The sequence below is a fragment of the Budorcas taxicolor genome, chromosome 5 (genome assembly GCF_023091745.1).
Source record: "Budorcas taxicolor isolate Tak-1 chromosome 5, Takin1.1, whole genome shotgun sequence".
Classification (NCBI taxonomy): Eukaryota; Metazoa; Chordata; class Mammalia; order Artiodactyla; family Bovidae; genus Budorcas; species Budorcas taxicolor.
In genome coordinates this window covers 2,680,946-2,782,345 of record NC_068914.1, presented here as the reverse complement: position 1 = coordinate 2,782,345, position 101,400 = coordinate 2,680,946, and the positions used below count along the sequence as shown (strand labels likewise).

General features: G+C 48.1%; 1 protein-coding gene across 1 annotated transcript; it reads right to left on the bottom strand.

Annotated features, from left to right (window-relative positions):
* Nucleotides 1–14,069: 14,069 nt before the first annotated feature.
* Nucleotides 14,070–94,587, bottom strand: VSTM4 (V-set and transmembrane domain containing 4). The gene is made up of 8 exons (XM_052640374.1): nucleotides 94,532–94,587; nucleotides 85,982–86,380; nucleotides 68,918–68,986; nucleotides 60,162–60,269; nucleotides 54,544–54,577; nucleotides 40,740–40,846; nucleotides 39,306–39,367; nucleotides 14,070–15,644 (listed from the first exon to the last, which is right to left on the bottom strand). Exons 1-8 carry the CDS (start codon nucleotides 94,584–94,586, stop codon nucleotides 15,519–15,521), a joined length of 960 nt encoding a protein of 319 aa, XP_052496334.1. The 5' UTR covers nucleotide 94,587; the 3' UTR covers nucleotides 14,070–15,518.
* Between the last annotated feature and the right edge of the window lie 6,813 nt (nucleotides 94,588–101,400).

Here is a 101,400-nt window from a genome sequence, read left to right as displayed (position 1 = left end):
GGGAGGCCTTCTAGAGTAGATACAGACAGGGTGACTCTGGAGGTATTTGCCCGCTGCTGCTTAGCCTGCAGCGTTAGAATTAGTAGCTTGTGAGGGGCCTCTGGGGTCAGGGACCCCCACATGCTACCCACATTCACCAGGTCAGCCTGAGACAGCAGTCATGCTCAGCTCTCACCCAGCTGAGCTCCTCCCATGACAAGTTCTTAATCACTGAGAGACCAGCACCCAGCCCACCTCTACCAGCAAGGCAGCAGCCCCTGCTCCTGCCCTGGGAAAATCTCAGCTCTGTTACCAGCAGATAAAGACTGCTCTCCCACCCATCCCTCACAGTAAGGCCCCACCTCCTCTGAGAGGTGGGAAAGAGGAGCCAATGCCACAGACATTCCTCTAGATGCGCAGAGGAAAGGAGGGCTCTCTGGTGGGGCTGTGAAAACACCAGACCAGGGGCTGCACCTGGGGCCGCCCTCAGGAAGATGGTTCTGCTTCCTGGGGCCCCAGGAGCGCTCAGGACACACCCGTCTGGCCATCTGGACAGGTATAGGGTCACATGGACATAAATACTTACAAGAAAAAAGTATTAACTGGCGTCTTGTAGTTGTATGTGCTAAGTCTGGGCAACCTGCTCCCTGGATCCCTTAGAGGCCACAAAGGACAGTAGCCTGCCCAAGGGCCCGATGCACCCCACAGGTCCTCAGTATGTGACGGGTGAATCGCTTCTTCTGAGCAGACTGACATTCTGAGCCCCCCACGTGGGGCTCTCCGTGCCACCAGTCAAGCTTCCAGGGCCTCGGCATCTCCCTGGCTCTCACTCCTGGTGATAGAGCCTCTCGCCCCTTGCTGGCTCTCTGCTTCCATTCCTGTGTTCCCTGAGCTCTAAGGGGAGCCCAGGGCCTTGGAAGCCGCTAGTGACAGCAACTGCCTCCCCCAGTCTCAGCCAGCAGCCAGGAGCCCAGTCCTGAGAACCCGGTTCCAGGGCCTGCAGAGAACTTGGAGATTGGATTTGACCACATTAACATGCAGCCAAGCAGGGCACATTTGGGGAGGAACAAACCCTTCATATGAAAATCCTGATGAAATTTGTTCAGCATGAAATCAAATCTCTTAAACCAAAATCAGTTTTGCTTCGGTAAGTTCCTGGGTGTATAACACGTGCGCAGGTGGGTGGGTCGTGTTTGTGAGTGAGTGTGGGTGTGCGCACACGCATTGGCCACCTTATGGGCTGCTTCCTGCAGCACCTTTATGGCTTCTTAGTAAATAGAAGGATTCTCCCAGTTGCCTCCTTCCTCCAAATCTCAAAATCTCAGGGAATATTGTTTCCCTGGCTGTGGTCTCTGCCCCCACAAGAGACATACCCCTTGTCCAAGACCATTTCCCACCATTTATCAGGAGAGCATCATTAGAGATACAGCTCTCTGCAATGACTGGGAAGTGGGCCGCGCCCCAGGAATGTCTGGTGCTGAGGGAGGCTGAGAACCAGTGAGAGGCTTAGGCAGCAGGGCCAGTGGAGGGGGTGCCCTCCAGGGGTAGAGGTGAAACTCACACAGAAGCTGGAGCACGCAGAGTCCTTAGGGCTCAGACCTTGAGGGCAGGCAGCACTGTGCAGGCAACTCCCTAAAATAACAAAAGGGATGACACCCCAAGTGGAACACAGCCCTTGAAAGCAGGGCTCTCCACTCTTGAACCACAAGCTGGAGAAGCCGGGGGACCTTGTCGTCCACGGTGCAGAGGGAGCAGAGCCTTCGCTGGCATGAGAGGCCTCAGCTCTTCGGAAGCCTGTAGTGACCAGGGGATTGGCCCCTCATGTACCCGGCCCGTTTAGTCTTCAGCAGACCCAATAATGACACTCCCATCAGCCTAGGGGAAGGGGCGCCCAGCCCCTCAGTCCCCACACTGGTTATCTTCGAGGCCTTGAGGCTGCAACAAAGTTACAAACTGGTGGTCTGGGGGGCCAGGTAGAGCCTGTAGGTAGCTCCGGTTTGGGCCATGAAGTGCTGATCGTTATTTTGAATTAAGTGCCTTGAAGAGGCTGGTTTAGCATTTCCAGTCTGCAGCAGGCCCTTCCTCTGCCCGCCGCTTTGCTTCTGCAGGCTGTTTCCGGCGTTCACGGCATTAGACTGGCCCAGTAGACTGACCACTGGGCCAGCCCCTCGGGGTGGAGGCATGGCTTGGGAAATGTACAGACATTCCATCTTGCTATGTGCAAGGCAAAAGGGCACACACGCTGTCCCACTGAGCCCAGCGCCTTAGAGTCCCTAAGCGTTCCACTGAGGGTAGCGCCCTCTGCCGGGCACCCTCCAATTCAGTCACGCGTGCATTCCTGCTCAGCCGCCTGTCATGTTCGACTCATTGCAACCCCATGGACTGTAGCCCACCAGGCTCCTCTGTCCATGGGATGGATTCTCCAGGCACGAATACTGGAGGGGGTTGCCATCTCTTCTCCAGGGGATCCTCCCAAACCAGGAATCAAACCCGCTTCTCTCATGTCTCCTGCATTGGCAGGGGGGTTCTTTACCACTAGCATCACCTGGGAGGTCCAATTCAACACATTTATTCATAATTATTTCTCAAGTTCCTGCTCTCCTCGGGGCCAGGATACAGTGATGAACGAGACGGATGGGGTCCTTACCCTCAGGGAGCTTACAGTCCACTCAGGGAGGAAGACGAAGGGAAAACGAGAAGATCGTGGCTCGTGAGGAAGGCTGTGAAGGAGCGCTGTCCTGCGAGACAGGACGCCAGGGGCACGGGGCAGGGGCGTGAGGGGCGTCCGGCAGAGACCTGGGAGCTGAAGCGTAAAGGACCCAGACCCTGCCTGCGTGTAATGCTCACATCTCACCGTCTGTGAAGCTGAGGCTTGGGGAGCTCAGTTTGAGTGCCCTGTCCCAGCTGAGGTGGCCTCTGTGGGGATGAGTCTATCTCTACACCCTTCCCCCAGCTGCTGCAGGAGAGCCGTGTCAGAGAACCTCCGACCTCACTGAGCCCTTCGGCTGTCTTCAGCCTCCATTCCTTGGCTCCAGAGCAAGGCCTGCCCTGCCCCTCCCTGTCCTTCCAGGGTGAACTGTGGCTGACTCTCCACTGAGTTCCTGCCTCCACAGTCAGGTCATCTGGGAAAAGGGAAGTGCTTTTCTACTTGCTGTCTGCCTCCCCCGGGCAGTCCCCTCACCAAGACAGAGGTCCCTGATTGCCTCCTCTGATAGCTAGTGCAAAGCCAGGGCCTGCTGCAGGGGAGCAGGGACCCCAAAGCACCAGCCGGCCTGGTAGTGGGATGCCCCCTTGGTTCCTTTTACTCCACACTGCCTCTTTCCCAGCCCAACACCCTGGGTTGAAATTCCCCATTTTGTAGCCAATCCTCTAAGCATCTGTGAGTTCCTCAAGGTTGGAGATAATGCTATTTCTTTATGTCTATGCTGCCCAGAGTGGGGCTTCCCTGGTGGCTCAGATGATAAAGAATCTGCCTGCAGTGCAGGAAACCTGGGTTTGGTCCCTGGGTCGGGAAGATCCCCTGGAGAAGGGAATGGCTACCCACTCCAATATTCTTGCCTGGAGAATTCCATGTACAGAGGACTCTGGTGGTCTACAGTCCACAGGGTCGCAAAGAATCAGACATGACTGAGTGACTAACATTTCACTTTTTCACTTGTTTCATACTTCCCAGGGCACCAGGAGCGCTGGTCCTGCCTGGGTGCTGCATAAAGGTGGGAATGAATGAGTGAATGGATGAATGAATGAATGATGGATGGAAAGGAGCCCTTTAAAATTCTACAAACATTTTCTCTCAGTGTCTTGCCAAGGACGTAATAAACTGAGCATCGAGCATCACCGTGAATAGGGAAACGGGAACGAAGCTCGGGCCGGAGAGCCACCTCCTGTGTTGTGCTGAGGCTGCCTTGGCCTGGGTGCCAGCAGACAGTTGGCAGAGAACAGAAAGAGAGAGGGTTGGAGATGGGAACACAGAGGCTAAGAGGGAATGAGAGCAGGAAAGAGAACAAGTGGGCGATGTGGTGGGAGCAGGGGCTGCCCACTGGCCACCAGCATGGGGCCCCTCTGGGGACAGGGGCTGGGCAGACGCAGGAGGCCTGGTCTTCAGCTACACACAGCTGGACCTTCCCCAGACTGGGAGCCTCACCACAGCCGCCATCATCTGGGAACACTGAACTGTGGTCAAGACGTGGCTTTGAAGGAAGACAGATTGTGGCCCGCATCGCCGCTCTGCCCAAGCCCAGCTGAGGGGCTCTAGGAGCCTTGCACAACTTCCTGAGCCTCAGTTTCCAGATCCATAAGATGTCACCAGTTACACCCAGTCCTGGCAGAGGGTTAAATGTACAGCAGTACGTAACACAACATTGTGAATCAACCAGACTTCAATTAAAAATAGTTGCAGTAAAACCCATCATGTACAATGGATGCACTTTCCGAGCCAAGCTCCTGGCATAACTGGAAAGTGGAGAGGCGGGCCTCAGAGCCTGCTTGTCAAGCAGCCTCGAGCCAGGAGCCGCCCTCCCTGGACCTTCCTACCTGGCACTGGCCTGCTCCCTGGCCTTCCACCCGGCCACTCGTTCACCGCCCACTAGTCATGGACCAATCACCGTGTGTCAAAGGGCTGAGAGGGAGCAGTGACTTCTAAAGACCTCAGCCTGCAGGGAGCTTGCATTCTACTTTGAGACACAAAGCAATAGTTACGTAAGAAAAATACCAACTCAGTAAGGCACCTCTCTAAGAAGAAAGAAAACGAACAAATGAGGAAGGGGCAAGGAAGTACAGGAGGAGAAACGTGGGACGTGCTGGGCAAGACGGACTTCCCAATAAGATGGCATCTGAGAGCTGAAGCAGCAGGAGAGTGAGCCCTGGGAGTCTGTGGGGGAATATCCCAGCATGGGGATGAACAGCTGCAGAAGTGTTCTGCTCAGAGACACAGCAGGGAGGTGACTGTGATTCGGAGCCGTGATGGAGAGTACCAGGGACAGTCAGAGCCGAGATGAAGGGAGGATCTTAGGAGCTTGTCACTCAGGGTGGCCGGGGGCTTCTGGGATCTCCAGAGTGGAGAAGGCAACAGCCTTCTGAAAAATGGCAAGAGAAGGTACCAGTCTGGCCAGGCCTGGGCCAGATGACACTGGCTCACACCACCCGCATCCAGGGAAGGCACCTCCTGCCTTTGCCCTAGGAGGCAGAGGGCCTACCCCCAGCTCCCAGTGACCCGCTTCTGGCCATTCTTTCCAGTCCCAGTGGCCTGGGGATCTCACTTCATGGAAGCTATCACCTGAGTCCAGGCGCATGGCTACGCCTACTAACCAACTGGGGAGCCCACAGCAAACCTCCTGTCCGCACTTGGCTGAGATCAGGCCCCTTGGCAGAAACCTAGCCCTGCCTCCTCCCAGAACAGCGCATCCTTGACCAGGGAGAAATTCCAGTTGCAAGACTCCAGGCTGAGCCCAGGGCCGTGCGCGGGGATCACTGTAAAAAATAATAAGAGATGGTGAGCTTGGCCATTTCCTGTACAACACATAATTAGGTTAGATAAGAAACTAGCTGTGTCTAAGTGCTATAAATGTCTATATTAAGCTATTTTGAAAGTGCCGAGCACTTTGACATTTGAGAGTTCAGAGTAATTGAGGTATTGAAATAAAATTGCTTCTGTTATTTAAAAGGTCATTATCGTCTTCAGCTAGATATATGAGAACTATTTTCCACTCTAGTGAGCCGTTCTCCCTGGCACAATTAGTATCGCTTCAGCAGAGGCCGCTGGGGGACTCCCACCCGCAGCCCCCGCCAGAAGCCCGAGGTAGCTGCTAAGATGCACGGAGCGCAAGGAAAGCAGAGGAAAGCCTCCGTCACCCAGCATCAACACCAGCTCCTGGAGAGCTGTCCCTGTCGACTCAGCACCTACTGTGTACCAGTCTCTCCACGATGCTTTCTGTGTGATTTTTTCTCATCCTGACAAAAGGGCCTAAAGAATGCCATTAGTGTCAGAACATCACAGGGGAAGACTTGCGGCTGTCTGGAGTGCAGGGGCAGGACGGTGGGCTGGGTGGGAGGTTAGCAGTGTCCCTTGTTTACTGGGCATAGAGGGCGCCCTGGGAGGCTGCCAGCCCTTCCCTGTCGTGGCTTCTTTAAGCCCCGTAACCATCCCGGGGGGAAACAGCTCCATTTCATAGATGAGAAAACTGAAACGTTGAGAGGTTCAGTAGTGAAACAGCAAGAAAGTGGCTGGAAAATGCTTCAGGACGCGAGATTTCTTTTTTTTTTTTAACGTAGACCATTTACTTTACTTCATTTACCATTTGCTTCATTGAGGGACTTCCCTGGTGCTCCAGTGGCTAAGAATCTTCCCTCGCAATGCAGGGAGCCTGGGTTCAATCCCTGGTCAAGGAGCTAGATTCCATATGCTACAACTAAAGATCCCATATGCTGCAACTAAGATCCTGTGCAGCCAAATAAATTTTTAAAATATTAAAAAAGTCTTTATTGAATTTGTTACAGTATCGTTTCTGTTTTATGTTTTGGTTTTCGGAGCTCAGTGCACGTGGAATCTCAGCTCCCTGACCAGGGACTGAACCTACACACCCTGCATTGGAAGAAAAAGTCTTAACCACTGGGCTGCTAGGGAAGTCCCAAGACTCAAGAGTTTTAAGAATGTCACCCAGTGTCACCCACAGTGGCTCAGACAATTCCGGCTCTTTCTTTAACGTCCTGCTGCTCTCCCAGGCTATTGGTGTTCATGCATTTAGCGTTCCTCCCAAGGAATAGAAACAAGTGTGGCCCCAGCTGGACTAGTTGGATAAATGGATTTAGACCAAAGGTTTCTAGGATAGAGATTCTGCGGGAGGCCTGTGGTGAGCACGCTGCTGGCCTGAGGCCTTCACGAGGCCCCCGAGTCTGTCTGCCCTCATCGGTCACATGGTTACCTACGTAGAACCATATCAGACTATACTCTGAAAACATGACTACTAGAACATTCCACTATTTTTAAAAAATTGCAATTTTTCTCCAGTTCTCATTCAAGACACTTCACCCCATTCCCCAATTGTTAAGGTAAATAAATAGAATGTTCTTAACTACAAAATAGATATCTAATTTAGTACTAAACTATATCTGTATTGTTGATTTAATATATCACAATTTTTCCATGTTCCTCAAACAGAACCTTGACTTCCAAAGGCATCTTCATCTCAGTAGCAGGGACCTACTTCTCCAGGGAGGTGATAAATACCAATAAGTCAACACTGTATAAGGCCCTGTCCTGGGCAATGGTGAACAGCCTCTTAAAAAAATGCATCCTTTGAAAACATGATCTGTGCTTTTATATCCAAATTTATAGCATCATTATTCACAGTAGTCCAAAGGTAGAGATAATCCAAGTGTCCATGGATGGATGAGCAGGTAAACAAACTGACCTATACATACAACAAACTATTATGCAGCCTTAGAAAGGAAAAATATTCTGATATATACTATGATATGAATGAAAATTTAGGACTTCATGATGAACGGAGTAAGCCAGTACACAATATCCTGGACTGTCTCAGTCGCCAGCATCACAACTTTGGTGCTCTGAGACCATTATTAAGTAAAACAAGGGCGGCTTGAACACAAGTACCACAGAACAGATACTGCAACTGTCCATCTGATAACCAGACGGCTACTGCATGACTCACAGGCATGCTCTGGACAAAAGGATGCTTCCCACGCCGAGTGGGACGCAACAGGACGGTATGGGATTTCATCACACTATTCCCACTCGGGACAGCATTCCGTTTAAAACTTACAAAACGTTTGCTTCTGGAATTTTCCACCTAATATTTTTGGACCACTCTGACCACAGGTAACTGAAACTGCAGAAAGCAAGCTCCTGGTACATGGGGTGATGGCTCTGAGCCATTAGACGCTTGTCTTACTTGGGTTCAGTACCAGTTCTGTTTCTCTCTGTTGCAAGATTTTTGTGAGCTGCAGAATTCCACTGATTTACTCAGAGGTGAACTGAGCCAGGCTGGATATGACACACGGCAGGCGGGCAGGGACATGGCGTCACTGGGGCAGGAGAGGCAATTTAACAGAGGCAAGAAACAGGAGGGTGAATGGGCACTGGGTATGGGGGGCAGCAGGATACACCCCTGCTTCTGTTAAGTAGCAGAAAAGGTCTAGAGTGGCCGGAAATTAGACCAACCCCTGGGCCTTCCTCAAAGAAAATACTAAAAGACGTAAGTGTTGAGTTTGGGGGAGAAATACAACACACCAGAAACACCCTTTGGAAAGTGGAAGCAACTTACAAACATAAGCTACTCTCACCGCCTTGCTCCAGAGTTGGGATTTCACCTGAGGAAGTAAACTATTGTTGAAGCCTCTATATACCTTAGCCTGACATGGAGCCCAGGTGTCTTCCTAGGAAGTCCAGGACGCTTCCCCCAGGCCAAGACCTAGGCTGTGGTCCTCCGATGGAGGGGGTTTCAGATGCTGCTGCGGGTTCTGAGACGGGTTGATCCTGGTCCCAGAACTTCTCTGGGAAAATATCCCAGCTCTTTCTTGTCCTACAGAAGAGGTACCCCTGCAGGACCCCGAGGCGGTAGATATCCCAGTATCCCCGTCAAGCCTGCCTCCTCCCCAGGCTGGGCCAGACCACAGCCAGAGTGGCTGGGCCTTGGGGCTTTGTCACCACTCCTCCCCCGGCCCCAGACAAGTGTGTTATTTCAGGCTGTTCCTTGATGGAAAGTAGCAGAGGGGGCTGCCAATGGGATAAATATAGCAGTGCCTTTTTGCCAAGTTGTGAAGCTCTGGATGATGTGGTTTGAGGCATAGGATTTGGATGCCTCCAGGGAGGAACAAAATCTATAGGAAAAAAAAAATCCCTTCCACATGAGTTGTGTTTGATGTTTGCTTGTTTTTTTGTTTTTGTTTTCAAAACACCTTCCCGGTCCTTCACTGTTTGTTTGCTTTCTGAGTAATGAGAAGCAGGTGGGTACCAGGCTCTGTGACAGGCTGCAGGGACAGTGTGGTGAGAAAACAGACAGAGATCTGCCCTGAGTGGCGTTATTTAATTGCCTTGCTCAGAAGGGAATGCAGTCCGAGGAAGCACAAGCGGGAGATGGAGACTGATTGCAGGGCTCAGGGAAGGTTCTGGAAAGCTTTCTCTGCACCAGGTCTAGTGTTCACATGGGTCAGATAAATATTAGCAGATGTTTTTATTTCCAACTAAGCTGAGAACGAGCTGATGGGGGAGCCAGTCCTGGGGGCCGGGCCTCCCAGCCTGAGCACTCCCAGTCCTGGGCCCCTGGAGCAGCCCCTCCCTGGGGGGCAGTCCCTTCCCGTACCCTCCACACCAGCCCACCCCTCCCCTGCTGTCACCCAGGCCCACGCTGAGGGCTGGCGGCAAGGCCAGCCCTGCCCTTTCCCCCAGAAAACTTATTGCAACAGGGAAGCCACACAGACGACTCTAAATCCTGTTACCGCTGGCTATTGTCCGCATGAGGACGCTGAAGGTCAGAGAGCTCAGAGGGTTTCCAGACACACACAGCAATTCCAAAGCAGGCTCGGGCTTCGGATCCCATCTCCTGACTCTAAATCCTATAGTGACACTGCTGAGTGAGAAAAGCCAGGACGCCAGCAAAGGAAGGCACACTGTGTGAGGAGAGGGCGCGCCAGACACAGAGCTCGTCTGGAGGGTCTGAGCCTGACTCTGGCGCCCAGGCCAGAGAGACGGCTTGGATGGACTTGCTCCGTTCACGCAGCCTCCTTGTGGCACACCAGGCACATGATCTCTTGTAAATGGAATGAAGGGCCAGGGAGAGAGAGAGAAACAGAGAAGGATAAAAGGAGAGCAAGGGAGCCGTTCGGGCCAAGTTCGGATGGGAATGGCATGTGTGAGCATGTGGAGGAGAGGGAGCGGAGGCAGAGGGAAGGAGAGGGGCGGGGAGGACCCGGGAAGGGGCGTGAGCGAGGGCGGTAGTTCCGCACGTTCTCAGAGATGGCCACCAGGTGGCGCTGGTAGCAGGGCTACCAGGGTTGACCTCAGACGGGGGAGAAGCTTGGGTGTGGCCCGGGAAGGGGAAAGGAGACTGTCACCACCTCCCCCCACCCCACGCCTGTTAACTCGGAAAGTCCAAAACCCTGGATGACTCCCTCAAGACGTCCCTTCTTGCCAGTCATATGCTGTCAGTGCTGAAGCCACCCATGAAACAGAAAGAGCTGGTAAACTAGCAAAGGTCTCTTTATCCATATATCCATAAACCACATGGACAAGTAATGTGCATAAATCCCCAAACTGTCAAAATCAAGAGAAAAGTCAGGCTCCAAGCCCCCGTCATCAGAGAGGAAAGTGGGGGAGAATTCCAGAACTACAGACTTGAAGGTGCAGAACTTGCAGGGTATCTGCCATCCCTTGGGGGCTGCCCCGATGGCTCACATGGTAAAGAATCTGCCTGCAATGCAGGAAACGTGGGTTTGATTTCTGGGTTGGAAATATCCCCTGGAGGGAATGACAAGCCACTCAAACACTCAGTATTCTTGCCTAGGAAATTCCATGGACAAAGGAGCCTGGCAAGCTACAGTCCATGGGGTTGCAAAGAGTCAGAGATGACTTAGCATGTATGCATGCTATCCCTTGGGCATTCGCTTTATCATCCCAGTTTCTGATGATAAATTATCTCAACTGCTGGACAGCATGGTGGGGTGGAGCATCCATGATTGTGGTCAGGATGGGACAGTGGCTTCTGAGAGGTTTGAGGGATGCTCGAGGGGGCAGCTGGTGGGTAGACGTGGAGTCAGGAGAGGGGTCCAGCTGGAGATGTGGATGGGGAGTCCTCAGGCTGCAGCTCGAGCGTGAAGACCCAGGTGTGCGTGTACAGAGAGAAGATGGCAACTTGGAGAAAGGCACCCCTGAAGTGGAGCGGAGAGGTGATTATGGGGTGGCGTAGGCTGTGCAACTGGATATGTCAGGGAAAGGACCTGTGTCCCGCGGAGTGGAGAACAGTAGAACCCACGCTTAGCCACGCCCCCAGAGGCCTGCTCTCGTACCCCTCAGGCACCTCGCCTGCTTTCTGGACCAGACCTGCAGGCAGAGGAGCGCCCATGGCGCCTGGCTGCACTGCCTCCCCTGGGGAGTTAGCTCACTGTCAGGGCTTCAGCTGTGCCTCGTACTCTGAGGCCACGCCCATCATCTCCCCAGGGGGTCCAGATCTGCATTTTCCAACAGTCCCAGGAACCAGAAGCGTGGGCATCCCCTGGGAGCTTGTTGAGAACACAGATACCCAGGCCCCTCCCAGGCTTCCTGAACACAAGCCACTGTTTCCCATGATCCAGGCGATGCGTGCACATGTTAAAGTTTAGGGAACACCAGTCTATCCAATCCATCTGGACGCTCCCCAGAGCTTAGCACACCCAGGCTGAAGGCAGATCCTTCCTCCAAAACATGAAATTCTTCTTTGTTTCCCAGCCTGGTGAATAGCTTCTGTCTGATGTGTGGGGCGGGCTGCAGGGGTTATGGTGGGTGAGGGGGAGCGTCAACATCCCCACCACATGGCTGCCTTATCTTAACAGGCTCCCTCCTGACCGAGGACACTGGGTCAGGGGGTGCTGGGTCAGGGATACTGGAAAGACAGCATACTCTGTGTGGAAGCCAGCCTCAACTTCACAGCCAGCCAGCACAAAAAGGCTCCCTCCACATCCATGTGACACAGTGCTCACACGTGCTCACACTAGCAGAGCGGCTTCCGCCAGAGTGGCTCAGTACCGCCAGAGTCCCTCCTCTAAACCCAAGAGGCCCTCCCTTAGGAGAACGTCGGGCCTGAAGCCAGCCAGTCCCTCTCCATGTGATGGGCCTGTGAGGGGCCACTGAGTGAGAAGCAGATTGTGGCACAGGCTCATGGTTACAATTCTGGATGCTGGATATGATGGAAGTGGGCTCCTTGGGTGGTGCCCTCAGCGTAATTCTTTTGCTTCCTAGTTTGGGAAGCAGCCTTGTTGAATACTGTTTTAGTTAGAATTCTCTTGACCGCAACCTGACCAGCTTGAGCAAAACCAGGAGTTAGATAGTAGGAGAAGGGACTAGTTTATTGAATCAAAAGAAGATCTAAAGGGAAAAGAAGAGCCTGGAGGATCTTAGTGGCCGCAGGCTGGGCTTCTCTCTGCGTTCCCAAGACCTACTGCTTTCTCAGCATCTTTGTGTTCACCGAGGCTTCACCCCTTGGCAGATGTTGCTGTAGGTGGCTCTGACAGGTGGCCTCCCAGCTTAGCTGCCTTCTAAGATGCTCTCTTTCTCCTAAGAATTCTGATCAGCCCAGACCAGACCTCATGCATGCTTTGGCCCGTTTTTTGTGGCCTGGGGCGTGAGTCCCATTCTTGGCCCAGCCTAGGTTGTAGTCATGCATGTTAGGAACAGGGGTGAACTAAGCCATGGGCAGTCCCCCAAAGCACCAGCTGCTTTAGTGTTTCTGTCCTGAGTGAGTCTTTGGGCTCATCCACATGTGGGCTGATGACTATGTACTAAAAAATATATAGTGCCCAGTGCCATTTTCACACCAATGAATATGAGAGGGGGGTTAGGCTTAGGTTTTTCTTCTCTGCCCTGTGAGTTAACGGAAACATGATGATTTAATGAAAATGTGACCTAAAAGAAATCCCATCACAACTGCTTCAGCTCAGGGTCCAGGGCTGTGACTTGGCAAGGCAGTCTCATTTGGGGATACCCCTTCCCCATCCTTGCTTCCTGTGATGATTCCGCCACGCATGACCAAAACCAAATCCCCACCAAATCTGAGAGTCGGTGCACCCTGCCTGCAGGAGCCGCTGCATTCCACTCTGAGCAACGGGTTCTTTGTCCTTCATTTAAATGTACAAGCCGTTGTCCATGTTGAAAACTGCTTATCTACAGTTGTTCCCACAGATGCCTTTCAGCAAAAACACAGTGAAGAACTTTTCCTAATTTCCATTTGAATGACATATATTCCTTATCTTTAGAAATGACAATATAAGTGTAGTGGTGTATTTGATAGAAAACAAATAAGGAGACTTATTTTTAAGTTTATTCTGAAAATAACATCAAGATTTATCATCCCAAAGAAGCACTAGGTACAAATCACCCATTGCTCCCAGCTCTGGGCAGAGTTTGGACAGCTTGCTTCTAGATAATAGTGGGGCAAGCTGTGCTCCGATGTTGCCAAGCGCTCCCGTGATTCCCTTAGGAAGCATGTTCAGTAGGAGCTGTTGCTCTTGAAGCCTCTTCTTAGACCCTATGGCAGTGGGTCCCCTGCTCGCACACCTCAGCGCGGATTCATGCAAATATGACCAGAGTTTTGGAGCAAGAGTCTGAACTGAATCTATAACAATAACTTGTTGGATTTTAACCTACAGACTCTTCAGAACTCGCTCTCTTCTTAGCGGAATGTATTCATTTCCATATGTGATGACACAGAGCTCCACTGAACTTAACACGTGGGTCTGCAGGTGATTGAAGTTCGATTCAGTTCTGCAGAGGCCCAGAGGCCTCCTATCCATCGCCCTCTCTCCATCACCTCTTCAGACGCCCCACTCCCCACTCCCACCTGCTACCCCCAGGGCCCCACCCATCTACATTTTAACAGCTCCTTGTGCAAATCAGGAAATCACTTTCCTTCCTCACAGCACCATGTAACTATGTTCTGCTGAAGAGTGCCATGATAAAACATGACAGGATGCCTAGGATACTGTGATAGGAAAGATGTACTGACCGTATATTATCTTGTTCTAAACGATGTCCTCCTGTCTGGAAAGTTCTAGTGAGTTCTTCTTCAAAAACTGCATAGCTTCCTCACTACCTTGGAAACTTGGCAAGAAGGAGAGTACGAGATGCAGGCACAGGCAGCGGAGAATAGCTTCCTTTTTGTAAAGTCAGGATACTTTCGCTTCTGGAAAATCGTCACCTGCTCCTGACTTGGATCCTTTCCAGGAAACCACGAGAGGCACTCATAAGCCATCCTGGAGCTTTGGGAAAGTTACCATAGAGCTGAGGTCATGGACAAATATTTACTTTTTAAAGTTAACACAATGAGAGCTTTAAATAGTAAAGGCACTTCATTTTAAAAATATGGACTGGTTTTAGCATGCATGTTAATATAGTGTACTTGTGTAGCAATTTCTAGCATCCAGAATCTTCCAAGTCATTATCCCATTATAAGAATTCTATGAGAGGTTAACTCACCTTTGTATAAATAGAGAGTCTGAGATTAGTAGGGGATAAGAACCTCAACCAAGTTCACATGGCTGTACAGAGGGGCACAACTCACATTCAGATTGTGTTTAAAATATATAATTTAACATATATACATGGTCCATTACAAAGCCAAACAATTTCTGTAGTGTGCAGTGAAAACCCACCCATAGTACACTCACACAGTAAATGTCCTTAACAACACAGCCGATAGCCTGGCCTGTTCCAGAACAGTGAAGTCATGGACGTCTTACAGGTGCACAGAGCAACTTCCTCATAGATCTGTTTGCCAGGCTTCGCTGCGTCTCTCCCACTCAAGTCCATTCGAATTAACATGCAAAGTTGAGTCAGCAAGGCACGTTGTAGTGGGCCAGCACGGCGGGAGGGTGTGAGGGGCTGTCCAGGACACGTTTTTCCAGCCTGGCTTATACTTCCTACTCTCCTACCATTAGGGAAGCAGTCACAAGACTTTGCTCTTACACGAATGGATGTTCAATTAGAGTTAGTAACCTTGGCACACTTCCAGGAGGCCCCCTTCTTCCATTCTGTCAACCAAAAGCACACCACCCTGCTCCTTTCGGGAAAGGGTAAGTGAGAACTTCTTGGAGAATAGTCTCTATACAGGAATAAGCCCCCCTGCCCAAGGGGTGGAAGCACTTCAGAATGAACAATGTTCTACTTGTCCTGTGGCTGGGGACAATAACGGGTGGGGAAATGGGCACTGGGGTATCCGGACGGCTCATTGTCAGCTTAGGCCTCAGACTGCCCCACAAGCTGTCTCTCTGCCCTTGAGTCAGCAGGGCCAGGGCATCTATTTAAAACAAGAGATGCTATATTGAATGACTGCTCACAGTAAGCACTTCATGCTGCTCTGGGTGTCCTGGCAATGTTATCTGAGCCTTTGAAAACCAACTAGTGCACCTCTACCATCTCACACTTGGGCCCATAATGGTATTTCCTCTAGTTATATACTATGAGCTTGATATCACAAATACAGGAAAGGCAGAAGATTAAAATTCAGATTAAAAAAAAAAACAACAGATAAAGAAGAAAAAGAAAACATAAAGGGGTTTGGCTCAGCAGAAAATCCTCTTGAATGGTCTCAGAATCAGAGTCCTCACCCTTCAGGGCTCAGACCCAGAAAATCTTGCCCTGGGAGATTTATCCAAAGGGCTGCGGCCCCTGCTCTTCACAGAAAGGAGCCTCACGCCTCTCTGAAGGCACCTGAGATGCCGCTGGAGAGGGGCGCCCACCGTGCAGAAGGCACGAGCGAGAATACAGAAGTAAGGGCTGCGCACCCACGGCTTCATGGATAACTGGAGCGGCAGAGACTGAATAGGGCGCAGGGCTACAGCTGGTTCTCCTCGAAGAGGATCTGCGCATAGACTGTGCTGGAGGGGATGCCCTTGGCTGCCCGGTGGGGCTTGATCAGCTCCAGCTCAGCGTAGGTCAAGTTCTCCTCGGCAATCTTTGGCTATAAGACAAAACACAACACGATTGGAGGCTACCACAGGGAGCTCAGCATCACACATCCATTCGTCAGGCATGTATTTCCATAGCACTTTGGGGATTCAAAGGGAAATAAACGGACAAAAAGTTTTAAGGCATATGTAAAACTTAAATATGGAGAAGGCAATGGCACCCCACTCCAGTGCTCTTGCCTGGAGAGTCCCAGGGACGGAGGAGCCTGGTGGGCTGCAGTCCATGGGGGTCACTAAGAGTCGGACACGACTGAGCGACTTCCCTTTCACTTTTCACTTTCATGCCCTGGAGAAGGAAATGGCACCCCACTCCAGTGTTCTTGCCTGGAGAATCCCAGGGACGGGGGAGCCTGGTGGGCTGCCGTCTATGGGGTCGCAGAGTCGGACACGACTGAAGCGACGCAGCAGCAGCAGAACTTAAATAACCTAAAGCCACACCTTGTCATCTTATTTAGAACACAGTGTCCTGCATGAAACACCATATGATTTAAGTTGTCATAGAACAGTTACAAAAAATGATTCAACGTGAGGCCACAAAGTCAACTTTAATTCCAGAGTAAAAGGAATGTGACGGACAGTCTCTGCTGGAAAGAATAAAACAGAGGCAGACAGGAAGTCCTAGAGATTAACGACAAAACTGGAATGCTGTCACCTAGAAATTTTAAGTGACTTAATCTATTAAAACTAAAATTTCAGCACATGATGAAAATAATGGCAAAGAACATAAATATTACATGCCAGAGCCTGAGAATGTAGTGCTTGGAGAAAAGTCGCAACGTTAACTGTTTATATCAAACAATAGGGATGAAATGGATCAAACACCCAAATTAAGAAGTTAGGAAAAAAAAACAGAATAAACAAAAGCAGGAGGAAGAACCAAAAAAAATTAACACTAGACATATAAGTCAGAAGATGGAAAAATCAGAGAATAAATAAAAATATCCAAAAGTCTAAGCTTAAAAAACACCAGTGAAACAAACAAAAACTTAATCAAGACAGGAAGGGAAAGGGCAGAAATGGATGGAATGGGAAGTGCAAAAACCTTGAATACAAGATAAAGTGAGGGCTATTCTAGAAAAATATAAATTATAAACTCTGGCACGTGAATGTACGAATTCCATCAATGAAAAGAAAGAAAGGAACAGAGGAAGAAAGGAAGAAGAGAGAAATGCTGTCAAGAGCACGCAGCACAGGAGGAGAACGTCCAGAGAAACCCCTGTGAGGAGCAGACACTCCCAATATAATTAGACTGATTCAGAGCATTACAAGACAGGAAAAACGCCACGTGCTTTAGAACGATCTCATCTATTGGTGTGTAAGTTAGCATAAATCAGATTTACTCAGCACCAAACAAGCACACTCAAAGATAATCATGCTCAAATGGATCTTATTGTAGGAGTAGAATAAATGGAATAAATAAATGAATGGAATGAATGGTTCAGTATTAGAAAAATCTATTAATATAATTCATAACAGTAATACAGAGAAAAACCATATGGTTATCTCTAGATACTGGAAAGGCATTTAAAATTTAAAAATTTTTGTTAAAAATAATTTTTGATAATATAATACAGTCATAGATTTCTTTCTTAACATAATTAAGGAAAATTATTAAAATAAAGAATAATTTGTGATCTAATTCCAGTGTCATTAAAAATATAAAGCTACTATAATTAAAACTCTGTGATACCAACAAATGAATAGACATCAATGGGATTGATGAAAACATGCATAAATTAACCCAAATATTATTTTTCAGTAAATGGTGTTGGGATACTTGGGTAGCCAACTGAAAAAAGTCATATTGTTCACATCATTCTTTACATTAGATTAATTCCAGATAAATCAAAAATTTTACATTTTAACATGGAAAATAAACTCAAAAGTGCTAGAAGATTGTGTGGGGAAATTTTTAAAAAATAATCTCAGCAATTATTTTAAAAATTATTAAATTATTTAAAAATCATATTTTTAAAATGTCACCAATTTAAAACATGTGTTTTAAAGTCTTACACAAAACCCAGGAGCAACAGAAAAATGACATGTAGATATCCATGTGATGTATTGCAGAATATTCTCTAAATAAAGTCAAAAGACAATTGAAAAAAATGAGCAAAACATTCACAACTCAGATCAAAGGGTCTTACAAGTGAGTAACAATAATGGCCAACAGTCCATTAGAAAATTAAGCAAAGAATAAGAGACAGGATCAGAGACTTCACAGGAAGGGAAATACAAAGGTTCTCACATGTATTAAATGAGACTCCACCTCTCTCAAAATAAGACAAGAATGATTCAGAATCACTTAGACATCAGTGCTTGTCTTTCAAGCTGACAAGCTAAAAGTTTTCGAAAAGAAACAGCAAGAAACAAGTCCTCTTGTATGTTGGTGGTGGAAACGTTATTGGTACAAGCGGAAAACGGGAAACACTTCAGTGGACATCAGCAGCAGTCCGATGCATTCTTAATGAAGTATTCGGCACAGTCTTTAAAAAGGATGATGAAGCCATGTGACTACTGTGTGTTTTACCATCGTGTAAATCTGTGTGTATGGGAGTAAATACACGTGTATATATTTTATGTGCTCAGAAAACCCTTGAAACTCACCTGGAAATCAAGAACTTGGTCTTCAAGGTTCCCTCTGGGGAAGTAAACCATGTGGTTGGGAGAGACTCACCCTTTATGGTATATATTTGTTGAATCTTGTAGATGGTACATTACTTAAACAGCAGATTAATTAATTTTAATTCAAAATTAGAAAAGTAAGGGTTAGCCACTGATGTATAGCTGTAAGAGACAGCTCACTGTCACTCAAGCACCTCTGCTTTCTTTTTGGTTTTCGTTGGGTTGTCATAGTTCTATTTCCATTTTTTCGTGCTATGCCTCGATTAACTCACCAAAATTCAGGACAAATAAACCGTACACATCCACATTAAGTCTCTTAAAATGTGCGCCAAAAGCGAAACTCTTTTCTTTCGAGATGAAGCATCATACTAAGGCACAGGAAGGAGGATGTGAAGAACTGCCGACAGCCAGTACCTACTAGCGAGGGACACCACCAAGCGACCTTCACAGTTATCTGGCTCTTTTTAAATTTCACTGTTAAGGGCAGTTACATGGATCAGAGCCTCCTGCTTGTCCTTCTATGCCAAAAATCTTTACAGTTCTTCTTAGTCATTCACATCTCACCAGCCAACAAAAAGGCCATTTACCTCCTGTCTTTCGGTTTAGTTACATTTCACGTTATAATGATTCCATTTAGAAATGTCATGTGTCCTCAAATAAGCACACAAAACCCAACTCATGTAAATTTTAGAACCAAGATTTATGAAATCATATTGTCCAGGTGTTTTATTACATTACTCTGAAACTGCATTGTTTTCTGGCATAGAGTATCTGTTTATTCTTAAGTTATTCCATTATGTTTGGATATGAAAAATAACACTAGCTTTCTCAATACAGGTCACCAGGCTGGCTTGGCTGATGCATTGTTTTCATACATTTTTATGATGTTCCTATAGTAAACATAATTTAATAAAGCCAAAGCACACTAAATAAATAATTGCATCCAGAAAAGCAATAAAAACAAATAAAATTAGTACTTTCATAAGTGGAAAGGTACTTCAATTACTGCTACAAGCAACAACCCACCGTAAAATGTGTTGAATCATTTCCCTTATGCATATTTCTGGGATATAATAATTTGATTGAAGATGTGAGGCAGCACACAAGAGGCTCTGAATTGGGACGTGTATACAGTTTCCAACAGGAGATGCATAATACCAGTCCTTGGCACCTTTAAAGAACCTATTGTTTTGCTGGCATGCATCCTTGGCTATCCCCATCAACCATGTGCTTAATTACATTTCCCAGCTTGTTTAGCTAGAAATAAATTTCTTACCACCACTAAAAAGGTTCTTCTCACCAGTTTTCACTCAGCTACCTTTCTCTGCACTGATGCTTTAGGGGAAGGCTGAGGTGCATTAAGAAGTAGCTTAGAGAATAATACTGGCATATCAGTGAGAGGAGGTAAGACTCAGCTTCCCTGTTGGCTCAGCAGTAAGGAATCTGCCTGCCAGTGCAGGAGATGCAGGTTCGATCCCTGGGTCAGGAAGATCCCCTGGAGAAGGAAATGGCAACCTGCTCCAGTATTCTTGCCTGGAGAATCCCAGGGACAGAGAAGCCTGGTGGGCTACAGTCCATGGGGTCACAGAGAGTCAGACTTGACTTAGTGACTAGAACAACAAACACAACAACAGGGAAGACTGCAGAGCTGGGAGCGGAAGGTCAAGGTTAAGGGGGCAACTGCAGTGGTGCAGAGCCAGGGTGAGGGGCCTGCTATTGGGCCCCACCTGCATTTCAGGTGATCTCTTGCCAACACGAAAGTGTTCAGATGTAAGAGAAAGAAGTACTCCTAATGTGTATGGCAATTCAAGAACTGGAGTGCAGTGAGTGGGTCTCTGAAAGTGAATCAAGACACACTTCAGTTAGTTCCCTGACAGCTTCTGGCCCTCAAATGGCCCTCTTCAAGCCCCTGTCCTAGTCCTGGGGGTGCAGAAGGTACATGGGACATCAGCACTCAAGAAAACAAACTTAAACAAACACCCCGACAGCAGCTCTCGCCTGCACTTGAAAACACAAAGAGTGAAGGCAGGACTTCCAGGCCGCAGACGTGAGCCTGACACCTGGGTCTGCCCTTGCTGCGTTTCCCAGAAACAGGAGAGGGCTGGGGACCCACAGCCGGAAGTCCTGGTAGGGTCCCTTAGAAGAAGCCCCAGAACTTTCTAAACATGTGAGAAGCAACAGGCCTCTTTCCCAGGACTGTTTGGTTTTACTTTCTTTTTCCTTTCTCCAGGCCTGAAAGGCCCTTAGCCCATTTCTCCTTCTATTCCTCCAACAGAGGCCTGGTATTTGTGTCAACTGATTGGTGTCTTGTAGGTTCTGAACCCCTTTCTTTTATGTGTCCTCAATTTCACTTTTCATCCATTTCCTCCCAGTCATGAAGAGCCCACTCCCCTGGTCTGGAGCGGAATTCTATGAGCAGGGGGGATGGAGGCTCAGATGTAGACACGTGTCAGGGCACCCAAGGAAGGCAAGAATGAAAGGAAATTTTCTCAGTTCAGTGAACGTGTTCATGGGGAGGAGGTGAGGAGTGTGGCCCCGACGCCGTCACCCAGTAGCTGCCTGCAGAGCATGGGAGCAGGGGCAAACTGCTCCCTGGCCAAAGGATGAGGAGATTTTCATCATACATTTTTATTAATTTATTTATGTGCATATATACTTAAATCTTTCTAGCCATGCCCCGCAGCTATGCTCTCCAATGCGGGTGGCACCTCTGGCCCCTCCACCCCACAGGTTCACCCGGGCATGGTGCACCCCCCGAGCTCGGATTAAACATCTATTCTCACCTCCTACTATGTCTTCCAGGGCCACCAAGAATTTTGTTTCACTTCTTAATTCAGAGACTTCCCTGGTGGCTCATATGGTAAACCATCTGCCTACAATGCGGGAGACCTGGGTTCAATCCCTGGGTTGGGAAGATCTCCTGAAGAAGGAAATGGCAACCCACTCCAGTATTCTTGCCTGGAGAATCCCAGGGACGGGGGAGCCTGGTGGGCTGCCGTCTACGGGGTCGCACAGAGTCGGACACGACTGAGTGACTTAGCAGCAGCAGCAGCAGCAGCAGCAGCCAGTATTCTTGCCTGGAAAATCCCATAGACAGAGGAGCCTGGAAGGCTACAGTCCAAGGGGTCGCAAAGAGTCAGACACGACTGAGTAGCTTCGCTTTCTTTCTTTCTTAATTTAATTTTCTTAAAAGACATGTGGTAAAAGTGACTTCCTAATGGATCATTGCATGCATCCAAACACGAGAACAGGTTTCTGGGCCCACTGCCCGCACAGGGCTCAGGACAGTCCCATCACATGCCTTCATGTTACCTCTGCAGTCCCGTCCTCCCTCTAACAAGACCCTCCGGCAGCCCTGACCTGTGTGCTGTCACTGAGGCTTTCTCTCTTAAAGCATGTCATGTGAAAGGCATCATATGGTATGTAACCTTGTGGGGCCAGCATTCTTCTCTCAGAATAATTCCCTCGTGTGCCATCCAGGTGGCTGCACATATCAACAGTTTGCTCCTTTGGATTACTAAGCATTCCACGCTGTGTCACGTGCTACATTTTGCTTATCCGTTCACCTGCTGAAGGACATCTGAGTCATTCTAAGTTTTCGGTGATTATGAACGGAGTTGCTATAAATATTCATTGTAGGTTTGTGTGGGAGATTTTCATTACTCTAGGGTAAACACCCAGGAATAGGGTTGCTGGGTTGTATGGAAAGTATGTTTAACTTCAAAAGAAACTGCCAGACTATCCACTCAGAGTGTCCACACCATCCTTGCCTCCCTCCAGCAACACTGAGAGCTTTCACTGCTCTGCAGACATGACGGCACTTGGTATTGCCGGCACTTTTTATTTTAGCCATTCAAGTAGATGCTGGTGGTCCAGTAATTACCTTCTCACTGTCCCCAGCGGACTCAGCAGTTCCAGACTTGCACTCAAATTCTCACTGATGCTGTGCCCAAGTAAACTCCCACACTACACGACATCCCCTCAGAAGAACTGGGAAAGGATGATCACACAGACCAGTTTTCAAATATAGTAATGGAATCTTCTGGATTCCAGGTGTAACCAAGAGAGTCTGCAAGCATCAGAGTTTGGAATGCCATGTCTCCCAGCCCCTGCCTTTCCTTTCTGCCAGTGGTGAGACGCTGCTACAGCAGACGACAGCCTCCAGGCTGGATCTCCCATTTTTCATTTAAGCCCCACTTACCCTCAGTTTTAGAGCGATGATTATGGAACATACGTCAATGGGGAAGGATTTACTGGCTAAAGCTAACACCAGAAAAGTCAGCTTCAAAGAATTCAGAAGTGGTGTACCTCTTGGAAACACACCTCACTTCAAGCTCCTCATTGGAAGTTTCTAAGTGCTTCATTTTGTAGGCACGTTTTTCGGGAATTAAGCCAAGAAATAACTTTCCTACCAGGAAAGAGAGAGGTTTAACATTCTATGCAGACTCCTGCAAAACAACACCTTTTCATAGAGATCAGATGGATGGATGTGCAAGTTGAATTAAGTTTCAGGAATAAAAGAAAAATGCAGTTGCAGCCACTGCAAGTTCTCCAGTGTCAGAAGTTCAATTGGGTAATTCCATTATTGCAGATACAGATCAATAACCAGGACATGGGATGTTTACGCTGACGTCACCTCGGAGTTTACAAATGTGATTGCCGTTCTACCGAGCTGCACGATCAGGAGTCTATTTACCCAAGAGAGAATTACATATTACCCATATTATCGAGGGCAGACTTCCTCTTCCCCTTTTGAGATAAGTGCTCATTTTTTATTCAACAGAGGAGTACCTGGTAAAACAAACGCTCCCCTCGTAACATCCACACATGCGCAGCTATGGGCACTCGGCGGGGGAGGGGCTGCGCATTCAGAGAAGCTCTATTCCATGGAAAGCCTTTAGTGGAAACTTTTAGGTCCCAACTCCTTAAATGTTCTGTAAGAATCAACTTGCCTTGGAAATGAACTTGACTTAATTTTGAGTTCCACGGGTCTGTCAAATGGCCTATTTATTTATAGTTGAACATATTATGGAAGGAAAAAGCAGAGTTCCCTGGTGTGCACATTAAATGAAAATAAAGGCTCAAAATGAACAAAATAAACACATTTCCAAGACAGATATGTTAAATGATGGTACAAAGGACACAATCCAGAAGTGACTTTGAGAGGCGACAGACAGCGGGGTTTGAGAAGTGGTCCTTCTGAGACAGAACTCAGAGACCGTTAACTGATCTTCATTAACTCACTCACTCCCCACATATCAGTCCTGGGAGCTGGGGCCAGTGCTCACGGCCACTTCACAGAGGAGCAAACAGGCTCTAAAAGGCAATTCATGGCTCCAGGCCCTGCAGCCATTGCTAGGCAGAGCCTGGACTCAGAGACAGGCGGTCCTGCCTGGGATCCACCCTCTGCTCAGGAGCAGTCCCCTGACCTTACAAGTGCAGGGTCAGCAGCAGCGACTAGGACTCTGACGTGGATGCACTGCACCCAGGTAAGCCAGCCAGGCAGACAGCAGACCCTGAGATCCCAAAGGGGAAGAGTGACCTTCCAAGACAACAGGGAAGCTTTGCTGGTACGAATCTCTGGAAAGCGTGTTTTCAGAACAGGCCTGCACTGCTCATGGGCAGGTGAGCCCCAGATAAAGGGGAAATGGGGCAGGGAGAGCTGCCCACCCCCATGCTCATTCCAGGCCTGGCTTGGTGTGGGGGGACAGAGGCTCTGAGGGCAGACACGTGGGGCTGACACCGATCGGAGGACGACGGATGAGGAGGGGAATCTCGTTGGAATCCCTTCAGGCGACGCCTTGTCTCTCTCCACAGTCTTACCCCCAAAGGACTCAGCCCCCAAGAAAGGAGCAAGTGTGCCTCTGACCAGCACGGGAAGAGGATGGAAAGGGTACAGGCTCTGCTTTGACCAGGCAGCATGTGGGGTGGCAACAGACTTGATTAGAGGTGCCCACTGAACAGGTAGGAATATGCAGTTTTCCGAGGTACCCTGCAGCTAGAACCACACGCCAGGGCTGAACTCACCATCTCCTCGGAGCTGAGGTCAGCAGCACACTGGGACCTCTGCCTGTAGCAGCATCCTCCTTAGCTGGGGCTGGCATCCAGCTGCACTCCCAAGCCCAGCAGGCAGCCGTGACTGCAGACCTAGGCACACCGTGACAAGCTGAACCTAGAGGACAGGACTCTCCACTGCTGTGCATGGAGACGGCGGAGCTCTCTGAGGCCCACTTCCCTTGTTCCAGCCATCTATAAGCCTTGCAGAGTCCTACCTCACACCCAGCTTCCCCTCCTCATGGTTACCCAGTGACTAACGGTCAATCCCCAGTGTTATGTAGGACTCTGGAAGGATTAGAAAGCCTCTGTAACTCAGCAGAGAAGCCTTGGATGGAGATAAAGTTTTCAAGGTCTTATCCAGGTGTGTTGGCACCTTGGGTTGGATGAAGTCATTCAGAGACCATGAGCAGAGCAAATTCACATCATGCTCCTGAGTCTAGAGAATTCAAAGGATGTTTAGCAAAGTGCATTCCCTGAATGAATCTGACATGATGGAAAGTCACATGCCCCTGGCTAATTGCTCTGAGGACAGGCTTTAGAGGGTGACGAAGCTCTGCCCTGAAAGGCCCAAGGCTTATGAGTCATCAGACAGATGGATATCTCTAGATTTCACCAACATATGTTTTGGAAGCTAAAATGTAATTATGGACAACGCTCTTGGGGAGGGTCCTGATACGTGACCCTTCTCACAGTGTCGCAGTGAGAGCTCCATGATCTAATACAGTCACTCACTTTCTCTCCCCACGGACCCCAGATGCATGTTTTCCCAGCTGTCTTCCAAAAGTACTTTTCCTGGCAGTATTAGTCAAGAGAACGCTTATGCTTTGAATAAGAGAGTGTTTGGTTACCTACTTCCATATAGAAGTCCACTTTAAAAATCTTCACTCTTGCATCCCAATCTTCTAATCAACTTCAATCTTTACCACTTGGATTCATCGGTTCGAGCAAGGGTCTGCCTGGTGGTACTTAAGAGACTGACTTATTTACTGTCTGTGAGACCTTGGGTAAGTTGCGTAACCTTTCTATACCTCTGTTTCTTTATCTGTAAAGTGGGACCCATACTAGTACCTATCCCACAGGGTTAGTTTGAGGATTAAATGCATTAATAAATGTAATGTACTTAGAAAATTACCTGGCAGCTAAACAGCAAATGCTACACAAGTGCTCAGTTATTCTTCTGACTATAATTTTTATCATAGAAATGAACAAGTGTTGCTTTAACAATTGGTCCCTTTGAAATATTTAGGAGCAGAGAAAAGAAGATAGTCAGAGATTATTTGGAAAACATCATGTACCAGATACTGCTGGATGCCACTGGAGCCCAGACAATTGCCCAGAAAAAAATCAGGAAATTTTCTAATAGTGGGACAGATAGTCGTTCTAAAAAGATCAGTTGGACCATGCCAGTCACTGCTCTGCACAAAATTCCCCGTTGTTTCTCTTCATACTTGGAATAAAATCCAGTGTCCTTTTCAAGATCCTCATCCGTCTGGATCTTGCGCTGGGGCTCCTCTGTCCCCAGCTCACATCATATGTCCCCCATGCTGACCAGCGCTCCAGCCATGCTGGTCTCCTTGTGTTTCTTGGACACACCTGGGCAGCACTCCTGCGTGGGGCCTTTGCCTGGGCTATGCTCTCCGCTTGGAATGTTCTTTCCCCACACGGCAGTGCGGCTTGCTTCCTCACTTTATCAGGTCTTCGCTCCAAGGCAGCCCCCACCCCATCAACCACGTCCCTGCTTGTCCCTACCCTGCTCTCTCTCGCTCTGCAGAGCGCATATCACCCCTCGGCCCTAAGAAGCGCTGTACATTTGAGGGTCCTGTACCTCATCTGTACACTGTACACTGTACATCCTCTGTCTTCTCACACTGGAACGCAACGATGGCACCTTGTGTTTACTTAGCGTACCAACAGCTCTTTGCATAAAGTCCTCTCACTGCCATCCTTATTTCACAAGAAATGGCAAGCGTGGGGCCAATAGCTAGCAAGCGCCAAAGCCAGTGCAAGAACCAGCCTCTCACCACATCACTCAGCTCAGTGGGAGCAGGGGCTCTGTCAAATGTATCCACTTCTGCACCCCGTGACATGCAGGGAAGCTGCTGAGCAGCTGACCCCCCAAGAAGAAAATTCATTTGTAGCATTTGCTGGCTTACATATGTAAATCCTCCCACAGTGGCTGATCTCAAGATACCAGAGAGATTTCTTCTCTCTAGTAGACAGGAGTGGGCTGGAGCACGCCGCTACAACTTAGCTCCTAGAAAGATAGCCGACCTACGTGCTACCTGGCACATAGGAGCTACTCAGTGTTTGTATCAGTAAGCGCTGGGGTAGTAACTGCATGGGCATATGCCATCAAAGTGAAGTGTGTGTACCACTGCTATCAAAACCATCATTGTCACCACCATCGTCACCAGCAGCACCAACACCATTACCAACACCAGCATATGTCACATCCAACGCACAAGGCACAAAGCACGCACGAAGCACAAACGCAAATCAGCAGCAGGCGTGCTAGTTTATTGGCTGGGTTTATGTGTAACATGGGCAACGGGCACCTATGCCTGAATTCATGGTTTGCACTCATCATCTATCTATGCATGCTCCATAATCTCAACTCATAGGGCTGTGTCTTATTGCTGCACACGTGCTTATTAGAATTTATCAATTCAGCTTTAGGAAACTATAATAATAAATCAGCATTGAATGTGGCTAGGGAAACAAAATCCCCTAAATATACTGTTAGTTTGTCACTGACTGAGCTTCATGTAGAAATCATCTTCCTGACGTTCTGGATGTCTAGCTTGATGCTACAGATATTATAGGTTGATGATGCTTCATTACTCTCTTTTTTCCCCCAAGATGGTACTTCATTTCTTGTATTCTCTATTTGAGATTGAAAAAATCTTCTAATAACAACTCTGAAGTGTTCTGCATTCAAAACTGAAGTTTTCAATGAAATAGGCTTTTAAAAAAAAATCAAATATGAATACAAATGATATTGCTCCATGAGATTACAAAAATAAAACAGAATGAAAAAAAATTCCTGGCAGTGCAACGATCCCAACAATGAAGTGCCCAATAAAGGCAGCAAATTAGCTGAGCTGATATGGAAAGCAAGCTGCCTCTCACAGGGACATTCCCTATAGACACACAGGGATGGGCCTGCCCCAGAGTGGGTTCAAGACCCCCAAAGGCAGGGTGGGTCTGTGTGGCCAGGCGGAGTCACTCAGTGGACTGGCCCTGCTGGACTTCCAGGCCTGCTTTCAGCCGGGGCTGTCCTTGGCCCCAGCTCACCTCTATGACGCCTATTCACCTTTGTCAGAGGCCAGCGCTGCAACCCCTAGAGCAACTCGTACACTCCCTGTCAACACTGAATGTGAGACAGCAAAACAATTCCAATGAATCCGCGATGCAGCAAATGGGAGGGACGCATTTCCGAGGTGGTCAGTCCCGAAGCCACCTGCCTCCTGAAAGCACACAGCTGCACTACCCTTCGAGAACAGAACGGGAAAGTCTCCCTCTGTATCACTTCTAGAGGATTCTCATCGTCTCCCGAAAAAAGGTCCTCATGAGTGCTTAGGGTGCTACCAGTCTTAAAAGACTCCTGAAAGCAATGGCTTCACTTGGGCCATCCTTAAGAACATCAGAGTCTTGACCAACCTCCACTGGCCTGTGATACAGTTGAGAAGCCTCCAGCCCAGCAGCTGTTTGGAGACAGCGCAAGGCAGCAGAGGGACACCAGAACCAGCCTCCTGGCCTACGGGGAAGTGACAACCCAGCGTCAGGGCTGAGCCCCTGATTCGGGATCTTCCCACTGCCACTTCTGAGACACCTGATCCTGCCTCCCTGGTGATCACACCTCAGTCGTGAAAGACCCAGCCGCTCGCCCCTCCCGCTCTGACTGAAGAAAGCCCATGAAATGAAACGACTTCTGTTTCCCCCACTCTCATCCATTCCGAAGCCCCGGCATCTCCTTTTCCCTCCAGTCGACATAGATAACTCCCCGTGACAATAATGGGATGTGCATGTGTACCGAGGGGGGCATAGAATTTTTATCTCTCTAAAAATGGGACTAGCGTGGTACAAGCATAGTTTTTGTTTTTTTCCCAAGGCTTTTACTTCAGGCGATATATTGTTCATGTGGTTGTGGGTCTTTTCCTTCTTTTTAATTTTAAATCGAGATTATGATCATATATTATGCAGGTTAATATATCCTTTTCATGTAGAATTCAACTGAAACCAGTGCTAGCACACTTAACGACAACAAGAGAAATTCTCCAGCTTATTATAAACATCCTTCAAGAAACCTGAATGCATGTCCTCTGGAAATAATTTTGCTGGAGTTTGGGTTATTATTAAAATCTTCTCAGAATTCCATCACTGGAGTCTAATGGGCCTCAAAGCCCTTTTCTGCTACTGATCAGAGAAAAACTCTTTTTGGTCTTAGAAGTACATTCTGGATAGTAAAAACTAAGCTGGAAGAAGGGGGGTTCTTTCCAGACACCAGGGAAACACTGAACAGAGCTGGCATCTCAGTCCTGGGCTGACACTGGGCAGAAGGAAGGCCCTCTCCTAAGACAGGTTCCCTTCAACAATGATGGAATGAACCTCATCCTCTGGCAGTTTTAAGTTCTCTGATCTTTCAGATTCCATGAGAGGAGGCAGGTTTATTGCAGACTTTATAAACCCAAGGGAATCCCAGGCAAACGAGTCTTGGCTACACATTTCCCTACACGTCAGAATTCTCTACCTGTGACTGTGAGGGGTCCTAGAAGGCCACAGGACAGGGCTACACCAAGCTGAGATGAGGATGAGCTATCCAGGAAAGGTTTTCAGGAATGAGGGAGAGTCACAATACCCTTTAGAAGCAGATTCTCATGTTTAATTATCTCTGCTGATAACGAGAAAATTCACCATTCTCCCAAGTGGGCTGACCTGTCTTACTAAAGTGTTAGTATAGCTGTTTCTGGAGGAGGCCAGTGATGACTCGGTCTTGCCAGCAATAACCCAACCAGAGCTGGCTACTGTCTGTTAAGTTATGCAGAACTGTACTTCTTAAACGTCAAGGTGCATCGGATTCATCTGGGACCCTGTTGAACTGCAGATTCTAATTCAGTAGATCTAGGGTGGGGCCTGAGCTGCTATTTTCCCAACAAGCTCCCAGGTGATGCCCACGTTGCTGGTCCCTGGACCTCACATTGAGCACTGAGGACCTAGAGCTGCAGTCTCAGATCTTTGTCCTCGGTTCATCCACTCCACATACAGTCTGCAGATCCCAGGTCCCCCACTGAGGACACAGTGATGGACAAGTTGTCTATGACTTTAAAACTAGTGTTAATCAAAATTTAAAACTTCTGGGCATTAAAGGACATAGTTAACAGAGTGCAAAGGCAACCTACAGAATGGATGAAAACATGTGCAAATTATATATATGAAAGGAGTTAATATCCAGAATATATAAAGGAACATCTACAAACACACACACAAAAATCTGATTTAAAAATGGGAAAAGACTTGAACAGACATTTCTACAAAGAAGAAATACAAATGGCCAAAGCACATGAGAAAGATGCTCAACATCACTAATCATTATGAAAATGTAACTCAAAACCACAAGGAGACGCCACTTCACACCCATTAGGAAGGCTACAAAAAAATACACAGAAAACAAGTGTTGGCAAGGGTGCAGAGAAAAGGAAACCCTTGTGCACCGTTGGTGAGAACGCACATCCATGTTCATCGTAGCATGCGGCAGCATCCCAAGAATCCATCGACAGATGAATGGATAAACAAAGTGTAATAAATATACATAATCCATGTTCATCATAGCATGCGGCAGCATCCCAAGAGTCCATTGACAGATGAATGGATAAACAAAATGTAACAAATACACATAAATCAAAATATTATTCAGCTTTGAAAACGAAGGAAATTTTGACACGTTGCAACATAAATGATCCTTCACAACATTATACTAAGTAAAACAAGCCAATCACAAAAAGATAAATACCAAATGATTCTATTGATAGGAGGTACCCAGAGTGGTCAAATTTATAGACAAAGTAGAAGGGTAGCTCTCAGGGACTGGGGGAGGGAAGAGTGGAGAGTTATTTAATGAGTACAGGCATTTGCAAGATGAAAAGAGTTCTGGAAATTGTCAACAATGTGAATATACTTAGCACCACTGAACTGCATACTTAAAAATGGCTAAGATGCTAAATTTTATATTCTGTGTATTTAAAAAATTTTTTAAACAATTTAAAAAAATTTTTAAACAATTTTTAAAAACTTTAAAAGAGTGTTTTCAGTGTCTAAGGTGTCTACCTTTATTGAGCCCATCTTTGCGTGAAATGTTCCCTTGGTGTCTCTAATTTTCTTGAAGAGATCTCTAGTCTTTCCCATTCTGTTGTTTTCCTCTATTTCTTTGCATTGATTGCTGAGGAAGGCTTTCTTATCTCTTCTTGTTATTCTTTGGAACTCTGCATTCAGATGCTTGTATCTTTCCTTTTCTCCTTGGCTTTTCACTTCTCTTCTTTTCACAGCTATTTGTAAGGCCTCCTCAGACAGCCATTTTGCTTTCTTGCATTTCTTATCCATGAGGATGGTCTTGATCCCTGTCTCCTGTACAATGTCATGAACCTCTGTCCATAGTTCATCAGGCACTCTATCTATCAGATCTAGGCCCTTAAATCTATTTCTCACTTCCACTGTATAATCATAAGGGATTTGATTTAGGTCATACCTGAATGGTCTAGTGGTTTTCCCTACTTTATTCAATTTAAGTCTGAATTTGGCAATAAGAAGTTCATGATCTGAGCCACAGTCAGCTCCCGGTCTTGTTTTTGTTGACTGTATAGAGCTTCTCCATCTTTGGCTGCAAAGAATATAATCAATCTGATTTCGGGATTGACCATCTGGTGATGCCAAGGGAACATTTCATGCAAAGATGGGCTCAATAAAGGACAGAAATGGTATGGACCTGACAGAAGCAGAAGATATTAACAAGAGGTGGCAAGAATACACAGAAGGACTATACAAAAAAGATCTTCATGACCCAGATAATCACAATGGTGTGATCACTCACCTAGAGCCAGACATCCTGGAATGTGAAGTCAAGTGGGCCTTAGAAAGCATCACTATGAACAAAGCTAGTGGAGGTGATGGGATTCCAGTTGAGCTATTTCAAATCCTGAAAGATGATGCTGTGAAAGTGCTGCACTCAATATGCCAGCACATTTGGAAAACTCAGCAGTGGCCACAGGACTGGAAAAGGTTTGTTTTCATTCCAATCCCAAAGAAAGGCAATGCCAAAGAATCCTCAAACTACCGCACAATTGCACTCATCTCACATGCTAGTAAAGTAATGCTCAAAATTCTCCAAGCCAGGCTTCAGCAATACATGAACCGTGAACTTGCAGATGGTCAAGCTGGTTTTAGAAAGGCAGAGGAACCAGAGATCAAATTGCCAACATCCACTGGATCAGGGAAAAAGCAAGAGAGTTCCAGAAAAACATCTATTTCTGCTTTCTTGACTATGCCAAAGCCTTTGACTGTGTGGATCACAATAAACTGTGGAAAATTCTGAAAGAGATGGGAATACCAGACCACCTGACCTGCCTCTTGAGAAATCTGTATGCAGGTCAGGAAGCAACAGTTAGAACTGGACATGGAACAACAGACTGGTTCCAAATAGGAAAAGGAGTACGTCAAGGCTATATATTGTCATCCTGCTTATTTAACTTCTATGCAGAGTACATCATGAGAAATGCTGGGCTGGAAGAAGCACAAGCTGGAATCAAGATTGCCAGGAGAAATATCAATAACCTCACATATGCAGATGACACCACCCTTATGGCAGAAAGTGAAGAGGAACTCAAAAGCCTCTTGAAGAAAGTGAAAGAGGAGAGTGAAAAAGTTGGCTTAAAGCTCAACATTCAGAAAACAAAGATTATGGCATCTGGTCCCATCACTTCATGGGAAATAGATGGAGAAAGAGTGGAAACAGTGTCAGACTTTATTTTTTGGGGCTCCAAAATCATAGCAGATGGTGACTGCAGCCATGAAATTAAAAGATGCTTACTCCTTGGAAGAAAAGTTATGACCAACCTAGATAGCATATTGAAAAACAGAGACATTACTTTGCCAACAAAGTAGGCTAGTCAAGGCTATTGTTTTTCCAGTGGTCATATATGGATGTGAGAGTTGGACTGTGAAGAAAGCTGAGCGCTGAAGAATTGATGCTTTTGAACTGTGGTGTTGGAGAAGACTCTTGAGAGTCCCTTGGACTGCAAGGAGATCCAACCGTCCATTCTGAAGGAGATCAGCCCTGGGATTTCTTTGGAAGGACTGATGCTAAAGCTGAAACTCCAGTACTTTGGCCACCTCATGTGAAGAGTTGACTCACTGGAAAAGACCCTGATGCTGGGAGGGATTGGGGGCAGGAGGAGAAGGGGACGGCAGAGGATGAGATGGCTGGATGGCATCACCAACTTGATGGACATGAGTTTGAGTGAACTCCAGGAGTTGGTGATGGACAGGGAGGCCTGGCATGCTGCGATTCATGGGGTCGCAAAGAGTCAGACACGACTGAGCGACTGAACTGAACCGAAGTGAAGCTGTCTACCACATACAGCCTTCACAGTAAGAGAAACATAAAGGTCACTTTGTAAAAAGGCATGATGTGGTTCTAGTGAGGAAGAAAGTTGAGTCAGGCATGAGAAGTGCTGAGATACAGGTGAGGCCAGGTGCTGAAGGACCCTCAGGGGGTGGGGGTGCGGTCCTGAAGTCAGATGGATGGGGACGCGGTGGGCACGGGGGCCAGCTGTGGCCAGGGAGGAGGAAACGACAAGCCAGGGGCCTGGGAAGTCACAGACAGCCTTCGGGCACCAATGGGCATGCGGATGGGGGAGAAGGCGCCTAGAGTTTGGACAGCGGGGATATCCTAGGCGGGGCAGGACCGGGGGAAGGTGATGAATTTTGTGTGCCCAAGTTTGGGTACATGTGGAGCCCCCTGGGGAATGTTTCATAAGCGGTCAGAAGAACCACTGAGGAACTGGCTTGAAGACTGAGATCAGGAAAGCAACGCGCTGCACAGGTGGCTGTTGCACCTGTGAGAGTGCTGAGCCTCCCAGGCAACGTGTTCAAGGAGAAGAGGACCCAGAGACAGGCGACACTCTGAGGAGGTGGAGGAGCGGAAGCCAGCCTCACCATCTGGGGACGGGTGACAGCCGAGACGGAAAGCAGTCAGCTGGGGTGACGGCCGGCCACCCATGTTTACTCCCAGGGACAAGGGCATCAGTGCCTTGCGGGGTCAGGTAGAACAGATTAACTAAAATGTGCCATGAGAGTTGGCATTGGCAAGTCCCTGACATACAGAGGGTAGCACTGATGCCTAGGAGAGTCCAGATGAGTGAAGAAGTGGGGCTGAAGGAGCAGGAGGCCTCAGAAAAAAAGTGATGTGTGAGCTGCCTGCTGGAGGCGAGAGGCAGCCCTGTGGGAGGATGGGCCAGGCAACAGGTGCAGGACGGAGCTCATGGGGCCAGCAGTGAGGGGACCTGGGCCGCACAGGGTGGCGGGTGGTGGAGTGGAGGGGGAGACCAGTGACGACAGCCGCCGCTCGCAGGAAGCCGCGCCTCATCCTGGAGGCAAGGGGGAACCACAAGAGTGTTTCAAGCAGGGAAATGACAGGGCTGGAGTTGCGTTTGAGAAGGACCCCTAGGCACTAGTGCAGGAGATGGATCCGAGGGGGAGGCAGGATACAAGAGACCCACTAGGAAACTTGCTGTAATTGAGCCCCTGATGCTCCTGATTTCCCCGTGTCTTCAGCCTTCTGCTCACAAGGGACAGTTTCTCCTTAGAGGACAAGGGTAGTCTGATCTTTCTAGCTACAGAGTGCTACAGGCGAGTGCCTTGGTTCTAGAGAGAGGAAACAGAGGTGACCCACTGAGGGAGCCTCAGTGAGGAGGCGTGACCCTGAGGCAGGAGCCCCCAGGACTGCACCTTCTGCGAGTCGTTCTGGGGATGCCGCCAGTCCGACCCTCCAGCTCACAGTCCCTGTTGCTATCGAGGTCTCGCCTCCCCATCACAGAGACTGCTTTCTCTCCCTCCACGAGGTCTCTGAATCAGTAAATGGCCTAGGGCAAGAAAAGGAAATCAAACACACTCTGCTCCTTCTGAAACAAGGAGGCGACAACAGCCTTTTCTGGAAGTGTGCAAATTATCTCAGTGGGTTCAGGGATCCCAAGACCACGAGGAGGAAACAGGGGTACCCTGAAGGCCGTGTCCATCCCCCCACCGCCAACTGGAAGGATACACATTTTGAGCTTTGGGAAAGTGCGTCCTGGCCCCTTAACGATGAAGAACCACTGATATATTGGAATAATGATTCATCGTCAGTATTCCAGGTTGTTAGACAAAAGGAACATACTGTCCATCAGAAGGACCCTTGGTGACAAGGCACAGCTTCATAAGCTAGTTTTGAGAACAGGTTGTTGTGTTTGGTTCTTTTGTTAAAATAGGGGAAGGCAGTTTAGACACCTCAATTATAAAACGTCTAAAATGCCTTTCTCACCTCTTTTTTCTTCTTGAGTCCTATCATTTTTTCTTTCAAACCGCTATTAGTCTCTGGTATATATACTTCTTGCAAAATGCCATGTTATCTTGGAAACATAAGAAAAGATGTTAAGCTTTGAGGATGAAAACGCAAGGACCCAGGCCTGTCATTTTTGCCTGGAGTCCGAGGGTCTGCTGAGGTTGGCGTGTGTGGTTGAGATGAGGGAGATGGAGCCTGCAAAGCTCCTAACAGAGGAGCTGATACACAGTAAATGCTCAATAAACGGAGGTTCTTCCTTCTTGCCAATGAGTCAGTGGAGGCAGTGGGCAGGTTGCTTTCTTGGGGTGAGCATGTGTCAACATCACTCTGGAAAGAGGGGCTGGGGGGCTGGAGAGCTCTGTGGCCCTGACCACTCCAGGAAACACTGTGTTATGGATTCTGTGGCAAAATGCAGCAGTTATAGAATTAAACACCTAAACTGGTACCCGATCCCAAAGAAAAGATGTTGCTAAATTATTTTCTAAATTACCCACCAAGGCCTGTGTGAGTCAACAGGTAGCTATTGACTGTAGTTTCAGCTGCCATCAAGACTTATTGATCTGAGAGATAAATATCGACCAAATTGAGACTGAGGTCAATCCTGGCCTACTGGGAAAATAAATCTTAATATTAACCAAAACCTGTAGATGCTAGGCCTGGCATTTTTGACTCTAAGCTGCTGATCAGGCAGAGGTACACTCAAAGTCAGTTCTTTCCTTTACTGTGTATTGCTGCAGGTGCTTCAAATTGACTCATTTCTGGAAAATTTGCTTTAAAACATTTTAAGTCTTTTCATATCTTAAATGATCAAAGGACAGGAAAATTGGTATTTAATAACAGCATTATGGATATTTCCATAAAACAAAGAATCCATTTTGAACTGCATATATGACTGCCCTGACTTACTTTCTGTGCAAATCAAGAAGGCTCTCTGTCCCAGAGGAGCACACCAGCTCAAACAAACAAAAAGTCCACAGCGTCGGGAAGGAGGTAGGAGGGGGGTTCAAGATGCAGGGGACACGTGTACACCTGTGGCCATTTCATGCTGATGCGTGGTAAAAACATCACAATATTGCAAAGTAATTATTCTCCAATTAAATTAATTGAAAAAATAAAATTTGATGAAAAATGAAAAAAAAAAAAAACCTCATGTGGGGCCAATTTAGATGTGAAGGGGGTTTTAACCACCCCTCCCAAAAAAGTCCACAACAAAGAAACGTGTGATTGGAGCCAGTTATTTTTGAAAATGCTATTGAATCTACTTCATTTATGAGTGGCCCCAAACTGCTGAAGGAGGCCGCACTGTGTCGCTGTGAACTAGAGAGCTGCCCATTCAAGGCTGCTGACATTGCTCCATCCGGGGCGAGCAGCCCTTTCCTCATGAGAGATGCAACGCTACCCGCCGTGGGTTGTAGGAACTCGCTTTCCTTAAGCAGAGTATTTGTGTGTCCCCACAGGCAAGTCTAGCAATGGGGGGACTTACTGTGAGAATTAAATACGATGACATGCAAAAAAGCACTTTTTCTTATATATCCTTGGCATGTATCAATGGAACGTCAATAAAGAGCAGTTTCTGTTTTCACAAGGGGTAAGAGATTAGATTAGAAACAACAGGCCCTGAACAGCTTAGAATGTAAGATGGGGAGAATTCACAAACCTATAACCAGTCTTGAGGTTGTTGATCAATACACGGGTTAGGAATAAAAGATCTGGAAAAATGCACTCACACCTGCACACATGAGCAGCAGCATGCACTGCTGGGAGACTAAGCTCAGACTATCGGGGGAGTCTGCTTCTCATGGGCAGGATGCAGGATGCTCTAAGAAAAGAGGATCATTTCAGCCTCTGTGTTCAACTGAGTTTCCCAAAGTCCACTGAATGACCATAGATCTATTGAAATTAGCAAAACCTTTGCTGCCGTATTTGAGGACAAGACCAGTATAGTCAATAGAGCAGAAATGGTGAGGGATTTTTGATGACATGAACCAGATGGAATCACACTGCGTGAAAACAGAACCCACAATTCACTGCAGGGAAAAGGAGGTTCTCTCTTGGAAAACAGAGGAGCCATCCTGTCCAGAGGAACGGCAGATAACCTGGGCACAGAAGAGGTCAGGGGTAAGGCTGAGCCAGGAGAAGATGTCAGAGTCATGCACAGAGATTCAGGTTTCCCTCCGAGACAAAGCTTTGAATAAGCTGGTTAAAACCTTACGCTCTGGATTCAGAAGGACACAGGTGCTGACTGCAACCATCAAGCTCACAACATTACAGATTTGAAAATCTTTGCTTGCCCTGACCTTGTGTAGATACATTATGCTTAGGAAGCTTTATTTTTACCTTTCATACTAATTAATTTTTTCTGTGGTATGAAGTACCACATATATACGGTACCATATACGGAAAAGATAATCACCATATACGGAAAAGATAATCACCATATACGGAAAAGATAATCACCATATACGGAAAAGATAATCACCATATACGGAAAAGATAATCCCTTCTTCACTGCACTGCAATGTCAGTTTTGTCGTAGAATCAAGTGACAATGCATATGCAGATAAGTTTGGGGCTCTTCATTATCTTCTTTTGGTGTATATTTCTATTCTTGTGCTAATACCATTACTTGAAGGCGAAGTGAAACTGTTAGCCGCTCAGTAGTGCCCAACTCTTTGTGACCCCATGGACCGCGGCCCACCAGGCTCCTTCCTCTGTCCATGGAATTCTCCAGGCGAGAATACTGGCCTGGGTTGCCATGCCCTCCTCCAGGGCATCTTCCCGACCCAGGAATTGAACCTGGGTCTCCTGCACTGTAGGCAAATTCTTTACTGTCTGAGCCTCCAGGGAAGCCCAGTTACTTACTACAAGGCTCAGTTACTACGGTTTTAATGTAAATTTTGTGAACTGGCATATACAAACTCTCCACTTTTCTGTTTGTTTGCTTTGCCATTCATACACGTTTTAGAATAAGCTTGCCCGTTTCTCCGCCCCTCTCTCCCTCTCTCTTTCTGTCTCTCTCTCTCTCACACACAAATATACAACTGCTGAACAAAATCAGCAACAAAATGAAAAACAATACAAGCACACATTTAAAAGAAATTAAGTCTCCATGTATGCACACTGATGTAAAGAAATTAGTGAACAAATCAACGAGAGAAGGGAGCCAGCTCTTGCTTGTAGAAGACTTTTAAGTAGTAAACAGAGGCGGGTTGAGGAAAACAGGAAATCACCATTAACTCACCATAGTAATAAGTGCTGCAAGCAAAACCCACTGACGAACGCGCAAATGAGTAGATGGTAGTTCAAGGAAAAACAGACTATTTGCATGGGCTGGATGCATCTCCCCTAAAACACTATGACTGTGGTGGTTTTCATATGTGTCCAAGGTCTTTGATCTCCCTCCCTTCAAGAGGTGCAGCTTCACTCTCCTCCTCTCGAGTGTGACCAGGACTTAGTGACTGACTTCTAACAAATAGAGGACGGGGAGGAAAAAGGCGTGATTTTATATGAAGACGTCTGGCAGACTCACCCTTACCAACCGGTCAAGGTGAATGTCACAGCAGGTCCCCGCCATGGGACGCAACGAGAAAGGCATGTCCCTTCTGTGTTGCGCTTCCCTCAAATCCATAACCTCATTTCTAATCATTAGAAAACCTCAGAGAAACCCCAATCAAGGGACATTCTAAAAAATGCAGCTACTACCCTTTAAAGTGTCAAGGCCGCAGAGCTGAGGCACTGGTCCTGACTGGAAGAGGTTAGGGAGGCAGGACCGTGACGTCCATGCGCTAGCCTGGATGGGATCCTGCACCAGAAAAAGAACATTCGTGGAAAAACTGCTGAAATCTGACCCGAATCTGGAGTGCAGTTAATGGTAATATATGCTGAGGCTAAATTCTTAGTTTTGACAAATACACCACGGCTTTGTGAGATGTTAACCTTAGGAAAAGCTGGGCGCAGAGTGGACAGGAACTTTCTGTATCATCTTTCTAGCGCTTCTGAAAATCTAAAAAGTATTTCAAAATGAAAAGTACAACATATATTCCGGAAGGTTCTTCCGCAGTCTCTTCAGAGTGGTCGTCAAGACAAATTTATACCAGCTGGTCCACTTTATATTTCATTCATTCCAGAGTGTGATTTTTTTCCTTCTTTTCAAAAAGGAGCATGGATGATAAAAAGCAATCCCATATGTATTTTTTAAAAGCCACTCTGGGACCTAGGTATGGAGAAAAATTGGCTCAAAAGCTGACCCAAGAAGAGAGAACGGCTTTGCTTGGGGATGAAGCACCAAGAACTTGGAGCATGTTTTGAGTTAATCAAGGTGCTCCTTGGAACAGAGTGCGTTTGGGGCTTGGGGGACAGCACAGAGAACGTGGTTACTCACCAGGGTGACTTTCCTTTGTGGCTTTAACAGCTTCGGTTTATGGAACGTGGTGGCGATGGGAGCTGTAGGAACACATCAAGGGTTTAGTTTGCAGCTCCTCCCAGGACCCTTAGAGTCCACACACCATGAGCACCACAGACACAGAGTCTTCTGGGCCCCTTCCTGCCTTCGTGGAAGAACTTTAGTTTCTGATCCAGGTAACAGTTGTACTGCTGCCCTTCAGGGAATGGTGATCCCCTCCTAGCCTTTGGACATGTCATCCTCTCTCCTCAACAAGGTCGATAAAACACCACCAGCTACAAAGAGGTCAGATGTGCAGGTGAGAACCAAGTATCCTTGGTTAAGGCTGAGGCTGGAACTTTCCCTGGGGCTTCCTCCTAGCTGCACACTAACCCTGACTGTGGTGACCTTTGACCCTCATAGCCACCCTGTGAAGTCATTAGGGAAGGTCTTATTGTCCCCATTTAAAGGAGGAGCAAACTGAGGCTCTTCCTGCAATGTCATGTAACTGACTAGTATTTAAATGATTTGGGACTTGAACCCAAAGTCAGGCTCTGCCACGTGGTTCTCTGAGTCTCACTTTCGTCTTTCGTTAGGGCACTGACCACCCTGATAGAATGAGACTCTACATCAGTACACTGCCCAGCCCAGAGCAGGGACCCCCTTCCCTCCCAGACCCACCCGTGTCATGCCTCCCCGGAGGCCCGTGCCTCCCAGCCTCTCTGTCCACTGATATATGTTCAGACTCAGCACCACTGCCTTCTGCCACAGGGCTCAGTGGGCACTTAGGGGACACCCTAGAGAGCCCCAGCTGAGGGATACAATGGATCTTGTCTTGCTATTAAATTATTCACTGGGGCAACCCTTGTATTCCCAACTCTATATCAAAACCTTTGAGGTATGACCTAAATTAGCCACCGTTATTTTCGGAACTGTTTAAAGACACCTGTAGTTCTTGCCTCAGGAAATGCCCATCTCCCTCATTTGTGCTGCTCCGTCATAATTCCTTGGAATCAAGGAATAACCCTCCTTTTATCCCTAGAACAAATCCAAACTACATTGCTCACCTGGTTTTTATCCTTAGAAAAATCAGAGAAACATTTTCCCTTAAATGAACAGACACCCTTTTGCCCCATCCTGCTTTGCGCAGATCACGTTAGTAGTTCAGAAGGAAATACACTTTGGAACAGTCTGTAGAGCTGACCCCCCACTACAACCCCCGCAGCTCCCTGCTGAAGCTGTGTGTGGCCAGCGGCGCCACCCCCCACCAGCCCACCTCAGGGACAGGGCTCAGATATGATGAGAATCTAGGTGGAGTTTTCCAGGCCATACAATCAGGACTGCCGCATCCCCATCTGTCCATCTCCCACCCTAAACTCACATCAGGCCCCAGGTGCTGTGCTCACACGCGGTGACCACTGGCTAGCTCCCTACCTTTGGCAGGAACTGCGGGAGGGACGTCAGCCTTCTCCTTCCGCCTCTTGCCCTCCTTGGGCTGCAGTGGAGCCAAGCTGGTCACGCTCGTGACCGTCTCCCCCGAGCTGTAGAAGGAAAAGGCCCAGGTGAAGGCAAAGGCAGCTTTGTTCCAAGCAACAGCTTCTGAGAACCCAGACGGACCTATGTAAGGCAGGAGCTTTTTAGAGCTGAAATGAGATGGCTCTGGCTTATCTCCAGGGATGCTTGGTACTGACCCTTGGCTAAGGATGATGAGACAAGCTAGTCAGGACTATGTGATGTGTAAAGTTCCAAAGTCTCTGGAGAGACCCGGGGCCAGCTTGCTTACATTGTTCGGGGATGTATAGATTAGTGGTTTACACGTAGTTAATGGGTCTACTCAGTCTGGCTATATCACCAGTACGGTGTTCAGAGAGCACTAAAAACTTCTCCTTGAGCTCCCCTAACACCAGCATGCCTTGCACATGCCTTTGTGGTTCACGATCCAGAGACAGAGCAGCCCCTGGGCCAGTGAGAAAGGACCCTGGGGAACTGCAGCTGGGACCCCCGGGGCCACCGTGATTGGCCATATCCTCCCGCTGCACCTTCACCTATAAGGCAGAGCCGGAAATGATCCTCAGGAGTGTGGTGAGTGCTTTCACTTATCTGGGTGGTTACTTACATAATCACTGTAGTATCATATTCTATGTGTTATCCATTATAACCCAAAGTAATGGGTAAGCCTTATATTACAGGTAAGAATACCAAGACTCAGAGATGCCAAGTGGCTTGCCCTAAGCCACAGTTTGTAAGCACACAACACAGAAACTGCAAGCCCAGACTGGCCGGACGTGAGACCTGCTGCCAGGGCCACCAGCGTGACAGAGGGCACACACTTCCTTGAAAGGCCATCAGTCTCCTTTCAAATGCGTCCTATTGGCTCCAACAACCCAGAGGAGCGTGCCTCTTCTGTCCTCAGACACATAATCGTCCAGGTAAGTACAGTTACCGAGAGAGGCTCTCTCCATGATACACAGGACGTCTAGAAATCCATTAAAATATGACCCAATAACCAAAATGAACGAAGGTGGTAAACAGTTTTCACCCAAGAGGAAAGGCTCATACCTAGGAAAACGTGCTAAAACTTCCTCAAGAAAGAGGAATCCAAATAAAAATGTACTGCACTTCCTTTCTGCACACATCAGAATGGCAACTATCAGACTTAAGGCAAAACACTCTTTTGGCAAGGGTGTGAGGAGTCAGGCACTCAGAAGTATTGGGGGTACAAGTGGAAACCCTTCCTGATGCAGAGTAATTCAGCAATCAGGATCACAGGGCTATCAGAATTAGAAAGGTTTCTATTCTATGACCTGGCAGTTTCACTTCTGGGAATTGATTCTGTGGACATTCTTGCATGGGTACCATAGGTCCATATAAGTCATTATCATGCTATTGGTAACAGCAATAGATTAGAGACAACCCAACTGTCCACCAGCACGGGACTGGGGAAGGGAATTATGGCGAATCCATAAACGCACACAGAGGGTCCTTTGAAACTGGAATGAGGAAGCTATTTATACCAGGATAAGGAAAGACCCACTGTTAAGTGAAAAGGCTAGGTGTTGGACAATGTGTAAAACGTGTCACTTTTTGTATTAAAAAAAGGAGAAAATGATATATATTAGTATTTATGTACACAAGCATAGAGAAACTTTGGAAATATTCACTTTGGAAATATTCATTAGAGAATTTAAAAAGTATTCCTTAGAATGTGGGTGCTGAGGAAGAGATAGAGGACTGGACAGGGAGAATTATCACTGCACATATATTTTTAAAATTAATTGTTTAACTTTTAAATTTAAATTACTAAACCATGTGATTGTATAGGGGCTTCCCAGGTGGTGCTAGTGGTAAAGAACCCCCCCGACAATGCAGGAGACATAAGAGATGCGGGTTTGATCCCTGGGTCGGGAAGATCCCCTGGAGGAGGGCTTGGCAACCCACTCCAGTATTCTTGCCTGGAGAATCCCATGGACAGAGGAGCCAGGTGAGCTACAGTTCACAGGGTTGCAAAGAGTCGGACACAACTGAAGCGACTTAGATGCACACATGTGACAGAATGATCTTTGAAAAACAGTAAATTAAACACAAATACCTATCTAAATATGTATACATTTAATAAAAGAAAATAGGCTATTTTAATACAGTCCTACAATGGCACCCCACTCCAGTACTCTTGCCTGGAAAACTCCATGGATGGAGGAGCCTGGTGGGGTGCAGTCCATGGGGTCGCTAAGAGTCGGACACGACCGAGCGACTTCACTTTCACTTTTCCCTTTCATGCACTGGAGAAGGACATGGCGACCCACTCCAGTGTTCTTGCCTGGAGCATCCCAGGGACGGGGGAGCCTGGTGGGCTGCCGTCTATGGGGTCACACGGAGTCGGACACAACTGAAGTGACTTAGCAGCAGCAGCAGCAGCAGCAGCAGAGTTTTAAAATAACAAAGACTGAGTCACACAGTGACTAGTGGGGAAATTTCTAAGAACATAGTTCACACCAAGAGTCCCCAAAGACAGCTTATTTTTATCAGGCAGAAACTCTAACTGGCTATGCCTTTAAGGATAAGGTCAACTGTGCAAACTCACAAATAGCCAAAAGGAATGTGTGTTTACAAAACCCTGGCCACTAAGAGGGAAAAAGGGATCAGAAACCCTCGGGATTGTTTAAATACACAACCACATGTACAGCTTCATTTCCTAGCATGTTAAACTCTTGAAATGTTTTCTTTTTCTTTCCATTATAAATTAATGCATGTTCATGTTTTAAAATGGTAATTACAGACATGAAAACAAAAGCAATAAGTCTGTCGTAACCTTTGTAAATATTTCCAGTCTTTTCCCTCTTCCATGTTTGATTTCTTTTTTTGAGCAGTTCTGTGTTCACAACAAAACCGAGCAAAAGGTACAGAGATTTCAGACAGACCACTGCCCAGCCACATCATGAACTTCTTCCACCAGAAGGGTGTATTTGCGATAATTAATGAAACTACTTTGACACATCATTATCACCCAAAGGTCACTGTTTAATTAGGGTTCACTCTTGGTGGTGTACATCCTATGGGTTTGGACAAATTTATAGTGTATACATTCCTAGAGTAAGGTACAGAATAGTTTCCACGCCCCCAGATTCCTCTGTGCTCCACCGAGTCATCCCTCTCCCCCATCTCTGGCAACCACTGTTTACTGTCTCCATAGCTTTGCCTTTTCCAGAACGCCATACATTGTCTAAACCTTTTCAGACTGGCTTCACTCACTTAGAAATATGCATTTAAGTTTTCTCCATGTCTTTTCATAGCTTGATAGCTCATCTCTCTTTAATGTCAACTAATATTCCATTGTTTGAATGTACCAGAGTTTGTTTATTCATTCATCTACTGAAGGACATCTTTGTTGCTCCCAAGTTTTGGAGATTATGAATAAACAGCTGCTAGCAACATCCATGGGCAAGCTTTTGCGTGGATTTAAATTTCAACTCTTCCCTAGCTCTTCTACATTGTTTTTTAAAAAATAAAACTGTATTACAATTTTGCATCCTTCTTTTTACTTAATCTACATTTTCCAAATTGATATACCCTCCTACTATTCTAATGACAAGACATGCTGCAGTTTACTTAGCCTTTCCCCAGCATCTAAACATGTTTCCCAATTTGATATATAAATAACATTGCTATAAATATATTTGTGCATAATGGTTTTCCATTCTTAGACTTTTGTTTTTTGAATTCTTAGACCTGGAAGTATTAGTTCAGAAAAAAAGGATCATTTTAAAGGCTATTCGATACCCACTGTCAAAATGATTTCTGACAAGTTAGTACTATTTTATAGCCACTTGGTCAATGGGTAAGCATATTCATGTTTTCATCCTTTTTAACACCAGATTTATCCGTTTAAAAAATTTCTCTCATTTAATAAAGAAAAATGTGATATCTCCTTTTATTTGTATTTATCAGTCTACCCTACGCAAGGCACTGTGAAAAGTACCTGACAGCCATAACCTCTGACCCTCCTAGATGGGAAAACGAAGCCTCAGAGGGGTCAAGGCAGGCGCACTGGGATCTCAACCAGTTCCATCTGCCACCAGGCCCTGAAGCAAGGACTCTGGGCCCAGCCCAGACAACAGAGAACAAGAAAACTAGGGCAGGAAGAAGGTCGACAGAGCCAGATCCAGAAAGGCTGCTCTGGGCTTAAACCAGCTTCCTAAAGAGAAGGTAAAAGAAGGCGTCATCAGCGTTTCACTGCATTTCCAGTCTGTACTAACGCAGCTGCTGAGAGCTCTGTCCTGGAAAGAGAGGCCGGACTGAGTGCTCGGGTCTGTAGGGGGCTGTGGGTCACGACAGCTATGTTAGCAACTCACTGTCATTTGCAGTTACGGGCCCCCCTCACCAAGGTCAACTGCCATCGATAAAGGCCAAGGACTAGCATAAACAGGGTGAGTTTCTTGACATCTGGCTTGAGGTTTCTGAAAGCGCTCCATAGGCTTCCACTACCACACAAGGTCATCCACAGTCCATGCCAGGAGCTCTGTACAGCCTGGAGAACTTCACTCTCAAGGTGGAAGAATGGTGCTTCCCTTGAAAAGACTTTTTCTCATAAATATATCACACTATGTCAAACACACAGAACTACCTCTGGTAAGCAGAAGCACTAAATGGGTGTCGCCTATGACTGTCTTACCAGCATCGATATCATCATTATTATGGAATCTGCTCTCCTTGAACAGGGAGCTGGCTGGACTTGGCACAGTTCTCAGAAATCTGCACCAGGGTGGGAGCATGTACAAAGGACCTGCAGACCCCTGGGGATCCTGATGCATCACTTTCTGCATACGACCTTCTTGCATGCATTTTGCGAAGAGCATCAGGATAAGAGCTGCTCCTTTGTGAGGTAATTGCCAAGGCACCTTCCTGTCCACTGCCTCCCCGTGGCCTTTCATCATAAATGGTTTACATCACCTCAGAGGTTCTGCTGGTCTTGTCATGAGAGCTCATCCTTTGCAGTCCCTGCCAGTTCTCACGGAGTCTGCACACTGGCTTAGGTTCAGTTTGTAAGTTTAAGATCTCTGAACGCCGACTGGTAAGACTGGGAGGTGCTTCCTTAATATTCAGCGGTTCCATGCAGTGTTGGCCTTGGGTCATAAGAATAATGGCAAAAAGAGATCCCTGGGGTTATCTGCCTTCTGCAGATCTATCTATCCACTCACTGCCTTCTGCAGCTGAAGGGACCCGTTTGGGTGGCACTGACCCCCAACCCCTGCTCAGCACAACCTCACGCTCTGGCCATAGAGCACGGTTCAGGTTGGTCCCACAGCGGTGACTGCAATTGTGTTTGCTTCCTGGGGAAGCAAGATGAGTCCTCCATGAGGCCTGGGTGAAGGCTCCTGAGCCACCTCTCCTTTCCTGGGAGGAGCAGGACTGGCTGGAGTCGCATCAAAACCTGGAGGCAGCGCTGCCTGGAGGGAGGCTGGGGACAGAAGTCACGGCCCCAAGGGCCCAGTGTCCCCTGGTGGAGGCCCACACCCTGCAGCACCCTGGCCAGGAGCCAGCCGAGCCTTCTCCTGGGTAAGACCATCTGCGCTTGCAATCCAAAGGTCTGTAAATAGTATAGAGGGCTAGCTATTCATCTACGAGTTGGCAGTTTCACTCATGCTCTTAGTCTGGGGAGATTAATTTGTACCTAGCAGGCTTTTTATGAGGATTAGAAATAAACCCCATCAAGTGTTCAGCCACAGAGGTACACGGGCACTTGATGAGTAATTATGAGGAATTAGTCCACAGCCGGTATTATCTCATTAAACCCTCATGATAACCCTGAGCTACAGGACAAAGGCAAGCTGATGCCCATTTGGTGGAGAGTGACCTAGTCCCACAGAAGCTGAGAGACTGCTCCCACGCCACCACGTAGCAGGTGGCATAGTTCCAGCTGATGCCAAAACCAGGTGGAGGCTTTTTGTGTTATTCCAGGAATAACCAGATCCCATCACCACGGCTGTCTTCCCCTTGCCTTCCTCTGCCTGGGGCTCTGAAAGGAGGGAGGTGAGCCTGAGCCCCCGGGTGGGCCAGGATAAGACAGCACAGCGATGTCCTCAGGGATGCAGGGAGCGAGACCAGGAGACACACACCGGGAGCCTGTCGTCCCAGCCCTCACCCCCTGGCCTGCTCAGCTGAATGTGGTCACAAGGGAAGACACCTACAAATCGATGCCTATGACCGGAGCTCACTGGACTTTCCAAAGTCGGAACGAGGCAGAGCCGCTGCAGTCATCTCCAGCCAAGTCCCTTCCACTTCCCCTTCCATCGCCCTGACTCTCCTGCAGCACCCACTTCTCGTCCATTTCTGTGACTGCCAATTCCAGAGCTCTCACAGTCAGACCCAAGCCCCCCAGGACACCTGGGCTAGCGTGTGAGCCCCAGAGCCAGGTGGCCTGGGCTGGTAGCCCTACTGTTCCTGCTCTCACTGGTCAGGAGACCTTACCAACATCCACACCCTTTTGGGACTGGTTTCCCATCTGTAGGATGGGAATAATCACAGCAGCCACTCATGGGGTTGTTGTGAGGCCAGAAGAAGATGGTGTGTGTCCCGTGCTTAGCACTGCGCCAGGCATGTAATACATGAGGCTTTGTCATTACTTTTAATATGATGACTGCCACCCTCTGCAATCTGCCCTGCCACCACCTCCAGCCTCACCTGCCTGCTGTTCTGCCCTGAATCTCCAAGATCCCTCACCCCGCGGACGAAACCCCTTCCCCAGCCGTGCTCTTCCCGCCCCACTTCTGTGTGCTGCTGCCCCCATCCCTCTTCTCCTGGAATGCTCTAACTCAACCTCCAAGACCCAGCTCAGACCTCAGCCCCAGGAGACCCCGAGGCAGGCTTGGGAGCGCCCCCGCTGGGTGCCCGCGACAGCGCTGTGGCCACGGCTCTGCCACCGCCTGGTTCCTCTGGGTCTCCCAGACCTCAAGGCGTGGGCTGGTGTTATTTCATCCTCACTCAAAGGGCCTTACAAGCCTACAGAAGAAACACTCGTAAGTATTGGCTGAATAATAGCAGGACTATTTGCACAAAGCTCACCATTTACCTGTTGGAAGCACTTTATACAGATCAACTCTTGAAATCCTCCCAACTCCTTACCTGCTAGAGCTATGATTGCCCTCATTTTATCAGAGAGGTTGAAAAATTAGCCAAAGGCACACAGCAGTCTATGGCAGAGCTGGCATGTGGACTGAGGGAGCCTGGCCACATAATCTCTAACCATCACAGCAGACGGCCCTTCACAGAAGGAATAAATGTTCTATAACACTGCTCCTATTCACTATGCTTCAATTTGCTTCAATACACACGAAGCAACTAGTCACATACCTCAGTTTGGAGCACATATCTTTATATCCTCTTTGAAATCACATCTCTGCCTTCTCTCCAAGACCCTAAACAAATTACTTAGTAACCCCAAACTTCGATTGTGAAGTATGTTTTAAAATGTTTATAAAATTCTGATGTTTCAGAAAAGACTGAAAAATGCTTTAACCTAAGCTCATAAAACATAGTAAAGCTGTGCCTATAATTTATCCAACATGTAAAGAGTCTGTTGACCTGACTATCTATCCTTGAGAAAGTGTTTGCACCAGAAAACATGAAGAAAGCTTGGACGACTTCAGCTGTAACTGTTATCAGCACAGATAACATAACGCCCACCTTAATTTCTCCCACTTGGAGATACTTTATTATCTCAAGTGCATAAGACGAGTTCAAGCAAAAGGTCAGGAAATGTGCTGGCTGGGAACTGCCTTTTTGTGCCCCGTCCGCCCTCTTGACAGCTTGACTGAACTTGAAGAGAGGCCCCTGAGTGCGCCGAGGAGGAGTCACGGTGTGGGTGCTGCTGCTGCTACTGCCGCTAAGTCGCTTCAGTCGTGTCCGACTCTGTGCGACCCCATAGACGGCAGCCCACCAGGCTCCTCTGCCCAAGGGATTTTCCAGCCAAGAGTGGGAACACATCACAAATCCATGAAATCGGTGGCCTTGCATTTCCAATCCGATTTTCTGGAGCTTTGGGGTACAGTTTCACAGTCGTCAGCTGAGCTGCTCTCCAGATAGCTGAAAGCTTGCAGCGCCCTGAGATGCTCGCTAAGGCCCAAGTGTCTGCTCCGGGAGAGGGCGATCCGCCATGGGAAAGGAACAGTCCTCCAGCTCTGCAGGTCAAGGCCGCCCTCCCAGGAGACGGCAGTTTCCGACTTCAGGGCCGGCACACATGAAGATGAAACTTGTTTTCCTCCTGTTTGAACTTCTCTCAAAAAGTCAAGGAATCCCCTAGCATCCCCACGTTTGGCCCCAGTCACTTGGCAAGGCCTCGCTCTCGGGGACCACAGCCTCAGGGCCAGCACGCGGCCTCTTCCTGAGGGCCCCTCCCCTGCCTGCGCTCTCTGCCCATTCTCCCTTAGGAGGAAGCGGCCAGAGGACAAAGACAGACATTCATCCCAGTCGTGGCTTGAGGGGCCCGGGGGCCCGCTGCCATAGCACGGATCATGGAGCCCAGAGGTGGGAGCTCCCTGGCACAACAGGGACAGGAAAAAGAAACGCCTGGGCTATAGCGGCAGAGCACAATTCAGGTCAAGGCCAGTCAAAACGGCAAGGACTGACCGGTTCACAGGAGAGGCCCCGTGGCAGAGCACAGCCTGCACTAAGCAAGTCAGCATGAGGTTCTTTACAGAAAGCTGAGTGCAAGCCAGGAGGGCGCCCAGGTTTAAGAGGGCAGACCCAGTCCCTGCAGGGTCCTGGGGTACGGTGAGAGAGGCAGGTTTTCCAAAGGCAGATATGCAGGCTGGCCCAACAGGAGACAGGTCGCGGGACGAGCTTAGCTCAGGCACCCGGTCTCGCTGACGGCACCGGCGGGTCAAGGCGGCAGCGTTTAAGCGGGACCTTGTGCTCATCTCTGACCTCTGGCTTTGCAGGACTGAGGGGAGACCAAGCTCTAATGCCCACGGGGCTGGGGTGACATCCTCACTGTACTTATGACATCAGCACCAGCTCAGAATAGATGCAACTGAGGGGAAATGAGGGAAGGGAAGGAAGCAGACTCCCGCACCGCTTGCTAAGGATTTAAGGCCAGACGCTAGATGCAAGTTCCGAGAAACACTGGCAGGCTGACCTCTCCACAGCCTATGGCGTCCCCCGAGCCATAACCTCTTCCAGTGTCTGAAATGCCAATACTGGAGCCTTTTCAGGGCATATGCTTAAAAAAAAATTTTTTTCCTGAGGCATAATTTCAGTTCAGTTCAGTTGCTCAGTCGTGTCTGACTCCTTGCGACCCCATGAATCGCAGCACGCCAGGCCTCCCTGTTCATCACCATCTCCCGGAGTTCACTCAGACTCACGTCCATCGAGTCTGTGATGCCATCCAGCCATCTCATCCTCGGTCATCCCCTTCTCCTCCTGCCCCCAATCCCTCCCAGCATCAGAGTCTTTTTCAATGAGTCAACTCTTCACATGAGGTGGCCAAAGTACTGGAGTTTCAGCTTTAGCATCATTCCTTCCAAAGAACACCCAGGGCTGATCTCCTTTAGAATGAACTGGTTGGATCTCCTTGCAGTCCAAGGGACTCTCAAGAGTCTTCTCCAGCACCACAGTTCAAAAGCATCAATTCTTCGGCACTCAGCCTTCTTCACAGTCCAACTCTCACATCCATACATGACCACAGGAAAAACCATAGCCTTGACTAGACGGACCTTAGTCGGCAAAGTAATGTCTCTGCTTTTGAATATGCTATCTAGGTTGGTCATAACTTTTCTTCCAAGGAGTAAGCGTCTTTTAATTTCATGGCTGCAGTCACCATCTGCAGTGATTTTGGAGCCCCAAAAAATAAAGTCTGACACTGTTTCCACTCTTTCTCCATCTATTTCCCATGAAGTGATGGGACCAGATGCCATGATCTTCGTTTTCTGAAGGTTGAGCTTTAAGCCAACTTTTTCACTCTCCTCTTTCACTTTCATCAAGAGGCTTTTTAGCTCCTCTTCACTTTCTGCCATAAGGGTGGTGTCATCTGCATATCTGAGGTTATTGATATTTCTCCCGGCAATCTTGATTCCAGCTTGTGTTTCTTCCAGTCCAGCGTTTCTCATGATGTACTCTGCATAGAAGTTAAATAAGCAGGGTGACAATATACAGCCTTGACGTACTCCTTTTCCTATTTGGAACCAGTCTGTTGTTCCATGTCCAGTTCTAACTGTTGCTTCCTGACCTGCATACAGATTTCTCAAGAGGCAGGTCAGGTGGTCTGGTATTCCCATCTCTTTCAGAATTTTCCACAGTTTATTGTGATCCACACAGTCAAAGGTTTTGGCATAGTCAAGAAAGCAGAAATAGATGTTTTTCTGGAACTCTCTTGCTTTTTCCCTGATCCAGTGGATGTTGGCAATTTGATCTCTGGCTCCTCTGCCTTTTCTAAAACCAGCTTCACCATCTGCAAGTTCATGGTTCACGTATTGCTGAAGCCTGGCTTGGAGAATTTTGAGCATTACTTTACTAGCATGTGAGATGAGTGCAATTGTGCGGTAGTTTGAGCATTCTTTGGCATTGCCTTTCTTTGGGATTGGAATGAAAACTGACCTTTTCCAGTCCTGTGGCCACTGCTGAGTTTTCCAAATGTGCTGGCATATTGAGTGCAGCACTTTCACAGCATCATCTTTCAGGATTTGAAACAGCTCAACTGGAATTCCATCACCTCCAGTAGCTTTGTTCGTAGTGATGCTTTCTAAGGCCCACTTGTGGCATAATTTACTCCCCATGAAATTCCCTGATCATAAGCATACGATTCAATAATTTCAGTAGATTTATAAAGTTGTACAACCATTGCCTCAATACAGGTTTAGAACATCTCTGTCACTCTGCAAAAGTTTCCTCTTGCCAAATAAATAATAGTGAATATGGCTGGGTCTATGTCTACTGTTTTAAGAAATCACCGCATTGTCTTTCCAAAGCGGCTACACCATTGTACATGCTCCCCAGCAATATGCAGCCGCACCACATCCCAGCCAGCATCTGACACTGCCTTTTTTACCACAGCATTGTAGTGGGCGTTTGGCGTTGTGGTTTTAATCACACTTGTTTGATACTAATGATATGCAGCACATTTTCATGAGCTTGTTAGCCATTTACATATCTTCTTTAGGGAACTATCTATTCAAATCTTTTTGCTCATTTTTAAAATTGAGGTACAGTTGCTGTACGATCCTAACCAAGTTTCAGGTATACGACATAGTGATACACATTTTTAAAGGTTATATCCCATTTATACTTATTATAAAATATTGGGGAAAAATACTGGTTATATCCCGTGTTGTTGCATATATCCTTGTGGTATACTTATTTTATACAGAACAGTTTGTGCCTTTTAACCCTTTACCCCTATCTTGCCCCTCCTCCTTCCCTCTCCACACTGACTACCACCAGTTTGCTCTCTGTATCTGTGAATGTACTCCTTTTCATTACTATTATATTTACGAGTTTTTTAGTGTTTTGCTAACAATTTAATTTCTTGACTTATTACAGGTTATTCAGATTATGCTGCTGCTGCTGCTGCTAAGTCGCTTCAGTCGTGTACGATTCTGTGCGACCCCAGAGACAGCAGCCCACCAGGCTCCCCCGTCCCTGGGATTCTCCAGGCAAGAACACTGGAGTGGGTTGCCATTTCCTTCTCCAATGCATGAAAGTGAGAACTGAAAGGGAAGTTGCTCAGTCATATCCAACTCCCAGCAGCCCCATGGACTGCAGCCCACCAGGCTCCTCCATCCATGGGATTTTCCAGGCAAGAGTACTGGAGTGGGGTGCCATTGCCTTCTCTGTATTCAGATTATAGCTTTATTTTTAAATCAGTTCTGGAAAATTTTTGTTTTCCTAGGAATTTTTCCATTTCATCTATATTGTCTAATTTGTTAGAATACATTTGGATTATAAGTATTATAACCTTTTAACTTTTATAGGGTTTGTAGGAACTCCTTTTTTCCTTCCTAATTTTGGTAATTGGTTTTTTTCTTTCTTTTTTATTTTCCTGGACAATCTAACTTAAGGTTTGTCGGGTCCACTGACCTTTACAAAGAACCAGCTCTGATTTCACTGATACTTCTCTGTGTGTGTGTGTGTGCGTGCGCGCTCGCGTGAATGAGTTTTCCATGCTATTGATTTCTGTACTAATCTCTACTATGTTCTTTCTTCTTCTTACTTCAGATTTCACTCACACTTCTTTTTCTAGTTTCTTATGGTGAAAGCTTAACGCGCTGACTTTAGACCTTTCTTCTTGTCTGATCTCGGCACCTAAGGGCCATGAATTCTTATGTGAGCGCTGCTCTAGCTGCATCCTATGAGTTTTGATATGCTGTGTTTTCATTTTTATTTAATTCAAAATATTTTCTAATTTCTCTTTTGACTTCTTTGACCCACACAGTATTTAAAAGTCTGTTGTTTGAACTTTCAAAACATTGAGGAATTTCCCAGATTTCTTTCTGTCACGAATTTCTATTTAATTCTGTTGTGGTCAGAGGACAGACTTGGTATGATTTCTTATATAAATAAAATACCCAATTTTATAAAGATATGTTTTATGACCTAGCATATGATCTATCCTAGAGAATGTTCTTAATACACTTGAGAAGAATATATTATGCAATCACTGGGCAAATCATTCTTACTTGTCAGGTAAAATTGCTTCATCTTCTGTGTCCTGATTTTCTGCCTAGGTACTCTATCAATTACTGAGAGTGGAGCATTGGCACTTCCAGCTGTTGCTCTAGAATAATTGAAAATCTTTCAGTTTTCCGTTTTTTGCTTTCCGTATGTTGAGGCTCTGTAGCTAGGCCCAGGCAACGTGTCATATCATCCTGATGAGTTCATTTTTTATAATTAAAAAAACTTCTTTCTTCGTCTTTAGTAATATTTCTTGTCTTACAGGATATCTTATTTGATATTAACTACCACCTCTCTTCTTACTGTTCGTATAGAAACATGCGCTGCTTCTTTCTGCCCCCCGCGGATTTAGATGAAAAAATGCACTGCCATTCAAGTCTGTGTTTCCCTGTAGGTAATAAATTGTTTCTCTTTGGTTGTTTCTAAGATTTGTTTCTTTGCCTTCGTCTCTCATAGTTTTCTTCTTACTACCTTTCAGAGTCCTCCTTTGTTGGTATTTTATATTATTTCCAGAATTGATAGTTACGCTTATTGGCAGGGAAGAAGAGCAGGGAGAAATTGATCTTACTCATCCTGTCTGGGAAAAAAGTCTCAAATTTCCAAATACTCTTGAGTTTCCAATGTCTGCTATAACTATCGTCACCTGCCAGGTGTGTCCCATCCGCTAAAAGGCTGGCCTCTTGGCACAGCCGTCACTAATGGACACATTCTGTAGAGTAGAGCACAGGGCAAGTAGGCATTGGTGGAAGGGATCAGGAGTGTTTGTGGTCAGAAGGCATCAAGGTGGTTCAGTCATCTGCCAGTCCCTTCCCACACCGGGGAGCAGCTGCCAAGCCTCCTCCAGCAGGCACATGGGGCCAGCATGAGTCACATGTGCACCGGCCCCTCTGGGAGTGAGAACCAGAGTCTGAAATCTGGACACATGTGAGTGCATGCAGAATACATGTTTTTAGGTCGATCTGTAAACTAATATGCAGACCTTAAGATAAACATACAAATTTAAGCAATTTCTTGGTAATATCAGAAGAAAGTAAAATAGCAAAGATTTTACATGGAAAAGGGAAGAAAATATTCTTACCTGTTCTGAGGGCATTTCACCAAATAGTGTCTCACTGTGAAAGGAAGAAGAAACAGAAGATGGTAAATAAATACGACCTTAGACATGTGTGCCCCAGAACTGCAGATGGTAAATACACTGCCTTAGACATGTGTGCCCCGGAACTGCAGATGGTAAATACACTGCCTTAGACACGTGTGCCCCGGAACTGCTAGGAAATGCGGGTGGCCAGGTGTCGCCCAGCGTTTGTACTAGCCGCCTCTCCAGGTTATCTTTGGGAGAGTACAGGAGACTCACAGCAAGGATGCCACGGACGCTTGACATGATTCAACACCTGGATCAAGCCAGGCATGGAGCCGTAAACCTCGGACTTCCTGGTCACATAGCCCCCAGTATTCTTTCTTTCTTTTTTTGGCAAGCCAGGTTGAGTTGGATTCTAATCTGAAGAGTCCTGGAATGACAGAGTCACCCAGTCTCAGAGCGCTGCCTTGGTTATGAGAAAGCGTTCTCAGGGCAACTTGTTTCCACTTAGATGCTCCTCTCTATAAAGCGGGTTTTCTTTCTATGATCAAAGCTCTTCCAGGACTGAAAGGAGGCCCTGGGAAAGACAACCTTTTGTTGTTGTTTTTTTTTTTTTTTTTGCAATGACATTCTCCATAGTAGGTAGCCTTCAGGGGGAAAAAAAAAATTCTAGCTGAAGAGGAAAAATAAGAATACCTAGGCAATTATCCTAATAAGTGTCCAGTCTAAGCTCACTGTTGAACTTACCTCAAATAGAAGTAAAGCTGAAACAGCCACAGGGCCCTGGAGCTGTGCAGTAGAGTGTGACATCAATGGCCCCAGTGAATCACACATTAATATTTTCTATCTCTCCACATCCTTATGTAACTCCCTCCTACCCTGATACCGAGCTTGGCCATGCGATGAGCTTTGGCCAATGGAACATTAGCCAAAGAATCACAAGCAGAAGCATAAAAGGCCCTGTGCTTTGAGGCTTGTGCTCTCTCTCTCTCTCATTGCAGAGAACTCTTCTGTTACCACACAGACAAGCCTGGCTAGCCTACGGGAAGGTGAAACCACATGGAACAGATATAAGACGTCCCAGCTGAGGCCCCAAAGCAGCCAGGCCCCAGTGCCCACCAGCAGGCTGAATCTGCATAAGTGATCCAGTTGAGGCCAGAAGAACTGTTCAGCTGAGTCCAGGTCACCTTCCTGATCTGCAAACAAAACAGTTGTTTCAAGCTCCTGCACTTGAAATGATCTGTGACGGAGGTGACCCATGGAGGCTCCAGACCAGGATGACAGAGTCTCAGCTTTGGGGAGTTCTTTTGGTTTATCTGATCCAACCCCTTGTTAGTAATTGAACTCTTTCTGCACTGTGTTCACTAAATACCTACTATTTGCTGGCTAATTTACAGTTGCAATAATAATAAAATCATAGTTCATATTTATTGAACTCACCATGTCTTCCTGGCACTATCCTAAGCTTACTATATAGGTCAGTGGTCTTTAGTCTGGGGTTTGCATACCCCTGGAAAGAACAGCTTTTCTGGATCCTCACCTCCCATGGTATTCTTTCCTTAGAATTCATTCCCCTGGAACTTGCCCTAGGTCTGGCTGTATTCCTTTCCCTCCCTCCCTGTTAAATGAGCCTTTCTACTTCATAAAATTAAGGCATTGCTCTCACCCATCCTGACTTGTACTACAGAGACCTGTCCTGGGGCTTAAAGCCAGTGGGCACATCAATGGCCTCAATGAATCAATAAACGATTTGGACTATCGGTGTCAGTGTTGAGAAAGCAAATGACTAATGACTGGGCACATAAACTTTTCACTAGAGGAGAGGTTTCCAATGTTTTGCTTTCAACAAGGATTGAAATATGAGCTAACCCAGTTGTCAGCTGGTAGAGAATTAAAATCATTTTCCATGATAGATCATTATGACTTTTGACATATAACTTGAAAGCAGTTTAAAGTATTGAGTAGTGTAAGGAAACTTCATCCATTCCTGCCTCTTTTCATACTGAGGTTTTGCAGAGCTAACATATATTTACAATATAGGAATAGAAATGATGCTCAATTCTATTACTACGTAAATCCATACAAGGCTATATGAAGTAAAATAAAAATCCATTTCCAATAACATTTTACTTCTTGTGTTATTAATTATTTATCTAAATTTATAACATATTTACGTGGTTTTGATTAATTTTATATTCATTTTCTAAATCTTTACTAATCACGCAATATTTACTGAAAACTCAGTCCAAAAAAACAATTTAATACCTAGAGACTTGTGGAATAAGGACATTTTTAAAACCTTAATGCAAAACTTTATACACATACTATTTTACAGAGAACTATAACTAGACCTCGCTTGGAGTCTCCCTTACACATGCATAGCATAATCACTGCTGATGACATAACTGCATCACCTGTGTTAGCTAGGGGTCCCCAGAAGCAGAGTTTGTCTATAAGACAAGGATTCAAGTGCAGAGTCTATGTGGGAAGGAATCCTGGGAAACCCACTGGTGAGTGAGGAAGGGAGACCAGGAAGAGAAGAAAAGCAATAAAGGGTGGTTCTGGAGCCAGTCTCCACCATGGGCCATAGCTTAGTACCCAGGGCTCTTGACTCAAAGGCTCTCGGTGCCACACAAGGCAACCGCTGTACATAGAGGCATAGAAGCAGAAATTCAGGATGTGGTGCTTTTAAATGGTAACATGTGATCTTCCAGACTCTGAGGACTCCAAAAGGAAGGGCTGTTTCTCTCACCTCTTCTAATAGGAAGAAGATACCTGGGAGCCCAAGGTTCTGGCCACCTTTCTCTGCCTCCTCAGCTCGGGCCACACTATACGCACTGCATGGCTAAGGGTCCCAGATAACACACCCAGGCTGAAGGCCGTCATCCCCCCGGGCCTGTCCCTGTCACAGCCATGCCCCCATCCCGCCAGTCCCTGGAGCAGTGTTAGGGCCTCTGAGGTCTGCTCCTGAAGGTTTGGCCAATCTGCTCTAAGGCTACCACATCCAGGTGAGGGCTAACCCCACCCTGGACACAGTCTTGCCTGGCTACAGGATGCCAGCCTGTAGGTGGCAGTTGTACCAGACCGATGCCAAGCATCTAGGAAGGACCTCAGCAACAACCACATGGAAGGCTGAAGGAAAACTCTTCAGCAAGGTCCGTCCCCAGATGGCTGAGGTTTTCTTGAGCAGAAACACGAAGGCTGGGATGGGGCTGGGCTTGGGCTCTCCCACTCCCTTGTTTGGGGACTTGGACAAGCTCCCCAGCTGTGTCCTTGGTCAAAAGGGAGCAACAAAGGCTGCTGTTCGGGCTGGCAGTAAGGATTCGTGAGAACGTGGAGGGACCAACAGCGGGTCTAGCCTGCAGTGGGTGCTCAGGCTAAGCCCCTGACAGCTCACAGGGTTTCGGACGCTGCGTGCAGGTACACATGAGGCCATCTGGGCCCACTCCCAGGGGGTTGAGGGCAGCTAAGACCTGGGTTCCCTGTGGCTCTTGGAGGGGCCTGGAGTATGTGTCTGGTCTGCCTTGTTGACTCTGGAAAAGAAGGGCTTCTACTGAACCTCCTATGTGGCTCTGTTTCCCTGCTCCTGCCCATAGCCTAACAGGACTTGCAGCTCCAGGCAGATTTCTCCATTATGCGCCTGAGCCCAGGAAGAGATGCCTTTACAGCAAAACAGGCTTGGGGACTGCCCATGTGGCATCCGAACTCCAGCAGCTGGGGGCAAAGCAGCTGGGAGACAAAGCCGTTTGCCCACCATTTGGTGAGCAGCTGTCATCTGCCAAATTCCAAGGAGAATGGGTCAGAGGCACGGTCCCTGCCTTGCACGCTATCCGCCTGCAGGGAGGCAAACACATTTGCACGTGTGCAACATGCACCACGAGCTCATCAAAGTCATCAGGGGTCTGCAACAGGAGAAAAGCCTGCACACGTGGAGAAGGTGGGCACAGGCATGCAGGGGGGCGCCTGGAGCACCACACACACGCGCCAAGCAGAGTGGGCAGGGCGTGGGCTGCGGAAGACGGACCTGCCTATAGCTCTGGCTCTGTCTCCAGTGCTTCGGGCTCCGTGCTCCCATCCGGGTCATCATCACTCTTCTCCACTCTACTCAGGCCCTGGAGGCTGACCTCTATGCACTTCCCTCTGGCTTCAGGTCTGGGTGGCAGGACCAAAGCAAAGCATCCCTGGGACATGTGAAGGAGGAGGGCAGGAAGGGGCTGAGTAGAGGCTCCTGGCTCACTCCCTGCTCCCGCCTGGTTTGGCCTGGCTGGGTCCTTCCAAGGCTCCTAGTGGTGACTACTCTCTGAAAGCTACAGCTCTCACAAGTGCCAGAACCTCTCCTCCTCTTGTCCCCTAAGGTCTAGGGTGGAAACAGCATCCCATGGGTGTTGGTTCCTGAGGGCCTCCCTCTCCATCTCTCCCTGGTTCCCTTAGCCCTGCCTCTGCAGAGAATCCCCTCTAGAAATGCTGCCCAGTGTCCCTGTCTTATTTGCCCCTTAAGCCATGAGCTCCAAATGTAATACTTGCCAGCTTTATGAACTTGAGCTAACAGTAACCATTATACATATTAGTAACTATACCCACATGTCATCATAAATACAGGATACTGACAGGGAACCAGAATGTGTTAAGGGTTTCATTTGTGTTTTTTTAAACTTAATCCTCACAACAGTCCTGTGAGACAGATACACTGCTGTGCACCTCACTATTTAGACGGAGAAGGTGAGGCATGGCAGGTAAGTCATCAGATAGGACATGAAGAGTTGTCACTGAACTGGAGTTATTTTAATTCCAAAGCCCAGCTATTACCCAGGTCATCTCTGGGAGCTGCAGTGTCCCCATCTATTTCAGAAATTCCTAAGTGGAAGGGCACAGGAAGGGTATTTCAGAGGAAACACACAGGAGCTGATGGAAACGTGTCATGGAGGCTTGGTGAGAGGAGGGGGCTAGGGAGAGAAAGCGGGCAGTGTCCACAGGGAGAGAAGAGTCAGTCGCAATTACTGCAATCCCTACGAAAGAAAGATCGAAGCAGGAAGGGGCTGAAGACAGGATCCGGGGGCATGGGTATCAGCAAGGAAGGAGGCGGAATGAAGTGAATGCTCAGACTGGACAGGAGAAGGGGAGGGAAGCCTTTCTAATCCCTGCCAGGCACAGTGTCCGATGCCGTAATTAAATTAAGAACACACAGCAATATTCAGTCTAAAGAAGGTGGTGTCCATTCCATGTCATTCAATAAAATAAGAAAGCCCAAGTTCAGAATTCGTAAGGAATGTGTCTAAAAACCCAGTCTTAAGCAGCAGAACCAGAATCAAAGCCAGGGTCATTGGACTCCACAGACTCTTCTGGGAGGAAGAGAGAGGTTAAGGGTGCTCAGAAACCGCAGAAGGAAGGGATTTAAGAAAAGGGGGGCCTGCAATGATGTCAACAGTGGTTACGGTTGATTGTAGCAGAGTTTAAGGGAGACATACCTCCCCCACTCACTTTGCTTACCAGTCACAGGTAAATAACCCCCGACGCAGGATGCGTTTTTCAACCAAAGTGATACTTTGCCCGGCCGCCTTCCGTCTGTCTGTGGTTTGCTTCCGCTCCCACTCCAGACATGACTTTATCCATGCTCTTACCTCTGGATTTCCTCTTGCTAAACACAGACTGCCAGATGATGGTCAGGGTGAAGAGCAGGACGCTGAGAATCCCCACACAGCACACGAGGACAGCGTACACGTAGAGATCTGAAAGGCAGGGGCACGAAGGTCACCGCCAGGACAGGCCGCCCAGAGCAGGCGCCCCAGACCAAGAGCTCCACACAGCATCAGAACGCAACTCGGAACGACCCACACGCCTACATGTGAAGGAGACACAGGAAAACCGCTGGGAGAAGAGAAGCGAAACCTTTGAGATCAAGAACTAAGCAGAGAATATTTAGACTTAACACCAAAGCATTACTCAAATAAGGAACATTTATTGAACTGGGTTTCATCAAAACTTAAGACTTGTGTTCTATAAGTATCCATATGAAGAATGAGATGTCCCATGTACGCATCAGAATAACCAAATAAAACTAGGATGATAACAGATGCGGATGAGGATAGGAGTAAACTGGGTCACTCGGACCTTGCTGGTGAGAATGTAAAATGGTACAGCCACTTCTGAAAACAGTGTGGCAGTTTCTAAAAGGACACACCAATAACTCCCATGCAGCTCAGCAGTCGCTCTCTGGGGGCACTCGTTCAGAGCAATGAAAACTTCAGTTCACACAAAAACCCGGCTGTGCATGTTTGTAGCAGTTTTACTCATAACAGCCCCAGATTGGAAACCGCCCAGATGTTCTTCAGTGGGTGAATGGTTAAACAGCGCTCCATTCACACTATGAAACACCTCTCAGTGATAAAAGGGAACAACTCTTAGCACGGACTTATACCAAGTGAGGAAAAAATCCCCCCACATTACATACTGTATGATTTTATTTACACAAAGTATTTTGGACTGACAAAAATGGTAGCAATGGAGAAGAGATTAGTGGTTCCCAGGGGTTAAGGAGGGAGTGGGTGGGAAAAAAGTGGGTCTCGCTATCAGGGAGCCCTCTAGCGAATGTTCTGTATCTCAGCTGTATCAGTGCCAATATGCTGGGTGCAATGCCATACTGCAGTCTTTCCAGATGATGCCTTGAGAGAAACTGGATAAAAGGGTGACACTGGTACAAGGAATCTCTGTATTACTTATTAGAAATATACGTCAATCTACAAATGCCTCAAAATAAGCTTGCTTTAGACTCCAAAGTTTAAATCATGTTCATATCTATCTTAAACCAGGTGCTATAAAAAAAATACCAAACACAGGTGAATTAGATGACAAGAATTTATTTCTCACTGTTCCAGCGACTAGAAAGCCCAAGATCAAGGCACTGACAGGTCCAGTGTCTAATAAGGACTCTATTCCTGGTTTGGAGACTTCTTCTCCTGGTATCCTCATGTGGAGGAGAACAGAGAGAGAGCAAGCAAGCTCTCACAGGTCCCCTCATATAAAGACACTCATCCCATTCACAAGGGCTCAATGCTCATGACCTCATATCACACCCCCCCCCCCCCCCGCCCCCAATCCCTACCTCCTGATACCATCACATTAAGGGTTAGGATTTCAATATACAGATTTTAGGGGACACGAACATTTAGCCCATAACAATATATACAACCATTTCTTAAACTCCAGTGATCAACTTATTAATCCAATTGATAAAATGCCCAAACTGCCCAAAAACTCAAAGGGAAACCGGAAGCATTAGCTAAAGCTTCTGCGAAGCAAAAATAAAGTGAAAGTAAAAGTGTGAGTCACTCAGTCCTGCCCGGCTCATGTCCGGTCTCTGCTACAGACCCCATGGTCTGTAGCCCGCCAGGCTCCTCTGAGTCCAGTCCAGTGAGTGGGCTGCTGAAAGAAACTAAAGAAGACCTAAATAAATGGCAAGACATAACACATTTATGAATTGTATGTCTCCACAGTTTGTGATGTCAACGTTTCCAAACTGATCAGTAAGTTTGGTGGTGGTGGTGGTTTAGTTGCAAAGTCATTTCTGACTTTTGCAACCCCATGGACTGTAGCCCATCAGGCTCCCCTGTTCATGGGATTTCCCAGGTTGCCATTTCCTTCTCCAGGAGATCTTCCCAACTCAGGGATCAAACCCCAAGTCTTCCACACTGCAGGCAGCTTCTTTACCATCTGAGCTACCAGGAAAGCTCACAAACCAAAAAGCCACAGATATTTGAACTTAGTAAATGTTTGAACTTATCAAAAATGCTTCTCTGCTGACTTTAATGTTTTTAGCCAACAGACATATTCAGCCTGGAATCAAGATCGGAATCAAGCTGGAATCAAGATTGCAGGGAGAAATATCAATAACCTCAGATATGTAGATGACACCACCCTTATGGCAGAAAGTGAAGAGGAACTAAAAAGCCTCTTGATAAAAAAAGTAAAAGAGGAGAATGAAAAAGCTGGCTTAAAACTCAACATTCAAAAAACTAAGATCATGGCATCTGGTCCCATCACTCACGGGAAATAGACGGGAAACAATGGAAACAATGACAGACTTTATTTTCTTGGGCTCTAAAATCACTGCAGATGGTGACTGCAGCCATGAAATTAAAAGACGCTTACTCCTTGGAAGAAAAGCCATGACCAACCTAAACAGCATATTAAAAAGCAGACACATTACTTTACCAACAAAGGTCCATATAGTCAAGGCTATGGTTTTTCCAGTAGTCACGTATGGATGTGAGAGTTGGACCATAAAGAAAGCTGAGTGCTGAAGAATTGATGCTTTCGAACTGTGGTGTTGGAGAAACTAGTCATTTCTAAAGGAAATCAGTCCTGAATATTCATTGGAAGGACTGATGCCAAAGCTCCAATACTTTGGCCACCTGATGCAAAGAGCTGACTGACTGGAAAAGACCCTGATGCTGGAAAGATGAAGGCAGGAGGAGAAGGGGACAACAGAGGATGAGACGGTTGGCTGGCATCACTGACTCAACGGGCCCGGGTCTGAGAAGGCACCAGGAGTTGGTGATGGACAAGGGGACCCGGTATGCTGCCGGCCATGGGGTTGCAAAGAGTGACATGACTGAGTGACTGATCTGAACTGATATTCAGTTTGCTCCTAAGTACAGAAATAGAATAATGAGCATCCAAATGTCTTCTCGTCAAGGAACCAGAGGGCTACATGGTACCCAAACCACAGAAATACGTGCCCAGTACCAGAAACACACAGAAGAGGGACCCATCCAGCTTGGGGAGGTTTGCAGGGGCTTCCCAGAAGACTGGACCACTGTGACAAGCTGTAGTTAAAATAACATAGAAAATGCAAAAATGCAGAGAGAGGATAAAAGCAGAAAAAGAAAGAGAGAAGTCAACAGCCATCCATCACTCTGAGGTGCTACAGTTTATGATGTATATGCATATAGTTTTAAGATCATAACTGTTTTATACCTTGTTTTTATTTTTTCTCATTAGGGTCTCTTCAAAGAGTTATTTTAATTTTGAAAAATATGATAAAAGTTTCTGCCATGAATACATCATCATGAGTAACTTAGTATCTTATCGCTGGCTACTCAAAGTGTTCCTAACTTCCCTATAAGAAATGATTCTAAAGATGAGTATTCATAACCTTAAAGTTTAATGACTCTCTCACATTGTGTTCTCAAGATTTAAGTTCTTGGATGTGGAATTGCTGAGTTGGCAAGAATGCACATTTGTAAAGCCATCAGGACAGGGAGAAGCAGCTGGTTAAGTGCTGAAGCTGAAAAAGCAAGCAGTAAGCTTCCTGGGGTGGCTGGCTTGCATGGAAGCCTGGAGAAGCAATGGAACAGAATCACACATCTCAGGGTCCCCTGAGAGGCCCTAGGTAGTCCCATCCCTGGAGAGCCTCCCTTGGTCTCAGGCTCAGCCAGCATATTCACCTAAGCTAGCCTGAGTTAGCTTCTTAGAAGGCAACTTCGAAGCCTAGACTAAAAATAAGCTAAGTATCAATAGAAAGGGGCTTTCCTGGTGGCTCAGAGGGTAAAGAATCTGCTTGCAATACAGGAGAGCTGGGTTCAATCAACAGAAAGCAGAGCAGGACAAGGTTGCTAGGGACGGGAGCACATCCAGCAATATTTAGGGAGCAGGGCAGCTGGGTGCGATAGAGAGAGAAGCTACAAGTGGAGCGGGAGCCAGGCACAGGAGCCGAGGAGGACCGAGTGAGAGCTGTGGAAGCCGAGCCAGGAGAATGTCACAAGAAAGCTCCCCCAGTCGCGTCCAGTGCTACTGGAAACCACCATTGGGTTTTCCCACTAGGAAGCTATTGGAAAAGTCCTGGAGGAAAGCCCCTTTAGTAGGATGGTGGGGACAAAGCCAGATAACTGGAATCAAGGAGCTCAGTGGGGTAAGAGGAGACACAGAGAAAACCGTCTCCCACAAGTGAGATCAAAACTGCCTTTCTAAAGAGATGCCTGTGTCTCAGATGTGTGGGCTCTGCAGCTTAGTGCAGTAGAGAACTCTGGAAGCGGGCAGTTAGGGGGACCAGCTTGGGCTTCCACTGAACATGAAGTTCCAAGGGACAGAGCAGAGGTCGCAGCCTGGGACTCATGACAGGATACAGGACAGGCCAGAACACGATTGACATACGGCCAGCCCTGGGTTCACACACTGCTGAGCAAACTATTCCGGGAACAGGACTATAGAACCATTTCTGGCCCTAGAGGCTGAGAAAAAACACAAAGTGCCAGGCAGGCAGAACGCGGGCAGGTGGGTGCAGCAGCTGTCTCAAAAGGATTCCGAGACTCAGGCCCCGGGAGCAAAAGGCAATGGCAACTGGGCTTCAGGATTGGGATGGACAGAAGAGCTCTCTTCCTTAAGTTTCTGTGTCGATGGAGCAGAGCCACCTGAGTCACGAGTTCCCCTCTTCATCAGATGGCGTCTCTGGTTTCAGGACTGCAGGAACCAAAGAGGGATGAGGTCGCAGGGAGACTCTTCCACCAGTGTCCCCCAAAACCTCCTGCAGACATCTGTGGCGCACTCTCAGGCAGGAGGCACAGGGCTCCAGGAGGCCCGCATGACAGTTTCAGATCACAGCCTCCTCCGCGTGCACAGAGGGGCTCTCCACAGGCAGCCACGGCTGCAGAGTCATGGACCATCTGGCCAGTCCGGAAGGCTCAGCTGCACCGCCAAGCACACAGGCCCTCCAGGCTGTGGACACTGGCCAGCAGGCACCAGCCACCCTCACGTGGGTCCCCACAGGCTTAGCACAGAGCAGGCCTGCTCTACCGTGCTCTCAAAGCCACAGGAACAGTACACAGTATCACCTTTCAGGAGGAGATAAAGCTCAGGAACACCTGAGGTTTCCCTGGATTGGGTAGCACCCTGGTTGCTGGTTTTTCCCTCTGTCTTCCAGCATCCCTTTGCTGCAGAAAGGCTATCTCCCTGCTGGAACTGCTCAGAACACGAAAACCACCTCCCCTGTCTTTCTCAGAAAACAAAGGTTAAACCCTGAGCCATCGGAAACGATGACTAAGACTCCAGGATGGTCTTTGCCAGCAAGCTAGAGCTGAAGTGTTCCCCGGGTGACACAGTATGGTTCCAGATGCCGTTCTCAGGCTGGATACTGGCCCACAGTTGCCCAATCTTTCACCTTTTCCTTTACTTTTTATATAAACGCCTCTCTCATTATAAATGTTAGCTCAGAGGTTGTAAAACTCGGGCCAGGCCAAACAATGCTTGTCTGGAGGCTGAATCCTCACCTTCAGGTTCAAGCTGAACAAAACATCTACACTTAACCAAATCCAGGCTTAGCTTTTCAAATACCACGTACACCTGAACATTCAAAATAATTCTAAAAATCTTGCTATGTTCTCTGAAATCACTTGCAGTTTCATCTTCTGCTGCTGGACTTCCAAAGACACCAACGTCTTTGTTAGATTCAACTGCAAGCCGCCATGCAGAAAGTTGTCTCCCCACCGCCCCTAGCCCAGGCCTCCCTGAAGCAGATGGCAGGGCCGGCAGGCTGGAGTGATGTGCACGCTCCAGGGAGGCCAAGATGTGGTGCGCTGTGCCTGCATGCCAGCTCCCATCCGTTCAGAGAGCCAGGCCACACCAGGCCAGGCCAGGCAGAGCAGTCCCCATGAAAGGCAGCCTGCGCACCTGTTGCTGGGCAACCAGGAGCCTGGCTGGAGAATTCAGCACTGCTTTGAAACCCAGTGACCCCAGCATTCCTGAGCACAGGGAAGAAGCTCAACTCCCCCCGGGCCACTGAATCCAGAAAATTAATGTCCATCCTCAATATTTCCAAGGCAACTACAAATCCCTATTTTGCAGTTCTGTGGAGAAAACCAGGTCCTTCTACTCACGTTTTTATCCAGCCAGTAATAATATCTTGCTTGGGGAGAAATACCTGAGCTATAGCCCGGAGGGATTTTAACCTACTCCAGCATCTCACCAAGAGGCCTGACAATGCTTTTTTTTGTGGTGCAGGCATGCAGCCAGGCTGAGTTGAGTCCCAGGAGGACAGATATCCGTCCTCAAGCGCTGCCGCTGCTCTCCCATCCAGGAACGAAAGGGCAAAGGCCTGGGATCAGACGCCAGCGAGTTTCAACTGTACCCCTGACCTCATCAACACTGTGGCTGGGTTAAAAGAGCAAAACCCACAGATGCTGCTGCTGCCGAAATCACAAGGAAAGGGCACTTTGGACACAGCTGCTCTGAGGCAGGATATACACTGAGAATCCCAGTCCTGCTTTTCTGTAGAAACCGAATCCTCTGTGTGGAGAAGACCATGGGCTACAGATTTTGTGCAGAGTTAGACTGAGAGTAACCCTGATATTCTGTAGTTATACATGAACTAAAAAGTAAGCATTAATTATGCAAAATGTTTTAGAGATTCCCATTGTGCAGCAAGGTGTGTGTGTACAGACTTTTAAATGCTACAGTCTTTCCAAATATATAAAGTCTTGGGTTTGGGGCCATAGCATTTTCAAACGGTCCTCGGATCACTCGCACCAGAAACACCTCAAGCCCTGAAGAAGTGCAAATTCTTTGATCTCTTCCTGAATGTAATAAGCAGATTATTGGCAGGGGTGGGAGTGGGGGGCAACCCAAAGTCTGGCTTGCTAACAACACCCCCCAGGGTATCCTTATGCATCGGATGATAAACAGGGCTCCTCCTGGCACACCTGCCAGTGACCTGTCTTAGAGAGCCCCAGGATATCTCCAGACGCGCCCCGCTTCCCACTGCCTGGGTTATAGGGCAGCCTCAGAATATGGGCACATCAATTGCTTTTTCTACTGCCTCACTCTGTGAGGATGAAAGTCACACATCTCTTTGCTAACAAATGGGTATTCACTGAATGAAAGGCTAAGGGAGGGAACTGTGGATTATTTTACTTGGAGAAGATCATTAAATACAGAAAAAGCCATCTACAAAATGTGCAGAAGAAAAGGCAGGGAATACAAAGAATCACTGTTACAGTAAAGTGCAACCTGAGAAATGCAATATTTATGACTACAGAATGAAACAATCCTAATGGCTTACCTGAATGACACTTTATGGCTTGCAAACCAGGTTCATAATTATGGTTACGTTTTTCTTAGGGAGACAGTTCCTCAAGTCACTGTTATTAACTAGCTATTGGAAAAGGCAGGTTTGAATCCAAGTGCAATCTGCCATGAGCATGTTCTCATATCCACTGAATTAACAAAAGGTGATGGTGAAGCCCCAAGGAACACAGGTCTCCTTAGATCCTTTTTGCAAGGTCCATACATCATCAAAAAATGCAATGCCTTCACAAGATGTAATCCTTCACAATTTCCTGATCACATCTTAACATTAATCTGTTTTCTTTTAACTGATCAAAGGTTCTGCCTGAGAACTCACAAAGTACATTCTTTCATTGCTTATGGTCACAATCTTCAACCACTTTACAATAATTTCTGTGAGCTGTCCATACTCTAAGGCCATACACTTTCTCAGCCTGGGCATTCTTGAACTTTGGGGCCAGATAACTCTTTGCTGTCAGGGCTGACCTGTGCATTCTAAGACCCAACAGATGCCCGTAGCACCAAAACGTCATTGTGGCAACCAAAACTACCCAGACTTTGGAAAATGTCCCCTAGAGGGACAAAATTACCTCCTGTTGAGAATCACTGCTCTAAAGCTCCAGTCGGAGTATACATCAGCATCACCTGGAGGTCTTATTAAAGCTGAGGTTTCCGGGGGTGTCACCCCCAGAGACTCTGATTCCACAAGCATGGTGGCACAGCACAGTGCGTCTGTAACAGCCTCCCAGGGGTGCTGCTGCTGACACGATGCTGGCGCTGCTGGTCTGGAGCCAGATTTGGGAAACATCTCTCTAGGGCCATGGCTGCAGGCTGGCATCTCATAAAGAACTTCTAACAAGTTCCGACTTAACCAGAATCTCTAGATGTGGTTCAGGCAACAGTGTTTTTAAAGCTCCCACATGACTCTACCATGGGTGGAAATCACTGGCTTAAGGTTTACAAATGTTTCCAGAATCCCAAACTCTTAAGACACCTGAGATAAAATTAGTCACAGTAGATGTAATTTGCCTTTTTATATTGCTTAAAGGTCTCTCCTTAATATCACTTAGGAGGAGGAACCGTGAAGAAAAACCAACAACGCCAAATTATGCAGATTGGAGCTTTCAACTCTGTTCTTTCAAAATCTGTGGACTGATACCTCCAGGGATTCCCATCCTACTCCTGACTATGTTTAAAGCAAGAAAACTATTCGATGTCAGGAGAAAACTAAGAAGTCGGGGTCCTTTCTTCTTATTCTATTCATTTCCTATTATCTAAAAGTGAGGCTGCATCTTATAATAAAGAAATAAGTAAGAATTACCTTCAAAAAATGCCCAGGTCTCTTTCTTTTTCTCAAAGGATGAATCTTCAGAAGATTTGAGGGAAATCACTGTAAGACAGAAAAAAAAAAAAAACGAAATTGCATAGCATGAAGTGGTTTATGAACCTGGTCCATCTCAGTCCAAAAGATTACATCATATGGGATACATGGCACTTACATTTATAAAGTAATTTTCACATTTGCAAAAACCACATTTAACTGCCACAATTCACATGCCAGGGGAAGGTGCAATGACTTACACATGATAAGTAAGAGACCAGAGAAGGGAATTAAGTTTTTGATACTCAGTTCGGTAGAAATCCTACTCACCCCATATGTTAATACTTACTGCATCTTTCCAAAATGCAGTGCACTTGCTGAGTATCTCTAGAGAAGCCTGAGGTCTTCTGATGACTCCGGGTCGGTGCTCTGAGCACCATTCTCCATGTAAGACAGTCACACAGTAGCATGCATCTGATTTTGAGATTATTTTGTCTGCTTTCAGTGAGTGGTTAAGCACTAAATTCACTGTGCCTGCTTTCAATCATCAGGAAGCACAACTGAGTTACAGGACTTCCCTGGTGGCTCAGACAGTAAAGAATCTGCCTGCAATGCAGGAGACCTGGGTTCGATCCCTGTATCAAGAAGATCCCCTGGAGAAGGGAATGGCTCCCCACTCCAGTATTCTTGCCTGGAGAATTCCATGGACAGAGGAGCCTGGTGGGCTACAGCCCATGTGGTTGCAAAGAGCTGGACACGACTGAGCAACTAACACTCTCACTACTTTTTCAAACCTTGAATGTAATACTAAAGCGTCTAGAACCAGGGAAAGCTTCCATGTACAGGGGTAATCTAAAAATTAACCGAATGGGAAAATGTAAGTGTCAGGGGATGAGAGCGCTGTCTAGTGGAACTTTCTGAGGTGAGGGAAGCGCTCAGCACCTATGCACAGCTGCCACTGCACCTTTGTTGAGCAAGTGAGACGCGACTTGTCTGCATGGGACTAAGGAGCTGAACTTGTAACTGTATTTCAGTTTAATTGATTTACATGAAATAGTTACACGTCATTGGTTACTGCATTGAAGAGTTCTGGAGAAGAGAATCTAGGACCCAAATAATACGAGAGGAAAGGAATATGGCAAGGATGGCCTAAAATTTTAACTCTATTTATTGCCCCCCCCTCAACTTTTATATTATTATTGCCATGGGTTCCAAATCTGACTTTTCCATCTTTATTTTTCTCCAGGTCTTGGATGGGTATTTCCTATTGGTCTACCACACAGATCACTAATCTTCTCTTCACCTGTGTCTAAGCTGCTTTTAAACCCATCTACTAAGCTTAACATTTCATTTATGGTATTTTTTTCAGTTATAGATCACTCACTTATCTCTTTTTTTATAAAGCCTGCACTCTCTGATGAATTTCTCCAGCATGTCATCTAATTTTTCAACCATATTAATCATACTATTTTACATACATGCCTGATAGCTTTCATATCTGCATCACCCATAAGCTTATTTCTATTGTTTGTTTTTCTTTAAGATTGTTTAAATTGTTATTTATTTTTCTAATTTTTTAATTGAAGGAGAATTGCTTTACAGAACTTTGTTGTTTTCTGTCATACATCAACAAGAAGGAGCCATAGGTACACTCATGTCCCCTCCCTCCCGAACGTCCCTCCCATCTCCCTCCCCACCCCACCCTTCAGCCTATCACAGAGCCCCTGTTTGAGTCCCCTGAGCCATACAGCAAATTCCCATTGGCTATCCATTTTACACATGGTATTGTAAATTTCCACGCCACTCTCTCCATACATCTCCCCTTCCCCCTCCTCCCCTCTCCCACGTCCACAGGGCTGTTCTCTATGTCTGTTTCTCCATTGCTGCCCTGAAAATAAATTCATCAGAGCCGTCTTTTTAGATTCCATATACATGTGTCAGTAGACAATATTCACTATTTCTCTGACTTACTATTACCCTGTATAATAGGCTCTAGGTTCATCCACCTCATTAGAACGGATTTAAATGTGTTCCTTTTTATGCCGAGTAGTATTTCATTGTATATGTACCACAGCTTCTTTACCCATTCATCTGTCAGTGGACATCTAGGTTGCTTCCATGTTCTAGCTATTGTAAACAGTGCTGAAACGAGCATCAGGGTATATGTGTCTTTTTCAGTTTTGGTTTCCTCAGGGTATGTGCCTAGGAGTGGGATTACTGGGTCATACGGTAGTTTTATTCCTAGCTTTTTAAGGAATCTCCTTACCGTCTTCCCCTGTGGCTGTATTAGTTTACATTCCCACCAGCAATGCAAGAGTGTTCCCTGTTACCTGTTTTTCATTTTGATCTTGTCCTTTGATGTGCCTGATAATTTTTTAACTCGAATGTCAGACATTATATATGGAAAGTCATGGAGACTCTAGATGAAATTTTATTTTTCCTCATAGGAAATTAGAGAAGGAGGATGCTCTCCTAATCCAATGAGAGTGGAGTTTCCACTGCTCAGAAGCTGAGTTTCAGTTTTTACAGGATATGGTCTATTTCTGGTTTGCCCTTACTTCAAGGATCCCCAATAGAAAGTCTCAAGTAATTATCATAGACCTTCCAATTTTCATCTCACAGTTAGAACAGCCAAAAGCTGTTTGCCTCATAAACAACCTGATTGTCACTTTCTGCATAACTTTTCTAAACAAGCACTGCCCAGTTCCGTTCAGCTGGTCAGTCATGTCTGACTCTTTGGAACCCCATGGGCTGCAGCACGCCAGGCCACCCTGTCCAGCACCAACTCCCGGAGCTTCCTCAAACTCATGTCCATCCAGTTGGTGATGCCAGCCAACCATCTCATCTCTATCGTCCCCATCTCCTCCTGCCTTCAATCTTTCCCAGAATCAGAGTCTTTCCCAATGAATCAGTTCTTTGCATCAGGTGGCCAAAGGACTGGAGCTTCAGCTTCAGCATCAGTCCTTCCAATGAATAGTCAGGACTGATCTCGTTTAGGGTGGACTGGTTGGATCTCCTTGCAGTCAAGCACTGCATAAGAATGGTTGAATTTCTTATAAATGACTTTCACAATTAGACTCCGTCACCGCTCTTCTCTGCAGTCAATCTATCTGTCCTTCAGAGAACAATTAGGATAGCTGAAATACATAGGCACATATGTAACTGTGTAATTACGTCGCACAAATATTATCTATGAAATATAAATAAAGATAAATTTAGGAAAAAAATCCTAATAAATTAAGAAAACTGAAATGCAGACTACTTTTTCAGCTTTTCTAATTGTTCTCAGAAGGAAGGTTTTGTCCTGTGGGAAACAACTCCCCTCCCTGTAGATCCTAAAGTTTTCAAAACCAAAAACCAAAAAGGTGATACCTCCATATCACCATCTTGGTGCACACTGCTTAGCAGCTGGTAGGTGTCCAGTAAATAAATGACCTCCTTCTTTCTGATGGCCCCTGAAAGAAAGCAATTTGGACATCCGGGAACGAACCCTCAGTGGACATTTGGTCTTTCATGCATTATTAGATATCTCGGACAATTCATCTAACATCCTTCCTGCTTAATTTGCCCCAACCACAGCCCGTATAATCTACTCACTGTCAGAGCAACTGATCAGATTCCCCCTTCAAGAATTTAAACAGAGTACATTAGTACTTTGGCCACCTCATGCAAAGAGCTGACTTATTGGAAAAGACTCTGATGCTGGGAGGGATTGGGGGCAGGAGGAGAAGGGGACGACAGAGGATGAGATGGCTGGATGGCATCACCGACTCGATAGACATGGGTTTTAGTGAACTCCGGGAGTTGGTGATGGACAGGGAGGCCTGGCGTGCTGCGATTCATGGGGTCTCAAAGAGTCAGACATGACTGAGCGACTGAACTGAACTGAACATATGGTGGTTGTAGGTCCTGGGGTTGAAAAAGTCTATGGACTCTGGGGTGGCAGCCGTTTTGGAAAACAGGAAAGCAAATGGAGCAAGGGCAGAAGCTGCCGAAGGAAGGCAGAGGACGGAGATCATGATCCTGACGGATTCTGGGCACCAAGAGGCTGACGTGTCATTTTCTAATCTTGCATCCCATCAGTCCTGTATCCTTAAACCATTCCCACCTCTCTCCTGAATTAGCTTGAATGAGTTTTTATCTTCAACGAATTGAGCCCAGGCTAGGATAACCACAGAGTCTTAATAAAGACAATACCAAAAGGAAAATAAATGGACCTCTGAGGACCTTAGATTTCAGGAGATCAGTGATGCCCATCATGGTCCAGAGCCTCATGACTCTAAGTGTGGTCCACTGACCACCAGCGCCAATGTCACCTGAGAACTTGTCAGAACTACAGGATTGCAGGGGCCCCAACCCAGATCTACTGGATCAGAATCCGCTTTTAAACCCAAATTTCTCGGGTGAATCATATGCACTTTCAAGTGTGGGATGCACTGACGTGCACTGGGTTGAAATACTAAGTTGCCATTTGCTAGTTATGTGACCTTGGGCAAGTCACTTAACTTCCCCATTTGTTATGCCTGAGTTTCCCCATTTGTTATACAGGGATGATAATAAGTTCAGGATGAGTGTGAAGCCAGAAGGGTTAATATATGGAAAGTACTCAGAACAGTGCCTGAGACCTAATGAGCCATTTTTATCCGTAAGACAGCTCCATAAGAGCTTAGCTCCTTAGCCCCATAAGAGAGCAACTTGGTCTCTCTTATTCCCTGCTCTAATTCCCACACCTAATTATAGCATGGCCCTTTAATGTCAGCCCTGTGCCTCAGAGTGTGACTCTTCAGATGTCCAAATGGTCCATAAGAAAGAGTTCCTTGCCCTTGTGGCTTAATGTCTGCAGTCCCTTCACCTTATTTGGGATTAAAGGTAATAAATAAGGTCTCCCCAGTGGACTTGTAGAGATGGGTACTGAAAGAACCAACAAGCTGGGATTCAGAGCTAAGGGACTCTAAGCAAGGAGTTTGTGGAGGCTCCTCATTTCTCTCCAGTGTGGCTATTTTACGGGAAAGTACAGCAACCTTGTTTGGCATATGAAGATCAGCAACACTGGTCATAATCTTATCTGTTCCTACAAAAAAGAAAATTTTTACATCAGTTCTGCCAGAGCTTTTGAGATTTTCCCAAGGTTCGGCGTAGCTATCTTATTTCAGCTGCTAATCCTGTGCTATCTCAAAGTGCATGTGATACATTGTCCAGCCACACATGTCTGAGTCCAGAGAGTCAGGCCAATGCCCTGCTCAAGGCGGCCTCTGTCTTGCCCCGTGCTCGGAGCCCAGCCTCTCAGCCAAGAGCTAATGTGGGGCTGGGCAGCGTGCCCCCCTGGAGAAGGTCCATTACTCTAGATGCTAGGAATGGTGCCAGCCCGGCCTCCCAGGGAGGCTTGCCTCTCCCATCCTCGCTGCGTCCCAAAGTCTTGTGAGGGACGGCTGTACAAGGGTTGCCTCCCCCCACAGGGTATGGGGCCTGGAAAGAGGAAGTAAGACTGATCACGGAAGCAAAAGGAAGCCCAGTTTGGCCTCAGCACCAAGCTACTCTTCTCAATACAGCTTTATCAGAAACATAGGGGGCACTGTGAGTCCTGACTCCTGTGCCCATTTATCAATGGGTCTGGGCCACAGGATAAAGAGAAAGCAAAGAGCATTCAAAAGCTAAGTCATCAGCTGACCTCTTGATGGCTCTGTAACTTTCTGGGGACCCCAGCACTTGGTGGGCTGCCCTTCTGGTGAGGTGGTGGCCTGATAACAGTGACAGGCATTCCCCAAGACAGCAGAATCAGATGAAATTTAAGAGCGGTGGGTTGTGAGAGCCACCACATCCTGGCCCTCTGGTTGAAAGCGGCTGCAGGATCAAACTGTCTGGAAGAACACAGCCCAGAGGCACCAAGACAAGACGATCCTATCAGCTTCATGTCTGGAGGAAGCAGATTGGAGAGAAAGAATCTTAGGCAAGTATCCTTTGCTGGGATCTGCGGGGCAACCACCACGCAGAGAGGTGTGAAATCTGAGACCCTTGATTTCTGACTCGGACAGAGCATCCTGCAGACTCCCTTGGGGAGGGCGGATTTCACAGGCTGTGGCAGACTGTGTCCCCCTAAGTTCACGCCAAGACCTTGTGACAAAGCCCTTCAACTGAGGGACTTCCTGTTCCCTCCCTAGTCTCCCGTTCACCAGTGATACAGACACCTTTATCTGAGCCTGCTTTGAAGGACTGACCCACCCCACCCCACCCCCAACCCCATCATTCATGGAATGGTGGGCTCAGGATTGTTAGAGGCCCTGGGAAAGCCCCCTTTCTCCCAATATTCTTTCCCACCTGCTTACCTGTGCCTCCAATTCCTTTCACAAAGAATCCCATGATTAAAGGAGCTTAAATTACAACCAGGGGCTACATCCAAAGTGAGGAGCACATTTCTGACACAGAACACCTTCTGGGAGGCAGGAGCTGGTAGAGAGAAGCGTGGGGAGGGCCTGGGTGCAGACAGGGGAGTGAGGAGGCCGGGAAGCAGCAGCCCAGAGGCGGGGAGGACTGGCGCCAGATCTGTGAGACACGCCTTTACCTTCCTGTTTCTACCACCTTCACTGAGTGCCCGAAGATCAAGGTTTTTAAAACATTAGTGTACAGAGGAAATCATTAGGCCTCTTGAGGATTCCCAGGCATGATCCCTGAACTTCTGGTTTAAGTATTTTGGGGGAGGGATTAGGGAGCACAAAGTTGTGGAAATTCGGAGGCTCGAGGTCCCAGGAAGCCTCATGGAGAAGCCCTGCCTCACACACTCCTAGGACAGAAAGAGGTGAGTCCCAAGAGACATGGGAGAGGGGATTCAGGTCATGAGGAGCCAGACCCTAGGCCTCAATCTCCCGTCTAGTCCAGGTTAGGGTCTAGAATTCAAAACTCAACCAAGGCTCTTCAGTTTAACCCAGGGAACACAATAGTAACAGCAAGACCTAAGGAATAAGACTATCACACAAGTGTTGTTTACACAGGACTCCAAAAGAGCCCTCTAATAACATGTCTCAGTGCAGGGAAATACAAGGTGAAGAACACAGCTTCCAAGGAAGTTATTTTCAAAAGAGCAGACCGTCTCTAAAAGATGATGTGTCTCCCAAAAGGCAGACTCAAACTTGGAGAGAATTTGAGTCAGAGAGGCCTTCCTCCAGTGGTTACCTAGTATTTCATATCCTCTCTCCCTGCTGAATGCATTGCCTTAGAATGCATCACTACACTTTGCTCATTGGTCCGGTTCATCATCCCCCTCCTCCAGCTGAAGGAAGTTCCATGCAGGCTGGAACTGCGCCTGTTTTCACGTCCCAGAATCCTTCTTAGTCCGTAACAAGCCACAGTTGCTTTGAATGGATGAATAGGATGACTATGATGCTCTATTGGTGGGTCAAGGTATCCCAGAGAAAGCTTGGTCCTGGGACCAACTTACATTGAAGAAGGCTGAGAAGAGAGCCCAGGGCAGGGAGCCCAGGCCTACCCAGCACCTTGCTTCCCATGGAAGATCCGCATCAGAAGCAGGGGGGTCACACCAGCTCACCAGGCCTTTGAAGCTGACTTCTCTGGAGGGCTCTAACCTTGGAGCTGCTGGCTCTGGGTCTATCACGATCACTTTATGGCCAGAGAGTTCTTAGTTTCTTATAGATGGAGGAGGGAAGCCCTCAGACCTTAAGCTGGCAACATTCTGCATAGAGTAATAGGAGAGAAAAGTCTGCAAGGACCAGAGAAAGCTGTATTCTTCGCCTTGTATTTCTGCGCAGAGACAGGTTATCAAGGGGCTCTTGTGGAGTTCTTTACAAACAACACTTGTGTAAAATGTTTATGCTGTAGGTCTTGCTGTTACTCTTGTTTTCCCTGAATTAAACTGAAGAGCATAGGTTGAGTTATGAGCTCTAGTGATATGAAATACGCGCAAGACTCTAAAATTAAAAAAAAAAGAGGAAGCAATACCTTTGCTCAAATTCAAAACTTAATACAGTCATTTCACTGACCTTTCTTATTCAACGACGAGATGGTTTCCCAAGGAAAAAACTAAATGTAGCTGTTTCCTCACTATTTATAACTGACTCGGTGTTCTCAAGAAAGGCAACTGAAACCCAGAGAGACACAGAGACCGCCTCTGTTTCTGCTCTCTGAAGTTTGCCTATTGCTTCCTTTCTCCCTTGACCCTCCGAGCCTCAGGCTGAAGGCGGTCTCTCCCAGGGCTTGGGCAAAGCCATATACATGCATAGGGCCTTTGGGTGACCTGCACTGATGGAACAGCTGATGAGAAAGGAGAAGCTCCAACTCTGTCTGTTTTAAGCCACTCTTTCCTTTGCATTCACTCTAAGATAAATTCTAGAAAATACAGCAATAGGGCAAACAAAAACTCATGTTAAATAGACTTCCCATTGTGACAAGGCAGCGGGCTAAGAACTGTGCATTCTAAGATGGAGTCAGCTACAGAATGCAAATGAATGAATGAAGCCGCTCAGTCGCGTCCGACTCTTTGCAATCCCATGGACTGTAGTCTACCAGGCTTCTCTGTCCATGGCCATGTGTGTTTAGAAAATATTAAAACTTGAGGCTTGGTAAGTTTTACCAAGCCCTCTCCAGACACGACCCTGGGATAGATCTACATATTATCCTCATTTTATTTATTTTTGGCTCTGATGGCTCTCTGCTGCTGCGTGGGGGCTTTCTCTGGTGGTGGCAAGTGGCGGCTACTCTCGAGTTGTGGCGTCTGGGCTTCTCATTGCAGGGGCTTCTCTTGCATGCACGGGCTCTACAAGGGCTCAGTAATTGAGGTGCACGGGCTTAGTTTCCCCGTCACTCAGCCTGTGGATCTGCCCGGAGGAGGGACTGAACGCACGTCCCCTGAACTGGCAGGCAGATTCTTACCCACTGGACCAGCAGGACGTCCCTATATCTTATCTTCTTGCTACCACCTTCCTCTCCTTGCTACTAGTAATTAAAATGGCATTTTATTCAAAACCATGAGTATTCAGTCCTTCATCTAAAAAGTCCGTTATACCACGCACCATGTCAGGCATGTGGGTGCGCCTGAGAATTCCATGGGGCACCTGGAGTCAAGGTCCCTGACCAGGGCCACCGAGGCAACCCTTCCTCTTATCACCGTCCACCTCAGCCCTCACCAACCACAAACACGCGCCCAGCTCCACTCAGTTGTTTGCAAACCCCTCTTCTCCCTCATCCACGCCTTTGCTCCGGCTGTTTCCTCTCCTGGCGGGGCGGGGCCCGCAGTCGCAGAGCCCCGCCCACCCTGCGGCCCCAGCAGAATGCCTCATCCTCCACGTGAAGCTCTCCCACCCCCCAAGAATGTGGCCTGTCTTTTCCTCACTCTCATGCGAGTGTCAGCCTCCTCTACGGCCTTTCCGGACTTTCTATTAGCTCTATCAGTAAAGTCTATCAGATATACAACCATCGCGACATACTTCTCCTCCAGATTATGAGGTTGGGTCCCAGGACAGTGGGGATCAAGCCTCCCCACATGTACCTCTCTTTGGGCAAAGCACAGGGATCACAGGCTCATGAACTGGAGCTTCATACATGCTCCTGAGTTTGTTCCAATCTCTTAAATTCTTCCAAGACCACGGCAGTTAGAATGAGGAGAGACACGATGAAGGATTGTTTGAAGCTGTGTTTAAATTACACGCTGGTTGTCAATCTGTTCCCTTTGAGTATCTGGACCTGTTGACACTTTAAACATCAGGATGTGAGCTTGCTTAATTAAGCAGCCGCACTAAATGTTTAGTTAATCTCAGTCCTAATTATCTGCTCTGTGTCTCTGGGGAAAAAGGAATTATTTAATTTCTTCCACTGAAACTTGAAATATCGGTTCCCTGTGGTGGTACTTTCAGATCCAATTATTAAATTCTCTCTAATATTTCAGGGTTAAATAGATGAGAAATTATAATTTCATCTTTTTCCCCTAAATACATTTAGGGTAAACACAGTTTTTCATGTTCTTTGTCCACTTGTAACATTTAAAGCTCGCTTATATAATCTGAAGTCAAATAACAATGTGGTTTGTTAAAATATGTTATTTGGGGTTAGACTGAAATACTGTTTAAATTGCAGGAGACAGCCCTTACAAATTGCTCCCGTTATTCGCATTTTCACCGTTAATGGAAACATCTCCATCTGAAAGGAAGGAGATTCAATTCTGCTTAGAATGTCAGACTGCTTCTGAATCTGTGGGTGGCAGAACCAGGCTGAAAAGCCATTGACAATAATTCTATACAAAGCCTGGAGAACCAGGAGTGGAGGCTGCTCTACCCCTAAGAACAGAAGCCGAAATGGATGGCAGCTCCACTCTTGAGACCCTGGGGCCCACACTCCCTAGTGGAAAGAGCCCACGTGGCACCCTCGCGCAGAGCCCCTAACTGGCCCGTGTCAACAACTGTTAGGGACACGTGGCACCCAGGACTCTGCCAGAGCCTATTGTGGACCAGGAGCACCAGGGATCTTCAGGCTTCATCTGGGAAACTCTCCTGAAGAAAATCCAGGCTTAGGAGCTGGTCTACCCCCTCAGGGTTGTCCTCGTGATTAGAACTATCCAGGGTCTGCGTGTCCTGAGAGAGACCAGGCTGATCAGTGCAGAAAGGAGGACAGATGTGGGAGGCTGCTGGGGCATCAGACAGGATGGCAAAGGCACAGAGGCAGAGACACCGCCAAAGCTTGGGGAGCAGAGGCAGAAAAGGGAGGCCAAGGACGATTAGAGAAAGCAGGCACAGAGCCAACCAGCACACACCTGGATGAAGCGACGCGGGGCAGACAGGGCGAAGGCTGTGCGGAAAGGCTTAAGGAAGACAGGCAGCTTCCTTTATAAACTGCACGCCTGAGGCACTACAAGTACCAGTCAGCGGTGGGTGCACAGGCCAAACGCAGCGTCAGATGCTATAGCACCTTTGTGTCTACAGGGACAGGGTAATGTAACTGTCAGAAAGTTTCACAATGTGTGAAAAAACTGATTACAAGTAGTTAAAATTCATTGTTTTGCACCTAGAGGACAGATGGTGGCCCCCTAAAATAGCAAATCTTCACCTCGATTTGTAAGTGATCTTAGAATCAACCCCAAAGAGAATGACAGCTCGTCTCCATGCCTAGGGATACATTATGCTCTGTGTTTAGAACAGAAATCCTTTTTAAGGCTGTTGGACCCAACTACTTAAAAAGCAAACTTATTGTTTATTTCTTTTGGCCTAAAGGAACCAAGAACATTTGGAAAACTTTGCATTCATCAATCTATGAAGCCTCCAATTCAGAAAACCCTGACCCTCCCAACCATCAATAAGGCTCCTCTTAAGAGACTGTGCTGAACAGCTTCATCTCCCTGTTGGGAATCACCCCAAGTCACTGCCCATGCTCCCTCTGTTCCCATCCTGACCTCCCTGTTGATCAGCTGCAGCCTCACTGGGCCTGTTCCATGCTGGGCGCATGGCACTCCAGACTGGGCCTCCCCATATTCTGGTGTCGGCCAGGGCAGGGCTGTGTAGCTCACTTCCTCCGGTCTCACCTGCAGTGAGGTCGGCCCCTGCATCTGACTTGCTCATGATGAATGAGCCAGAAGCTGTTTCCTAGAGACCTTTTTTTTTCCCCACCATCAACGTATTTATTGGAACTAAGGCAGAGAGAACAGAGCTGTTAAGATGGCAAATCAAAGTGCAGATTGGAAGGCGGGGGAGAGCAAGGTGTGGGGTGGAGGGGGCACTTCAGATGCCACACGAGGGGTCCCTGTGGTCTGGGCTGGAGAGAGGCCCTTCACCCCCCCCTGGCAGTGAAGATCCCCCACTCACCTCTCCCATCTCATGTCCATCCTGGAGGCAGCCGGGGCCCTGCAGTGACCCCAGAGGGAGGGACCGCCCCTTCGATCCACCCACGGCTATCAGTCAGTCTCCCTTCCTCATTTTCCCAATAAAGAGGACACAGGGCTCACCTGGCAGCCGGAATCAAGCCAATGCACCTCCTTCCTGCCTGGAGCATCTCTGAATTTCCCAGTCTGTGGGACTGTCTGGGACCGAGGAAGAAGCCGTTGCGTCCTTACCCTCCACTGCTGCTTTCCTACTGAAAAGACTTTGCCCTTTCCAGGCAGCCATGGTGTTGGCCCAGAGGAGCCCATTCCAGACACCACGCCAAGCTAGCTCCATCTGCTGCCCCAAACACTGGTGTTTCCCAGGGCTCCTGGCCGTGGCCCCTGCCCCTGGGAAATCAACTCACCCCCTGGTGACTTCACCTGCCTGACTGATTCAGTTTTCACAAGCCAGATCAGACGGGACCTTCAGATCCACATTTCTGCATACTTCCTGGCCATCCATGGGTGGCCTCCCCCCAGCTCACTCTCAGTGTCCCTGTGGACAAGCTCCGTCTCTCACGCTCCCTCTGTCAGTCGTGGCAACCTCCCTGGGCACACTGCGTTACTCTCCTGGGTATCACCCCAGAGCTTTCTCCCTTGCCGCATCCAGTTATTAAAGTCTTCTTACTTGACCTCTAATGTCTCTCCATTCCTACTACCCAATTTGGCATCATTTAAAGCCTGTGCAATAGGCTTCCCTGGCGGCTCAGATGGTAAATAATCTGCCTGCAACGCAGGAGATCAGGGTTCAATCCCTGGGTTGGGAAGATTCCCTGGATAAGGGAATGGCGATCCGTTCCAGTATTTTGCCTGGAGAATTCCATGGACAGAGGAGCCTGGCAGGCTACAATACATAGGGTCTAGAAGAGTCGGACATGACTGAGCAACTAACACTCTCACAAAGCCCACGCAACCGCAAGAGACTGCCTCTTCACTCTGTAGCCTGGTCCTCCCAGAGGGCTCTGTCAAAAGACTGCCTATGCTTCACGGACTTGCCAAGGACTAAAGAAAAGAGTCTCCAAAAAACGCCTGATGATAAAACCACCTAGTGTGCTAAGTCAGTTCATTTGTGTCCTACTCTTTGCAACGCTATGGACTGTAGCCCTCCGTGGAGTTCTCCACGCCACGCCCTCCTGCAGGGGATCTTCTCGACCCAGGGATCAAACCTGCATCTCGTACATCTCCTGCATCGACAGGTGGGTTCTTTATCACTAGCACCACCTAAGAAGCCCCGAAAATCACCTAGACTGGATGTTAAATATTCAAATTCCAACCCAGGCTGAACAGACTAGAATCTCTAGGGCAGATACTTCAGAATCTGGCTTTGGTGATACTGATCATTAGGTAAGGTTGAGAACACTAGCTTACAATATCAAGTGTAAATTCTTTGCCATCAGCCCAGCCTGCTTCCCCTACACCCACTGCCACCTCCGCCTCCCAGTTCAGACTCCAGCAGTCCTGACTCACTGCTGTGGCACGCCCTACCCACCAAGATGCCGCTCATCTCGTCCACTGCCCCACATAAACCGCCAACGGCAGCTCAAGCACTGCCTGTTCCTCACACCCTCAGGGGCGTCCTATGCATTCACACGATGCTCCAAGCACACCTTTATCACTGCACCGGACACCGTGACATCATATCTGTTTCTGTATCTGCCACCCTATAGACAGATCCGCCCTGTGTCCCCAAGTTTCTGGCACAGCAAGGGACAGCGCAGGTGCTCCATGAAACCAATCCCCACTGAGTGAGGAGTAAATGACTCCACCAAGCACTCGAGTCCACACGCAACTCCCTGAGCCCAGCAAAGCTTCCTCGGCTAAACCGATCGTCCTCTGAAGGCTGCCACTCACTCCATGATCACGCTTGCTACTCTTTTCTAGATCGAACCTGTGTTTCTACAAATGAGGCTCCCCAAGTAGGCTGTGCAGTGCACACTAGTGTCTCCCCAGCAGAGTCCACATAACACAGCCGACTTCCTTCTTAGGGACACCAGGTCACTTTGTACATGGATGGAAATAACATGGGCCATCTGCTCTGCCGTATCACCCTGCAGTGGGGGTTTAGCCACTAAGTTGTAGCCAACTCTTGTGATCCCAAGGACTGTAGCCCATCAGGCTCCTCTGTCCATGGGACTTTCCAGGCAAGAATGCTGGAGTGGGTAGCTATTTCCTTCTCCAGGGAATTTTCCCAACTCAGGGATCAAACCCAGGTCTCCTGCATTAGAGGCAGATTCTTTACGTACTGAGCCACCAGGGAAGCCCCTGTCACCCTACAGATGAGCATCTAATTTGCCACTGACACCACCGAAGTCCCTGCACGGACAGCCTCCTATTGACTCTCCACCACTGCCTGCGAGCCGTTCCCCCTAGATGTACATCACTCTGCCGTTTTCCAAACTGAGTCTCACTCTGTTAAATCCTGCTTGTACTCGCCTCTCTGGATTCCCATTTGTCATGTGTTATTCCTTGTTGATGTTAAGAACATTTCCCAGTTTCGTATTTTATGTAAAGTTCATTAAGGTGATATGTGCCCCCTTTTCAAATCACTCATGAAACAATTAAATGAAATCAAACCTAACGTCCACCCTCCTGGAAACCTCTCCAGAGGGTTCCCACACCACATGGCACTCAGGGCTCTTGGATCCAGGTTCTCTGCAGGCACGGCTTCGGGCTCACTGAAATGGTCACGTGGCACAAGCAACTGAGGAAACTGCGCGGCACCCTTCGCCTTGCCTCCTGCCTCCGTACAGTAAACTGATGCTGGCAAGTTCATGGGATATGGCAGAGTCTCTAAAATAAGGCCAGCATGACCCCAGTAACCTACAGGGTCACACATGTTCAGTCTTCACTGTGATGACAATTATCATCTCCTAGAATCAGGAGCTCACCCCCTCCATGGTCTCGTATATATGTGGTTTTCACACAGACCCCAATTGAAATCTTTCCATTCTTCAAAATCCCCGATTCTCAATCATACTTTAATGATTTGTTCAGTTAAAACATAAAATGACAACTTATGTTTTGCCCCAAATTAATACAGCCTATATTTTTTTAGCCACACCCTTTCAGAGATGTCCCCAGGGAAAAACCCAGGACAAACTCATTTATTAACATAGATTTTTTTCCCAATAATTTGTTACTTATTTTTTTAGTCACCTCAACAGACATGCTCAAGGACTCATTCCAATTTTAGAGAAACTCAAAAACACACACGGACAAAATAAAGCAAATAAAATTGCAATTGTTGGGGTAGATTGGTTATTTGGTCTGTTTTTTAATTTTTGTTCAGATTTCTCATTTTGCAAGACACTGGGAAAGTACTCTGCAAGCACATGGCTAAGGAGCTGGACTGTGTCAGGAGACACCATCTTAGGGACACGGCAGGAATGTGACCGGTTGCAGTTTATACACAATTCCCTGGACACCCCCGTGTAACTCCACCCCCTCCTCTCACACTCACAAGAGCAGATCAAAGTACCAAGAAGTGGGGGAAAGAGATTAGTTTCAGTGTAGTTGCGCAAACCACCTTAAGCTGTGGTAACATGTAACCAAATAAATGTTCTAGAAGGAACCCAACTTCACTCACTGACGGGGACACACCTGAAATAATGGACGTGCCGACAGCACTCACTTGAATGCAAGGAACCTTTTTATCTCTTCTAATTGGCAGACAGTCGTTACTGCCCAGAGATTTACCACAGGGCTCCAGAATACATCAGGACATAAAAATTAAAAGGGTATACGTAGGGTCATATGTTTCAGAGCCAAGTGATATCCAGAGGGGATTCTCTCCTCAGCCTGTGGTCATCTGATTTTTCTATTTTCTGTGCCAAAATACATATTTATATTAATAGTCATTTCTTGTCTTGAATTAATTTGCTTAAAGAGAAAAAGTGCACAACATTTCAGATAATACGTCATTCTGTGCTTAAGAACATGAAGATAAGCAAACTCCAAAGACAAATGAAGCTGTGAATTATTTACTTTGACATATGCGTGCTCACTTGCTCAGTCGTGTTCTGACTCTTGTGACCCACGGACTGTAGCCCACCAGGCTCCTCTCTCCGTGGGATCTTTCAGGCAAGAATACTGGGGTGGGTTGCCATTTCCTGCTTCAGGGGATCGTCCCGACCCAGGGATCGAACCTGAGTCTCCTGAGTCTCCTGCTTGGCAGGCAGATGCTTCACCACTAAGTCATCCGGGAAGACACGGGGTAACACACAGGATGTTAAACTGCCATGTCACAGCTGGGTTCTGTCCCTTTAACAGCATCACTATTGCTTTTAATTTAAATGACATGTATAAAATAAAATTAGATTTATCATCAGGTTTATTTTGTGGTTCTCTTGATTTTCTACCAGGCCAAATTCATGTGCAAAGCAATCAAAGATGTAATTTTAGCACACAATAACAAGTCTTATTAAAATTGCGATAGGTGGCTTCTTGAATGGAACATCAGTGGTTAAAAAATGATAACCATTGGGAAACTCCCTGGTGATCCAGTGGTAAGGACTTGATGCTTTCACTGCCTGGATCCAGGTTCAATCCTTGGTCAGGGAACTAGGATCCTACAAGCCACACGTGGGAACTCTACCAAAAAAAGGGATAACCCTTAAATACAGCATTTGGTAGCTAAGATGTTCCAGAACATGGCCCATGCCTCTTATCTGTTTTCAGAAAGGGAGGGCCACCTCTGGTCCCTTGCCCACTTTTGGATGAATCTCTGAGTGAGCTGTTCCCTGAGGCTTGGATCAGTTCCTCCGGGCGATGGATCAGAGCCACCAGGCTGCCCTGCTCTGAGGCCTGGCAATTCACATCAAGGCACTCCCAATGTGCGCCTCCTCTCAAAGGCACCCGCACTCCCATCCCCAGGCAAAGCAATCAAGGCAGCGCAGACCTGAGCAAGAGGCAAATGAACCACACAGCCAGTCCCCTCTTTCAGGTACAAAACAAGTTTGCCCAGGGGCAGGTTGGCTGGCATGAGGCCAGACACCTTCTGTCCTGACTTTACGTCTGTAGCAAAGGCTGGCGCCAGCATCCCCATAAAGATCAACCCTCATTCTCATGGCCCGGCTCCTACAGCCTGGCCCTTAGAGTCCAGAAGATGTATTCTAGCTCAGTAGGACTGTCCTGGAGGCCACTGTTTGGCCAGCTGGAGGGAGACCCTCTGACTTGCCCCCCCACTTCCCAGAGAGAAGGCGTATTCTTACCTCTCATTTCTGTCCCTGAGGAGCCATTGGACCAAGCTGTCCACTTATTCCTGTGCTTGCTGATCTCCTGGACTCTGCAGACGTAATGCCCTTGGTCTGCTGGCTGGAGGGTCAAGACAGAGAGCACGTAGAGCGCCCCACGCCGCGCCTCGAGGAGGCGCAGCCTCCGCCGGTAGGCGCTGCGGCTGAAATCCCCGTAGTGCTGCACCGCCCGGAGCTTGGTCATCTTAACCATCAGGGCTTCCTGGGAGTCTGGCCTCGCGAAGAACCAGCGCACAGCCAGCAAGCTGTCCTTTCGCCTCTTCTGGGAGACGTGGCAGAGAAGCGTGGCATTTTCCCCCTCCAGGTAGTCGACCACGGGCCCCGGGGACACGGTGACGTTGAGGGCTCCACAGACCTCTGCAGAGAAAAAAGGGAGGAGGAGAATGAGGAAGGCCACCACCATTTCCTGGGTGCGCACACACAGCCTCTTCTCTCAAGGAGCCAGAGTGATGTGCAGGCCAGAGAGGCGGGCCACCTCCACCCCTTCCATGCGCACGCCGCCTTCACGAGGGAGCCTTCCTTGGGGCATGGAGTGGGCCTCTGTGGGCCCCCATGTCCTCAACCTATGAGATGATCCCCTGCAAGTCACCGATCACCTGGCCTAGATGCTTTTCTCTTTTTTTAGTTAGTTGCTGATATTTAAAATTCAGGAGATTTCACATAAAGATTTAAATTTGGGGAAGCTCTTAAAGATATCTCGCTGACATCAAATCCACGTGTCCTACCTGCCTCCCCAAGGCCTACTTCAATCAGTTTCATCGCCTCCCTGAGGAGGCAACGCTGTGGCCCCATTCTCTGTCTCAGCTATTTCTGCTACAACCAAGGCAGATATCAGTACTGGTCAGGTGAGTGTTAAACTAGTACCAGGGAGCTGGAATGACAGAGGTGCCTCGGTCTCTCACTCCAAGCCTCTTAGGACCATGATCCACAGTCTAACAGCTGAAGTGCAGGGAAAAAGAGCCAATGAGCCCAGGAGCAGAGAGGGGCACCAGACTCGCCCAGCAACCCGAAATGTGCTCCAGGAAACCAGGCCCAGGTCGAAGTCTTGTCCTTTGGTCTCAGGGCTGACTCTCACCAGCCACGGTTCTACTCCAAGCTGACATTTGAGGGTGCCACTCCCTGTCCACCCAAGATCAGCCAGCCCAGCTACCCTTGCCAAGGTCTTCTCCCAGTAGACACACCACACGGCGTCTGCAGGGATTACATATTGCAGCCGTGCAGCCCGGGAGCTCGTGAGTGCAGCAGAGTCCAGGAAGGAAAGGATGCCCAGAGCCTGCTACTGTCCAAGCTGGGCTGTCTTCTCACCAGATCCCACATCATCATCCCTGCGCTGCCCAGCAAGCAACTCCAGGAAGCATGACACCATACCGCACAAGCAGGTGTCCCCAAGGTCATCCCGAACTATGAAGAGCCCTGAAATACCACCTCCTGGTCACACGAGGGGACTTGGGGGCCTGGATGGCAGAGTTGCCCAAGACTTTGAACCCTGGTCAGTGCTACAGGTAAGCAAGGAGGAAGGATGAGAAAGAGAGTAAAGATTTGGACCTTCCACTGTGAAGAGGCTGTGAGTCAACAAGGTGAGGCCCTGTGTGTGCTGGGGGTGACAGGGAGAGTTTAACACAAACAGTATCCTTCATGGTAAAACTTCAGGTGATAAGCTCCTCCTTACATGTCGTTTCCACAAAGTTTCCACTGTTCATTTAATAAACTGAACACCTCCAGAGATACAACTTGAGAGTCAATTTTCTTCTGCTTCTCAGCTCTTAAAAGCCAGGCCACCAGGACACTCCAGGATACTCCAAGATCCTTAACTTAATCATATCCATAAAGCGCCTTTTAAACTGCATCCACAGTTCCAGGGATCAGGATGCAGACATCTTTGGGGGTCATTATTCAGCTAACAGCACTGTGATAGTCTTTTGTTACCATTAAAAAAAAATAGATGGAAGTGAATTCAGAAGGAAAAGATGGATGCTTGGCTGGACTCAGCTCATTGTGAACAAGAATGAGGTCTTGTATGTTTACAGTGACAAAGACAAAGCCACCCAGGGAGACAGACACTCACTCGGGAATGCAGACCAACAGGTACCCAAGGAAGGCACACGCCCCCTAGTAACAATCTCACTATCTACGCAAGTCACTCCCACAGGACAGAGGAGGGACTGCCCTCACCGTTTCCCTGCAGCTCGCCCACCAGCCCACACACCACGGTATATTAGGCCAAGAGCATTTTCCCCAAAGTCTGCTCAGGCCCCATGGTGGGAGCCCCCTGAAGAGCACAGAAATGCCAGGCTGACCCCACTTCAACAGCTGCCCAAGAGTTTGGCAGGCAGAGAGCAGCAGAGATGGAGCTGCTGGCTTCCAGAACTGAAGTCCTGCTCTGCCCGCCCCCAAGGTCTCCCCCGTGGAGGCAAGGAGAGCTGGGGAAGGCAGGAAATTGAAACAGCATGGATGGGATGAGCGCACAGCCGGGACCCCACACCCTCGTCTCCTCCTATTAACGCTGCAGGAAGGAGGGATTATTTATAGTGGCTGAAACCAGGAGAACATGCCAAGTGCTCCGGTCCTCATGGGAGGCCAGATTCCATCCTGGAGGCAAACTAGTAACTCTTCCACTTCTGCAGCTCAGGCCGAGTTAGCAGCTCCCGGGAAAGGGAGCAAAGTGCACCATCTTCCCCAGTTAAAGATGGAAACGCCTCTCTGCCTTCAGTTAGCCCCTCTCTTACAAATGGCCCAAACACGTCACTCCCACTGATGTGCAAAGACCCTTGCTATGAGCGGAACAGTGTCCCCCACAAATTCCTATACTGAAGCCCTAATCCCCAGGAACTCTGAATGGGACGGTATTGGAGAGCGCACCTTTAGTGAGATGACGAAGCTAAAACGAGGCCCTCAGAAAGGACCCCAATCCAACAGGCTGTCGTTGACTAGTCACTCTTTTGCGAGCCCATGGACTGTAACCCACCAGGTTCCTCTGTCCATGGGATTTCCCAGGCAAGAATACTAGCGTGGGTTGCCGTTTCCTTTTCCAATCCAACATGACTGGTGTCCTTATAGGACAAGATTAGGAAGCAGGCACAGACGGAGGAAAGAACACGTAGACATACAAGAAGACGGCCGACTACAGCCCAGGAGAAAGGGCTCAGAAGACAGCGACCCTGCAGACCTCTGGCCCCTGGGGCTGGGAGAAACGAAACTCTGTTGGCGAAGCCCCCAGTCTGTGGCACTTCGTGACGGCGGCCCCAGTGAAGCAATACAACCTTCCTCCCAGGAAGGCTTATTTCGGCCCTGGTCTTACCACCAGCCCAGATATTTACACCTACCTTCAACACAAGAGTATGGGGGTGGTGAATGGAACGATAATGCCCACAGGTTCCTCGGGGCATTTAGCTTTGTTAAAAGACACAGGCTCTCAGGTTGTATGGTCCCCCATGCATACCGTGACCTTCTCAGAAAACCACTGCCCCAGGTAGCACCCTCCGCTCTACACTGGAAATGACTGCCTCAAGCCTAGGGAACACAACTCAGCCCAAAGGCAAACAGCTGTGAGAAGCGGCATTGCTCGAGGGAGGGAGAAAACGCAGGTAGAGGACCCAGTGCCTTGCAGACGTTTGCTGAGCTGGATGTTTATTTTATTTTATTTTTATTTTTATTTTTTTTAATTTTATTTTTACTTTATTTTACTTTACAATACTGTATTGGTTTTGCCATACAATGACATGAATCCACCATGGGTGTATACAAGCTCCCAATCCTGAATCCCCCTCCCACCTCCCACCCCATATTAAATACTAGAGAAGAGCATCACACAGCTTCTGCCCATGGCAATTCTCAGGCCCCACACAGCTCAACCGACTTCCCTTCCACTTTTCACTTCCATGCATTGGAGAAGGAAATGGCAACCCACTCCAGTATTCTTGCCTGGAGAATCCCAGGGATGGGGGAGCCTGGTGGACTGCCGTCTATGGGGTCATACAGAGTCGGACACGACTGAAGCGACTTAGCAGCAGCAGCAGCAGCAGCATATGGCTCAACAGAGAAACTGCAGAGCGGCCCAGAGGCGCGCAGTAGAGACAGGCTGGCTAGAGTGTGGTGCTAGGGAGGGCTCCTAGCCTTTGCCCTCTGGGTCTCATTCTAAACAACAGAGCATCCACACCCTGCAGGGCAGAGGGGCAAAGCAGGCAAGGTGGACCAAGCCAGCTACCAGACAGGAGAGTCAGGTGCCCCTAGACGCTCTGACACCACGTAAGGTAAGGGAGTAGCCCCGGGCAGGGCAGAGTCTCCCCTCTCCAGCCGAGGAGGAAGAAGCACTGAAGTCACTCCGTGCTGGAGAGCTAAATTCCTTGCTTTCTGGTCCTGCGCTGCCGGGAAGCGAGGTGGGAGGTAGACCCGCACCCCCGCCCCCACCCCGGCCACCTGCACACGCAATGCTCCGCCCCCTCCAGCTCACGCCCCAGCTTATGCTTTGCTCCCTTAATCGCCTGACAAATAGTTGCTGAGAAGAGCCATGCGCCGAGCACTGTGAGAAGAGGCACCCCGACCTCAAGGAGCCGAGGGTCCAGTGGACAAGGCACCGCACCAGCCATCAGGAAGAAGACACAGGAGAATGTGACTACAAAGTGTCACGTACCACACAGAAACCACGCGGGGCATACAAAACCGAGAGTGAGACTCTGATCTCCGTGTGTCAGGGAGGAAAGAAACCCTGGGGAGGTGAGGGTGAGTGGAAGGCTGAGGCGGAGCTCATGACACAAATTCAGGGCAGCAGTGAGCCGATGATCTCTGTGGAAGACGGTTCTGCCTGTGCAAAGGGCCTGAGGCAGGAGGAGCCTAGTGCAGGCTGAAAATGGGAAGATCAGTATCCTCCAGTGAAGTGCACCGCACCATTGCCCAGGCAGCCACCTAGTCCGCAGACAGACCTCAGGGGGGGCCACTGCACCCCAGTCAGGGCCCCCAGGACCAGTTCTCAAAGGAGGAATATGACAACATGGGCAAGAAAGAGACTGACCCAAAACAGACGGTCGGGCTTCCTGTTGCAGAGAACCTTATTTCTTCAACAAGCACATGTACCATGACCTGGTAGGCAGATATCCCCTCCACTCATGGGCTGGGCGCCAGGATGCTCAAGGCCCAGGGCCTTGCCAGCAGTGTGACAGGACTGGGCAGAGAGCCAGGGGTTGGAATCCAAGAAAGCCAGGCTGGAAACCTGGTTCTACTAGGAGTGAGGTCCTCAGGGCCTCAGTTCCCTCATTTCAAAAGCAGGAAGATGACGCCTTGCATGGTGAGTATAAGGCTCCAACAAGAAAGCACCTTTAGGGACTTCCCTGGTGGCCCAGCGGCTAAGACTCTGTACTCCCGAGGCAGGGGGCCTGGGTTCAATCCCTGGTCAGGGAACCAGATCCCACATGCAGCAACTAAGACTTCATATGCCACAGCTAAGACCTGGCACAAACAAATATTTTTTTTAAATAAATAAAAATGCTACTTTAAAAAAGCACCTTTAAAATACTGACAAATGTTTGCATGCTCTGAGAACAGGGCAGGTGGAAATAACAGAAAGTGACACACACAGCGATCTATCGGAAAAGGCTGGGCTTCTCGGGGGCATGATCAGCAGTCATGCAGGGCCTTACGCTTGGAGGGGCTCCATTTGATTTAATCTCTGCTGTTGCTCTTTTAAAAGCCTAAAAAGTTTAAAATGAAGGACCCTGCATTTCCATTTTGCACTGAATCCCACAAATTACATAGCTGGTTCCCCCTGTAAACAAATGTTAAGTTCCTGTAGATAAGATTTATGGGGTCTAATCCTCTTGTTCCCATTTGGATAATGTTATGAAAAGAACTAAAGCTCAGAAAACAGCCTAAAAGGCCTTCAGGATAGCCAAACAGCACACAACCTATTCATCTAGTACTCAACTCTCTTCTCTCCCTTACCCCACTTACCCGCTCCCCACACTTATGAAGTGAGAAATAGCAGCTTCCAGATACAGGGGAGTATAGAACTTCTAACAGAAACAGAGTGCCTGCCTCGCCTGGGACACGCAGGTGGCAAGACTAGGGTCCCTCTGTTCCAACTGGGCGAGCTAAGCGCTAATGGCTCTGTGCCCCACACTTGTCTGTCTAGAAGAAACTTCCCCTCTCCTTTCAGGAAGCCAGGAGCCTCTGCATTGATAAGGAATGCACACTGTGTGTACCAGCTGGCAGTAATCTCACTCTTACTAAAAGGATAGTCTGAATTCGTGACAAATAAATCTCTGAAAGAAATACAACGGTATCACTTTAAAACCCCTGGCGCTAGAAGCCAGTGTTTACCGAGTACCAAGCAGAGATCCAGCCCACAGGGTAATGCCTTCATATTAAGGTGGTCACCTTAAAATAGCTCGCATCCAGGATGGACACTAACACTTACTGGGTGTGAACTCTAGACCAAGGACTGTCCTAAGCACTTTAGTTGTGTTTTCTTAATTTATCCTCATAGTATGTTTATCCCCATTTTACAGACAAGAGGGTTAAGGCCCAGAGAAGCTAAGCCACTTGCTCAAGCTCACACAGAACATGAAAGGGCTGGAATTAGCAACGAGGCCGTCTGGCATCAGAGACAGTCCTCAATCACCAATCTGGACGACAGCGTGGCTTTGAGTAAATATTCTGCCCCCTCAGTTTGCTGTAAAATGACGGGTGGGACCAGGTAACCCCTAAGGCCCCACTTTCCCCAAAGGGAAAGGTAGAAAAGTGCAGCGGTTAAGAGCCCAGACTTAGGTATAAAGCGGATCTGCCAGGCCTTCCCTTGAGGTGCCGCAACCAGGGGCTGTGGACGGAAAGCTTAGAAGAGTGACTGGCACTCTGAGGACAGCACAAGCAGAAGCTCCCATCATCACACCGCCTTGGGCACAGCCAGGGCTGACTAACGGTTCTCGCATTCCAGGGGACTTCCCTGGCAGTCCGCAGTTAAGACTCTGCACTTCCAGTGTAGAGGGCGTGGGTTTGATCCCTGGTCGGGGAACTAAAATCCCACATGCCGCACAACGTGGCCAAATAAATAAAGATTCCCTGATTCCAGTTCTCAAAGCTCCTGAGGTTTCCTGGAAAAAAGCCCCTCTCTGGGGACACCGTTGCTGACAGCACCTGGGATTAAAGGTCGTAGAGCCCAGGGAACAGACACCCTTGCACCTCCCTCTTGCATCTTGCTGGCTGCTGGCCACTAGAGCTGCCTTGGCCCAACTCTCTCAGTCGAACCTCCAGGAATTGTGAGCCAAGACAGCAACAACTGTGAAGAACATTTGCCACAGGGCCGATTTCAAGTTCACTGGAAACCCCACTGCACTGGCAGCCAGGGGACAAGGGGTAAATTTCTTCCCACTGGGAACCAAGTCCCTCCCCCATCAGACCCAATCTATGCTGGCTCAAATGCTGGGCCACCCACCCAAATGCTGGAAAATTACTTAACTCTGTTCATCAGCCCCCTTACTTAAAAAACACTGGCAACACAGCCTAGCCAGTAAAAGGGGTCTAGACCCAGGATTCTTGCGTTCAAATCCCAGTTAAACCAGGTATAAGCTTTGTGACTTAAAGCAGTTCAACTCATGGACCTGGCCTGTTTCCTCATCTATAAAATAAGGGATAATAATAAACATTTCCCTCAGAGACAAGTTTAAGTGAATTAATGTTTGCAAAGCACTTGGATACATGTTTACTCTTGTCATCATTACTTTGAAGCACTGTGTGATTAAAGGAGATAACTGTAACACCCAATGGGCACCCAGGAAATGTGAGTGCCATCCATATATTTATTATTACTATTATTCTAGCCAACACTGCCCTTTCAGCCTTGGGAAATAAAGAAAAGTCTTCAGCACCTTAGAAGTGGGAAGCAGAAACCCCAGATGAAAGCCCGTAGTGCGGGTAGAGGCTGCCCCGAAAGTCGGGTGCTCAGGGAAAGGGTAAAGGGCCCGGCTTCATCCAGCCGAGGATCCCCTAGCTCCCCAGGCCGGGTCATCGCAAAATGCCCGCGATCAAGTCCCCAGACCCCACGGCCGGCGGCAGATGCGGCCCCTTTGGACCGGTCCTCCAAAGAACTCTCCGAAGAGAATTCAAGGGAAGTCGCTGCTCACTAATCTGCAACAGCCGTCGGCGCTGACTTGGGAAGAAAACAGAAAGCACGCCAAGACTAGGACTCGCACAGTCCTGCTCGCATCTTCCACTTGGAGGCCTGGCCCCTGGAAGAGAACCGGGCTGCGGAGGGTCCGGCGGAGCGCTGGGGTCCCAGCCGAGCGGGAGGGGAGGCGGGGACGCGGCAGCCCCGACCCTCGAGAGGCTCCGCTGGGCTCCGCCGCCCGGACCGACAGACCCCGGCTCGCGGGCGCCGACGGGGACCTGGAGGGGGCGGCCCGGAGGCGTCAGGGCCTCCCGGCCAGGCCCGAGTCCCAGGTCCCCAGCCCCGGCCTCCCCGGGCCCCGCCACCCGAGCCCCGCCCAGGGTCCCCGAGCCACCCGGTCCCGCCGCGCTTACCCGGGGCCGGAGCCCGCGCCAGCAGCACGGCCACCGCCAGCGCCAGGAGCCGCATCTCCCCGCCGCGCGCCGCTCTGTGACGCGGGAGCAGCGCCACCGCCTGCCCGCCACCCGCCCCCCTCTCCTCCCCCGACCCCGCCGCCGCGCAGCCCGCCCCGCGCCCGCCCCCCGCCCCGCTCCGGCCCCCGCCCCTCCGGCCGCCTGCCCCACGCCCGGCCAGGGCTTCTGGGCTGAGGGCGAGGGCGAGGCCCCGCCGGCGATCCTCTACCAAAACCTGCAGGCGGCTCATTTCACCATTCCCATTTCACAGATGTGAACACTGAGGTTCTGGGAGGCAATGGGTCGGACACAGGGCATACGTAGCTGCAACGATATCGGAGGTCAGTTTGCATCACAGGCCAGTTATTGCTACGCGGACGGGGTCTGGAAGCTTGGGTGAAAGCTGGGGGGGTGGGGGGCGGCAACTACCAAATGCGGGGATTTCCTGGACCTAAGGCTAACCTGTTGCCCAGCGAACCTCCTGCTGTCTCTACACAGAGACGTTTGGGAGCCAAGGAGCAGCTGAATTCGAGTGGGGTTGGGGGATGTCGTGCATGGGGGTGCTTGGGAAACGGAGAGTCACACACGTAAGTTCAGAGTGTGCGGACGCTATAAACTGTGACGGCCGCTTAGGGTGCCCCAGCCACAGACATTGCCTAGACACTCTGCAGCGTGCCACTAGACCCTGCCACTGTGAGACCCTGGGGCAGCTCAGCCTCCTTGCGCCTCAGTTTCCTCCATCTGCACCGTGGGGAAGTGGGTATGTCCCTCACTGGGTGCTTAAGAAGATCAAGCGAGACAGCTCCAGCACCGCATTGTTTCTGGCCCCGGCCGGTGAGCGTCACCTGTCTTTACTATTACCGCTGCAGATAAGAAAGCAGAGGCAGGGGGATGAAAGGGCTGTTCCTGGCCACACAGCCAGGGTGTGGTGAGACCATTCAGCCCGTCTCACCCTGAGTCAGTGCCTGAGCTCTGCCCCATGCTTCTAAGTTTGGGGCCAGAGCCTGACTGATGTGTTAGTCCAGCACTTCTGGGGCAAAGAAAATGTGTGTTAGATATGCTTTGCATGTGTCTGTCAAAGGAGGGCTTTGTGGGGTTCCAGGAAAGGTGGACCCTAACTTGGAGTGGGGCCCCTGAAGGAAGAAGAGAACATGGCCCCTGTCTCCTTCCCTCTAAGACCAGTGAATGAGGGTGGGGAAGGCATGGGACAGAGGTGGTACTGCCCACTGACTGCTTTTAGCCCCAGGTCGTGTCCCAGAGGACAAGTCCACCCTGCAGCCCAGGCCAGTGGGTGCCCAGCACTCGTGATGTCTCCAAATGCCAGGTATTCCCTAGAGTCCTAGGGCCGAGCGTCCACAGGACTCTTCTAGCTGAGGACGCTCACAAGCAGCAGGGCTCTGCAGGGACGGGGCTGACCGTCCAGGCAGCCTGACCGCAGGGAGCAGCCCTGCCTCTGCTCACCAGAGGGCGGCAGAACTGAGGAGTCCGTGGGGAACTGGCTGCAAGGTTGCTGGGTCTGATGCCAAGAACAAGACGCGAGGGCAAGACCTGGTGTCAAACGGGATCCTACCGCCCAGGAATACAGACATTTCTGGGAGACTTCCAGACCAGAGCTGGGAAACCACTTTGCATGTATGAGCAACTAAACCTCATACCCCACCCCCGTGACATCCCAGGGTCCATTTTACAGGTTAGTAAGCTTAGGCTCAAAGAGGTCTCCTATCCAGGGCTCTTGGGCCACAGAGTGTCTGGATGGAGAACTTGGATTCTAACTATGGAAGACAGTGCTTGGTGAGACAGCGGAAAGGATGCCAGAGGAGGAATGCTGATTCTGAAAGCTGACCAGCATCCCACACTGGGTACCACTTGTGGGTCCTTGGGCAACATAACCTCTCTGAACCTCATTGTCCAGAAGATGGAGTCGTATATAAAATGGCATGTCAGCATGACTGCCCGTGGGCAGGAAGCCAAGGAAGTGGCAGGACTGTGTGGTGTCCTCTTTGACCTCCGACCTCAACCTTTGTGCTTGCGGTTTACTCCCCGTGGGTGGAAAGTAGAAAGAGCCCTTTACACAGGTGGGGCACACTCAGGGGAGCCAATTATCACTTTAGTATCATTTCTAAATATCTTTCCCTGCAGAAGTGAGCAGATATTCAATCCAAAATCAGACTTAAGGGCCCACCCTTTGCCTTGCCTTCTCTTTGCCAAAATTGATGTTGCACTGGAGATTTAGGGGCTGAAAAGTGCTTTTCTTTAGTTCTGTGACACTTAACAGTATTCTCTTTTCAGTATTCTCTTTGCAGCTCTGTCAGTCCTTTTCAGCTTCTGAAATAATCTACCAGAATATCTCGACTTTTGCTGCATGACATAGGAACAGGGAAACACACCCAGTCTCCAGGGCAGACACCATCAATGACCCAGATGAGATTCAGGATTTCAGTTATTCTGGATACAATAGCAAAGCCCTTCCCGATAATTCCCTTCACCTTGCTGCCTGCTAAGTCACTCACAACCTTAAGACAGTTTGAAAATTCTCCACCAACTTATTTGTCCAACTCTTGGCTCCATCAGGTCTGACTGTGTTCTGAATTAGAAGAATAATACAATCCAATTATTTTTAAAAGGTAGCTCTTCTAAAAATCCCCCTGTCTGGGGTTTCTGGATGAGTGTTCAGACTGTTCTGAAGTTGATCCAGATCCCTGTGGACACTAAGCTATGCTGAGGCCCTACTCAACTAATTCTGAATCTATATCAGTCACTACTGAAAGAATCTTAGAAATCCAAGTGCCCTTAAAATAAATTACGTGGCAGGCTACTAAGTGGAGGTCTCCTTTTCTTCTTCCGTTATGCAGTTGTCTGCTAAAGCCGGGTGTGAGATGAAAGAGGATGGCATGGCTTTATAATCAGCTTGACTTTGTGTATAGCAAGTATATTCTTAAGCTAAAAGCACCAAGGAAATGTAAACACCCCCATCTAAGGTGCTCAGCGGATTTCTGTGTTGCTTTTTCAGTCTGGATTTATACAAGTAATTTTTAAGATCTCCTCCTTCTTGCTGTTCACAGGCATTTTGGAGCCAAAAGCACTTAGTTGCATGCTTGAATTATCACCAATAGGGAGTGAACAAAGAGTAAACTTTGGACAAAAGAGGTTTCAGCTGTGACTGATGAGAGAGAGGATAGGAAAGAAGAGATCATGGTTACAGAGGACACATCTATCCAATCAGAAGAAGAAATCACGAGCCAGCAATGGCGGAATTTGGACAAAAATTGCAGCATCTTTCCCCTGCACAAGCAGGGAAGGGGTGGGGAATGCACTGGTCTTTCCCTAAAGGTAAGGAGATGTGAGGCTATAAGGCTGACAGTACAGCTAGATAGAAAGAGCTCCTCCAAACCAAGCTGTAAGATATAAATTCAGGTCGTTCCTTGACCTTCGCAGTGATTGTTAGCTTGCTTGTCAGGCTCTGCAGGCTGGCTGGATGCAGGAAGGAAAAATAAGAAAAATGGCCCCTAGGTTCTAGAACTGGAGAAGGAAATGGCACCCCACTCCAGAGTTCTTGCCAGGAGAATCCCAGGAACAGAGGAGCCTGGTGGGCTGCCGTCTATGGGGTCGCACAGAGTCGGACACGACTGAAGCGACTCAGCAGCAGCAGCAGCAGATTCTAGAAGGCTCCAAATAGAAGAGATTGGAATGAGGGCAGGTCATCTGTATCACTGATCACAGCAGAGGCCATGCCTGCTTCCTCTTCCTTGTCTTGCTTGAAACCTTGACAGTGGAAGCAGCCCTTGAGCTAAACCTTCTAGTGTCCTGGGAGAGTCCCACCAGCAAGGGTAAGGGACTGTTCCCGAGGAGGGAGCAGAGTGCCGAAGCACAGTGGCCGGAGGCCACAGGAGGGGCATCAGCTCTTTAGCTCCAGGGACAAGGGTTCAGTCTGTGGTCAAGGAACTAAGATCCCACATGTTACCGGCCAAAGATGTTAAAGGCAATAATAACAAATTAAAAGACGCAGACATTTCAAGTCTTGCTCCTGAGGGCTTAATAGACTAGTTGCTTCTGGGGAGTGAGATGTGGGCAGACGTACAGGCAGGAACAAAGCCCTAGAGGCTCCCAAATGCCAGATCCAGGAGTTTGTACTTCATCCCAAAGACGGTGGGTGACGTCAGTGAAGGAGGGGAGATGTCACAAGGGTCCTCCTGGCATCACAGAGAGGGAGGGCACCACTAGGTTTGGAAGCAGGGACTTCACTGAGTCTAATATCTCCAATGTTACTGACAGTAATCAAGGTAAGTGTTGAGTTTTAGAGTCTGTGACTCACAACGAGGGTACAGAAAAAGGAAAGACAATTGACTCATCCTCAAGCCAATAGCAGATGCCTTGGAAACCAGGGTCATTGTCCTGGATCTGAGACAGGGGAAGGGCTGAGTGCTGAGCCCTAGAAAGCACATTCTTGCGTGGTGCCCAGCACATGGTGGGCCATCAGTAAATATCTCGGGGGTGCACGGCTGCTCTAGGAAATGGAGAAAGGAAGCTGTTTCTCGGGCTCCCATAACAAAATGCCACAAACTGAGGGACCTAAAGCACAGAAATAAATTGTTCTAACCGTTCTGGAAGCTAAAAACCTGAGATCAAGGTCTCAGCACGTTTGGTTTCCACTGGCGCTTCTCTCTTCGGCTTGTGTGTGGGCATTTCCCCCCCGTGTCTTCACCTGCTCTTTCTTCTCTGTGTGTCTGGGTCCTAATCTTCTCCTCTTATAAGGGCATCAGTTATACGGGATTAGAGCCCAGCCTAATGACCTCATTTTAATTTAACTACTTCCTTAAAGGGCCCATTTCCAAATACAGTCACTTTCTGTGACACTATGGTTGAGGACTTCAGCATGTGAATTCTGGGAGAGATTAAATTCAGCCCATAACAGTAGGGAAGAAGGGAGGAGGAAGGAAGAAGAAGGCAGACAAAGAGGGAGCAGATAAAGGGAGCTGAGAAATAGAGGTGGGGGTAGGGAGCCGGGAGACTGAAGACTCGGTCACCAAGGTCGGCTAACAAGGAGAGGGATGGCTAATCCCGAAGCAGAAGTAACAGAAGAATCAAGAAGATCGCTCACCCTAACCTGGGATTGAAAAATGGAGAGTCTGGCGGAAGATCCTTCTTTCCTCTCACACATTGAGATGTCCGTGAGTAGCAGCCTTTTTCATCGGTGTTCAATTGCTTTACAAGGCTGTGTTAGTCTCTGCTGCCCAGCAAAGTGAAGCAGCAATGTGTATCCACATACCCCCTCTTTGTCACCAGAGCGCTGAGTGGAATTCCCTGTGCTAAAGAGTAGGCTTTCATTAATCTTCTTTTTTATACGTGTGTGTGTGTGAAGTCGCTCAGTCATGTCCGACTCTTTGCGACCCCATGGACTGGAGCCTACCAGGCTCCTCTGTCCATGGGATTTTCCAGGCAAGAGTACTGGAGTGGGGTGCCATCTCCTCCAGGGAATCTTCCTGACCCAGGGATCGAACCCCAGTCTCCTGCACTGTAGGCAGACCCTTTACCATCTGAGCCACCAGGGAAACCTGTACATATGGGCTTCCCTGGCGGCTCAGAGGATGAGAGACTCTGCCTGCCGAGGCAGGAGGCCTGGGCTCAGTCCTTGCTTTGGGAAGATCCCCTGGAGGAGGAAATGCCGTATAGATGTCATTCCTAATCTGCCAGTTCATCTCGCTCCACTTTCCCCCACTTGGTGTCCATACATTTGTTCTAAAGAGCAGCCTTTCTCGGACCACAGCAATCCAGAACTCGGAGCAGCTTTCGCACCGCACCCACCCGCTTCAGTGCTCCTTCAGCCCCGCTCTGATGAACCCATCCTGGTCTCCCTGCTCCAGCTTCACTGTGTGCTGTGGGTACTTATCACTCTGTGTTTAATTAAACAGGGAAGGATCAGTGCTCAAGGCTGGCAGAGCCTGTCCTTGGAGAAACAGCCCTCAGTGGGCAGCATGGACCCCCTAGGGGTTTCGAAATGTGTGGAACAGTTTGGTCACGATGATTTGAGGGGTGGATCCACAACCAACACTCAGAGACCATGACATGAATGCCCTAGATTGCAGCGGGCAGTCCTGCAGGGGGACTATCAGCGCACACAAAATGCCAACCACGCCCACGTCAGACACGGGAGAGAGCGACGGCAGGTCACTGACTCAGGCAAGCGAAGGCTTCTGGAGTTTGTAGGAAGTGTGCGCACAAGATTCAGAGTCATGCGCAAGTACAAACTGGCTGTTGACTGTCTTCCGTCAGCTACAGGTCAGCATGCTGCTCTCGGACGAGGCATCTCCAAGCCGAGTCTCTCACCGCCAGTCTGGCTCTTCTCTCTGCTTCTGCGGAGGAGTGCTGAGTCCAGCTCTCAGCTCCCCTGGGCCAGGAAAATCAGAGACAGGGCTGCTCAGCTGCCTCCCAAACACTGGCCCAAACAGAGCCAGGGCTGGTCAAAAGGGAAGCCTGGCTGATAGTTCAGCCTCCACCACAGCCAGGCCAGATTGCTCCTCCCAGCCTTCCTGGCTAGATGACAAGATGCAGGAAGCTAGTGCTTTGTGCAGCATCCAGAGTAACCTCCTTTTGAGTGAGAAAACATCCCACTCACTCCCCTACGGGCACACACACGTACCCCACTCCACACATGGATGGATGAGAGATCAGACACCTTCAGGGTATGTTTCCTTCTCCCTAGTACCCACCCACCCCGCCACAGAGGAGTTATGAGATCTGGTCCTAACTCTTCCCCGTGGTCACTCCCTAACTCCATTTCCATTCCCTCAGGGACTCCCTCTATAGCTACCTAATGAGTTAATTCATGTAAA

Bases quoted from the DNA above. Each gene is read 5' to 3' on its own strand.
- VSTM4 (XM_052640374.1), bottom strand. From the start codon at position 94,586: ATGCGGCTCCTGGCGCTGGCGGTGGCCGTGCTGCTGGCGCGGGCTCCG. The intron at 86,381-94,531 runs GTAAGCGCGGCG...TTTTCTCTGCAG, and splicing joins GGCGCGGGCTCCGGCCCCGG to AGGTCTGTGGAGCCCTCAAC. The intron at 60,270-68,917 runs GTAATTCTTACT...CCTGCCTTTCAG, and splicing joins GACCTGGGCATTTTTTGAAG to ATCTCTACGTGTACGCTGTC.